Source organism: Carcharhinus amblyrhynchos, chromosome 33 (genome assembly GCF_965287045.1).
Source record: "Carcharhinus amblyrhynchos chromosome 33, sCarAmb.v2.hapA, whole genome shotgun sequence".
Lineage (NCBI taxonomy): Eukaryota > Metazoa > Chordata > Chondrichthyes > Carcharhiniformes > Carcharhinidae > Carcharhinus > Carcharhinus amblyrhynchos.
This window is the reverse complement of record NC_137356.1, coordinates 2,085,531-2,229,709: the sequence shown is the minus strand read 5'-3', so window position 1 is coordinate 2,229,709 and position 144,179 is coordinate 2,085,531. Positions and strand designations below refer to the sequence as shown.

The 144,179-nt window shown below is 44.1% G+C and overlaps 1 protein-coding gene across 1 annotated transcript; it reads right to left on the bottom strand.

Annotated features, from left to right (window-relative positions):
• Window positions 1-41,979: 41,979 nt before the first annotated feature.
• LOC145360880 (intercellular adhesion molecule 1-like) lies at window positions 41,980-143,416 on the bottom strand. Its single transcript, XM_080216380.1, has 11 exons — window positions 143,325-143,416; window positions 140,841-141,116; window positions 136,308-136,622; window positions 95,886-96,161; window positions 94,160-94,474; window positions 88,115-88,393; window positions 87,523-87,804; window positions 48,008-48,136; window positions 46,822-47,097; window positions 45,076-45,411; window positions 41,980-43,109 (listed from the first exon to the last, which is right to left on the bottom strand). The coding sequence occupies exons 1-11, from the start codon at window positions 143,389-143,391 to the stop codon at window positions 42,985-42,987; spliced, it is 2,676 nt and encodes an 891-aa protein (XP_080072506.1). The 5' UTR covers window positions 143,392-143,416; the 3' UTR covers window positions 41,980-42,984.
• Between the last annotated feature and the right edge of the window lie 763 nt (window positions 143,417-144,179).

Here is a 144,179-nt window from a genome sequence, read left to right as displayed (position 1 = left end):
TCTTCCTGTACTATCTGGCAGTTTTTCACAGAGTGCGTTTCATATTGGATGGCTATTAATTGGCCAACCAGCGTGAAATTGCACTTAGGGGCCAATTTCAGCTGGGAACATGTTTCACACCTGTTTCTGGGCCCAATGAATGAGCATGCCTGATGGGTGAAAAATTCAAGGTAATGTCATCATTGTGAAGCCATAAGACCTCAGAGGAGAGCAAAGTCTAGTAATCTTGGTGTAGTGCAACCAGCTGGGACTTTGGAAAACTGTGCAAGTCTTAGATGTTGAGATGTAAAGAGAATCCTAAAACAATTCATGAGATTGAGGTATCACACCAGAAAGAAGTTCAACTGTGCTTCTTGAGTGAGATCAAGAATCCTGGATTTTCCTTTTGAAACGATAATATCTCAGCAAATGGTCAACTTACCAATTTCAAAATGGAGACAGGAGCCAGTGTTACGATCCTCAGATAAGAAACCATGTTGGTGCCACAATACCTGATGCCACCTTCAACACAGCTGTATGGAGTAGGCAGTATCAGGCTCCCAGTTAAACGCACACTGCAGGCCATACTCGAGTGCAAAACCAAAGGAATACATGAAACATTATTTGTAGCCTATAATCGAGCATTATCTCTCCTGAGTAGGAAAGCCTGTGTCGACCTCAACTTCCTTCAGAAAATTGACAAAGCCAAAATAGCAAGAGTCTGGTTCCAAATTTTAAATAATGTTTCCCAAACTCTTCACTTGATTGAGGCGACTTAGGACCAGATACAATATTACATTAAGGGAGGATGCCAAGCCCATGTGACAAAGACTCCCACATCTCATGAATGAATCAAAAAATTGCAGTGGTGAGAAGTCCACCCATTGGAACAGCAGTCTGACCAAGTTCTCCAAAAGCACCGTGTTTCTAAAGCACGTTGCTAACAATGGCTTCTGGCAACTTCCACTAGATGAGTAGTCCAGATTGCTTCCTATGTTTATCACCCCATTTGGCAGATTCTATTCAGTGACTTGGAAGAGGGGCTGAAGGGTGGGTTAGTAAATTTCCTGATGACACCAAGATTGGTGGAGTGGTGGATGAGGTGGAGGGCTCTTGCAGGCTGCAAACAGACATTGATAGGATGCAGAGCTGGGCATAAAAGTGGCAGATAGAGTTTAACCCTGATAAGTGCGAGGTGATTTATTTTGGAAGGACAAACTTGAATGAGGATTACAGGGTCAACGGCAGGGTTCTGAGGAATGTGGAGGAACAGAGAGTTCATATCCACAGATCTCTGAAGGTTGCCACTCAAGTGGATAGAGCCATGAAGAAGGCTTATAGTGTGTTAGCGTTTATTAACAGGGGGTTTGAGTTTAAGAGCCGTGGGGTTATGCTGCGACTATACCGGACATTGATGAGACCACATTTCAGTTCTGGTCACCTCACTATAAGAAGGATGTGGAGGCATTGGAGAGAGTTCAGAGGAGATTTACCAGATTGCTGCCTGGTTTGGAGGGTAGGTCTTATGAGGAAAGGTTGAGGGAGCTGGGGCTTTTCTCTTTAGAGCAAAGGAGGATGAGAGGTTTATAAGATGATGAGGGGGATAGATAGAGTGGACGTGCAGAGACTATTTCCTCGGGTGGTTGTAGCTGTTACTAGTGGGCATAACTATAAGGTTCATGGTGGGAAATATAGGAGGGATGTCTGAGGTAGATTCTTTACTCAGAGGGTGGTTGGGGTGTGGAATACACTGCCTGCTGTGATAGTGAAGTCGGACACTTTAGGAACTTTCAAGTAGTTAATGGATAGGCACATGGAACACTCCAGAATGAAAAACACTGGGAGTGGGATAGCTTGATCTTGGGTTTGGATATAGCTCGGCACAACATTGAGGGCTGAAGGGCCAGTACTGTGCTGTAATGTTTCTATGTTTCTATATTCCAACCGCTTGTCCTTCAGCATTACCTTGGCATCTGAGATTTTTCATTGCACAATGTTAGCCATTTTACAAAGCCCAGAGGGTGTCATCTACCATATGGATGATGTTTTGTTCCATGGCATAACCGCTGAAGAACATGGCAGAAAATGAAGCGTGCAGGAGGGTATGCCAAGAGCAATACAAGGCACATCTAAAAATGAGATGTCAACCTGGTGAAGCTACCAGACAGGACTACTTGCATGCCCAACAGCATAAGCAGAAAGTAATAGACAGAGCTAAGCAATTTCATAACCAACAAATTAAATCTAAGCTGCAATCCTGCTACGTCTAGATGTGAATGATGGTGAACAACTAAACAGCTCACTAAAGAAGGAGGCTACACAAATATCCCCATCTTCAATTATGGAGGAGCCCAGCACATCAATGCAAAAGATAAGGTGAAGCAGTCACAACAATCTTCAGTCAGAAGTGCCAAATGGATGATCTCGGCCTCCTCCGTAGGTCCCTAACATCACAGATGTCAATCTTCATCCAATTTGATTCAATCCACATGATATCAAGAAACAGCTAAAGGCACTGGGTCGCTCTGGATCCTGCAAAGACCATGGGCCCTGACAATGTACTGAAAACTTGTGCTCCAGAACTTGCTACACCCCTAACTAAGCTGTTTCAGTACAGCTAGAACACTGACATCTACCCAGCAACATGGAAAATTGCCCAGATACATTCTGTGCGCAAGGATCAGGTTTCACCAGTGTCACTAAGCTCCTGACCTCATTGCTCTTCAAACATGATTAAAAAGCTGAGTGCCAGAGATGAGGTGAGAGCGACTGCCTTTGACATCAAGGCAGCATTTGACCAAATATGGCATCAAGGAACCCTCACAAAACTGGAGTCAATGGGAATCAGTGGAGGAAAATCCTCCACTCGAGTTATTCCTAGCACAAAGGAAGATGGTTTCGCTAATTGGAGGTCAATTACGTCAGCTCCAGGGCATCACTGCAGGAGTTCCTCAGGGTAGTGTCCTAGGCTCAATCATCTTCAGCTGCTTCATCAATGATTTTCCCTCCATCATAGGTTAGAAGTGGGGATAAGAACATAAGAAATAGGAGCAGGAGTAGGCCATCTAATCCTTCGAGCCTGCCCTGCCATTCAATAAGATCATGGCTGATCTGAAGTGGATCAGTTCCACTTTCCTGATCTCCCCATAACCCTTAATTCCCCTGTCTATCAGAAACCTATCTGCCCGTGACTTAAATATATTTAGCGAGGTAGCCTCCACCACTTCAACGGGCAGAGAATTCCAGAGATTCACCACCCTTTGAGTGAAGAAGTTCCTCCTCAACTCCGTTCTAAACTGCCCCCTCCTTATCTCGAGGCTGTGCTCTCTAGTCCTGCTGTCCTTTCTGAGTGGGAAGAATCTCTCTACCTCTACCCTATCCATCCCTTTCATTATCTTATACGTCTCTATAAGATCCCCCCTCATCCTTCTAAACTCCATGTTTAGAAGGGATGATTGCTGATGACTGCACAATGTCCAGCACCATCGAACAGGAATCCTCTTCCATTGACGATGGATTTCCGGCGCCGTCAGCTCCCTGCCAGAAATTGGCACAGAGCTGCACAATCATTTCCCTATGATTCCCATGGAGGCCCCCTAGGAGGTTGGGGGGTAAGGGGGTGTGCTCCCTGGCCATTGCTAGCCTGGCCCCATGCACTGCCCAAGTCGTAATCTCCAGGGGGTACTTTGGCACTACTCACCAGGTATCGGCAGTCAGATTCTTTAATCTCACATGTGTAACACTTTCCTTATACAAAACACAAATTAAATTTGAATGGAGTATTTTCATTACTCTCCTACATTGGAACTGAAGGGATAGCTCATGATTTGAATCCTGGCCAGAGTGCATGCCACACAGGGGTGTTCCCGGTGCCAGAGGGATCAAGCAGGCGTAGACTGAGGCCGCTGTAATAATGAGGCACATTCCAGTTAAAAGTTGCTGCATCCTGCAGCTGCCTATATGACTGTGTTCGATAAGGAGCAGCATGTCTGTACACATCCTAACAGCGCACAATGCAGGAAAGGAGAGTCAGGAAAAGGCTCAGTTCATAACCTGAAATGTTCTTTGTGTCACTTGCACCAGGGACATTTGGGACAGTCCAAACCAATTAACCCTGAAATTACTGAACAAGGAGTTCAGCAGCAATCTTCCAGTATCCAGTGCAATAGAATTGTTTATTCTTGGGATCTCGATTTTAAAGATCTCCACTAGCATATTTGAAGGTGGAGAGGGATGTGAATAAAGTAAAACAAGTGGCTTCCCACCATAATGTCCCTAATTGTGTTTGGGGTTGTGGGTTTTAACAGAAAAAGAAAAGACTTGGTTTGCACACAAAGAGTAAAACAAATACACAGCAGATCTGTTCTCTGCTTTGCATCAGAAGATTAAACTGAAAGTAAAACAGCAGCCCGAACACATATCCTAATGACATTATCATCAAATCATACGATTAATTCTTAAAGCAACCATGCAACCCTTTTTAAATATATAACACCACCCAACCCGATCTGTCTCCCATATTTAAATGAGTGGGGAAGCGTAAGACATCCTTAAGTCCTTGAGGCCCTTAAGTGGATAATGAATGGTCACTGAAAGGCTTCACTCCATCTCCACCACTATTTTGAATGTAACAGAAAAAGGCGGAGGCAAGGCAGGCAGCGCTACAACTTTCACTGACTGCGCAGGAAAGGGAGATACCATCAAAAGCATTCCCCTCAAGATCTTACTCTCCTCTTTTAATCCTGCTCCCCCCCTCACCCCTCCCCCTGGCCCCACCACCCCTCTCAATTTCTAAACTCTGAAGCCCACCCCACCATCTCTACCTCACTAAAGTTTAGTAGGCCTTTCCAAAATTCCAGGTTTAAATAAAGTCTGGGCTCCATCACTCTTCTTCAGGGACTGCCTTGTATCCCAGCAGCAATCACTTCTAGATCCTGGCAGTGCTGGGACCAAAAAGCTGCTGGTCAATTGGATTGGCTGACTGTTCTCTATGCCGGGATTTGCTCATAGATGGAGCAGAAGTCCCATCTCTGAATCAGTTAAAGCTGCTCCCAGTGTAACATCACTGTGGGACAACTGGGTTTTGAATAGGTTTGGTCAAAAGGTAGGGATAGGAATATGATAAGAACATAAGAACATAAGAAATAGGAGCAGGAGTAGGCCAACTAGCCCTTCGAGCCTGCTCCGCCATTCAATAAGATCATGGCTGATCTGTCGTGGCTCAGTTCCACATTCCCGCCCTCTCCCCATAACCCTTAATCCCCTCTCTCATCAAAAACCCATCAACCCGCGTCTTAAAAATATTTAGCGAGGCAGCCTCCACCACTTCAACGGGCAGAGAATTCCAGAGATTCACCACCCTTCGAGTGAAGAAGTTCCTCCTCAACTCTGTTCTAAACCGCCCCCCCCTTTATCTTGAGGCTATGTCCCCCAGTCCTACTATCCTTTCTGAGCGGGAAGAGTCTCTCCACCTCTATCCTATCCATCCCATTCATCATCTTATACGTCTCAATGAGATCTCCCCTCATTCTTCTAAACTCTAACGAGTACAAGCCTAATCTATTCAGCCTCTCCTCATAGCTCAACCCCCTCAACTCCGGCATCAGCCTAGTAAACCTCCTCTGCACTCCCTCCAAGGCTAAAATATCCTTGCGTAAGTACGGCAACCAAAACTGCACACAGTACTCCAGCTGCGGCCTCACCAATGCCCTATACAGCCGCAGCAAGACCTCCCTACTTTTATATTCAATCCCCCTCGCGATGAAGGCCAGCATCCCATTCGCCTTCCTGACCAGCTGCTGCACCTGCAAGCTGGGTTTTTGCGACTCATGCACAAGGACCCCGAGGTCCCTCTGCACCGTCGCCTGCTGCAGTTTTTCTCCATGTAAGTAATAATCCTTCCTACCATTATTCCTACCAAAGTGGACCACCTCGCACTTACCAACATTAAATTCCATTTGCCATTTCCTGGCCCATTCGCCCAGCCTATCTAGATCCTTCTGCAGACTCTCCACACCCTCCGCACAATTTGCCTTTCCACCAATTTTGGTGTCATCAGCAAATTTCGACACCCTACACTCGGTTCCTTCCTCCAGATCATCTATATAAATGGTAAATAGCTGAGGCCCCAGCACCGACCCCTGGGGCACTCCACTAGTCACCATCCGCCAATCCGAATAGCACCCATTGACCCCCACTCTCTGCCTCCTATTTGACAACCAATCCTCTATCCACGCTAACACCCTACCCCCAACTCCATGCCCCCTGACCTTCTGTAATAACCTCTTGTGCCCCATAAAATTCAGCTCTGGAGTATGTAGTGTGAGATTGTGGAAAGTGGGGTACAGAACATGGTGGGGCAGCACTGAGGGAAGCAATCCTCAGATTTTTGTGCTAGATCCACAAAAACAATCAAAATGATGATCCTAGTTTGATTTCAGGTTTTGTTGTGCTCAACATGCCTTTGGTTAATTGGGGTAAGCAGAGGTCCTGCTCTGATGATCTGCTAATCCTACTCTGTAACCATCTACCACACAATTTTCACTTGTTTTAAGCTGTCTATCATGCTGAGATGATATCTGAACTCATGAGCTATCCCAGTGATGACCAAGGTCTGAGTCTGATGTACTTTAGTCAGTGCATCAACCTGATGTCTGTAGGTTCTTACCGTTTTCACTTTTTAGATATCAGAGGTACTCTATCTCCCTAGCATTTTCTATTTTTATATACACAAATGAGTTCCCCAATGGTTCAGTTTTGTTTTTCTATGTCAGTTTTCAGCAGATAGGAGGATAAGATTTGTTACAGCTCATACAAACTGCAGGCTGTGAGAAGTGGGTGTGCCTCAGTGTTTGTTGCAGAACATTCACAATGCCCACTGAATGAAATGAAATTGTTCATGTCTGTGGTACAGTACACCTTGCATGTATCTCAGTTGTCAGACTCAGTACTTGTTTAGAACATTGAGTAAAAGGGAACAATTCTCTTCTGTCTGATATTGTACAGCTTAAATAGGTCTCACTGTTAACCTGGACAGCTATAAAATACATTGGGAACAAATTAATTTCTTCTAATCTTGTGTGTCTGTGTTTGTTCCTGAGTATACAGTAGACAAAAGAAATCACTCTGTTACTTGGTTTTGTGTATCCATCATTGTACACGTACAGAATATAGAATGTAAAAAGAAACAATTCATCCCCATCTGAATTTGAGACTGGCTCAGTGTCAGTGCATATGTAGCAGGTGAAGGGAAGAAGTAACTCTACTTTGGTACTATATGACTCCTATATTTATGTGTTAACCTCATTACATATACATGGCACATTTCAAATGTACTTAATTGGCTAAAACTGCTTTGGGACCTCAAGTGGTCATAAAAGATGCTTTATAAATGCAAGCCTTTCATTCTTCATTGAGCAAAGGTAAATATCTATCTGGCACTCCAGCATTCTTTGATTTATGTATGTTTCAGGGTAAGTCTACATAAGGCCCTAATTTCTTGAAGCAGAATTAGCATTTGTGTCCCCAAATGATAATGTGCATCATTGTCAGAAGTGCAGCATTTTGGGTCAGGACGCCATGCATCAGACATATGCAAGCCTCATTGATATGGAGTAATTTTAGAAATTAGAATCTATTCCTAATTTCTGAGGGAAGACAAGGCTTTGTGTATCTAACACATAGAATCATAGAATCTCTACGGTGTAGAAGGAGGCCATTTGTCCATTGAGTCTGCTCTGACAACAACCCCACCCAGACCTACACCCACAATTTCATGCATTTAACTTGCTAATCCCCCTGACACTAAGGAGCAATTCAGCATGGCCAATCCACCTTTCCCACACATTTTTGGAGTGTAGGAAGAAACCGGAGCACCTGGAGGAAACCCATGCAGATATGTGTAGAACATGCAAACTCCACACAGATAATCACCTGAGACTGGAATTGAACTTGTGTTCCTAGCACTGTGAGGCAACAGTGCAACCACTGTGGCACCCTGCTGACCCTATGACAACAATATGAATTGCATATGAAAGAAGAAAACAGGCCTGATCTGCTTTGAGTGTCTCATAAAGTACAGCTGTATCATTGAATCTACATGTAGATGTTTTCATTTATCAATAGAGTGGTACATTTCGACAAGGGTTCTTCTTCTCACATGAAATAGTTTTGGTGGAAAAGTTGCCATTGATCCTGAAAAATAGAATAGTTGGATTTTACATTTTTGTTTAGGGTTTTGTTGGCTCTTTCAAGTAGGCCAAACCTCTTAGAGACTCACCTTTTCTAACTTACTTCTGCACTGAACACTTTATGTACTTTTGGCCACAATTCTCCCATTGCGATTGCGACCAGCGTCTTTTCTGTCAGGTCGTGGTGGGAGACACGTATCTGCAGTCTTGAACAGAGATTTGTGCATGCACTGAGAACACATGCGCATCTCCCAGAGCCGACAAACAGTCGCTGGCCAGACCACGCTGGAAATCGGTGGGAAAGCAGGTAAGTTATTTAAATCTTTTCTGCATTTATTTTAAATATGTATATTTATTTATTATCGGGACCTTTCAGGGGTACTTCATTCCGGCAGGGTTCAAACTAACTCCCCATGTTCAGGGAACTAGCGGGAGACCCCGCTGGAATGAAGGGGGGGCAATCGGGGGTCTCCAGCAGGTCGGATGGCAGGGGCATGGTGCCCCCTGGGCATGGACACCCTGGCAGTGCCAGCCTGTGCTCCCTGGCACTGCCCAAGAGGCAAAGTGCCTATGCACACGGGGCACCTTAGCACTGCCCACCGGGCATTGGACAGTGCCAAGGGGACAGGGCCTACTGTGTGCAGGGCTTAGGGGTGATTGGTGAGGTGGGTGGTCCCGCTGCCACTCTGCATGGTGATCGGTCTGGGATGGAGGGAAGGCAGCAATTGGGGCGAGTTGGGGGAGATGGTCAGCTAGAAGGTGGGCCTGCCTCCTAGGGGGTCTGACCCTGGAGGGGAGTCAGTGGGGGGAGAGGTGTGTCTGCTGCAGTGAGGGGGGTTGGGGGGAATCGCCACTGCTGGGGTGGGGGGGAGGTGGTGAGGGGCCTGGGTATCAGGATGCTCTGATGCTCTGGGGTGGAGGGGGTCAGGGTTGGCCCAAGAATTGTTGTGGGGGCCATGGGGGGTTGCTGGAGGGGCAGCACTGTGGGGATTCCAGACTGGCCAGCGATTGAGCTGGCCAACAAACAGGAGGTTGACAGTTTGGGGCCACTGCGCATGCACAGAACTCCAGAACTATCAAATTTCAGCGCAACCACCCCCCCGCTGCAACCCCCTAAGTTTTTAATGAGATTCCCAGCTGGGACCTCTGCAGCGCACAGAGTGCAGAGATTCAGGTAAGAAGCTGAACAAACAGAACAACCGGGATTTAGAACCGTTTTTCGGCCAATTCAGCACCTTTGGGAGAATTGCCCCCTTTATTTCCATTACACTTCCTAATATTGTTCTGTTTACAAAACCACGTGTTCCTGCAGTCTTAAAAGTGTGTGCTGTGTTACAAATTGTAGTGAAGTGAACATAGTGGAGAAGATGAGAATTCTTTTGTCTCTTCCATTTGCACTATATGAATTAGATTGCAGCAACAATTACGAAAAAATAACATCTTCAGGTTCAATGACATCTCAAGGCTTTTAAAGAGAAAAAATCCAGGACAGACTTGGAGAGTTTGTTTGTACTCTGGAAAAGCAAAGACCTCAAGGGAGTATGATTGTTTTAATTTAAATTTTTATAGAATTTTTCATTTTTTACAAAAAGCGCAACACTTAAGGATTGGTACAGTACAGCAAGATCATTTTCAAACAAGTCTATAACTCTAAAACAACTGAAATACAAAAAAAACCGAAGCCCTAAGTCCTAAAGGGTTTTCCTTACCCACTGTGAAGACTCATCAGGCTCTAGCTACTACCTCCAATGTTAAACTACTTGCTCACCTTCTTGCGGTGTCACAGCTCATTTTAACCATAATTGTAATAAAGGACATCAGGTGAAAAAGTCCACCACTATATATGCCAGGATTATAAGACAAGAAAATGAATAAAAATTTCACAGCACTCGTATCATGCAACCTACACAACACACTCCTCAGAAATGAGAAGTACATTGTTGGATGCATTCTATTAAAGATAAGTGGATGTCTCTGGATTTCCCAGGAATTCAGGATAACAAGCGAAAATTCACTACCATGCCCAATGTCAGAATTGCCCTATCAAATGATAAATTACATAATAGGACCAATTAAACAATGAAATTAAGGGATACGTTCAATGATTACCAATGATTAATGCTTAATAAAGAACTACAGAATATGACATCCAGGATAATTGTCAAAATTTGCCTGAAAGCTCAGTGACAGGATAGCTCTCATCATCATGAAAAAAGCACCATACAGATCAACACAAGGATAAAATAACAGGGAATACAGTCCAGGATTAACAAGGGACTGCAGATCGCAATTCTGAATCATTGCTTTTCATGGAATCTAAAAATGCTGAAGCCTCAGTAGGGTTGTCACATGTCCTTTAGTACCCTTCGAGGACAGCAGGATAATGAAGGACATACTGGATTCAAAAAGCCTTCAGACTAGGCCATGTATGTTGGTTGTCCATGGGCCCCAAAGATCGGATACGATGTGCCACTTTGAGCTCGATCCACTCTGCCTTCATGTCAATGTTTAGACAGCGTGATCACCAGCTTTCAGAAAATTTAACCAGGAACTTACCCTCAACTCCTTCTGGAAAACTGATCACATGGATAATCTTTCTCTGGCCCCAGTCTTCCATATCCACCAGGATATCTGACATACAAAACAGCTGATTCTCTAAGGATTGCAACCGACTCTTGCCCGAAGAAGCAGTATTTTCGACATGAAGATCTTCCGCCTTACTGAGGCTGTAGCTGGTATTCTACAGTTCATCCAAGTAAGCATTAACATTCTGTATCAAGACACCAAGTTTATCATCTATAACTTTGCTAATGTTTGCAGTCATCTCCTGCAATACCTTCAAGAGCACCAGACACAAAACCTGCTCTTCAACCATGTTGCCATGTTTAGGGCCCAAGTGTACAATTTTAAAATTTGTGTATGACACTAAATTGGGTTATAGTTAACATTGAGGAGGACTGTGACAAAATACAAGAAGACATTATTAAAGTTGTAGGATGGCCATGTAATTGGAAACTGAATTTCAACATAAATAAGGTACTTTTGTCAGAATGATAAGGAGGTTACACACTACTTGGAAAATAAGAGCTAAGAGTTTCAGAATATATTTGCACAAATTCCTAAAAGTAACAACGTATGTTAATAAGACCAAACAAAAAGCAAACAAAGCATTGGTGTTTATTTCTACCAGCATAGAATTAAAAAACAGAGAAGTTATGTTAAACCCATAAAACCTTGATTAGGCCACGCTTGGAGCACTCTGCACAGTTCTGATCTTATTACAGTTAGGATATGGTACTGAAGAAGGTACACATATTAACAGAACTGAAAGATTAAACAAGCTTGGGCCCTTTCCTGTAGGAAAGTGGGGTGGCCTGAAAGCTGTATTTAAAATTATGGTAGGGTTTGATGGAATGGACGTGGAGAAAATATTTCCACTTATGGGAGAGACTATAACTATAAAAATAAGGCAGTCACTAATAAATCCAGCTGGAAAGAGAAATCTGATTTCCCAGAGAATGACTAGAACATGGAATTTACTATCTCAAGAAGTAGTTGAGGCAAATAGTATAAATGCAAGTGGAAGTGAGACAAATATACAAGAGTGAAAAGTGTAAATTGTGCTGATGAGATTAGATGAAAAGAGTGAGTGGAGGTTAAAGAATCATTAAAATGAGCGTAGACCAGTTGCGTCAATGACCTGTTTTTGTGAACAAAAAGCACTACAGCATAGGAATAGGCCCTTTGGCCCACCAAGTCTATGCCACACAGATACCTCTCTAATCTAAATTTTCTTGCTTCTATGTGGACCATGTCCTTCTATTCTGTGCCTATTTACCCATTTATCTATCCAGATGCTGCTTGAACATTGTTATAGAATCTGCTTCCACCACCTCCTCTGGTAGCACATTCCAAGCATTCATGACTCTCTGTGTGAAAAACTTACCTTTACATCTCTTTTAAACTTTCCCCCTCTCACTTTCAACCTATGTCCCCAAGTAACTTTGACCCTTCGACCCTGGGAAAAAGACTCTGACTATCCACTCTATCCAAGCCTGTCATAATCTTGTAAACCTCTATCAGGTCCCCCCGATCCTCTGATGCTCCAATGAAAACAATCCAAGTTTGTTCAATTTTTCCTCATAGTCCATATCCTTCAAACCAGTCAGCATTCTGGTAAATCTTTTCTGCATCCTTTCTAATACATCAACATCCTTCTGGTAGTGTGGCGACCAGAATTGTACACAATACTCCAAATGCAGCCTAACCAAAGTATTATACAGCTGCAACATGATTTTCCAATTCCTATACTCAATGTCCCGACTGATGAAGGCCAACAGTGCCATACACCTTCTTCACCACCTTGTCCATCTGAGTTGTCACCTTCAGGGAACTGTGGATCTACATATGTAGGTCCCCCTGTGTGCTAATATTTCTAAGGGCTCCACCATTTACTGTATACTTTGCTTTTGCAGTAGACCTTCCATATTGCATCATCTCACATTTATCTGGGTTAAATTCCATCTGCCATCTTTTGGCCCTGGTCTCCAGCCGACTTATATCCTGCTGTATCCTCTGACAATTCTCCTCACTATATGCTACTCCCCCAATTTTTGTATCATCTGCAAATTTACTAATCAGACCATCTACATTTTCCTCCAAATCATTTATATATATTACAAACAACAGAGGCCCCATCACTGATCCGTGTAGAACACGGCTTGTCACAGACCTCCGGTTAGAAAAGTACCCTTTCACTGCTACTCTCTGCTTTCTATGTCCAAGCCAGTCTTGTATCCATTTTACCAGTTCATTCCAGATCCCATATAATTTCACCTTCTGTGTCAGCCTGCCATGAGGAAGGTTATCGAAGGCCATGTGTACAACATCCACTGCCCTGCCTGGTCAATTTATTTTGTCACTTCTTCAAAGAACTCAGTCAAGTTTGTGAGACACGGCCTCCCTTTCACAAAACCATGCTGCCTATCGCTAATAAGCTTATTCTCTTCCAGATGTGAGTACATCCTATCCCTAAGGACCTTCTCCAATAATTTCCCACCACTGATGTAAGGCTCACAGGCCTGTAATTTCCCAGAATGCCTCTTCTGCCCTCCTTAAACAGAGGAACAATGTTAGCTACTCTCCAATCCTCTGGTACCTCGCCCGTGGTGGGGGATGGGACCAATGGGGATGAGGCCAATGGAGGTGGGGCCTGTGGGGGCAGTGCCAGGGGTGGGGATAATAGTGGTGGGGCCAATGGAGGATGATGCCCACTACCACTCTGCATGCGATTGGTGGGGAAGGGTGGGGGTCCGCAATTGGTGGGGAAGAGTGGCAGGGCCTCAATCGGTCTGGATGGCAGGGGATGTCACTGGTTGAGACTGCCTTCAGTAGCAGGGGCCTGACAGCTCACTCTGTACGTCAGGCACCTGCTACTGTTAATGCGCATGTGCAGCATCAGAGGTCTGCATATGCACAATATCTCCCTCTACATGGTATGGTGAGTTAAGCCCCATCTCAGCCTCTCTGGCTAGAAACTAACTAGCCCACCTTTTTAGAAACAGTGTGCATAAGATTGGGTGTGAAAACGCACCCTAAAAGCAGATCTGGAACTCTCCCATTTTCAGGCTAACTGTGCACTTCGAAAAAATCTCATTGAATTCCACCCATTGTGTGAGATCAATCTCAGCTGGGAGTGGTTGAAATGGTATATGTGAACTCAAAGCTTGGTAAGAACTCTGCCAAACAACACTCTGCGACAAACCCATATTTGAACCCATATTTGAGGACTGACAGGTCCTCAAGCTCTTACCTTGATTGACAGTGTCCACCACATCCAGGATGCTAGACCATGCCCACTCACCTTTGCCAATCCCGAGCCTCCATGCAAGCTGCCTTACTCCTGCTCCTCTCCCACATACAATGAAAACTGCTGACCTTAGACACAGCTTCACAAAGTCAACTGTTGCACACTACCTTTAAAAAAACATGAATCCAGTGCCATGAAATTGTGTTCTGCTGACTTTCTCTTGAAAATAGTACATGATTAAATAAGTCTTTATGCTAATGACAACCATCCCACACCCCCACCACCCCCCCCAACACACACACACACACACACACACACACACACACAATATTGTGAAACTGAGATTTTGGCCCAATTCAGTCACTTCACTGTTGTGGGTTCCATAACATCTCTCTGGAGGCACTTTTGCCATAGAATTATGTCATTCAATACCACGTGATTCAGTACACATGGGCAAAGCAGACGGAAGCGAAATTACTTCATTTATTCATATGATTGCTATTTTTACCTTACATAGAATAGTGATATTAGCATGAAATCTAAGCCTGGAGTTTTGTTGTATGAAGGCAATGGCTACCACATGATTCAATATACACAGACATAGTAGACCTGAAATAAAATTAACGCCTTACCACTAACTGAGTAAATCCTGCCCCAATAACAAAATGCATCACCTTGCATTTACCTAAATTAAACTCCATCTGCCATTCATTGGCCCACTGGTCCAATTGATCAAGATTCTGTTGCAATCCTAGATAACCTTCTTCAATGTCCACTATGCCACCAATCTTGGTGTCACCTTGGTCAGCTTTCTTAACTATGGCGTCAGCGTGGAGGGACCAGGGCAGGTTGTTGGTGATCTGGACTCCTAGATTCTTGAAGCACTTGACCATTGCCACTTCATCCCCTTGATGTAGGCAGGGTATGTCCTCAAGTCAATGGCTATCTCCTTCGTTTTACTGACATTGAGGGAGAGATTATTGTTGTTGCACTAGTTCACCAGATTCTCTATCTCTTTCCTGTACTCCATCTCATCATTGTTTGAGATCTGACCCACTACGGTGGTGTCATCAGCAAACCTGGAGGGGAATTTGACTACAGACATAAGTGTAGAGCACCAATGCTTACTTTACTTACACTTTTTTGTTTTAAGTATGTGTAGAAGCTTTTGCTATTTTATATTTTCCAGCTACTTTAATTTCTCCCTCCATATTATTCTTTTGGTCATTCTTTGCTGGTTCTTATATTCCCTCCAATCTTTTTGACCTACCTTCATAGAATTGTATATTTTTTAATTTCAACTTGATACCATCTATAACTTCCATAGTCAGTCACTATGTTGTATTCTTCCCCAAGAGTCTTTCTTTTCCACTAGAATGTATCTTTGTTGAGTTTTATGAAATATATCCTTAACTGCCTGCCACTGTATCTATGCTGACCTATCCTTGAACTTAATTTTTCAGTTTATTTTAGCCAACTATGGCTGTATGTCTTCCTTAATTGCCCTTACTTAAGTTTAAAACACTAGTCTTTACTCCCTCAAACTGAAGGTGAAACCCACTCATGATCACTGCTACCTAGAGGCACCTTTACCATTAAGTCATTAATCAATCTTGTCTCATTGATGTCCTGGAGCTGAGATGATTGACCCTAACCACCATAACCATCTTCCTTTGTGCCAGGTATGACTCCAACCAGTACAACGTTCTCCCTCACGATTTATTATAACTTCCCACATTTGATCCCTTGCCCTACAATTATGTTGAGAGCCCTATTGCACTAGTTATACAACTTGCCAGAACACTGGACCTAGCACAGTTCAGGGAAGACAGTCCCAATGGTACACATACCACTTTCCCAGTACTGCTCCCAGTCCCCCAAAAATCATAAGCAATTTCTCCCATATCAGTCTTTGAGCCACACATTTAATTCTCACATTTTATTTAACCTATGAAAACTTGTTTGTGGTTCAAGTAATAATCCAAAGATTATTACCTTTGAGATTCTGAGTTTTAATTTGCCCCCGAGCTGCCCATATTCTGTACGCAGAACTTCTTACGTAGTCTTACCCATACTGATTGATGTATGTGGATCACAACAACTTGATCCTCTGCTCCTACTCCACATCGAATGTCTCAAACCATGGCACCAAGCAGACAACACAGGTCTTGTGCTCAGTTGAAGAGAGCTGTGTCCAACACTCTGCCTAAACTGTCCCCAGTATATATTCTATATTCTTATTAGTCCACAGTGCTCAAATGGCTTCCTGAACCATGGTGTCATGATCAGTTTGGACATCCATTCAAGCTGAAAGCATCTCAAAATTGTTGGACAATTGCAACTGCTGAGGCTCCTCCACTGTCACATTTGCAACCATACTTTCCTGTCCCTGACCACTGACCAAATCAGACTACACTAGGCAATGGGGTGTGACCGTCTCCTGGGGCAAAGTATCCAGAGAACATTCCCCCTCCCTGTTGCATTACAGTATCCAATGGCTCAGGCTCCAGCTCAATAACCCTCAGACAAAGCTCTTTGAGCTGCAGACACTTACCTTAGATGTGGCTGCTCTGGATCACACTGGCATCCAGGAATTCATACATTCTGCAATCACAACACATTACTTGCCCTGCCATCTTTATTATGTATAAATTAAATAATTATTTTCTTGATTAATTTATTATTAATAAACCCTACTACTCCTAACAAATTTTAATAGGTCTAGTAAACCTTTCTACTACAAATAAATACTACTACATTTTTAGCTCTCTCCATTTCAGATCCTGTTCCTGATGGGGACTTAAAATCCAACCCTGTATCATTGAGTCTTGGAGCCAATCTTACCAAAAACATTCTAAGGCCAGGATGGGCGGGAAAACAGGAGAGTTTCTGACCCGTTTCTTGGGCGAGTTCAAATCCAGAATTTTATGCACTTAGTGCATGAAAGAAAAGGCTGAACTATTCTTCGCCTGTACAGCCAGCCTGTGGTAGCAGCAGAGGGTGTCAATGCACATGTGCAGACCTCTGTAGCTAAATGCACAATGGCAACCAGCAGAGGCCTGACAGCTCTGAAAGAGGGGGAGAAAAAGAGACCTGTCTGAAAGACCTATCAGGCCTCTGCTGCTGTAGCCAGCCTCGACCCAACACTCCCCCAGCTATTTTGGGGGCCCACAGCCAATCATGAGCCTCACACTGGCCAGACATATTGTCCCAGTATCCCTCCACTGCCCAAACTGATTGCCTCTCTCTCTCCCCCACTGATCGCCTGCAGAGTGGCAGTGGGCCCTTCTTCCCTTGCTCACCAATCGCAGCTGCAGAGTACACAGCGGGGGCCACCCTCCCTTCCCCACCAATTGCCTGCAGAGTGGCAGCGGGGACCCCTCTCTTCCCCACTGATTGCAACTGCAGAGTGGACAGTGCCCCCCCACCCCATACTGACTTAATATGGTCCCCCAGTGGGCCCCACCCCTTTTGCACTGCCCAGTGCATGGTGGGCAGCGCCAGGGTGCCCCCTATCCAATGCCAAGATGCCCAGTGGGCAGTTTCAAGGTACCAGGCACTACCAGGTTGGCACTCTCCACCCCCCCCCCCCCCCCTGCCCCCACCACCACCTTGTCCCCGACCTCTCCAGTGGGCCTCAATGCCCTAGGCTCTACTGGCGAGGCCATCACGACTGGTCCTCATTCGTGGGGATCAGACGTCTTCCTCGGCGGAGAAAACCTCTCCTGGTGAGGGCAAGTGAGCCTGGACGATTGAATCCCGGGCTTGCTAATTTCATTTAAATTAGGTATTAAATATATTTCAATAATTTATTCGGCCTTGCACCAGAAATGGGTGGGAGGCTGAATGCACCGAATAAGATCATAAGAGGCAAGAATTCGCGCACGAACCTATTGCTCAGCTGTGTGCTTTTTTACCGGTTCTCCCTACCTTATGCGGCAAAATCGCCCCCTTAATATCCTGAAGCATTGGTATTAAATACTATCTTGTTAGTGCCAGCTAAATCCCAAGAACAACAGACCAAGGGTCCTTCTGAGACAAAAACAACCCAATTGTCTCTGTGTGGTTTGGAAAATATAGTATATTATACCTGGACACATTTCAAATACATTTGAATGACAAGAACTGACAGGAAACCTGTTTAAATGATTAAAATAGCAGGATGATTTGTGCCTGGCGTGGGAAAAAAGCACTTCTTGTTTCTTGAAGTATTACAAAGGAGATATTTAGTCACTCTTTCGATTATTATGTGCTATGTTCCAGCTCCTTCATGTCCAGCTGACTTCTTTGCAGGCAGATACTAATGCCTTGAGGTAAACGAACATGCGTTAATTTGTGTCAATTTAGTTGCACAAGGGATCCTTAAAATAATCAAAATTTACAATTTTTCTTGCAGATCATGTTTGTTTTATGCATTTTTAATTCTAGCTCTTTATCACCCTTTATGGATTGTTTTTTATTACTTTACCCTGCAATGCCACCTCTGTTCAAGGTACTCAGCCATTGCAAACATAAGTTCTCTCTTGCATATTCTTGTAGATATAGGTAGAAAATGAGAAGTGGACACAGACAGATAAGGCCACAGACAAGAAACAGTTGCACAGACAGAGCCATGTATTAATGTAGAATTATTGCTGCAATTCTTTTTAGGGGTCATAATTGCATTTTGAAAGCCTTGATGCTGTAATTTTGGTGTTACGTTTTACAAGAGGTGATAAAACCAAACCCTTCCTGCAGCTATTGAGATTCAGTGGAATTGCTAAAATTATTTTAACATCATGCAACAACGCGCAAATAGTTACGAGCATTCAGAAAAATTAACATCCTAAAATAACCTAAGATTTGTACATTTCTAATCAGTCTATAACCAACTGACATGTTCAACATTATGCTGCACACTGACCAAGTCCTGCAATATTCAGCATCAACTTTTGTTGCAAAACTATTCCCAAAAAGCAAAAAAAGATACATTGCATCTGATATGAAAGCCACATATAGCTCAAGTTTGCAACATGTCATGTACTTTATTAAAAATTCTGCTGCAACACAGAATTAACACATATGGAAATATTTTAATTAAGCAGTGATTGCAGCCAGGAGTGGTTCAATCTGCTGTTACTGATGAATCCTGTTGGGTGTTCTTTCAGTTTAAATGTTCCTTTACAAGTATTAGCCAATGTGTCCATGACTTCAAACATATCTGCAGCCTCAGACTGAAACACACACTGAAACAAATATTAAACATGGAATAGTTACATACACAAGAATACAAGAAATGGGAGCAGTAAACCCATTGGCCCACCGAGCCTGCAATACAACCAGGGTGGCAATCAAAAAGTTAAAAATTCTGTTTCAAAATATATTTCAGTACACTGTGGAAAGTTGAAAAATGCAAACCCTGGTGGTTTTGATGGTCATGCTGATAAGGCGATTGAAAACGAAAAGCTGAAAACCAAATTTTGGAAACACCCATTGTGTTCACCACAAAGTTTGGCAACGGAAAGTTACACATTTACACTTCTGAAATTAAAATAAAATGTTACAGCTCTGACAATTTAATTGAGAAAGCACTCAGTCTATCGCACAATCATACAGCACAAACAAAAAGCCATTTTGCCCATCACATCTGTGCCAGTTCTTTGAAAGAGCTACCCAGTTAGTATCAGAGAGCTGGGGTCAGCTCATGGTCAGTCACCAGACACAGGGGAGGCCGCAACTAGACCAAATGGGGCGGATAGTTTGTCTGTCAGCTTGGTGGACTGTGAAGTCACAGGTCAATTCTGCTGCAGAGACCTCAGATAAGAAACTTTGTTGTCGAGAATGCTAATGGGTGTGTACATCAAGATGCTTGATGCATAAGCAGGCCTACTCTATATTATCTGTCAAGGAGCACGGAAGAACCTGGCTCCAATCTGGTACAAGTCTTCACTCAGCACTTGAAGTCCAACCTGTCCAGAGTGCAAGTGGTGGCCAATTCCAAGACAATGCTGCTCTAACCCTGCCATTATTCAGCATTTAGAACATATAACATAGAACACTACAGCACAAACAGGCCCTTTGGCCCACAAGTTGTGCCGATCATATCCCTACCTACCAGGCCTTCTTGTAGTGAGGCAACCAGAACTGCGCACAGTACTCCAAGTAGGGTCTGACAAGGGTCTTATAAAGTTGCACCATTATCTCCCAACTCCTAAACTCAATCCCTTGGGTAATGAAGTCTAGTACACCACACGCCTCTTGACCACATCCTTCACCTGCGAGGCTGATTTCAGAGTCCTATGGACCGGGACCCCAAGGTCCTTCTGCTCCTCTACACTGCTAAGAGTCCTACCCTTGATATTGTATTCCTTCACCCCATTGGACCTGCCAAAATGGACCACTACACATTTATCCAGGTTGAAGTCCATCTGCCACTTCTCCACCCAGTCTTGCATCCTATCTGTCTCGCTGCAACTTCTGACATCCCTCCAGACTATCCACAACACCACCAACCTTCGTGTCGTCGGCAAACTTACCAACCCATTCCTCCACATCCTCATCCAGGTCATTTATGAAAATGACAAACAGCAAGGGTCCTAGAACAGATCCCTGGGGGCTCTCCACTGGTGACCAACCTCCATGCAGAAAAAGACCCACTCTCTGCCTTTTGCAGGCAAGCCAGTTCTGGATTGACAAGGCACAAGCCCTTTGGATCCCATGCCCGCTCACTTTTTCAAGAAGTCTTGCATGGGGGACCTTATCAAACGCCTTGCTGAAGTCCATGTAAACCACATCCACCGCTCTTTCTTCGTCAATGTGTTTAGTCACATTTTCAAAGAACTCAATTAGGCTCGTAAGGCACGACCTGCCCTTGACAAAGCCATGCTGACTATTTCTGATCATACTAAACTTGGTAGTCAATGTCTCAGATTATAGTGTAGCACAAGCAGAAGTCAACCAACATCTCAGTGCTGCATTGGACACTCCGACTGAAGTTGCCATGCAAACCCAGCTTGGTTCCATGTCAGCTCAGACTGCTTCATTCATAGCTGCAGATAACAATGCTCAAAGGGACATGCAGGATCTCAAAGCATGCAGCAATCAGCTTTCTGACAGATTAGAAGCACTGCTGACACAAAGCCCTGGTGGAATGGCAATAGCTGTATGGTTGTGAGAAACGCAGCTCACAGTCAAACAATTTAGTCAAGTCAAGTTCTGAAGGAGCAAGATATTTTATTTAACGTTCTTGCAAGACCGGGTGTCCAAAAAAAAGGCACACCTTACATCGATTTGCGGCACATTTTTATACTTTTTTTACAAGCATTGTAATAGCTTTGCAATGTGTTGTTCTCCCCTAATTGGTGGTCCTTGCCCCATCTATGTGTTGTCATTCACCTATTGGCTCAAGGTGCCCCAAGTTTCCATCCCCTCTACTCCCCATCTAACAATGTCTCCTGTTATCACAAGAGTGCATTAGTAAACTCATCTGTCTTACCTAACACTGTTACATGTCCAGTTCAGATTGGCGGTAATCAGTCTTTTGCCAACTTAATCACTGCTGTCCCAACTATCTCAGTGACCTTTTTCCCCTTTTATGCTCAGTTGTAGAAACAACACATCTTGTATACCATTTGCTTTTACAACCTGGACCTCGTACATTCCTTCAGGATGTGGTGTATATTGCTCTGTTAGCAGCAGCGAATTTTATGTCCTATGTTTGTGACTAAAATCACAGTTGTTTGCATAATGTGGGTTATCAATGTGCCTGACTATATCCAGTCTACTTAACTTTAGGCTATTTTTCTATGGTGTACAGATATATGTGTTAACAGCATTTTTACCTGTTGCTCACATGGTGCATAGACCTGTTGTCCGCTCTCAAGGTGACACTATTTGAGTTCTATTGCTACACTGTTGCCTTTCAGCTAGCTTAAAGTCCAACAGGTTTATTTGTAGCAAACACCACAAGCTTTCAGAATAGGGACAGTCTGTTCCAAAAGCTTGTGGCGTTTGCTACAAATAAACCTGTTGGACTTTAAGCTGGTATTGTGAGACTTCTTTCTGTTTTTACCCTGCCCAATGCCGGCATCTCCACATCATGCCTTTCAGCTAGCCAGTCCAGACTGCTGTCACTTATGCATTAGAGAGGGTTCTTGTCCAAGGCAGAACAAAGAGGAAGGAATCCAGAAATCACCTGTTGTTCTGCTGAAAAGAATTTAGCCAATGTTCAATGTTGTAACCACAGAACTGGTGTAGTACAGGAAACCTTCTCTCTCCCCAGTACTTGACCCTGTTGAGTTCACCTGAAAAGGCAAACACTGAGTAATCAAGTACAGAAGCCATAACAGCTGCTAAACTCAACATTTCAATCTTCCACTCCAGACAACCAATATGTCAACTGCAACCTATGGGGCTGCAACTACATTTTAAAGGACTAACTGACTTTAATCTTTATAAGCATCTTTTGTCTTTATTTGCATTTAATCTGTATGTATTTAGTTAGTAACTTTATGACTTTTACTGAAGTAACTTAAACAAATTTTTATTTTGTTTAAGAATGAAGCTGGGCTAATGGTTATTTTTAAATTGAATCACCTGCAAACTAAAAGAGAAGCATGGACAAACACACACATATTAATTCTTAGCTCATGGATCACTTTGAGGAACCCCTTTAAATGGTTGTGACACTTGACATGCCCATGCTAGTAGTTTTACAATCAGGAAAGGCCATGCAGGTCACGCCAGAACTAGTTGGAAGGATCCTGGCTGAATTTTGAGTGTTGGATTTCCATTGCATCAGCATTGTGCTGAGGAGTCAGATTTTGTGGTCCTTAAAGACACACAACCATACATTACATTATGTATTAGATTATCCTATACTAATAAAACAGTGTGTTCTCCAATTTGCTATAAACAGTGCCTTGGAAGATCTGTTAGTAAATAATCTTATAGAGACATAGAGGTTTACAGCATGGAAACAGGCCTTTTGGCCCAACTTGTCCATGCTGCCCATTTTCTATCACTAAGCTAGTCCCAATTGCCCTCATTTGGCCCATATCCTTCTATATCCATTTTACCCATGTAACTGTTTAAATGCTTTTTAAAAGGCAAAACTATACCTGCCTCTACTACTACCTCTGGCAGCTCATTCCAAACACCACCTTCTCAGTAAAAAACTGCCCCTCTGGATCCTTTTGTATCTCTCCCCCCTTATCTTTAATGTATGCCTCTAGTTTTAGACTCCCTTACCGTTGGGAAAATACGTTGGCTATCTACCTTATCTATGTCTCTCATTACTTTATAGACCTCTATAAGATACCTCTAAGTCTCCTATCTCCCAGGAAAAAAATCCCAGTCAATAGAACTTCTCCTTATAACTCAAACCATCAAGTTCCGGTAGCATCCCAGTAAATCTTTTCAGCACTCTTGCTAGTTTAGTAATATTCCTTCTGTAATAGGGTGACCGGAACTGTACACAGTATTCCCAGTGTAGCCTTACTAATGTCTTGTACAACTTCAACAAGATGTCCCAACTCTTGTATTCAATGTTCTGATGAATGAAACCAAGCATGTTGAATGCCTTCTCCACCACCCTGTCCATCTGTGACTCCATTTTTAAGGAGAGATGAACCTGTACTCCTGAGATGTGGAAATGCCGTTGTTAGACTGGAGTGGGCACAGTAAGAAGTCTCACAACACCAAGTTAAAATCCAACAGGTTTATTTGGTATCATGTGCTTCCCCTAAACCCTGGTTAACTCACTTTTGAAAGTCTCCTACTTTCCAGATGCCCCTTTGCCTTCTCACAGACTCCCCCAGTTAACTTTTGAAAATACCATTAAAATTGGCCTTAACCCAATTTAGAATTTTAACTTTTGGGTCAGACCTATCATTCTGTACAAGGCAAAGGTGAGGCCGCAACTGGAGTAATGTGTGCAGTTTTAGTCCCCTTATTTGTGAAAGGATATACTGGCCTTGGAGGGAGTACAGAGAAGGTTCACCAGGCTGATACCGGAGATGAGGGGGTTAGCTTATGAGGAGAGATTGAGTAGATTGGGCCTGTACTCGTTGGAGTTTAGAAGGCTGAGGGGGGATCTTATAGAGACTTACAAGATAATGAAGGGGCTAGATAGGATAGAGGTAGAGAGATTCTTTCCACTTAGAAAGGAAACCAGAACTAGAGGGCACAGCCTCAAAATAAAGTGGGAGAGGGGGGGCAGTTTAGAACTGAGTTGAGGAGGAACTTATTCTCTCAGAGAGTGGTGAATCTCTGGAATTCTCTGCCCGTTGAAGTGGTGGAGGCTACCTCGTTGAATATGTTTAAGTCACGGGTAGATAGATTTCTGATCGATAAGGAAATTAAGGGTTATGGGGAATAAGCGGGTAAGTGGAACTGATCCACTTTAGATCAGCCATGATCTTATTGAATGGCGGGGCAGGCTCAAAAAGCTAGATGGACTACTCCTGCTCCTATGTTCTTATGTTCTTACTGTCCATAGCTATCTTAAAGCGAATGAAATTATGTCATTGTCCCAAAGTGATCCCTCACTCACACTTCTGTCACCTGCCTTTCCTTATTTCCCAAGGGGAGATCAAGTTTTGCCCCCACTCTAGTCAGGCCATCCACATACTGAATGAGAAATTCCTCCTGAATACACTCAGCAAATTTCTCTCCGTCCAAGCCCCTAACATGATGGTTGTCCCAATCAATGTTGGGAAAGTTAAAGTCCTCCACTATTACCACCCTATTTTTCTTGGAGCGATCTGTAATCTCCTTACATATTTGCTCCTCAATTTCCTGCTATTTGGGGTCCTGTAGTACAATCCTATCAAAGTGATATCTCCCTCTCTACCCATTAGTTCTACCTGTATAGACTCAGTGGTCAAACCCTTAGATATATCCCTCTCAGCACTGCCAGGATGTTTTCCCTAATCAAAACGCAACTCTCTCCTCTCTTATCGCTTGTTCTACTTTTCCTATAGCATCCTGAAACACTGAGCTGCCAGTCCTGCCCTCCCTTAGCCATGTTTCAGTAATAGCTATAATATCCCAGTCCCATGTATCCACCCATACCCTGTATTTATCTGCCTTGCACATCAGGCCTCATGCATTGAAATAAATACAACTTAATCTAGACTTCCCTTGCTCACTGCCCTGCTTTCTCAGACCATCTGTCCTGTCATGTTTTGTACACTGTCCCTGTGTTTTATTTCTCTTAGCCTTACTGGACCCATTCACTGAGCTCTCCATAGTCTTTGTACTCTGCATTGTGGACCTTTTTGATTTTTGTCTTTGGTTTCTCTGTCTTCCACTTTTCCCCTTACTGCCTTTTGTTCCTGCTCCCACTTTACTTCCCACTGACTTCCTGCATCAATTCCCATTCCCCTGCCACATTAGTTTAAACTCTCCCCAACAACACTAGCAAACGCTCCCCCAGGACATTGCTGCCAGTCCTCCCAGGTGCAGACTGTCTGATTTTTACTGGCCCCACCTCCCCCAGAATTGGTTCCAGTGTCCCAGCAATGTCTCAAGCCATCTTAGCTATCCTGACATTCTTACTCTGACTAGCATGTGGCACTGGTAGCAATCCTGAGATTACTACCTTTGAGGTCCTACTTTTTAGTTTAACTCCTAACTCCCTAAAGTCAGCTTGTGGGTCCTCATCCTGTTTTTTATCTATATTGTACGTGCACCACAACAGGCTATTCACCCTTCCCCTCCAGAATGTCCTGGAGTCGCTCCAAGACATCTTTGACCCTTGCACCAGGAAGACAACATACCATCCTGGAGTCTCGTTTACATCCATAGCAATGTCTGTCTGTTCCCCTTACAATCGGTAATATTGGTCCAATAAGACTATATAAATGATATAAGCAACAGATAAACTAGAAATTGAAATGGAGATAAGAAAAAAGCTACATTAAGTAAAGGAGAGATGTATCAGAAGAGTATTGGAATGTGTTAACACATGCAAAGAGAAACCAAAATTCTTCAAATATACCATGTGCTGCAGAGGGTCCTTCCGAAGAGATGGGAAATACTCTTAACAATTTTAACAATGGTTCCTGTGACATGCTGTTATGGCTTCTCAGTGTCTCAATTTGATTATTGGCCTTCTTACATGAGTAAAGCCTAGCTTGGCACAGCTGCATCCTTAATCAGGAAAAAACACTTACACTTGCATCCTTTGCGGCTGGCACTCTGGGGCATTACTTCTTACAATATTTACTATAGATGTTTCCTGTTAATTAGTGTTGGAGCTGAAATTCGCAAGAGAGCTGCTGATGTACGGTTTCATGCCCAGTAACACTGACCTTTCTTTGCAAGTATATGCTAATATTCATAGATATGGATTGAATTTATTGGGAAGGAAATGATTATATTAGTCAGCAATAGTTATTGTTACTGAGAATTGCTCATGTATATCTTCTGAGACAAAGAGGATTTTCAGTAGTTATATAATTATGTATGCAGTAACATTGAACAAATTGTCTTAGTTTCATATTAGCTTTCATAAATCCATATTTCCTTGAGTTAGGACAGCAGAATGTCATAATTTCTGTAGCATTTGGTTCTGAAATATGCTCATCTTTGAGCAATAGACTTGCTGTCATCAGAAACTAGATTCAAACTTGACCAAATGTGTGTTTCAATTAGGACTCTCAAGGCAAGCAGGGACATAAGAATTCAAAGATACACCACTATCAGGGCAGAATTTTTTTTTTATAATGGATAGTTTGTTACACCACTGGATTAAGATTTATAGAAAAACATGTTTTGAAATTACCGTGTTATTAGCATATGACAATTAATGTGCTTGAAATTTGTCAACTATTATAATGGAGATGTCAATCCGAAACAGGTTACTTTCTTAATTGGCAGAAGAATGGCAGAATTGGCAGAATAATATCATCACACAAATATATTAACTATTTGTGTGATGATATTATCATCATTACCTAGGCTTCAATCTCTACACTTCTTACTAAGACTTAAAGTCACAGGCAACGAGTGGAATTTAATTCTAAGTGTCAAATTCGCAGGAAAACTGGAATAATTCACGCTGTTTTTTTCAGTGGAAGTTCACACCAGAATCTCCCACACTCTGTGCAATTCAGAGGCCACCAGCGTGAATATCCTTAGTTTTCAGGGAGCGGGGCAATTTCCTGCTGGAGAGGCTGAAACCAGCGGGGGCCAGCCTGGACCCTTTGCAGTGCTGCCCCCCCCCCAACTCCCGCACAACCCTATTGTGGCTCCCCTAACCACTCCCAGGCCTAACCCCAACACCCCTCCCCATCCTGGATGGCCAAAACCTCCAAGCCCCACCAAAACATTCTCCCCTCAGCAGGCAGACCCCCCAGCCTGGCCTGAGCTCCAACCCCTGCCACACCATCTCCCCCTCTCCCCCAGTGATGATCCACTGTCTGCATTGCAGACCCCCAGGGAGGCAGACTACCACCCTCCCAAGTCCACCTCGATCGCTGGCCTCCCTCCTGTCCCGACAGATCCCAATGCAGAGTGGCGTTACACAATACTCTTCCCTTTCTGATTGCATGCGTAACTCCTGTACTGGTCAATTAATTATGTTTGTCAGATAAAGTTGCTGAGAGAAAAGACCTTGACAGGAAGTTAGATCTACAGAATAGTTTCCCTGGAGTTTGAAGGTTTTAAGTCCCACACATTCCCCCACTCTCTCTCCTCTGCCCACTGGATTCTTACCATCCTCCAACTTCCCGCCTCACTGATTCCTGAGGACCATGCTGCTCGCTCACCCTCAAGGTCCAGGGCATCCACCTTGAATTGGGAGGATATGGCAAGGTTGGGCACTCTACCACCCGTACGCATGCGCTCTTTTGGGTAACAGCTTCTCTTGAACATGAACAAGTGTTCCAGTTAGTGAAGTCTTCTCCGGTTTCATGAACCTCCCATCTGAATGCTCAACCTTAAGTACCTGTCAGATTACGATTCCTCATCTTTCCACTGTAGGTGTATGGTTCTATCTCCCACCCATGGCATTCACAGGGAAATATGCCCTTTGGTACTATGTATTTCTAACTCTTGAGTGCACCTGCTGATGCCCAACCTCCATACCTTCCATACTAAGTAGCATACCAGGTTGGTGCTCACCCTTGCTGAACATGCAAGATCACTGAAGCGCTTCCGGCACTGAATCCAGTTGTGGTGCACCACATCATTCCCGTTCGCCAGCGCCAACACCTTTGTCCATTCCCTCTTGTTCTGATGAGGTGGACTCCTCCTGCTGTTCCACGGGGCCATCAGTATGCCACATCTGGCACCTGTGCCTGCAGACCTCTTTTTATTCATTTACCATTGACCAGAACTAACTAGACTAGCCTTTTTAATACAATGGCTACAACAGCAGGTCAAAGGCTAGGCATCCTGCAGTGAGTAACTCACTTCCTGATTCCCCAAAACCTGCCCACCATTTGCAAGGCGCAAGTCAGGAGTGTAATGGAATATTCTCCACTTGTCTGTGCTGTAATTGTCGATGGCCAGACCAGCATTTATATCAGACACAATATGTAAAACTGAAGAATTCTCCATTGTAATCATTATTTCTAACTACCTGCCTCAGCTTTTCCACTAACTGAATCACTGATTGCCTTTCACCATTTCTTTCCAGTTGTACTTTTATTCAAATACATCCAGTCAATGGGATTCCTATTCTGTACGGGAATTCACTGTGTTAACAGTAAAGGCTGAAAAAACTCAACAAATCTGGCAGCATCTGTGGAGAAAGTCAATGGTCAGAACTTTCTCACTCTTCATGCCAGCAGGATTTTCTGGCCCTGCCGAAATTGCGCCATTCTGTATATCACTCTCTGGACAAAAGAGTGTGGAGTTGTAACACATGGGGATGAATGCAGACAACAAAGCAGGCTTATTGAACAGCTGTTAATTCTAAAAGGCTTAATTCTAAAAGGGCAGTGGATGTTATCTATGTGGACTTCATTAAGGCCTTTGACAAGGTCCCTTATGGCAAACTGGTGCAGAAGGTGAAGTTGCATGGGATCAGAGATGAGTTGGCGAGGTGAATACAGAACTGGCTTGGTCATGGAAGACAAAGGGTAGCAGTGGAAGGGTGTGTTTCTGAATGGAGGGCTGTGACAAGTGGCATTACTCAGGGATCAGTGCTGGGACCTTTGCTGTTTGTAATATATATAAATAATTTGGAGGAAAATATAACTGGTTTGATTATTAAGGTTACAGACAACACAAAGGTTGGTGGAATTACGGATAGCGATGAGGATCATCAGAGGATACAGCAGGATACAGATCGGTTGGAGACTTGGGCAGAGAGATGGCAGATGGAGTTTAATCCGACAAATGTGAGGCAATTTGTTTTGGAAGGTCTAGTACAGATAGGAAGTATACAGTAAATGGCAGAACCATTAAGAGTATTGATAGTCAGAGGGACCTGGGTGTACAGGTACACAGGTCACTGAAAGTGGTAGCGCAGGTGGAAGAGGTAGTCAAGATGGCATGCAGCATGCTTGCTTTCATTGGCTGGGGCATTGAATTTAAAACTTGGCAAATCATGTTGCAATTTTATGGAACCTTAGTTAGGTCGCACTTGAAATTCGCCACACTACCAGAAGGATGTCGAGGCTTTGGAGAGGGTACCGAAAAGATTTCCCAGGATGTTGCCAGGTGTGCAGGGCATTAGCTATGAGGAGAGGTTGGAGAAACTTGGTTTGTTCTCACTGGAACGACGGAGGTTGAAGGGAGACCTGATAGAAGTCTACAAGATTATGAGGGGCATGGACAGAGTGGATAGTCAGAGGCTTTTTCCCAGGATTGAACAGTCAATTATTCGGGGTCATAAGTTTAAGGTTTAAGGTTTAAAGGAGATGTTTTTTACCCAGAGGGTGGTGAGTTCTTGGAACTCGCTGTCACGGGAGGTAGTGGAAGCAGATTGGTAATGACTTTTAAGGGGCGTCTCGACAAATACATGAATAGGATGGGAAGGGAGCTATATGGTCTCCAGAAGGGTAGGGGGCTTTAGTTCAGTCAGGCAGCATGGTTGGTACAGGCCTGGAGGGCTGAAGGCCTGTTCCTGTGCTGTAATTTTCTTTGTCTTTTGTTCTTTGCTTCATCACGACTGAAGCAAAACCCATGAAGTAGCCAAAGACATCACAAGCTATACACATGACTAAACTCTTAAAGTGAATGCACAACAACCCCAAACATATAACACGCATGCCCACTGTGGGTTTCATAGTGGCGAGGGGTGCATTCAACGGGAAACCCCATCGACAACAACAGGACCAGAAGATACCACCACTGGCTAACAGTGGGTGGCCTTTGCTGCTGTGAAACAGGCAGCAGGTTACGCAAAAAATCCCACCCATTGTTTCAACTTTTCTTCAAAATGAGTCAGAGGTTTGCAGCATGTAAACAGGCCCTTGGGTCCAACTTGTCTATTCTCCCTTTTATTTTTTAAATCCCCTAAGCTAATCCCAATTGCCACATTTGGTCCATATCCCTCTATACCCAGACATATTGGACTCAAATCTTTAACTCTGTGTCTCTCTTCACAAACTTGCACTTTCTCCTTTTTATTTCAGACTTCTCGAATCCACAGTATTTTTCTTTTATAAGATCTGTGTTTCCAGCTGCCTTATCTGCCTCTTCTGCTTCAGGATGTTTACTTGGGTAAACAAGTGACTGTTAGTCTGAGTTTGTCTTTTGGTTACTGGCTTTGGGTGTCATTTCCTTACTTTAACAATAAATGAGCAACTTGGAATTATTGAATAGTGTCAAGAATAAATATTGCAGTTTTGGCCAATCTACTCAAGATAGTGCTCCCAAATCCTATCTGCTTAAAGTAGCAACTCCAGACCCCACTTATTCCTCACTATGCTTGCCCCATCTACCCATAGTAACATGTATCTTCATTCTCCAGCTACAATATGCAATCATTCAAGATTTGATCTGATCTAGAATCCTGATCAATCAACCTTAAGAAATCAGGAGGCTCTTTACCAGTCTGTAGTCTGTAGCAGTTGTGATTAATTATAAAATTTGTCTCTGACAGAAACTTAAAGTGGGTGATATATTCTTTTTCACTTAGACACTTATATTTAGAAATCTGAATTGCTGTTTGATTCATCTGTACTGATTTTTAAAATTTTTTTCCTTGCATCATTTCATTGAATTCCATTCTTGCTTGCAGTTTGATCCAACTGTTTTAATATTATTAGTCACAGCTTCACACTACAAACCTGTAACATTTATCACCTCCTTACTTTGTTCTTGGGTTAGAGATGGAAACTGTCTGCTGCTTTATGGATATAGTTAAACAATGCAGGTTGCACAAGAGCAACAAAGTCAGTAGCATCAATGTTGCTCTTCCTACACTCAATACTGGCACCGTTGGGTTGCAGTATGCCAGGAGTAACAATTTCATCCTTGTTGCCGCTGGTTGGCTGCAGAGAGTAGTGAGCTGAAAGCAGCAATGCCACCTCATTATGCTCTGGCTGTTGAGGAAAAGCTTTTGAACAGCAATACCATCCTCACTGTTCTGTTGCTGGGCAACACAGCACCAGGTTAGAAGCAGAACTTCAATGCTCTATTATTAGCATTGATGCAAAGCACTGTGAAAGAGATCGGAAGCTGACTGAAGAAAAGAAGGCATTGTTAGCAAAAACAAAGTTTTATCTTGGAATGAGGCACAGTGGAAAATTCACGGTGCGCACACAAAACATTGTGCACTGACATCGTGGGTGTGGTTTGCTGAGTTAAGGATTCTTGTAAATTGAATTTGTTTTATTCTACCATCTAACACTTGTTATGGGACACACCCATGAAACAGAAATCTGCAATAACAAGAAGTTCTGCATCCTCTCAACAAAACTTTGGGCCAATCTTTTTTTTAACAAGTTTTTGTAAGAATTCGTCTCAGATAATTTACAACAAAACAAATTAGCAAAACAGTCAAAATTACCTTTAGTTCTTTTCTGTTCTCTGCCCAAAAGTACCAGTTACATAGAAATTCAATAAAACTTAATCCTCTGAGCACAATGATATAGGGAAATAATCAACTCAGGGCACTGAGAAACTGTGAGCAAACCACAATGTACTAGGATAGTGCATATTTGTGCCTCAGTGGAGTTGGAGGAATGGTTTTTAAGATGGGACACTGACTTTCTTCACCCTATCTGTTAGAGAAGTAATTTTTTAACTCACTTTTTCTTACTGAGTACCCTGTCTATTTCTTATAGTGTTTTTTTTGAGGAGTGTAGTAACAATAACGGTTTGGAAATATAAAGGAAGAACACGGCCTGAGAAAAATGCTTTTTGTTTGCAATATTAGCATGGCAGCCCAGTTGGATTATCAGCATTTCATGTGAATGGGATCAAGGGAGCAGGAGCTGCACCTTTGGACCAGATAAACTTGAAAAACTAGAGAAAAATGTGCGTTCAGAACTAGAGCAAGGATGAGGGGGTTGTGTGGCTTGAGGAAGATTTGGATTGGTGGGCTAGGAAAAGAAATGCACCAGATGAAGTTGAGTGCATGGTTTTAATCTTAGTGACAAAAAAGCCCTGCTCCTTGAATGTTGTTGAAACTGGTGGTGGAGTAGAGGATGGTGGAGGGTGAATTTTGAAGAGACAGGTAGAGAAAAGAAGATTGGGTGTTACTTTTGCTCACTGCAATGATCAAAGAGTGGTTTCAGCAAAGGTGAGCCACTGAGAATAGCTGTGGGTCTTCTGATCTTTGGAGTTTCATAAACTATATATCTGAAGTATTGGTGTTTGATTACTATTTAATTAAATAATTGACCCATGTGTTCTGTGTTGATGGTTATATTTCTAAATGTAGTTGAATACGTTATCTCTTTTTCAACAACAGGCTGATAGCTGTTTGAAAATTGGTCACATGATACAGCTTGTGACAGTATAAAAAAAGAAAGTGCAGGAAATACCCGAAGGTGTGGCAGCTTCTTTTCAGACAGAAACAGAGTTGAATATGCCTCCCTCAGAGTGAGAGGTTTGCTGTGTCAGATTCAGTTATGGCTCAGTTGGTAGTACATTGCTTCTGGGTCAAGGCATATTCCAGAGATTTGGGCAAATATTTATGCTGAAGGTCATGGTACTGAGGGAGCACTACATGGTTGGAGTGCTGACTTTCCAATGTCTGTTCTTTCAGGAGGGCTTTACACCAAGGCACTATTTCAAAGAAAAATAGAGGAGTTTGTCAACACAATCAGACATAATTTCAAAAGAAATTGATCAGGTGGTTATCAGATTGCTGGTTGTGGGAGTTTTTCCCCTGCAGCAAAAACATTTAACATGGCAAACAGAAAGCATTAAGAAATTTTCAAAGAGGAAACCATCTTTAGTTCACACTACTCCCCTAAACTTAAGTCAAAGAAATATATCAGCTTTAATTTTCTCAGCGTTGTCCTAATATTCCACTGGAAAATTGGTGATAACCCTGGAAAAAAGCATAAATGGCAAAATGATCTATTTATACCATTTTTACTAGTCAGGTGCTACAATTTTATTGCACATTAAGTATCATTTTAAGTATGTGAGTTTCTTTAACTTTGATATTTCTGCCCTAAAGTAGAAACTCAACTTGAAAATACATCAGTACCACAATTTTCAATATACCTAGGTGATGGGTTTTGGAAGGATTGGATACAACTCTCACACCAGGATCAATCTGGCTAGGTAAAACCGGGCTTGTTTGGATGATTCCTTATCCCGCTATCTAAGTTTAAAGTTTATTTATTAGTGTCACAAGCAGGCTTACATTCACATTGCAATAAAAATCTCCTAGTCACTACACTCTGATGCTTGTTTGGGTACGCTGAGGGAGAATTTAGTATGGCAAATGCAATGAACCAGCACATCAACACATTAGCAAATGACTGTGGGAGGAAACCGGAGCACCCGGAGGAAATCCATGCAGACACAGGGAGAATGTGCAAACTTGCATAGACAGTGACCTAAGCCAGAAATCAAACCTGGGTCCCTGGTGCTGTGAGGCAGCAGTACTAACCACTGTGCTACCTGATTGGTTACCTGGATTATGCGACCTTCTCTGCAGTTTGACCCTTAAAGGGGACAAACATCACATCCCACTCCCTCTAAATCTTTTATACAATTTAAAATAGTTTGTTTATTCAGTCCCCAACAAGTAACCATTTAACACATAAATACAGCCCATCACAAATCAAGCCTTTCAGATGGTTTCTGATGTCGAGGCTCCTCTGTCTGGGGTTCTTCCAATAGAAACCACAACTACAGATGTTCTTTAGATATAGGGAACTCAATTTCACCTATCACAAGCTGACCAGGTACTTCACTTCAGGTAGTTAACATTTTCTGCTGGGAATATGATTTCAGGCCGCAATATTTTCTGCTGAGACAACTCTGATCCTTTTAAGTGGTCTGCTTGCTTCTGGATGACCCTTGTTTGTATGTCCACTTCATAAGACTGGGGTCCTTATTTTTATACAACGACTCCAGGAATCCAACCTAACCCACTTCCAGAATTCCTCACGAACACGGCTTCATCCACTGCAAATGACTGTGTTGATTTACCTGAATTGTGATTTTTATTTTGACTGTTGACTGACTGGCTTCTACCCTTCCCCACAAATTTGGAAACACCAGGCTCAGTATGGTCCTGAGACACTGTCTCCTTAACAGCTCTGCTGGCAGCACCCCCATTGTTGCATGTGGGCTGGTTGTATAGCCTAGAAGGAATCATGAGATTCTGATCTCCAGGGTCCCTCTTAACTGCTTCTTCAGGCCAGACCTAAAGATTTGGACAGCTCATTCAGTTAGTCCATGGATGCTGGGTGGTCCTGCAGTCCTAATGTGCTTGATTTCATTTAGGGTAGTGAAATTTTAAAATTCAGCACTCGTAAAGGCTGTCCCATTATCTGACACTATGACTTAAGATATCCCATGGGTCAAAAGACACTGACGCAATTTCTCAACTGTTGTGTGTGACATTAGAGACTTCACTTCAAACAGTTCCATCCACTTTGAATGGGCATCCACAAGGATGTTGTAATAATGTTGTATCCATGAATGGACCAACATAATAATATGGACTCATACCCATGGCCACCCAGACTGTACCGACAGGTGCACTGGGGCTGTAACCTTCGCTACAATTAGCACTGTTCATAGTGCTTCACTAGACTCTCAATATTGGCATTTATGCCAGATCACCAGGCATAACTCCTGATATCTAAGATGGTCATTAGTCCTGGTGAATATCTCAGATATACTGGATGTGCACTGTGTAATTCTGCTAGGAGCAATCCCTTCCTGGTACAGGGATGACTATTCTTGTCCCCCAAAGTATGATGCCAACTTTGCAACTTATATCATATATAAAAGGATGAATTAAAGGCCAGTGTACCATAGTGTGTCTTACTGAGCACACACACCTGCATATTGCTTCTCAAAATAGATAATTCCTTGATTCTGATTACATATAATGTACTGCACCATGTGATGCTCCTTTTGTGTGATGTGAGAATTCAGGGACCCTTTTAGTGCCCCTGGCTCCTTCACTTGCAAGAAGTGGGACTAACTGCAGCTCCTGTTAGACTAATTGACGCCTCTGGAGCTGCAGATGGATTTACTTTGGAGCGTCCATGATGACGAGGAAGTCGTGGATAGCACGTTCAGTGAGTTGGTCACACCGCAGATAATAATTACTGTGGGAGATAGGGAATGGGTAATCATCAGACGGAGGAAGGCAGTGCAGGTGTCCCCTGAGGTCATCTCCCTCCAAAACAGATACACCATTTTGGATACAGTTTTGGGAGATGGCTCACCAGAGGAAGGTGGCAGCAGCCAGGTTCATGGCACCGTGACTGTATCTGCTGCTCAGGCAGGCAGGAAAAAGAGTGGCAGAGCTATAGTGATAGGGCACTCAATTGTAAGGGGAATAGACAGACGTTTCTGTGGACGCAAACGAGACTCCAGGATGGTATGTTGTCACCTTGGTGCAAGGGTCCAGGATGTCTCAGAGTGGCTGCAGGGCTTTCTGGAGGGGGAGGTTGAACAGCCAGTTGTCGTGGTGCATATAGGCCCCAACAATGTAGGTAAAAAATGGAATGAGGTCCTACAAGCTGAATTTAGGGAGTTAGGGTAAAATGAAAAAGTAACTCCTCAAAGGTAATAATCTCAGGATTGCTACTAGTGCCTTGTTCTAGTCAGACTATGAATGTCAGCATAGCTAAAATTAAAGTTTATTTATTCGTCAAAAGTAGGTTTACATTAACACTGCAATGAAGTTACTGTGAAAATTCCCCTAGTCGCCACACTCCGGTGCCTGTTTGGGTACGCTGAGGGAGAATTTAGCATGGCCAATACACCTAACTGCTTGTCTTTCAGAGTGTGGGAGGAAACCGGAGCACTTGGAGGAAACCCACACAGACACAGGAAGAACATGCAGGCTCCACACAGACATTGACCCAAGCCAGGAATCAAACCTGGTTCCCTGGCGCTGTGAGACAGCAGTGCTAACCACTGCGCCACCGTGCTGCCCTGACTAATATGAATATGTGGCTTGACGGATGGTGTGAGAGGGAAGGATTCAAATTCCTGGGACATTGGAACTGGGTCTGGGGGAGGTGAGACCTACAAATCAGACGACCTGCACCTGGGCAGCACTGGAACCAATGTCCTGGGACAGTGTTGTTGGGGTGGATTTAAACTAATGTGACAGGGGGATAGGAACTGTTGCAGGAAGTCAGAGGGAAGTAAAGTGGGGACAGAAACAAAAGGCAGTAAGGGGAAAAGTGGAAAGCAGAAAAACTAAAGAGACAAATCCAAAGGGATTTGTACAGTACTGAGTACAGAGATTGTAGAGAGCTCAGTGAATGGGTCCAGTAAGGCTCAGGGAAATAAAACACAGAGAGAATGTACAAAACATGACAGGACTGATGGCCTGATATGTGTTTGCTTTAACGCGAGGAGTATGACAGGTAAGGCAGATGAACTTAAAGCTTGGATTGCTACATGGAATGATGATATTGTGGCAATTATGGGACTTGGGTGAAAGAAGGGCAGGACTAGCAGCTTAGCATTCTAGGATTTAGATGCTTCAGGTGAATTAGAGAGGATGACAAGAGTTGGGGATGTTGCTTTACTGATTAGGGAGAATGTACAGAGCGAGGACACCTTGGTGGGATCATGCAGTAAGGCCATATGAGTAGAACTCAGGAACAGGAGCGGTGCAGTCACACTGTTAGGGTTGTACTACAGACCTCCCAACAGCCAATGTGAAGTGGAGGAACTGATATGTCAGCAGATTATGGGAAGATGTAAAAACAGCAGGGTTGTGGTGATGGGCGATTTTTAACTTCTCCAACATAGACTGGGACTCTTTTAGTGCCAGTGGTTTGGATGGGGCAGAGTTTGTTCAGTGTGTCCAAGGGTGCTTTTTAAGGCAACGTGTAAATAGTCCAACTCGGGAAGGGGCTGTCTTAGAGCTAGTTCTGGGAAACGAGCCCAGCAGGTGATTGATGTCTCAGTGGCTAGGGAATTTGTGTGTGGAGCCAGATGAGGTGGGTGAGGTACTTAACGAACACTTTGCATCAGTATTCACAAAGGAGAAGGATGTGGTGGATGGTGAGTGTAGAAAGGAGATGTTGACATTCTAGGACATGTTAAGATAAAAAGGAAGGAGGTATTGGATGTTTTGAAAAACATTAAGGTGGATAAGTCCCCAAAGCCAGATGGGGTCTATCTCAGAATATAGAGAGAGTTGAGGGAAGAAATTATAACCATACAACATTACAGCACAGGACCAGGCTTTTTGGCCCTTCTTGGCTGTGCCGAACCATTTTTCTGCCAAATCCCACTGACCTGCATCTGGACCATATCCCTCCACACCCCTCTCATCCATGTATCTGTCCAAGTTTTTCTTAAATGTTAAAAGTGAGCCCACATTCACCACTTCATCTGGCAGCACATTCCACACTTCCACCACTCTCTGTGTGAAGAAACCCCCCCAATATTCCCTTTAAATTTTCCCCCCTTCACCCTTAACCCATGTCCTCTAATTTTTTTTCCCCCTAGCCTCAGTGGAAGAAGCCTGCTTGCATTCACTCTATCTATACCCATCATAATTTTATCCACCTCTATCAAATCTCCCCTCATTTTTCTACACTTCAGGGAATAAAGTCCTAACCTATTCAACCTTTCTCTGCAACTCAGTTTCTCAAGTCCCGGTAACATCCTTGTAAATCTTCTCTGCACTCTTTCAACCTTATTAATATCCTTCCTGTAATTAGGTGACCAAAACTGCACACAATACTCTAAATTTGGCCTCACCAATGCCTTATACAACCTCACCATAACATTCCAACTCTTATACTCAATACTTTGATTTGTAAAGGCGAATGTACCAAAAGCACTCTTTACGACCCTATCTACCTGTGACGCCACTTTTAGGGAATTATGTATCTGTATTCCCAGATCCCTCTGAGGCCTTTGCCAAAATCTTTGTATTCTGTTTGACCACAGGCGAGGTACCAGAGGATTGGAGAGTAGCTAAAATTGTTCGTCAGTTTAAGAATGGCAGAAGAGGCAATCAGGAAAATTACAGGCCTGCGAGCCTTACATTAGCGATAGGCAGCATAATTTTGTGAAGGGGAGGTTGTGTCTCACAGACCTGATTGAGTTCTTTGAGGAAGTGGCAAGGAAATTTGACCAGGGCAGGGCAGTGGGTGTTATATACATGGACTTTAGTAAAGCCTTTGATAAAGTTCCTCATGGCAAGTTGATACAGAAGTTGAAGTCATATGGGATCTGAGGTGAGTTGTTAACATGGGTACAAAACTGGCATGGGCATAGGAAGCAGAGAGTAGCAGTGGAAGGGTAGTTTTCTAACTAGAGGCCTGTGACAAGCGACGTACCACAAGGATCAGTGATGGGGCCTCTGTTGTTTGTAATGTATATATAAATGATTTGGAGGAAAATGTAGGTGGTATGATTAGTAAATTTGCAGATGATACAAAAATTGGGGAGTAGCAGATAGTGAGGAGGATTATCAGAGGATACAGATTGGCTGGAGACCTGGACCGAAAGATGATAGATGTAACTTAACCCAGACAAATGTGAGATGATGCGATTTGGATGGTCGACTGCAGAAGAAAAGTATACATTAAATGATAAAGCCTTAGAAATATTAGCATACAGAGGGATCTAGGTGTGCAGATCCACAGTTCCCTGAAGGTGGCAACCCAGGTGGATAAGTTGATCAAAAAGGCATATGGCATGCTGGCCTTCATCGGTCGGGATGTTGAGTATAGGAATTAGAAAATCATGTTGCAGCCGTATAAGACTTTGGTTAGGCTGCATTTGGAATATTGTGTACAATTCTGATCGCCGCACTACCGGAAAGATGTTGATGCATTGGAAAGGATGCAGAAGAGATTTACCAGAATGTTGCCTGGTTTGGAGGATATGGATTATGAAGAAAGGTTGAACAAACTTGGATTGTTTTCATTGAAGCGTTGAAGGATGAGGGGGGACGTGATAGAGGTTTACAAGATTATGAGAAGCTTGGATAGGATGGATAATCAAATTATTTTCCCAGGGTCGAAGGGTCAATTGCTCAGGGACATAGGTTGAAAGTGAGCGGGGAAAGTTTAAAAGAGATGTGAAGGACATGTTTTTCCACTCAGAGGGTGGTGAATGCCTGGAACATGCTGCTGGAGGAGGTGGTGGCAGCAGATTCCATAACAACATCCAAGGGCATCTAGATAGATACATGAATAGGTAGGGAATAGAGGGATATAGACCATGTAGAGACAAGAAAATATTAAATTATAGAGGCTTCTATGTTGGCAGAGACTTAGAGGGCCTAAGGGCCTGCCCCTGTGCTGTATTGTTTTTTGTTCTCTGAGTGGGTGAGGGAGAGAGACAGAGAAAGGTAGGGGTAGAGGGGAGTGCGGAGGTAGAGGGAGGTGGGGCTAGAGGGGGAGGGTGGGGGTAGAGGGAGAGGGCGGGAATAGAGAGGGCAGGGATAGAGGGAGAGGGCGGGATAGAGGAAGAGGGCAGGAGTAGAGGGAGAGGGCAGGATAGAGAGGGCAGGGGGAGAGAGCAGGGCAAGAGGGAGAGGGTGGGGTACAGGGAGAGGTTGGGGGTACAGGGAGAGGGTGGGGGTAGAGGGAGAGGGCTGGGTACAGGGAGACGGCGGGGTAGAGAGGATGGGGTAGAGGGAGAGGGTGGGGTACACGGAGAGGGTGGGGGTAGAAGAAGAGGGTGGGGTACAGGGAGAGGGCAGGGTAAAGAGAGAGGGCGGGGGTGAGGGAGGGTGCAGGTTGAGGAAGAGCGCGGGTTGAGGGAGAGAGAGCGGGATGAGTGACAGACTGGGTGAGGAGGAGAGTGGGTGGTGGTGAGAGTGGGTAGGGGTGGGAGTGAAGGGGGGTGAGAATGAACGGGGGTGAGAGTGAATGGGGGTATAAGTGAACAGGGCTGAGTGAGTGAGGCTGCAAGTGAGTGAGAGTAAGAGTAGGTAAGAATGAGAGTGAATAATGCTGCGAGTGTCTGAGGGAGAGAATGAGGGTGAGGCTGTTAGTGGCTGAGGGAGAGAGTGAGTGAGGGTGAGGATAAGTGTGGGTGCTACCATTAAAAATAACAAAACGAAGGTAAGACTTGGAAATATTTGTCCAATATCAGAACTTTTCTTATAATAAATGTATAAATATAAGACATAGAAATGCCTTTTTAAGTTTATTTTTGTACATTTGTACCTATTGTGCAATAATAGTCCTTTTAGTGGTTTAAATCTTCAACATAATCAGAATGTTCCTCAGGAATTTCTTCAGTATTCTTGGCATGTCATAGAATCATAGGGCAGGAATTTATGACCTTTCTCGGGCAAGGCTCGTAAAATCCCGCCTGAAGCTAATGGAGAATTCCGTTCTTCGAGCAATCGGGGCAAGCATGCCAGTAAATTCTGGCCATAAAATCATAGAGGTTTATAGCATAGGAAAAGATCCTTCAGCCCAATTTGTCCATGCCGCCCAGTTTTTAACCATTAAGCTAGTCCCAATTGCCTGTGTTTGGCCCATATCCCTCTATACCCATTTCACCCGTGTAACTGTCCAACTGCTTTTTAAAAGACAAAATTGTGCCCACTTCTACTACTACATCTGGCAGCTTGTTCCAGACACTCACCACCCTCTGTGTGAAAACATTGCCCCTCTGAACCTTTTTGTATCTCATCCCTCTCACCTTAAACCTATGCCCTCTAGTTTTAGACTCCCCTACCTTTGGGAAAAGATGTTGACTATCTACCTTATCTATGCCCCTCATTATTTTATAGACCTCTAAAAGATCACCCTTAAGTCTCCTACGCACCAAGGAAAGAAGTCCCAGTCTATCCAGCCTCTCCTTATAACTCAAACCATCAAGTCCCGGTAGCATCCTAGTAAATCTTTTCTGCACTCTTTCTAGTTTAATAATATCCTTTCTATAATAGTGTGACCAGAACTGTCTACAGTATTCCAAGTGTGGCCTTACTAGTATCTTGTACAACTTCAACAAGACGTTCCAACTCCTGTATTCAATGTTCTGACTAATGAAACCAAGCATGCTGAATGCCTTCTTCACCACCCTGTCCATCTGTGACTCCGCTATGAACATGTACCCCTAGATCTTTCTTTTGTAACTTAACTTTTCCCAATGCCCTCCCAATAACTGAGTATGTCCTGCTCTGGTTCAATCTACCAAAATGATCACCTCGCATTTATCTAAATTAAACTCCATTTGCCATTCATCCCACTGGCCCCATTGATCAAGATCCCATTGCAATCCGAGATAACTTCTTCACTGTCCATTATGCCACCAGTTTTGGTGTTATCTACAAACTTATGAACCATGCCTCCTAAATTCTCATCCATATCATTAATATAAATAAGTCAAGTGTGTTCAACAGCTGGAAAAGTTTGGGAAACTCTGCTCTATTTTATCTCCAAGTTCTTTCTACCAAAAAGAGTCACTTCACAACATATGTAAATAGAAATTCTATTTTAATAAATCATTCAAAATGAACATGAGCAAAGTTTCTTATTTCTGACATCATGCTACACCTAACAAATGCTCATAGAATTCCAATGAAATCTTTCTCTGAGAAGCAAGTTGCTGCTGATTTCATCTCATGAACTTGGTCTTTACAATCTCGTATGTTTTGATAAATCAATTTGTGCGTTACAAATTCCCAGAAATATCAATGTTAGATTATCTGAATTTAGGTACATTTAAAGAATAAATATTGGACAACAATCTCCTTTAGATCGGTAGGGCTAACACAAAACATCTGTGTGCTATATAGGAATGTGAAAGTATGTTGTGGAAGATGATTATTTTAAATGTTTACAATGCCAAGAGGCTTTAGTGAGAGTAAATAGAGGATCAGGAAATATTGACCCTGGGGAACCCAAACTGAACCCCAGGGAGCAGGTTATTACTGAGTAACTGCCACTTGATAGCACTTTCTGGGATGAAGGATTATCTACTGAGGAAAGGTTGGAGCTGCATCCATTGGAGTTTAGAAGAATGAGCAATAATCTTGCTGAAACATATAAGATCTTGAGGGGACTTGACAGGGTAGATGCTGAAAAGATGTTTTCCCTTATGAGAGAGCATTAACCAGGGGACACAGTTTCAAAATAAGGAGTTGCTTGATTAAGATAAAGTTGAAGAGATAGTTTTCTCTCTGAGCTTTCTTGGTCTATGGAATTCCCTTCCCCAGAGAACAGTGTCAATAATACTTCCCGTCACTTTGCTAATGATGAGAGGAGGCTGTTAAGGTGGCACTAGACTGGATTGGATTTGTCCTGCTTTCTGTGGACAGGACATATCTGGCAATTTTCTACATTGTTGGATAGATGCCAATGTTGTAGCTGTACTAAAACAGCTGTTAATCCCTTTCATTGTTTCAGTTCTGAGACTATATCATACACATTAATCTTTGCTGATTATACACAGATTGTTCCATTTTTATTTCTGTTTATTGTGCTACTTTATGTTTTTAAACACATTATAAAAGTAGGTAATAATGCAGCATAATAATGCTAAAGCTACAAATATCGCAGAGATTAGGCCGACGATCTGTGCTGCAAGCGTTCGGACTGAAGTTTGATCTGGATCAAGGAAAAGAAAGGAAACGGTTAACCAAATGACAAAAGTTTTCATTGTAATATTACATGTACTGAAATTGTGTCTGTAGATTGTGGATGACCCGAAGCCTCCATTCCCTCTGTTTCCATCTGACAGAGTAGGAAGGAACAAGATTATTATGGAGAAGGTAACCTATAATTAAGGGAATACCAAGTGAGGGGTATGCTGTTTACACTCTTAATAGGACATAGTGAGGGCAAACATAGCCCCTACTCACTGAACAGTTAGTCCTGCAGACACATTTTTACAATACATTAAGATAAATATCAATGCTATTGGGCTCCAAGGACCGTGACTTTTCATCAAAGTTAATACTGATAAAAGGCTAGCTTCTCATTGCAATGGCTAAGCCTATCAGCAGCCAGTTCAGGGAGCTGCAAGCTGATTGGACGAGCTACATTATCGCATTCGAATTTTACCCATCAGGTTGGGCCACTGTGAAACCCCTGCATATATCCAATAGAATCCCAAAGTTCTGTGGAATTCAGTTTGGAGAACCCTGGTCTAAAGTGCCTGTGGATGGCAGGATAGCAGGCATCTCAATACAAAATAAAGGGATTAAGAAAGAAACAAGAAATTAAGCCAGCAAAAACAATACAAGTCGGTGACAGAGACTGTGATCTGAAATTGTTGAACTTAATCTCGAGTTCAGAAGGCTGTAGAGTGCCCAGTCAACAGATAACATGCCATTCTTCAAGCTTGCATTGAGCTTCATTCAAACACTGTAGTGGGCAAAGGACAAAGTAGGAGCAAGGTGGAGAATTGGAACGACGTGCTTGTGGACTAAACTTGGATGTTCTGCAAAGGGTTCACCAGTCTGTGTTTTCCTTCCTCAATGTTGTGGAAGCCACATCATGAGCAGTGAATATAGTATACCACATTGGGAGAAGCACTAGCATATTGATATTTTACACAGGAGGAGTGTTTGTGGCCTTGAATGGTGAGATGAGAGGAGGTAAAAGGGCATGCAGGGAAAGGTGTCTTAGGAAAGGGAGAGAGTATTGTGTTGAGTATTTACTGCATTTTTTGTTTTTAATTCATATTTCCAATATTCTCAGTTTTTTTTAATCTACGTTGCTTCCTTCATGCCGTCCCTGTGGTCCAGTGCTCAGCACTATGCACAGTAGTTGAGTTGCAGTAGGTTACTGCTTTATATAAACTGCCTAGCAAGTTCCTGGGTGTGTTGCTTTGTGTCTCTAACTACCCATGCTAAGATTAAATTAGATTTTCCATCACTGCACATTATTCTGAAGTTATATGGAATTTGCCAATATCACACTCTCATCCCCCTGATTCTTCTGTTTCCATGATGTGGGTATGCCGGCGTTGGACTGGCGTAAACACAGTAAAAAGTCTGACAACACCAGGTTTTAGTCCAACCTATTTATTTGATAATAGACTCACAAGCTTTCGAGGGAGGGTGTCTCTCGAAAGCTTGTGAGTCTATTATCAAATAAATAGGTTGGACTAAAACCTGGTGTTGTCAGACTTTCTTCTGTTTCCAGCAGACTGTTCTTATTTATTTTGTCTTTGATTCACTCAATCAGATTTTTGAATTTGCATTTTTAATTAAAGGAGATCTCTTCCAGCCATCTGCTTTGCCTCACTCTTATCCACCTTCTCCCTCAGTGGACCTGGTTTGGAGCTTTGAAGATTTACTTTCCTGCAGTTTCCACCTTGACCAGTCAGAGTTTTACTTTCCCGTTGCATTGGTTTAGCCTATCAGCAGCCAGTGCAGGGAAAAACAAGCCTCTGATTGGATGAACAGCTTTCTAACATTTTACAGTGCCAGAATCTTATTGGTGGTTCAATGCCCAGTTTATCTAGCTCCCTCACCAGGACAAATTGCACATCTCAAGCCTGTTTTGATTTCTTTATCAACAAACCTGAGTACTTAGCTTATTCCCTGACAGGAAAACAAATACTTACTATATACGTGAGTGAATTTACAGTAAGTTTGCAGAGTTACAGAGGAGTTTGTGATTAGTTTTCTGTTGTTAGAGCCCAAATCCACTTCGGCCAAGCAGGTGTACACCTGTCCATCATCTGACACACTCGCAGTGAAACTGAAGACATTCCTCAATCTTTTATCTTCATCTGGAAAACCTTCTTCTCCTGTGGAATTACTCTGAACAATCTCACTCCCCCTCAGCCATGTGACTATGAGTTTATTGTTTGGAAAGACCCTCGGACCAATGCACTCCAGACTATATGTTCTGTTAACTTCCAGCACTTCCGGAGGTGAAGTAATGCTTATCTCGCGATCTGTAAATAGAGAATCATTGAAATAAAGGTCAGTATTTCACCACACCTCCCACTTGTGGAATTTTCTGGTCCTACCAAAGTCAAAGAAGTTTTAAATGGCTTGCTGCATTTTACAGCCCTGCCCTGCCTCGATATGTCTATAAGATTCTGTCCACAGTGTATGAATCAGTCACATCTGGCTGCTCTTACTCCAGGAATACATTAGCATCCATTCTGCACTAATCAATAATTAGCTGCAAAAATGTTAACCTTTATCAATCTATTGCAAATGCCTAACCAATCAGCAGTGAGATTTTCCCCTATGTTCATCCTGTAATACATATAAAATAACATTTGTGTTAGCTCAACCACATTCATTGGATGGATAACAACAGTATAGTCAAAAACCTCCATGAATTGCCATTCAGTCACAAACTCCTGAACATCCATACCTCTGCTACAAGAACCCCTGCAAGTGAGATATGAAAATAGTGAAACTGACCCAAAATCTGACAGGTTCTGGTTCTCACTAAAACCTTTCCCTTGACACCACCTTCCTTTAATGTCAGGTAATCAAATACATTAGAACAAGGGTTTTCACTTACTGCATACCATGACCACCATTCACTCCTTCTTCAACTGAGAACTCTCCGAATTACAGATCACAATGCATGATGCTGCAAAATCCCATGCCTCAACACTCGGGAAATAGTCTCTGTACCAATTACTACTAATTGATCTGTGAGGAAGTATCTCTGGTTTATATTCCACATTGATTATTGGGTCTGTAGTAATGTTCACCTCTAAAGAATCTCCAAATTCCACAGCTGAGGGGTTTGTGTTGACTTTGATCACAATGCATGGTGCTTCTAAATCTGCTAAATACCATACAAAAATTTACCAAACTGAAAAGAACCTAAAAAATAAATGGACCCAATAAATGCTGGCCAGTCAGCGGTCCCCATGTCCCATCAATGAATGAAAAAACACCTGAGGACAATTCAGCTCCTATGTTGTGAAAGCATCAACATCCTGAGGTGAGATAAAGGCAGTTTGTATTTGGACGAGGAAGATGAAAATGTGGATAAAGTAAAAAATGATACTTTTTCAAATGCTGCTCAAGTACTTGAGTTTCCGAAGGTTTCACTATACCTTTACTCAAAAGGCCAGCTCAATAAATCACAATGGAATGGTAGGTATGAACTTTCTGCTGTAGACTCTAAGAGCTGCTTCACCTGCCTCTTCAATCAATGACAGACCATTAATCCAGCTGAGAACAGGATCAAACTGTGTCTGATCCACTTTAGACCATTCTGACCAGCACCGGGCTACCCTAAATCAGATTCTGATTCTCACTAAAAACTTTCCCCTGACACCACCTTCCTTTAACGCCAGGTAATCAGATATGTTAGAACAAGAGTTTTCACTTACTGTATACCGTGACCACCTTTTTCTCCACCTTCGGCTGAGAATTCTCCGATTTACAGGTCACAGAGCATGGTGCTGCAAAATCCCATGCCTCAACACTTGGGAAGTAGTCTCTGCGCCAATTACTGCCAGTTATTGTGTTAGGAAGTATCTCCGCTTTATATTCCACATTGATTATTGGGTCTGTACATGTGGTAGTACAGTTCACCTCTAAAGAATCTCCAAATTCCACAGCTGAGGGGTTTGTGTTGATCCTGATCTCAAATCCAGTTATAGTTGCTGCCAAAGAAAGAAATTATGTTAAATCCAGGGACATGGAGCCAATTGAAGGAAGGGACTATTGAGAGTAACTCCCTGATGCAATGGCTCATTTGTACAACAGAATTCTTTGAATTAATGCTCTAGGTTCAAGTACAAAACCATTTACTGATGATTTTGCTAATGCCTCAGTAAAAATAATTTATTACTTTGATGCCGGTGTTGCTCTGGTTCTTTGAATCTTTGCTGTGTATGAATTGTGCAATTATATTAGTCAGCTTAAATGTATGGAGGAAGAGCAGACAGCAGAAGAAAGAAACAAAAGGCTCACAGACAGGGATAAACAGGAGGATAAAGATAGAGAGAAAAATAGAATAAAAAAGATATATAGAAAAGAAAAACAGAGCAGAGAGAGAAATAGAACTAATAAATGAACGAACATTTCAGGTTGGGAGAGAGAAGGAGATGAGAAGATGGTGTGGAACATGAGACAAAAGGAAGAGGGACAAAAAAGATAGAGGAGAGGGATTAAAGAGAGGAGAGAGTGGAGCAAGTGAGATATTTGAAAGACAAATTAAGAGAGACAAAAGTAGGTGACATACAAGAAAAGGGGCAGTGGGGAAATGTGAGAGGACTGAAATAAACAGGAGGGGAAGGAGAAAAGCAGTAGAAAGGGAAAAATAGGAAGGGGACTAGACAGTGAAGAAACAGAGAGAAATTATTCCATTCTGACATTTCACAAACCACATTAACAATTCCAGGGCTGTCTGAATAAGGTGGCTGTTAGTTCGAGACAGAAGGGAATGGTTCCCTTTTACCAAGCATGAACATATACTGAACACACAGTAGATTAGTATTCAAACTCTTACAAACCTTGGAATTTAACTTTTTAGTTGAGGCAACAATTTGCTGTTACGCTGTTCCTACTTACTTTGGATCCAAAAAGCCAGCACTGCAGGAACAACGTAGTTATAGACTGCTCCCTTATCCATTGTTGCAGGAATAGGAAAAATGGATGGTTCAATTTCACAAATGATCCCAGTCAGTATCAGGCTGCTTCAAGAGATGTGCAGCAGTGTGACCATGAGCATGTAACTGAAGATTTCAACACACCCAACATTTTGTGGGAGGGTGGTGTGTTGATTGTGTGCTGTATATTTGATAGCAACATTTTTGTGTTATCTACAAGTCTCACCCTTTCTCCTTTCAATGTGTATTAGATTACACTACCCAAAAACAGCCAGGAAGGTTGAATAAAAAATCCAAAAGTTCAGCGAGAACAGTAATCTCCTGACATGTAGACATCAAATTTCTTTAGGCATTTTCCTGGCCATACTCCTCCAGATCAATGTCTACACATTTCTATTTTAATTTACTTCTGATTTCAAAGATCATAGGTCTCCAGCTCAATAGGTTCTTGTGGCCCCGTGTTTAGAAATTTAGAAACTTGAAAGATGAAACATGCAGTTTATGACATTAAAAAATGTTGGCAATCTTTCTGTCATTCAAACATTGCTTTGTGGAAATTGTAAACCTGGAGTATGGCACAGAAAAGTTGGAAGCAAACTTTCAAAGAGCTATAAAGTAGGACCTCAAAGGTAGTAATATCAGCATTGATACCAGTGCCATGTGCTTGTCAGAGTAGGAATGCAAAGTGTAAAGTGTGTTCATAGAGTCACAAGTAGGTTTATGTTGCAATGAAGTTACTGTGAAACGCCCCTAGTTGTCACACTCCGGTACCTACTTGGACACACTGAGGATAGCGAAGATGAAGATGTGACTTGAGGGATGGTGCAAGAGGGAGGGATTTCTGGGACACTGGAACTGGTTCTGGGGGAGGTGGTGGGACCAGTATTAATCGAATGGTATGCGCCTGGACAGGATCAGAACCAATGTCCTAAGGGGAGTGTTTGCTACTGCTGTTGGGGAGGGTTTAAACTAATATGGCAGGGAATGGGAACCGATGCAGGAAGTCAGAAGGCAGTAAAATGGAGGACAGAAACAAAACCAAAGGGAAAAGTGGAAGGCAGAGAAACCAAAAACAAACATCAAAAAGGGCCTCATTACATCATAATTCCAACAGCGCAATAGTTACCAAAAAATTAAGCCTGAAGGGCTCTGTGTCTCAATGCGAGGAGCATTTGTAATAAGGTGGATGAATTAACTGTGCAGACAATCATTGACAGATATGATGTAATTGGGATCACAGAGACCTGGCTCCAGGGTGACCAAGGGTCAGTAGTCAGTATCCAGGGGTATTCATTATTCTGGAAAGACAGAGGTATAGGAAAGGGGAGGGGGTGGGGTAGTGTTGTTGGTTGAAGAGCAGAAAATAAAGCAATAGCACGGAAGGACATTGGCCTGAACAATGTAGAATCTGTATGGTTGGAGTTGCAGAACACCAAAAGACAAAGAATGTTAATGGGATTTGTGTTCAGACCATCAAACAGTAGTAGAGAAGTTGGGGATGGCATCAAATAGGAAATTAGAGATGAGTGCAGTAAAGGTACAGCAGTTATTATGGGTGACTTCAATCTGCATATTGATTGGGCTCACCAAACTGGTAGCCATGCGATGGAGGAGGACTTGCTGGAATGTATAAGGGCTGGTTTTCTCGACCAATATGTTAAGGAACCAACTAGAGAATAGACCATCCTAGACTGGGTATTGTGTAACGAGAGAGGCTTAATTAGCAAGCTGTGATGCAAGATTAAGATGGCGAGTGACACAGTTAAGTCTGAGACTAGGGTCATGAACTTAGGAAAGCTAACTTTGATGGTATGAGACGTGCATTAGCTAGGATAAGCTGGCAAAGGATACTTAAAGGGTTGACAGTGGATAGGCAATGGCAGACATTTAAAGGGCACATGGTTGAACTTCAACAACTGTACATTGCTGTCTGGTGTAGGAATAAGCACAGTAAGGAGTCTCACAACACCAGGTTAAAGTCCAACAGGTTTATTTGGTAGTAAACGCCACTAGCTTTCAGGGCAAATCCCGAAAGCGAGTGGCATTTACTACCAAATAAATCTGTTGGACTTTAATCTGGTGTTGTGAGACTTCTTACTGTGTTTACCCCAGTCCAACGCCAGCATCTCCACATCATGGTGTAGGAGTAAAACAGGGAAGCTGGTTCATCCATGGCTAACAAGGGAAATCAGGGATAGTGTTAAAGCCAAAGAGGAGACATATAAAATGCCCGAAAAAGCAGCAAACCTGAGGACTGAGAGAAATGTCAAATTCAGTAGAGGAGGACAAAGCGTTTAACTCAGAAGAGGAAAATAGAATGCAAGAGTAAGCTTGCAGAAAACATAAAAACTGATTGCAAAAGCTTCTATAGATATGTGAAGAGAAAAAGACTGATGAAGGCAAATGTAGGTCCCGTACAGTTAAATCAGGTGAATTCATAATGGGCATCAAAAATAGCAGACTGGCTGAATAACCAGTCTTCACTAAGGAGGACACAAATAACCTTTCAGAAATATTAGGGAATTGAAGGTTTAGCACGAAGAAAGAACTGAAGGAAACCCTTATTAGCCATAAATTGTATTATGCAAATTGCTGGGATAAAAATCTGATAAGTCCCCAGGGCCTGATTCTCTGTATCCCAAAGTACTTAAGGAAGTGGCTCTAGAAATAGTGGATGCATTGGTGATCATTTTCCAGCATTCTATAGATGCTGCAAGAGTTCCAATGGATTGGAGGATAGCTAATATAACTCCACCTTTTTTAAAAAGGAGAGAGAAAACAGGGAATTATAGTTAGCCTGACATTGGTGGTGGGTAAAATGCTGAAGTCAATTATTAAGGATGTAATAACTCAGCATTTGCAAAGATTGGTCCAAGTCAGTATGGATTCACTAAAAGGAAATCATGCTTGACAAATTTCCTGGATTTTTTTGAGAATGTGACCAGTAGAGTGGACAAGGGTGAACCAGTGGATGTTGTGTATCTGGACTTTCAAAAGTCTTTTGACAAGGTCCCACACAAGAGATTAGTGAGCAAAATTAAAGTTCATACTATTGGGGGTAATGTATTGATGTGGATAGAGAGCTGGTTGGCAGATGGGAAGCAGAGAATGGGAGTAAATGTGTCCTTTCAGAATGGCAGGCAGTGACTAGTGGAGTATTCAGTGCTGGGAACCCAGCTGCTCACAAGGCACATTAAGGATTTGGATGAATGAATTGAATGCATTATCTCCAAATTTGCAGACGACACGAAGCTGGGTGGCAGTGTGTGCTGTGAGGATGATGGTAAGAGGCTGCAGGGTAATTTGGAGTAGGCAAATACTTGGAAAATGCAACATAATGTGGATCAATGTAAGATTATCCACTTTGGTGGCAAAAACAGGAAAGAAGATTATCATCTGAATGGTGGCAGTTTAGGAAAAATGGAAGTGCAATGTGACCTGGGTGTCATGGAACAGTCGCTGAACGTTGGCAAGCAGATGCAGCAGGCAGTGAGGATAGTTAATAGCATGCTGGCCTTCATACCAAGAGGATTTGAGTATAGGAGCAAGGATGTCTTGCTGTTGTTATATAGGGCCTTGGTGAGGCTACACTTTGAGGTCTTAATGACATTACTGTTACTAGAGAGGTGGTGCGCGACAGACTGGAGGGGCTGATTGTGGACAAGTCCCCAGGACCGGATGGAATGCATCTGAGGGTTCTGAAAGAAATGGCGGAGGTTATAGTGGATGCCTTGGTGGTTATTTTCCAGACGTCGCTGGATTCCGGGGAAGTGCCGGAAGATTGGAAAACGGCTAATGTTACGCCGTTGTTTAAGAAGGATGCCAGGCAAAAGGCGGGGAATTACAGGCCGGTTAGTTTAACGTCTGTGGTAGGTAAAATGTTAGAATCCGTCATTAAGGAGGAAATTGCGAGGCATCTTGAAGGGAATTGCTTGATAGGGCAGACGCAACACGGTTTCATTAAAGGGAAGTCGTGTCTGACAAATTTACTGGAGTTCTATGAGGATGTGTCTAGGGCGGTGGATAGAGGAGAGCCGGTGGATGTGGTCTTTCTGGATTTTCAGAAGGCGTTTGATAAGGTACCTCACAAGAGGTTACTGCAGAAGGTCAGAGGACATGGAGTTGGGGGTAGGGTGTTAGCGTGGATAGAGGATTGGTTGTCAAATAGGAGGCAGAGAGTGGGGGTCAATGGGTGCTATTCGGATTGGCGGTTGGTGACTAGTGGGGTGCCCCAGGGGTCGGTGCTGGGGCCTCAGCTATTTACCATTTATATAGATGATCTGGAGGAGGGAACCGAGTGTAGGGTGTCGAAATTTGCTGATGACACCAAGATTGGGGGAAAGGCAAATTGTGCGGAGGGTGTGGAGAGTCTGCAGAAGGATCTAGATAGGCTGGGCGAATGGGCCAGGAAATGGCAAATGGAATTTAATGTTGGCAAGTGTGAGGTGGTCCACTTTGGTAGGAAGAATGGTAGGAAGGACTATTACTTACGTGGCGAAAAACTGCAGCATGCGACGGTGCAGAGGGACCTCGGGGTCCTTGTGCATGAGTCGCAAAATCCCAGCCTGCAGGTGCAGCAGGTGGTCAGGAAGGCGAATGGGATGCTGGCCTTCATAGCGAGGGGGATTGAATATAAAAGTAGGGAGGTCTTGCTGCAGCTGTATAGGGCATTGGTGAGGCCGCAGCTGGAGTACTGTGTGCAGTTTTGGGCGCCGCACCTGCGCAAGGATATTTTGGCCTTGGAGGGAGTGCAGAGGAGGTTTACTAGGCTGATACCGGAGTTGAGGGGGTTGAGCTATGAGGAGAGGCTGAATAAACTAGGCTTGTACTCGTTAGAGTTTAGAAGAATGAGGGGAGATCTCATTGAGACGTATAAGATGATGAATGGGATGGATAGGATAGAGGTGGAGAGACTCTTCCCGCTCAAAAAAGACAGTAGGACTAGGGGGCACAGCCTCAAGATAAAGGGGGTGCGGTTTAGAACGGAGTTGAGGAGGAACTTCTTCACTCAAAGGGTGGTGAATCTCTGGAATTCTCTGCCCGTTGAAGTGGTGGAGGCTGCCTCGCTAAATATTTTTAAGAAGCGGGTTGATGGGTTTTTGATAAGAGAGGGGATTAAGGGTTATGGGGAGAGGGCGGGAAAGTGGAACTGAGCCACGACAGATCAGCCATGATCTTATTGAATGGCGGGGCAGGCTCGAAGGGCCAGATGGCCTACTCCTGCTCCTATTTCTTATGTTCTTATGTTCTTATGTATTGTCATAGAGGTTTACAGAATGGAAGCAGGCCCTTCAGCCCAACTTGTCCATATCGCCCTTTCTTTTAAAACCCCAAAGCTAGTCCCAATTGCCCACATTTGGCCCATATCCCTCTATGCCCATCTTACCAATGTAACTGTCTAAATGCTTTTTAAAAGACAAAATTGTACTTGCCTCTACTACCACCTCTGACAGCTTGTTCCAGACACTCACCACCCTATGTGTGAAAAAATTGCCGCTCTCTCCCCTCACTTTAAACCTGTGCCCTCTAGTTTTAGCCTCCCCTACCTTTGGGAAAAGATATTGACTATCTAGCTGATCTGTGCCCTTCATTATTCTATAGACCTCTATAAGATCATCCGTCAGCCTTCTACACTCCAGAGAAAAATGTCCCAGTCTATCCAGCCTCTTCTTATAACTCAAACCATCAAGTCCCGGTAGCATCCTAGTAAATGTTTTCTGTACTCTTTCTAGTTTAATAATATTCTTCCTATAATAGTTAGGGTGATCAGAACTGTGCACAGTATTCCAAGCGTAGCCTTACCAATGTCTTATACAACTTCAACAAGATGTCACAACTTCTGTATTCAGTGCTCTGACCAATGAAACCAAACATGCTGAATGCCTTCTTCACCATTCTGTCTACCCGTGACTCCACTTTCCAGGAACTATGAACATGTACCCCTGGATCTCTTCGTTCTGTAACTCTCCCTAATGCCCTACCATTAACTGAGTAAGTGCTGCTCTGGTTCAATTTATCAAAATTCAACACCTTGCATTTATCTAAATTAAACTCCATCTGCTGTATGTCAGCCTACTGGCCCAATTGATCAAGATCCCATTGCAATCTGGGATAACCTTCTTCACTATGTCAACTATGCCACAAATCTTGGTGTCATCTGCAAACTTACTAACCATGCCTCCTATAATCTCATCCAAATCATTAATATAAATGACAAATAACAGTGGACCCAGCACTGATCCCAGAGGTACACGGCTGGTCACAGGCCTCCAGTTTGAAAAACAACTCTCCACAACCACTTTTGGCTCCTATCATCAAGCCCATTTTGTATCCATTTAGCTACCTCATCCTGGATCCCGTGAGATTTAACCTTATGCAACAACCTACCATGCAGTACCTTGTCAAAGGCCTTGCTAAAGTCTATGTAGACAACATCACTGCACTGCCCTCATCTACCTTCTTGGTTACCGCTTCAAAAAACTCAATCAAATTTGTGAGGCATGATTTTCCACTCACAAAGCCATACTGACTGTCCCTAATCAGTCCTTGCATCTCTAAATGCCTGTAGATCCTTTCTCTCAAAAAATCTTCCAACAACTTACCTACCCAAGATATGAGGCTCACTGGCCTGTAGTTCCCAGGGTTTTCCCTGCAGCCCTTTTTAAACAAAGGCACAACATTTGCCACCCTCCAATCTTCAGGCACCACACCTGTGACTATCGATGATTCAAATATCTCGGCTAGGGGACCCGCAATTTCCTCCCTAGCCTCCCACAATGTCCTGGGATACACTTTGTCAGGTCCCATGGATTTATCTACCTTGCATGCGCTTGAAGACTTCCAGCACCTCCTTTTCTGTGCACTCCTCAAAACATCACTATTTATTTCCCAAAGTTCCCTAATATTCATGCTTTTCTCAACAATAAATATTGATGAGAAATATTCATTTAGGATCTCATGCATCTCTTGTGGATCTGTACATAAATGACCTTGTTGACCCATAAGAAGCCCTACTCTCTCCCTTGTTATTCTTTTGTCCTTTATGTATTTGTAGAAGTTCTTTGGATTCTCCTTTGCCTTATCTGCCAAAACAATCTTGTGTGCAGTTTTGGTCTCCTAGTCTGAGAAAGGACATTCTTGGAACTGAGGGAGTCCAGCGAAGTTTCACCAAACTGATATATGAAGAAAGACTGGATCGACTGGGCTTGTACTCACTGGAATTTAGAAGAGTGAGAAGAGATCTCGTAGAAATATATAAAATCCTGATGGGACTGGGCAGGCTAGATGTGGGAAGAATGTTCCCAATGCTGGGGAAGTGCTAAACTAAGGGTCACAGTCTAAGAATCAGGGGTAAGGACTGAGGTAAGAAAGAACTTCTTCAGAGTTGTGATCCTGTGGTATTCTCTACCACAGAAAACTGTTGGGGCCAGCTTGTTAGATATGTTCAAGAGGGAGCTGGACGTGGCCCTTGTGGCTAAAGGGATCAAGGGGTATAGAGAGAAAGCAGGAGTGGGATACTGAAAGTGCATGATCAGCCATATTTGATGGTGATGCAGGCTGGAAGGGCTGAATGGCCTACTCCTGCACCTATTTTCTATGCTTCTATGTCTCTCTGATAGTGAATCTAAGTTGACCCCAAGCAACATTCAGATGGAATAGTTGTTGAACGAAGCTCAGGTGAAGACCTATGAGCTTTGAGAAATGTTGAAGGCGACATCCAGAAACACCTCTGTAGACTCTGTATCCTCATATTCTGCATAAATGTGTAATAGCAACTAATGGCCATTTGTATATGTATAGAAAAACCAGAATTAAACTAGATTCACTCAGATACTAAACAGTTTCACTTTGTTTAACTAGTTTTTCACTTAGGCACTTTGAATTCCTTGTGCTGCACAGTGTCTCTTTCTAACCTGCAAAGATATCACAGCCTGGCAACAAAGTGGAGGTGCTGACATAGTGCCATTGTCACTAGACTAGTAATCTAGAGGTCCACAGACAGACTGAGTTCGAATCCCATCATGGCAGATGGCGAAATTTGAATTGAATAAAAAGCTGGAATTAAAAGTCTAAGGACGACCATGAAACCATTTTGCTTGTCATAAAAACCCACGAGGTTCACTAATGCCCTTTAGGAAAGGAAATCTGCTGTGCTTGCCTGGTCTGTCTTACACGTGACTCCAGACCCACAGCAATGTGGCTGATTCTGAATTGCACTCAAAAATGGTCTAGCAAGGGAGGAAATTGCTGGGGACTTGAGAGAAATCTTTGTATCCTCACTGGCTACAGTGGAGGTCCCAGAGGTTTGGAAAAAAGCCAGTGTTGTTCCTTTGTTTAAAAAGGGTAGCAAGAATAATCCAGGTAATTACAGGCGAGTGAGCCTTACATCAGTGAAGGGAAATTATTGGAGAGGATTCTTCGAGACAGGATTTATTCTCACTTGGAAATAAGTGGAAGTATTAGTGAGAGGCAGCACGGTTTTGTGAAGGGGAGGTCATGTCTCACAAACTTAGAACATAGAACATAGAACACTACAGCACAAACAGGCCCTTCGGCCCACGAGTTGCGCCGATCACATCAACACCTACCAATCTATAGACCTATCTATAACCCCCAATCCCATTAAACCCCATATACTCACCCAGAAGTCTTTTAAAAGACCCCAGCAAGTTCGCCTCCACTGACGGCAGCCGATTCCATTCACTCACCACCCTCTGAGTGAAAAACTTAGCCCTAACATCACTTCTGTACTTTCCTCCCCGCACCTTAAATCTGTGTCCTCTCATAGCGACCATTTCAACCTGGGGAAATAGCCTCTGAGAATCCACCCTATCTATTCCTCTCAACATTTTATAAACTTCTATCAGGTCGCCTCTCAACCTTCGTCTCTCCAGGGAAAAGAGTCCCAGCTCCCTCAACCTAACTTCATAAGGCATGCCTCCCAGTCCAGGCAACATCCTTGTAAATCTCCTCTGTACCCTTTCAATAGCTCCTACGTCTTTCCTATAGTGAGGCGACCAGAACTGCGCACAGTACTCCAAATGAGGCCTGACAAGGGTCTTATAAAGTTGCAGCATTACCTCCTGATTCCTAAACTCAATCCCTCGATTAATGAAGGCCAGTACACCATACGCCTTCTTGACCACATCCTCCACCTGCGAGGCCGATTTAAGAGTCCTGTGGACCCGGACCCCAAGATCCTTCTGCTCTTCAACACTACTAAGACTCCTGCCCTTGATAGTGTACTCGTTCATCCCGTTGGTTCTGCCAAAATGGAAGACTACACATTTATCCGCGTTGAAGTCCATCTGCCACTTCTCCGCCCATTCCTGCATCCTATTTATGTCCTGCTGCAACTTTTGCCATCCTTCCAGACCATCCACAACACCACCGACCTTAGTGTCATCAGCGAACTTACTTACCCATCCCTCCACTTCCTCATCTAGGTCTTTTATGAAATTTATGAAATTTGATCGAGTTTTCTGAGAAAAGTCCAGATAAAGGCTGGTATAAAGACACTTTACCTGAATGCACAAAGCATTTGGAGCAAAGTGAATGAGCCGATGGCACAGATCAGCACAAATGGATATGATCTAGTGGCCATTACAGAAACGTGGTTGCAAGGTGACAGGGACTGGGAGCTGAATGTCCAGGGGTATCAAGTGTTTAGGAAGGATAGACGGGAGGAAAAAGGGGGTGGGGTAGCTCTATTAATTAAGGATAATACCAGGGCGGTAGTAAGGGAAGATATAGGCTCCAAAGAGCACAACGTGGAATCGTTGTGGGTGGAGATAAGGAATAGTAAGGGGAGGAAGACACTGTGGGTGTGGCCTATAGGCCCCCAAATAATAACTCTGAGGTGGGGAGGGCTATAAACAAGCAAATAAATGATGCGTGCAAAAACGGAACGGCGATAATTATGGGGGATTTTAATCTGCATTTTGATTGGATGACCCAAGTCGGACGCGGTGGGCTTGAGGAAGAGTTCCTGGAATGCTGTCGGAATAGTTTCCTTGAACAGTATGTGACGGAACCTACGAGGGAGCGAGCTATCTTAGATCTGGTACTGTGTAACGATGCAGGTAGAATTAGGGATCTTCTTGTGAGGGATCCTCTTGGGACAAGCGATTATTGTATGGTTGAGTTTTTGATACAGATGGAGGATGAGAAAGTAGGGTCCCGAACCTGTGTCCTCTGTTTGAACAGAGGGGAGTACGATAGGATGAGAGCGGAATTGGCGAATGTAGATTGGGGACGCAGATTGGTCGGTAGGACGGCTGAGGAACGGTGGAGGATTTTTAAGGAGATCTTTTTCGGTATTCAGCAGAAATATATTCCGATGGTAAAGAGGGAATGTAGGAGAAGGGATAACCAGCCGTGGTTATCGAAGGAAATAGAGGAGAGTATTAAGTTAAAAGCTGAGGCGTTCAGAGTGGCTAAAAATAGTGGGTGATTAGAAGATTGGGAAAAATTTAAAAATCAACAAAGAATGACTAAGAAGGTGATAAAGAAAGGAAAGATAGACTATGAAGCTAAACTAGCACTAAATGTAAAAAAGGACAGAAATGGCAGAGGTGATAGTGGATGCCTTACTAATTATTTATCAAAATTTGCTGGATTCCGGGGAAGTGCTGGAAGATTGGAAAACGGCTAATGTTACACCGCTGCTTAAAAAAGGTAGCAGACAAAAGGCAGGGAATTATAGGCCGGTTAGTTTAACATCCGTAGTTGGAAAAACGCTAGAATCCGTCATCAAAGAAGAAATAGCGAGGCACCTAGAAAAGAATGGTTTGATCGAACAGACGCAGCATGGATTCGTTAAGGGGAAATTGTGTTTGACGAATTTATTGGATTTCTATGAGGATGTGACTAGTGCGGTAGACAGAGGGGAACCGGTGGATGTGGTGTTTTTAAGATTTCCAGAAGGCGTTTGATAAGGTGCCTCATAAAAGGTTGCTACAGAAGGTTAGGGTGCACGGACTTGGGGGTAAGGTGTTAGCGTGGATAGAGGATTGGCTATCTAATAGGAAGCAGAGAGTTGGTATTAATGGGTGCTATTCTGGTTGGCGGTTGGTGACTAGTGGAGTGCCGCAGGGATCGGTGCTGGGGCCTCAACTGTTTACCATTTATACAGATGATCTGGAGGAGGGGGCTGAGTGTAGGGTGATGAAATTTGCTGATGACATGAAGATGAGTGGAAAAGCAAATTGCGTGGAGGGTGTGGAAACTCTGCAGAGAGATCTGGATAGGCTGAGTGAGTGGGCGAGGACCTGGCAGATGGAGTATAATGTTAGCAAGTGTGAGGTTATCCACTTTGGCAGAAATAATAGTAGGAGGGATTATTATTTAAAAGGTGAAAAGCTGCAGCATGCTACAGTGCAGAGGGACCTGGGGGTCCTTGTGCACGAGTTGCAAAAACCCAGTCTGCAGGTGCAGCAGGTGATCGAGAAGGCGAATGGAATGTTGGCCTTTATAGTGAGGGGGATAGAATATAAAAGTAGGGAGGTCTTGCTGCAACTGTACAGGGCACTGGTGAGGCCGCAGCTGGAGTACTGTGTGCAGTTTTGGTCACCACACTTGCAGAAGGATATATTGACCTTGGAGGGAGTGCAGAGGAGGTTCACTAGGCTGATACCGGAGATGAGGGTGTTGGACTATGAAGAGAGACTAAATATACTGGGTCTGTACTTCTTGGAGCTTTTTCCCAGGTCAGAAATGACAAACACAAGGGGTCACAAGTTAAAGGTAAGTGGGGGGGGGGGGGGGCGCAAGGTTCAGTACAGATATGCGAGGGGCGTATTTTACACAGAGGGTGGTGGGTGCCTGGACTATGCTACCAAGCAAAGTGGTTGAGGCAGACACGCTAGGATCATTTAAGACTTATCTAGACAGTCACATGAACAGACTGGGAATAGAAGGATACAAACGAATGATCTAGTTAGAAACACATGATCGGTGCAAGCTTGGAGGGCTAAAGGGCCTGTTCCTGTGCTGTATTGTTCTTTGTTCTTTGAATGTTGTTGGAGCTACATTCATCCAAGCAAGTGGAGAGTATTCATCACACTCCTGACCTGTGCCTTGTGGACGGTGGGCAGGATTTAGGGAGTCAGGAAGTGAATCCAAGGATTCCGGGCTCCTGACCTGCTCTTGTAGCCACAGTATTTCTATGGCTGGTCCGGTTTAGTTTCTGGTCAGTGTTAATGCCCAGGATGTTGATAGTGGGAGATTCAGCAATAGTAATGCCATTGAATGTTAAGGGTAATGGTCATCGCCTGGCATTGTGTGGTGTGATTGTTTTTTGCCACTTGTCAGTCCAAGCATGAATATTGTCCAGGTCTTGCTGCATTTGGACATGAACTGCTTCAGTTTCTGAGGAGTCACAAATAATTCTGAACATTGTGCAAACATTATTCTGGATGTGGTCCATGAGACATTTTGTTGACTGTTGCCCATGTGCAGAGTTGCCACATTCTGCTGGTTTCCATTGTGTAGCAATTTTTCTTACTGGCATCATTAAAGTGATACACATGTAAAGCAAAGGCTCATGAAATGAGATGTACGCTGATTGCACACAATATTCTCCTCTTTTTGAGCCTTATTAGTTCTGCGTCTTGGTGATTGAAAGAAAAAAACTACATTAATATAGCAGGTTTGAGAATTTCAGAATGGCCCAGTACCTTTTCTGTACTCTCTCCAAAGCATCCACATCCTTCTGGTAGTGTGGCGACCAGAACTGGATGCGGTATTCCAAATGTGGCCTACCCAACATTCTATATAGCTGCAAAATCACATGCCAACTTTTATACTCTATGCCCCGTGCAATAAAGGCAAGCATGCTATATGTCTTCTTCACCAGTTTTTCCACCTGTGCTGCCACCTTTAAGGATCTGTGGACTTGCACACTCAGATCTTTCCATGTGTCTATACTCCTGATGGTTCTGCCATTTACTGTGTAGCGCCCCCTGCATTAGATCTACCAAGATCTACTTTGCATTTATCTGAATTAAATTCCATCCGCCATTTCTCCGCCCAATTTTCCAGCCTATCTATATCCTGCTGTATTCTCTGATAATGTTCATCACTATCCGCAATTCCAGCAATCTTTGTGTCGTCTGCAAACTTACTAATCAGACCAGCTATATCTTCCAAATCATTTATATATATCACAAACAGCAGAGGTCCCAGTACAGAACACCACTAGTCACAGACCTTCAATCAGAAAAAGACCTCTCCACTGCTACCCTCTGTCTTCTATGGCCAAGCCAATTTTGTACCCATCTAGCTAGTTCACCTTTGATTCCGTGAGATTTAACCTTTTGCACCAGCCTGCCATGAGGGACCTTGTCAAATACTTTACTAAAATCTATTAGACGACATCCATGGCTCTTCCCTCGTCCATTATTTTTGTCAACTCCTCAAAAAACTCAACCAAATTTGTGAGGCATGACCTCCCTCGTACAAAACCATGTTGTCTGTCTCTAATGAGACTACTTAGTTCTAAATGTGTATAGATCCTATCTCTAAGAATCTTCTCCAACAATTTCCCTACCACGGATGTCAAGCTCACCGGCCTATAATTACCTGGGTTATCATTGCTACCCTTCTTAAATAACGGGACCGCATTTGCTATCCTCCAATCCTCTGGGCCCTCACCTGTGTCCAATGAAGAAACAAAGATTTCTGTTAGATGCCCAGCAATTTCATCTCTTGATATTGCTGGGGAAGTTTGAGACCATCAATGACAAAGCAGCCTCACTTGATTGACATCCCATCCACAAACATTCAGTCCCTCCACACAAATTGCAGCCGTGTGTACCATCTACAAGATGCTCTACAGGAACTCACCAAGGTTCCTTAGACAGCACTTTCCTAATCCATGACCATTACCAACTAGAAGGGAAGGGCAGCAGATACACGGGAACTCCACCATCTGAAAGTTCCCTTTCAAAGCACGGACCATGCTGTTAAGAACTAAATAGGGGGCGATTCTCCAATTCCCTGTTGTCCAGGCATTGTGCCTTAGCATTCCCTCCGGTTCACAAGATTAACGTGTGCATCTCAAACAGAGGTATTAAGTTGACCCTGACTTACTGAGTCCTCTTGTGACATATTGACGTTGTGATTGAGATTAGGTAAGTCAGCTAAAGGTGTCTATTGTTTGGCTTTACCACCAATTTCTGTCTAACTCAACTGTTTTGTCTTTTCATTTGCTTTATGAGAATTATTAGATCATTAGAAATTAGGTTTAATCTGTAGTGGAATTAAATTTTCACGTTGAGAAGGCAAAATGCAAGTGGGGCCATTTCCCAACTTTGGAAACAAAATTCATTGAATGCCATACCACCCCATGTTTTCATCCCCTGGAGACGCGGGTGAGTTGGGTTTACAGGTCTGGGGCAGGGTCTAAGGAGTGTGAATGCAGAAACAGGCTGTTTAAAGTCCAACCATGGTTCACTCAGACATTACCCAACTCTCTAATACAGTTTTTAAGTCCCCTTTCACCCATCATCCCGTCATCTCTCCATCCACTCCTTGCCCCCTCTATGCCTCTTCATACTCTCATTTTCCTTCCTTTTCTCCTCATATCCCTCATGTCCCTCATGTATCCTCCACAGTTACTCACCCAGAGAACTCAAGGGCAATGTCTTTGAAATGAACATAAAAATAACTTCTAACGATCAAGTAGAGTTGTCATTCAAGCACACTTCAAACTAAAAAAGAAACCTCTTATTTGTAAAAGCCAATAAAAAAAAAAATCCCCTCCAGCGGACAATCTGCAAAACCAGTCACTTACTACATCACAGATAATCCTTCAATAACCTCTTAAAACTGAAACTGTGAGATGTGTAGTGGTAATTTCTTTATTTTGGAATATGTAATAGCACTTTTCCCAAAGGGAAATGTAGTCTAATGCACCTCAACATTTACACAATGGTGGTGAACGTAATGATCAACTTACTTTTCAGCAAAGACTCCTTTGGCCAATTAGTAGAAACACTTTTACGATGATGTCTACTAATCAAAATTGAAGCTGTCAAATTATTTAACACTTCGCTGTCAGAATGTTTTTAACTCCTCAAAGTCTTCCCCGAAGGTTCATAAACTTTCTTATTTGCTGGTCCATGAGAACGTTGGTGCAATTTATTCCACCTTGTCTTTTGAGAATTTCTGCAATTGATCCAGAACCTGACGTACCTCTTGGTCTAGTTGTCAGGGTCAGTCTGATAGTGTATGCAGTCACTAGTCCTTTTATGTGAAGCATTGGTAACTTCCTTAATGCAGTGATGAGTTGCTTGCTTTGGAGACCCTGCCCATGGAAGGAATATGTAGAAGAAACTATTATCTTATACCATTGGCATTGGGTATCCACCAAGTTCCATGGATTGCAGATGGTTCTGTAGCATGGCACACAGAGAGTGATAGCTTCTGTTGACAGCTGCAGTCTGCATTTGCACTGATGCAGTGACATTTGGAGAGTGTGCAGGTGAATTGTGAAAACTCTGGGCACTGATTGGGTCATCTAGGCACAGCCTCCTGCTGCTTGTTCTTCTGTAGCTTTCCCAGACAAAGCCTGGCCTTCTTTTCCTGTTGCTTCTTCTGCAATGGTGTCTCTGGCACCTGGCCCTCTCTCCTCCTGTGCTGCTGCTTCTCTGCATGGAGTCCAGGATGACTGGGTTGATGAGTCTCATGACAATTAGTCTCTTTCTTTGTTATGTACTGTTCTTGAAGGAACTTTCCCTGGTGTCTCAGGCCTTGCCACTGTCATTGAACTCAGAGACAAAGACCCTCTGCATGCTGTGCTGAGAGGGCATAACAACAGGTGGTTCTCCCAGCACCTCAGAGCTCAATCACTAGCTCCTTTCTCTCAGCTCTTTAGAGCCTGATTATTGGCTTTTGCTCTTCTCTTAGAGGCTTTCTATCTCAATTTAGGGATAATCTCCCCTCTACTTTCTTCTATATAAATAAAGTTGCAATTTTTGTGGTGTGGGTCACTGGCAAGGCCAGCATATATTACCCACCCCTAATTGCCCAGGAGAAGGTGCTGATGAAACTCCTTGAGCTGCTGCAGTCCATGTGTTGTAGGTACACCCACTGTGCTGCTAGGGAGAGAGTTCCAGGATTTTGACCCAGTGTCAGTGAAAGAACAGCAATAAAAATGCAAGTCAAGATGGTTTTTGGCCTTAAGGGGAACTTGCAGATGGTCTATGTCTGCTGCGCTTGCCTTTATCTAGGTGGTACATAGAACATAGAACACTTCAGCACAAACAGGCCCTTCGGCCCACGAGTTGCGCCGATCACATCAACACCTACCAACCTACAGACCTATCTATAACCCTCAATCTCATTAAACCCCATATACTCATCCAGAAGTCTTTTAAAAGACCCCAGCGAGTTTGCCTCCACCACCACTGACGGCAGCCGATTCCATTCACTCACCACCCTCTGAGTGAAAAACTTACCCCTAACATCACTTCTGAACTTCCCTCCCTGCACCTTAAATCTGTGTCCTCTTGTAGCAACCATTTCAACCCGGGGAAATAGCCTCTGAGAGTCCACCCTATCTATTCCTCTCAACATTTTGTAAACTTCTATCAGGTCGCCTCTCAACCTTCGTCTCTCCAGGGAAAAGAGTCCCAGCTCCCTCAAACTAACTTCATAAGGCATGCCTCCCAGTCCAGGCAACATCCTTGTAAATCTCCTCTGTACCCTCTCAATAGCTTCTACATCTTTCCTATAGTGAGGCGACCAGAACTGCGCACAATACTCTAAATGAGGCCTGACAAGGGTCTTATAAAGTTGCAGCATTACCTCCCGACTCCTAAACTCAATCCCTCTATTAATGAAGGCCAGTACACCATACGCCTTCTTGACCACCTCCTCCACCTGCGAGGCCGATTTAAGAGTCCTGTGGACCCAGACCCCAAGATCCTTCTGCTCTTCAACACTACTCAGACTTCTGCCCTTGATAGTGTACTCGTTCATCCCGTTGGTTCTGCCAAAATGGACGACTACACATTTATCCGCGTTGAAGTCCATCTGCCACTTCTCCGCCCAGTCCTGCATCCTATCTATGTCCTGCTGCAACTTTTGCCATCCTTCCAGACCATCCACAACACCACCGACCTTCGTGTCATCAGCGAACTTACTTACCCATCCCTCCACTTCCTCATCCAGGTCATTTATGAAAATGACAAACAACAAGGGTCCCAGAACAGATCCTTGAGGCACTCCGCTGGTGACTGACCTCCATTCAGAAAAAGCCCCATCCACAACCACTCTCTGCCTTCTGCAGGCAAGCCAGTTCTGAATCCACAAGGCCAAAGGCCCTTGGATCCCATGCCCTCTCACCTTCTCAAGAAGTCTTGCATGGGGGACCTTATCAAACGCCTTGCTGAAGTCCATGTACACTACGTCCACGGCACTTCCTTCGTCAATGTGTTCAGTCACATTATCGAAGAACTCAACTAGGCTTGTAAGGCACGACCTGCCCTTGACAAATCCATGCTGACTATTCCTGATCATGTCAAACCTCTCCAAATGTTCGTAAATCTTGTCCCTCAGAAGCCTCTCCATCAGCTTACCAACCACAGAGGTCAGACTCACCGGTCGGTAATTTCCCGGGCTATCTCTGTTCCCTTTCTTGAAAATAGGAACTACATCCGCAATCCTCCAATCCTCCGGAACCTCTCCCGTCTCCATTGACGACGCAAAGATCATCGCCAGGGGCTCTGCAATCTCTTCCCTTGCCTCCCACAGTATCCTGGGGTACATCCCATCTGGTCCAGGTGACTTATCTACCTTGATAGAATTCAAAAGTTCCAACACATCCTCCTCCTTAATATTCACGTACTCAATCTTTTCCATCTGCTGCAAATCCATAACAAAATCTCCCAGATCAGCTTCCACTGTGAATACTGAGGCGAAGTACTCGTTAAGCACCTCTGCCATTTCTTCTGGTTCCACACAAACCTTTCCCCCCTCACCTTTTATAGGTCCTATCCCTTCTCTTCTTATCCTTTTACCTTTCACATATTTATAGAAGGCCTTGGGATTCTCCTTAATCTTACCCGCCAAGGTCTTCTCATGACCCCTTCTGGCTCTCCTAATTTCCCTTTTAAGTTCCTTCCTACAGTGCTTATACTCCTCAAGATCTTTAACCTCTCCTAATTCCCTGAACCTCTTGTACACCTTCCTTTTCCTCCTGACTAGGTTCAACACAGCCTTTGTGCACCACGGTTCCCGCGACCTACCAAAACCCCCTTGTCTCATCGGAACGTTGTCATTCAGAGCTCCAGACACACATTCCTTGAATATCTGCCACCTTCCTTCGGTACTTTTCCCTAAGAACGCCTCCTTCCAGTTTATTTGTCCAAGTAACTTCCTGACTTCTTCGTATCTCCCCTTACCCCAGACAAACACCTTCCTAGCCTGCCTGATCCTATCTCGTTCCAATGCAATTGTGAAGGAGATAGAATTATGGTCACCATTTCCAAGATGCTCTCCTACCGAAAGATCCATCACCTGCCCTGGTTCATTTGCCAGTACCAGGTCAAGTACAGCCTCTCCCCTCGTAGGCTTATCCACATACTGTGTCAGGAAACCTTCCTGAACACACCTAACAAACTCCTCCCCATCCAAACCCCTTACCCTAGGGATATTCCAGTCGATGTTTGGGAAATTGAAGTCTCCCATCACGACAACTCTGTTATTAAAACATCTCTCCAGAATCTGTTTCCCTATTTGCACTTCAACTTCCCTGTCACTATTGGGCGGCCTATAGAATACACCCAGCAAAGTTTTCGACCCTTTGCTGTTTGTAACTTCCACCCACAGAGATTCTGTAGACAGTCCCTCCACAACATCCTCTTTCTCTGCAGCCATGACACTGTCCCTGATCAACAGTGCCACTCCACCACCCCTTCTGCCACCCTCCCTGTTCTTCCTGAAGCACCTGAAGCCTGGCACCTGAAGTACCCAGTCCTGTCCCTGAGACATCCAAGTCTCCGTAATGGCCACCACATCACAATCCCAAACAGCAATCCACGCCCTAAGCTCATCTACCTTATTCACTACACTCCTTGCGTTAAAATATATACACTTCAGCCCCTCAGTCTGGGCATTTCCCATCTCCACCGCCTGTCTAACCTCCCTCCCATACTGCCTGCGGTCCTCCCCTACCTGGGAGCGAACCTCCTCCGTCCCAGTTTCCCCATCACAGTTCCCTCCCCCCATCCTTTCTAGTTTAGGTTGAGGTTGAGTTGCAACCTCTAGGTTGGTAGAGGTTGCATATTTGGATGGTGCTGCTGAAGCTTTGGTGAGTCTTGGTGAGTTGCTGCAATGCATCTTGTATTTGGTATACAAGGCAGCCACTGTGAGTTGTTAGTGGAGGGAATGAAGGTTTAAACTGATGGATAGGTTGACTTCTGTGGCAGGCCTGAAGCCTTGCCTGGACTGTGATCTAGTGGTCCATGATCCCCATGTGCTCTTTTAATTTAAATCCCTTCATTAACTCATACTCAACTGCATTTAAATGCGTTGATTATTTGCACAATTGGTTTTCTGTCATGTCATGGTGAGGTTTCCTGCCGTTGAAAGAACGTGGACTCAATGTCATGCTGTCAGGATTCACCTCCAACACACCTTGTTGCAACTCTACAGGTACTAAAGGCCAGGTTAAATTACAGATGGTGTGCGTGTATACATGTCGAAGTGTGTGTTGGTGTGTAAGGGTGTGTCAATGTGTCCCATGTAACGCTGCTCAGGTACTTGAGTTTCCAAATGTTCTCTATACCTTTACTCAAAAGGCCAGCTCAATAAATCACAATGGAATGGTAGGTATGAACTTTCTGCTATAGACTCTAAGAGCTGCTTCACCTGCCTCTTCAATCAATGACAGACCATTAATCCAGCTGAGAACAGGATCAAACTGTGTCTGATCCACTTTAGACCATTCTGACCAGCACCGGGCTACCCTAAATCTGACAGGTTCTGGTTCTCACTAAAGACTTTCCCCAACACCATCTTCCTTTAATGCTAGGTAATCAAATATGTTCGAACAAGAGTTTTAACTTACTGTATACTGTGACCACCATTTTCTCCTCCTTGGGCTGAAAACTCTCTGATTTACAGAGCACATTGCATGGCGCTGCAAAATCCCATGCCTCAACACTTGGGAAATAGTCTCTGAACCAATTACTGCCAGTTGTCCTGTGAGGATGTATCCCTGGTTTATATTCCACATTGATTATTGGGTCTCTACATGTGTTAGTGCAGTTCACCTGTAAAGAATCTCCAAATTGCACAGCTGCGGGGATTCATTGTCATAGAGGTTTACAGCATGGAAGTGGGTCCTTCAGCCCAACTTGTCCATGCTGCCCCTTTTTTTAACCCCTAAGCTAGTCCCAATTGCCCGTGTGTGGCCCATATCCCTCTATATCTATCTTACCCATGTAACTGTCTAAATGTTCTTTAAAAGACAGAATTGTACCCCTCTACTACTACATCTAGTGCCTTGTTCCAGACGCTCACCAGCCTTTGTGTGAAAAAATTGCCCCCCTGGATCCTTTTGTATCTCTCCCCTCTCAACTTAAACCTCTGTCCTTTAATTTTAGACTCCCCTATCTTTGGGAAAAGATATTGACAATCTAGCTGATCTATGCTCCTCATTATTTTATGGGCCTCTATAAGATCACCCCTCAGCATTCTGTTTTCCAGAGAAAAAAGTCCCAGTCTGTGCAGTCTTTCCTTATAACTCGAACCATCAAGTCCCGATAGCATCCTAGTAAACCTTTTCTGCATTCTTTCTAGTTTAATAATACCCTTTCTGTAATAGAGCAACCAGAACTGTATACAGTATTCCAAGTGTGGCCTTACCAATATCTTGTACAATTTCAACAAGGCGTCCCAATCGTTGTATTCAATGTTCTGACAAATGAAACCAAGCATGCTGAATGCCTTCTTCACCACTTTGTCCACCTGTGACTCCACTTTCAAAGAGCTATGAACCTGTACCCCTAGATCTCTTTATTCTGTAACTCTTCCCAACGTCCTACCATTCGTTGAGTAAGTCCTACCCTGGTTCAATCTACCAAAATGCATCACATCACATTTATCTAAATTAATCTCCACTTGCCATTTGTCAGCCCAATTGATCAAGATCCCGTTGCAATCCTAGATAACCTTCTTCACTATTTACTATGCCACCAATCTTGGCGTCATCGGCAAACTTACTAACAATGCCTACTAAATTCTCATCCAAATCATTAATATAACTGACAAATAACAGTGGACCCAGCACTGATCCCTGAGGCACACAACTGGTCACAGGCCTCCGGTTTGTGTTGATTCTGATCTCAAATCCAGTTACAATAGCTGCCAAGGAAACAAGTCACAATAGATGCAGGAAACAGAAATGCATTTAATTATAACATTCATCATTAACTCTCCACAGTAACTGCAATTTCATTTTGAAACCATGCACTTTTACACAGGAAACTGATGGAAATTAAATCTGGATCTGTAAAGAATTCTAAGAATTCAAATCCACTAACTGCTGTGAAAAAGATGAAGCCAAAGATAGAGATGTGATGTTGCTATTAATAGATTCAAAATTTCCTGTTAAAGTGTAAAGAGCTGTAAATGAAAGAAGTGTTAGTTTAGCCTTGGGTTCAATAAGCAGGCATTAGAAAAATCCAATAATGAGCCAACAATGACTGTAACATGGAAGGAAAATTAGCAGATTGTGAATATTTACAAGATCACACAACAGGTTCAGATAGATAGCTCTCCTATCTTACAATCTCTCATTATCTCACAGGAGGATCTCTGATAGCCTCGTGCCTATCAAAGTCACGATTACTTATGGGTGGGAATTACCACACAGCACACAATGGCCCACCATTGGCCAGCAGCTGGGTGCTGTTGAATGCTCCCCTTGCTGTTGTGAAACCTACAGTGGGAGGGTGTCTTCAGTGGGACTGCCAGAATTAACAACCAGAAAGTTCCAGCCCTTGTATGACAGAGGGATGTGGACACCTATCTCATCGGTCTGGAAAATGAGATTGCCTTTGACATTTGGCACACTTACATATTGGATGTGCTCTCCAAAATGGGGTTTGGGGAGGGAATAACACAAATAATACAGGCAGTGGAGGCATTCGGGTCAAAGCCTCCTTGTACATGGAGGCATCTGTTTGGATCTGCTGTCAGTACGCAGACTGATGAACACTTTTGACCAGTTCAAACTGGCCCTGGGAGCCAAAGTAAATCTGGCAAGAGTAAGGCCATGTTCTTTCAGAACTGTGGTGACTGATCCCTTGCCCCCATCGCCATCAGGTTAGACTACTTTAGCAGTAGTTATAGTCAAACAGAAACTGGACGCTGGAGTGACATTCCCTCCCCATTGTGGATAAGGACCTAGTCATTAGGTATGAGGGACTCTTGATATTACTACTCGTGGCACAGATCTGACCCATTCCTCACTCCTGCACTGTTGTAACCACCCGAGTCAGATGCTGCTTTGTCTGGAGGTCAAAAATGGAATGTGTTTGCAGGGACATAATATACAAACCACTAGATAAACGGGAAAAAAAAATGCCCAATATCGTCCTAATCCTGAGAGTCAGCTTTGTGTGTGGCTGTATCAAGCAGGGAGGTGGCATAGTGGCACAGTCGGGGGCGGGGGCAGTGGGTGTGGCACAGTGGGGGGGGCAAGCATGGTGGCACACTGCTTGGCATTGGTGCCTCACAACTCCAGGGACCTGGGTTCAATTCCCAGCTTGGGTCACTGCCTGTGGGGAGTTTGCACATTCTCCCTGTGGCTGCATAGGTTTGCTCCAGTGCTCTGGTTTCCTTCCAAACTCCTAAGATGTGCAGGTTAGGTGCATTGGGCATGCTAAATTGCCCCTTAGTGTCCTGGGAGTTGTACGTTAGAGGGATTAATTAGACAGGTAGATATGTGGGATTACAGAAATAGGGCCTGGGTGGAATTGTTGTCAGTGCAGACTCTTTCTGCACTGTAGGGCTTCTGGAGCTGTATGTAGGCCCTTAGTATGCAAACACTACATGCTGAAGTTCTAACTGTCCCATGCTGTCATGAAGGATGAGTCTGGCACATTGTTGCTGAAAGTTGCTAATAGTTGGACATGCTGTACCAGCGCTCTTGCGTGGAAGAAATTATGTGGCGTAATGCTGATGGAAGAAAACCCTGAATTATGTATGAAAATGCTGAACCTTTCAGAGCTGTGATTGTTTAAAAATGGTTATACAAACCAGAGATGGCTGAGGGTGAAAATTGCGCCACTGGCTGAATTGCTGGTGGGTAAAATACTAAGAGAGAGAGAGACAATGGAATCACACCCTGTTTCCAGACAAGGATACATCAACAGCACAAAAGCCACACAGAAACTTACTGCCATCTTCTTGTGGAGGTAATATGAGCAGATTATTATCTCAGCAAGAATGACGTCCTGTGAGCAATGTCCTGAACAAGTTTCTGGATTTCCATCTTCTGGAAATATACCCAGGCTGGGATAAAAGCCAAGTGTAAAACTTGGTCAGTGTGGAGCAATGCTGGGTGTGTCGTGCAAGAGTGATGCCAAAGGAGAATTGCAAATGCTTCACTTTTGTTCAAAAAGGGCATAACGATAAAACCAGCAACCACAGGCTGGTTAGATAACATCCCACTGGGAAAGCGTTTGGAATGAGAATCCAGGACAAAATTACCATTCACTTGGAAAAGTGTGGATTAAGGAAAATCACCACAGATTTGTTAAAGAAAATTATCTTTAATTAACTTAATTGAGTTTGTTGGTGAGGTAACAGAGAGCATTAGTGTTGATTCACTTAAATGGCTTGACTGTGAGGCAGAATAACAGCAGCAGCATGAGTTTAACCTCTGTATTGTGGTGGTTCTTGGGACCTTGCTCCTTGCCATATGCCATGGTGAAATCATGGTATGAACCATGATTAAGCCACCCTTGAACAGCAAGAATGGTAATGAATAGAGAGAACAGAAAGGGATGACAGGGCAATGTGTTTGTTATGGTGTATTAGGATGTGCAAAAGTGACACGTAATAGGCTTTCAAAATTTCACAATTTGCAAGTGATACAGAATGTTTCTGAATTGAGTAGGAAAGTGATAGAAGCGTTGAATGTCCGGACAGGTGATGCTTGAAATTTAGTGTGAAATGATTCATTTTAGTAGGAAAAACAAGGACATGCTAATTCAAAATAAAGGATAAATTGGAGAGGGAGTGCATGAATGATGAAGCTCAATGAAACAGTGGTTCAGCCTGAAGTAGAGTTTTGCACCAAATTCTCGGCACTGCATTTTAAGAAGGATGTGAAGGTTTTAGAATGGATGCAGAAAGGACTGCCAAGAATGATTGCAGGAATGAGGGACTTCTGTTATAGGGACAAATTGAAGAAGCTAAGGTTATTCTGAGGGAAGAAATGATTGAGTGGAGATTTGGCAGAATTGTTCAAAATCGTGACGGGAGGGATTTTCTCCAAAAAATTCAATGTGTTGAAAGGTGTCTTCTCACCTTTTCTTCAGCAACATAAGCAACAGAAATTTATGGCACTTCGTGTGTAACAAGAACCATCATGCGATTTCCGCATTGGGGGGTGGGGGTGTGGAGCCTCATTTCTCCTGCGAATCTGGTTCCTGAGCTTGAGGGGCACAATTGCGCATGCGCCCCGATTTCCCAGAAAACTGTGTACAATGCAGGGCGATCTCCTGTCATACCCCCCCACTCCCTCCCATGGACAGTGTTCCCCCCACCAATCACTGCCCCAGATATCATACTCCCACCCAATTGCTGCTCCAGACATTACCCACCCCCTTAATCACCACGCCTGCAGAGTTAGACCCACCTCCAATCACCACTCCCACTGACCAACCTTCCCCTGGTTGCTGAGCTCCCCCCATTCCATCCCCTCCTACGGATAGCCTGTGATAGCCTCCACCCTCAGGCCCCACCCCCCTCAGGCCCTACCCCCTTGGCACTGCCTAGTGGGCAGTGACAGGATACCCAGTGGGCACTGCTAGGGTGCCAGATGAGCACTGCCAGGCTGGTACTGCTCCATACCCATCCCTGCCATTGATCACCTGTGAGTTTTAATGGCCTCTGGCTCCACCAGCGAGGCCATCACATCTGGTCCCCATTGGTGGGGCCCATCTTTGATTCTCACCGATGAGAATCTTGATCGGTGAGAAGGTTAATACAAGTGAGCCTAGATGACAGAGGCTGGAACCCGCTAGTGACATGTAAATCATATCATTAATATTGAAATCAGCCTTGCATTCTTTCTGGGAGTGATGCTAATTGCGCCGGCAAAATGTGGCCAGCAGGATTGCAAGAGGCGAGAAACTGGGCACAAAGCCAATTTTTTGCCTCTTGCCCTATCTTACCAGCTCACCACGCATTCGACTGGTGTAGCAGGTACGATTGTGCCTGAGGAGCCTAAACAGAATAGATAGGGGAAGCTGTTCCCATTGGTGGAAGGGTCAACAAGCAAAGGGCACAGCGTGGAGGTGAATGGCAAATGAAGCAGAGGCAACATGAAGAAAAGATGTGGTTAAGATGTGGTTAAGATCTGGAATGCACTGACTGAGAGTGTGGTGGAGGCAGATTTAATCATACCTTTCAAAAGGGAATTGAATAAGCACCTAAAGGGAAAAAAGGCTAAAGGCCTAAAGGAAAAGGAGAATGAATGGGAGTAACTGGAGCTGGTTCTTGGGAATGAGGTGGGCCAAGTAGATCAAGTGTCAGTAGGAGAACATTTAAGGGAAAGTGATTATAATACCATAAAGTTTAGGCTGACTTGTAAAAGAGAAACAATTCAGACCAAGAATAATTACTGGGGCAAAACCAGCTTCTTTAAGGTAAGAATGGGTCTGTTCCGATTAAACTGGAATGGAAAGTTGCCAGGCAAATTGGTAGTTGAACAACAGACTACCTTCACAGAAGAGATAGTTCGAGCACAGTCAAGGTATATTCCCTTGAAAGGGAAAGAAAGGGAAACCCAGTGTTCCCTGGATGACAAAAGAGACCAGAATTAAGATAAGAAAAAGTGTAATTCTGGCAGATGTCAGGTGAAAATGCAATTGAGGACCAGGCTGAATACAAAAATTTCAGAGGCGAGGTGAAAAAGCAAATAAGAAAGCAAAGAAACAGTGTGAAAAGAGACCACAGTGAACCTAAAAGGGAACCCCAAAGTCTTCCGTGGACATACAAAGAGTAAAAGGCTGGTAAAAGGAGGAGTAGGGCTGATTAGAGACAAACAAGGGGAATCACACATGGACGTCAAGAGTATAGCTGAGGTAGCAAATGAATAGTTTGCATCTGTCTTTACGAATGAAGAAATATTACCCAGATCATGGTAAGAGAAATAGTAATTTAGACACTATAAGAGTTTAAAATTGATGAGGAGGAGGTATTAGATAGGCTGCTTAAACTAAGTTGATACGGCACCAAGACCAGACACAGTGCATCAAAGGATAGGGAAGTTGCCATAGTCCTAGATGACCATAGGCTGCTTTCCCCTTTAAAAAGTGGTGACTTAACCAGAGAATCATCACACCTCAGGTGAGGCGCAAAGTTGTAAAGACAGGCCTTCATTATTAACTTCAGTATAAGAATTGAACGCATACGGTTGGCGTTGCTCTGATTCATTTACCAGCTATGAGATGCATTCAAGGATATTGAGGGAAGTGGGAATGGAAATGGCAGTGGCACTGGCCATTGCTTTTCAGCCTTCCTTAGACTAAAGATTGGTGCCAGAGGACTGGAGAATTGCAAATGTCACAACCTTGTTCAAAAAAGCATGTAGAGATAAGCCCAGCAACTGCAGGCCAATCAGTTTAACTTTGACGATGAAAAAACTTCTAGAAACAATCATTGAGGATAAAATTAATGATCACATGGACAGATACAGACTAATTAAGGTAAGTCAGCATGGACTTCCTGAGGGAAAATCGTATTTAGCTAACTTGCTGAAGTTTTTTGAGGAGTTAACAGAGAGGATTGATGAGGGCAATGCTGTTGATATGGTATACTTAGATTTCAAAAGGCACTTGAGACAGTACTGCAAAATGAATTTGTGAGCAAAGTTACAGATCATGGAATAAAAGGGACAGTAGCAACATGGATATGGAATTGGCTGAGTGACAGCAAACAGAATAATGGTTAATGGATTTTTTTGGACTGGAGAAAGGCTTGTAGTGAATTTCTCCAGGGATCAACGATGGACACTTGATTTTCATGATATATGTTAATAACCTAGAACTTGGTATAATTTCAAAATTTGGAGATGATATGAAACTTGGACACATTGTGAACTGCAATGAGAATGGTGTAGAACTTCAAAAGGATATTGACAATTTACTGAAATGGATGGAGCATGACATCCATGTGGGAGCAAAGACATCCAAAATTTCAGAATTTAGCAATTCCCTTTACTGTTTCAATGTTGTAGCTACTTGCCTCTGCAGCTGCAATGAGTGCCAATTCATCCAGAACTATACTGTAGGCAATCTTTCCCGTAGTGAGTCCTCCTCAAATATCTCATCTGTCCTCACTAATCCCTCACCTCTTTGCTGATTTAAAAAACTTCATAATTTTCAAATCCTTTCGTGATCTCACTCAATCTTACCTTTGTCAGCTTCTCACATCTTTCATTTCTTTACTTTGGCTGGTCTGCCAGACCCTTGTGCCAGAGGTAGATCCCTGTTGCCTTTTGCCTGTGGAATTTTCATCCAGAAAGATTCTATGATTCTATGAAACCTCTGCCTAGGTCTGCTGTTCCTCATCTTAAAAGTTCAGATTTATCTCTCTAAGTATGGGTTTGATTGCAGGAACAAGAAAATTGAAACAAAGTATTGTATTTATTCCTCCCACCCTTTGTGAAGTGCTATGAACTACTTTGTCGCATTAAAACACCATGTAGTTTGCTGCTCTAAGTGGATGTTGTATTATAAAGAACATGGTTAATATGAAATGTTGGTAGTCTTGCGACTGGTGCCCAGGCAAGGTCTCCCAATTTATAATGGGTCTGGAAGAGATATCCCCAAATTGTTATGCTCCCAGGTAAGGAGGAATAAACTGGCTCACCTTTTCTTTATTCAACCCCCTTGGTCAGTCACCAACTTAGCCTTAATGTTAAGTTAAAAAGAATCTGTTCCATCATGGATAATATTCCCAGTTATGTTTTAAAAGGAACTAATTTAACCAGGCCTTCTTGAGTTAAAGAAAGAGTGAGTTTATTGTTTACAAAAACGTGAGAAAAAATAATGAAAATATAACACACATACATAGATTAGAAATGAGAAGTGAGTACAAAGTCAAAAGTTAAAAAAACATAAATGAATCAGTCTTTGGCTTGTCCATGTGGAATAAATGGTGAAACCTTGCAGCTGTTACGTTGGACGATTCTGGTAGCGCTAACCTTGACAGTTGAGCAGTTGCTTTGGAGATTCTTGGTTTTGCAGTTTAGCTGCAAGGAATTGTCCTGTTTCCTTTTTGATTGTGGGGCCCAGATTCTCTGGGTCAGTTTGCATCTTAACTGTTGCCTTTGTTCTCAACCATAATGTTCATAAACATTCTGCCTTTGTCTCCAGATAAATGTGAGGTAATGCATTATGGAAGGTCTAATACAGATAGGAAATATACAGTAAATGGCAGAAGCCTGAGGAGTATTGACAGGCAAAGGGATCTGGATGTACAAGGACACAGGTCACTGAAAGTTGCAATGCAGGTGGAGAAGGTAGTCAAGAAGGCATACAGCATGCTTGCCTTCATTGGCCGGGGAACTGAGTTTAAAATTTGGCAAGTCATGTTGCAGCTTTATAGAACCTATGTTAGGCTGCACTTGGAATATAGTGTTTAATTTTAGTCGCCACACTACCAGAAGGATGTGAAGGCTTTGGAGAGGGTACAGAAAACATCTACCAGGATGTTGCCTACTCTGGAGGGCATTAGCTGAGAGGTTGGAGAAACTTGATTTGTTCTCACTGGAGCGACGGAAGTTGAGGGGAGACCTGATAGATGTCTACAAGATTATGAGAGGCATGGGCAGAGTGGATAGTCAGAAGCTTTTTCCCAGGGTGGAAGAGTCAATTACTAGAGGGCACAGGTTTAAGGTGCGATGCGCAAGGTTTAAAGGAGATGTACGAGGCAGATTTTTTACACAGAGAGCAGTGGGTGCCTGGAACTTGTTGCTGGGGGAGGTAGTGGAAGAGGATATGGTAGTGACTTTTAAGGGGCGTCTTGACAAGTACATGGATAGGATGGGAATAGAGGGATATGGGCCCCGGAAAGGTAGGGAGTTTTAGTTAAGTCGGGCAGCATGGTTGGTGCAGGCTTGGAGAGCCGAAGGGCCTGTTCCTGTGCTGTAATTTTCTTTGTTCTTTGTTCTTTGATTGACAAGTTGGATCAAATACCCACTATCATGAGGTTTCACTTCCTCTTGTCTAACTGCAACATTTACAAAGCATTCAGATGCATTGGAAAATGAAGGGAAAGAAAAACAAACAAAGCTCCTGGCTAATAGTAAGTGATTCAGCTTGTCAATCAAAGCACTTCAAAGGAGCCAGGCACCAGATGCTACTCTTTCAATGTTAAAAGGGGAATTCCCCAATGAAACTCCATCCCTGCTGTCAATCAAAGCATTTCAAAACGGTTTCAAAGCATCTGGACCTTATGGGAGAAAGCAAGGAGATCTCCCTGGTAAAAATGACAGGTACTTTGTGTAAGAGTTTCACTCCTCTGCTTTTTTTTAAGATAGTGGCATGGGATCTTTTATAGTCACTGAAAGAGCTGACAGGTCCTTGGTTCATCCAAAGTAAAGTACCATTTACGGTATAGCACTGGAGTGGCAGCTTTGAATTTTGTGCTGAATATTGTGGAGTCTGCTGGAAAAGATATGAAAGCAAAGGTTGCGATACCCAAAGATGGCATTGGAAAAACTGACCCCAGTTAAGTCCTGAAAGGCTGCATGGAATCCTGTCCATTGGACAATTAGGCCCATCAATGAGCCATTTTAAGCCAATTATCCTGAAGCCACCACTAAATTCACAAAGGTTGCGCGTGGCTCCCAGAGGCTGCCTGGCAAACTTTGTTGGGTTTACCTGCAGACACAGAGAGAGAGGAAAACCCTTGTTGATTAGACTTGGTGCATAATGAAAGGACCTGACATTGAGAAGGGGTGACACTGAGAGCTCTCCTCTTTAAGATGACCTCTTCTCTGTCAACCCCATTCCTCCCAACTCACCTATCCTCAGGGATCCAGTGATCATCCTTAGTGACAGAGTCAGTACTTTAACAGCAGCTAGCACTGCTCCCAGCCCCTGATCTCTGAATGGCCTGCAGCTCTTGAAGGTGGGGTATGCTCAGGTGGGAGTCCCAAAACTGGCCAGTTTAGCGCACTTAAAGTGCATTGGGCCACCCATACAGGAGCAACATGGTGATCCTTTCGATTTTGGTGGTGGTGGGGCGGGAGTGGGGTGGAGAATAGATGGAGTTCGGGGGATGGTGGGGAATGGTACATTGCAGAAACTGAATTCTCATGCTGTCGTGCAGTTTGAACCGACAGCCTTCTAACACAGAGGGAAGAGCGCTATCAAATGAGTCCCATATAAATGACCGAAAGCTTGGTCAAACACGTAGGGCAAAATTTTCTGAAAAATGTTCTAAGTGATGAAAGAGCGAGAAAATGGAAAAGTTTCAGACTCGTTTATTTGGGCAAGTTTCAAAAAGCAATCTTTTGTCACTGAGTGAGAGATCCCCTCACCATCCCTGATCATTGCCCTAGACATTGCCCTCCTGCAACCCCATTGCCAACTCAGGTATTGCCCACTATCCCCAATTGCCACCCCATCCGATCACTCTTCCGTTTTGCAGAGTTCCTCCCTTCTCCCCTCCGCCCTCCCCAGAGAGCTCCCCATGTCATGTCCCCCCCTCAGGCCACACACCTTCATGCCCAGCCCCTTGCCCAACCTTTTGGAATTGCCCCTGGCACTGCCAGGATGTCCTGTGGGAACTGAGGGTGTCCTATGGGCACTGTCCAGCTCTGAACTCCATCACCTGAGGGACTTCAATGGCCTCTGTTCTCACCAATGAATCTATCATGTCTGGCCCCTGTTGATGAGATCATACTCGCCAATGAGGACCTCATGTTAATCAGAAAGGCCTCGAAGCTGATCTCGCCAGCAAAGCAGCAGCTCTGCGGTTGTGTAAAGTGAGAAAACAGGCCCAAACCTGATTCTTCACAACCTTACCATCTCGCTTCACCAAATGACAGGTGGGACGAGATTGTTAGATTGCGCCCAGTGAGTCATACAGTGCAGAAAAGGCCCTTCAGCACAAAGCATCTACGCCGACAATATTTACCATTAAAGGTGCACAAATCCCATTTTCCTGCTCTTGTGCCATGTCCTTGAATGTTATGATATTTCAAGCGCTCATCCAAGTAGTTTTTAAAGGTTGTAAGGTGAAAAATCAGGATTGCACCCGGTTTTCCTTCTTGTAATCTTACCAGCCCTATTCTGCCAGCAAAATCAGTTTCACGTTTAAAAAGAGCAAAAGCCAATTTCAGTACTCACGTCATTAGAGACTGCCCAGCTCTTTCATCTGGGCTTGCTTGAACTTATCTCCTCATCGATCGAGCGAGAATCACATTTGGTCTGAGGGGGGATTGGAAGCCATTGAAGCTGCATTGTCAAGGGCATGGGTGGTTGGACTGTGCCCATGGGCAATGTCAGCCAGGCAGTGCCCAACTGGCACTCTGGCAGTGTCCAACTGGCACCACAATTGTACCGGGGCAGTGGCAAGGGGGTGGACCAGAGTGGGGATGGAGCCAGTGAGGGGCGGTGCTATGACAGGGAGGGAGACAAGCCCAAAGTCTGCAGGGGTGTGAGGGAGGGAACTTTATCAGTGGGGGGTAGTGGACCGCTGCCAGGGAAATGATCGGCGGGGGCAGGATGGGGGGTGGAGGTAAGGGAAATGCTGCCGGGGGACAGTTGACGGGGGCGATATCCAGGGGAATGGGTTCCGATGTCTGTGGGAGATGCAGGGCGGCAGGAGTTATCTCAGTACACTGGGAGATCAGGGCGATTGCCCAGTGGCACCCCTAGAGCTCAGCAGCTGGCTTCATCGGCGAGCTGAGGCTCCATCCACAGGACTGCTAGAAATTCTGCTTAAATCAGGATATGTAATATTAGTTTAATCAGTTAGACATATTTGCAATTCTTGTTACTCCAATAAAATATGGATCACATTTCTTTAAAAAGTCATTTTCCTGATTCGTGAGGGTCTGTGGACAGTTATTGGGTTTTGCTTCGGAAGTATTTGCGAATCAAATACAAGATTATTCCAGTCAACAAAAATAGTAGTATTCCTGCGATCACCAGATATGGCATATATCTTCCACCTATAAAAATACACCAAACAATCAGTTACACACATTATTGATAAAATACATCTCCAAAATCCCCCTGTTATAAACAATGGAAATTTTCATGGATTGCTTAGTCTTTTCCTTGTGTTGTTCACCCACTTTCAAACTACAGCCCACTCGCAACCATCACGGGGCACAGTCAGCCGATTACTAACCATCTCGGGATACAGTCAGCTCATTCCCAACCGTCATGGGATACAGTCAGCCCATTCCCAACCTACATGGGATACAGTCAGCCCATTCTTACTGTGACGTGATAAAGTCAGCCAATTCCCAACCGTGATGGGATACAGTCAGCCCATTCCCAACTGTCACAGGTTACAGTCAGCCCACTCCCAACTTACACGGGATACAGTCAGCCCACTCCCAAACATCATGGGATACAGTCAGCCCACTCCCAACCATCATGGGATACAGTCAGCACATTCCCAACCATCACTGGAAACAGTCAGCCCATTCCCAACCTACATGGGATACAGTCAGCCCATTCTTACTGTGACGTGATAAAGTCAGCCAATTCCCAACCGTGATGGGATACAGTCAGCCCATTCCCAACTGTCACAGGTTACAGTCAGCCCACTCCCAACTTACACGGGATACAGTCAGCCCACTCCCAAACATCATGGGATACAGTCAGCCCACTCCCAACCATCATGGGATACAGTCAGCACATTCCCAACCATCACTGGAAACAGTCAGCCCATTCCCAACTGTCACGGGATACAGTCAGCCCATTCCCAACCGTCACAGGTTACAGTCAGACCGGGTTACAATCAGCGCACTTCTAACCATCATGGGATACAGTTAACCCATTCCCAGCCGTCACTGGATACAGTCAGCCCATTCCCAATTGTCAAGGGATATAGTTAGCCCATTCCCAACTGTCACTGGACAGAGTCAGCCCATTCCTAACCATCACAGGTTACAGTCAGACCGGGTTACAGTCAGCCCACTTCCAATCATCATGGGATACAGTCAGCCCATTCCCAACCGTCACTGGATACAGTCAGCCCATTCCCAACTGTCACGGGATACTGTCAGCTCATTCCCAACTGTCATGGGATACAGTCAGCCCATTCCCAACCGTCATGGGATACAGTCAGCCCATTCCCAGCTGTCATGGGATACAGTCAGCCTATTCCCAACTGTCACGGGCACAGTCAGCCCATTCCCAACCATCACAGGTTACAGTCAGCTCATTCCCAGCTGTCATGGTATACAGTCAGCCCATTCCCAACCGTCATGGGATACAGTCAGCCCATTCCCAACCGTCACGGGATACAGTCAGCCCATTCCCAACTGTCATGGAATACAGTCAGCCTATTCTCAACCGTCACGGGGCATAGTCATTCCATTCCCAACCATCATGGGATACAGTCAGCCCAATCCCAACTGTTATGGGATACAATCAGCCCATTCCAACCGTCACTGAATACACTCTGCCAATTCCCAACAGTCACGGGATACTGTCAGCCAATTCCCAACCGTCACGGGATACGGTCAGCCCATTCCCAATGTCACGGACCTCAGTCAGCCAATTCTGCACCATCATGGGATACAGTCGGTCCAATCCCAAATGTCAAGGGATACAGTCAACCTATCCCCAACTGTCACGGGCACAGTCAGCCCATTCCCAAACGTCACGGGATACAGTCAGCCCATTCCCAGCCATCACTGGAAAGAGTCAACCCATTCCCAACTGTGATGTGATACAGTCAACCTATCCCCAACTGTCACGGGCACAGTCAGCCCATTCCCAAACGTCACGGGATACAGTCAGCCCATTCCCAACTGTCATGGGATTCAGTCAGCCCCTTTCCAACTGTAATGGGATTCACTCAGCCCACTCCCAACTGTCACAGGATAAAGTCAGCCCATTCCCAACTGTCATGGAATACAGTCAGCCTATTCCCAACCGTTACGGGGCATAGTCATTCCATTCCCAACTGTCACGGGATACAGTCAGCCCATTCCCAACTGTCATGGGATACAGTCAGCCAATTCCCCACCATCATGGGATACAGTCGGTCCAATCCCAACTGTCAAGGGTTACAGTCAGCCCATTCCCAACTGCCAAGGGATACAGTCAGCCCACTCCCAACCATCACAGGATAGGTCAGCCCATTCCCAACCGTCACTGGATACAGTCAGCCCATTCCCAACCGTCAGGGGATACAGTCATTCTATTCACAACCGTCATGGGATACAGTCAGCCCACTCCCAACCGTCACTGGATACACTCACCCATTCCCAACCGTCACTGGATACAGTCAGCCCATTCCCAAACATCACTGGATACAGTCAGCCCATTCCCAACCATCACGGGATTCAGTCGGCCTATTCCCAATCATCATGGAATACACTCAGCCCACTCCCAACCATCATGAGATAAAGTTAGCCCATTCCCAACCATCATGACTTAGATAGGTTGCAGAGCTGGGCCGCGAGGTGGCGGATGGAGTTTAATGTGGAGAAGTGTGAGGTAATTCATTTCGGTAGGAATAACAGATGTGTTGAGTATAGGGCTAACGGGAGGACTTTGAATAGTGTGGAGGAGCAGAGGGATCTAGGTGTATGTGTACATAGATCCCTGAAAGTTGGGAATCAAGTAGATAAGGTTGTTAAGAAGGCATACGGTGTCTTGGCGTTTATTGGTAGGGGGATTGAATTTAGGAGTCGCAGCGTCATGATGCAACTGTACACAACTCTGGTGCGGCCGCACTTGGAGTATTGTGTGCAGTTCTGGTCCCCACATTACAGGAAGGATGTAGAGGCTTTGGAGAGGGTGCAGAGGAGGTTTACCGGGATGTTGCCTGGTATGGGGGGGAGATCCTATGAGGAGAGACTGAGAGATTTGGGGTTGCTTTTGCTGGAAAGAAGGCGGCTAAGAGGGGACCTTATTGAAACATATAAGATGATTAGAGGTTTAGATAGGGTGGATAGTGATAGCCTTTTTCTTAGGATGGAGAAAGCTAGCACGAGGGGGCACGACTTTAAATTAAGGGGGGGTAGTTATAGGACTGATGTCAGGGGTAGGTTCTTTACCCAGAGGGTGGTGAGGGACTGGAATGCCCTGCCAGCTGCAGTTGTAAATGCGCCTAGTTTGGGGGCATTTAAGAGATCTGTGGATAGGTTTATGGACGAAATGGGATTGGTTTAGATTAGTGGGTTAGTGTTGTTTTTTTTTAAAAGCTGGTCGGCGCAACATCGTGGGCCGAAGGGCCTGTTCTGCGCTGTAATGTTCTATGTTCTATCATGGGATACAGTCAGCCAATTCCCAACCGTCACTGGATACAGTCGGCCCACTCCCAACCGTCACGGGATACAGTCAGCCCATTCCCAACCGTTAAGGGATACAGTCAGCCAATTCCCAACTGTCACGGGATACAGTCAGCCCATTCCCAACCGTCATGGGATACAGTCAGCCCATTCCCAGCCATCACTGGAAAGAGTCAACCCATTCCCAACTGTGATGTGATACAGTCAGCCCATTCCCAACTATGATGTGATACAGTCAGCCCATTCCCAACTGTCACGGGATACAGTCAGCCCATTCCCAACTGTCACAGGATACAGTCAACCCATTCCCAACCATCATGGGATACAGTCATTCTATTCACAACCATCATGGGGCACAGTCAGCCCATTCCCAATCATCACTGGTACAGTCAGCTCATTCCCAATCGTCAAGGGATACAGTCAGCCCATTCCCAACTGTCATGGGATACAGTCAGCGCATTCCCAACTGTGACGGGATACAGTCAGCCCATTCCCAACCGTCATGAGATGCAGTCAACCCATTCCCAACCGTCACTGAATACACTCAGTCCATTCCCAACCATCACGGGATACAGTCATTCCATTCACAACCATCATGAGGCACAGTCAGCCCATTCCCAACCATCATAGGATACAGTCAGCCCATTCCCAACTGTCATGGGATACACTGATTCCATTCCCAACTGTCATGGGATACAGTCAGCCCATTCCCAGCCATCACTGGAAACAGTCAGCCCATTCCCAACTGTGATGTGATACAGTCAGCCCATTCCCAACCAACATGGGATCCCTCAGCCCATTCCCAACTGTGGTGTGATACAGTCAGCCTATTCCCAACTGTCATGGGATACAGTCAGCCCATTTCCAACTGTCACAGGATACAGTCAGCCCATTCCCAACCATCATGGGATACAGTCATTCTATTCACAACCATCCTGGGGCACAGTCAGCCCATTCCCAATCGTCACGGGATACAGTCTGCTCACTCCCAACCGTCACTGGATACACTCAGCCCATTCCCAACCACCACTGGATACAGTCAGCCCATTCCCAATCATCAAGGGATACTGTCAGCCCATTCCCAATCGTCATGGGATACAGTCACCACATTCCCAACCGTCATCGGATACAGTCAGCCCATTCCCAACCGTCACGGGATACAGTCAGCCCATTCCCAACCATCATGGGATATAGTCAGCCCATTCCCAATCATCCAGAGATACAGTCAGCCCATTCCCAACCAACATGGGATCGCTCAGCCCATTCCCAACCGTCACGGGATACAGTCAGCCCATTCCCAACCATCACAGGATACAGTCAGCCCATTTCCAACCATCATGGGATACAGTCAGCCCATTCCCAACTGTCATGGGATACAGTCAGCCCATTCCCAACTGTGACGGAATATAGTCAGCCCATTCCCAACCATCTTGGGATACAGTCAGCGAATTCCTAATCGTCACTAGATACAGTCAGCCCATTCCCAACCATCTCGGGATACAGTCAACCCATTCCCAACTCTCAGGGAGCACAGTCAGCCCCTTCCCGACTCTCACTGGGCATAATCAGCCCACTTTTCATTCCCTCACCCTATAATATAAATATCTCCCACTTTCTCTGCCTTTTAGCTTTGCAAAGGTCATCTGGACTCAACGTCAGCTCCTTTTCTCTCCTTGCAGATGCTGCCAGATCTGCTGCGATTTTCCAGCATTTTCTCTTTTGGAGTCATAATAGAACACAGAACATAGAACATAGAACACTACAGCACAAACAGGCCCTTTGGCCCACAAGTTGTGCCGAAAATATCCATACCTACCAGGCCTATCTATAACCCTCAATCTCGTTAAATCCCATGTACTCATCCAGAAGTCTCTTAAGAGACCCCAACGAGTTTGCCTCTACCACTACCGACGGCAGCCGATTCCACTCACTCACCACCCTCTGAGTGAAAAACTTACCCCTAACATCTCATCGGTACCTGCTCCCCAGCACCTTAAACCTGTGTCCTCTCGTAGTGACCACTTCAGCCCTGGGAAATAGCGTCCGAGAATCCACCCTATCTATACCTCTCAACATTTTATAAACCTCTATCAGGTCGCCTCTCAACCTTCGTCTCTCCAGGGAGAAGAGACCTAGCTCCCTCAACTTATCCTCATAAGGCATGCCTCCCAATCCAGGCAACATCCTTGTAAATCTCCTCTGCACCCTTTCAATAGCTTCCACATCCTTCCTGTAGTGAGGCGACCAGAACTGCGCACAGTACTCCAAGTGGGGCCTGACAAGGGTCTTATAAAGTTGCGGCATTACCTCCTGATTCCTAAACTCAATCCCTCGATTAATGAAGGCCAGTACACTATACGTCTTCTTGACCACATCCTCCACCTGCGGGGCCGATTTAAGAATCCTATGAACTGGTTATTTTTGAGACTGGGGAATGATAGTTGTATTTTCCCAAGACCACAGCTTTTCCTTGCTAGATATGAATTACTTGGATCCGACAATACAAAGTAGAATTTTAAAGTTGCCCTATGATACCAAATAGTAAGAATGATATGAATTGCCTGCAACATGATATAGATAGGCTAGCAAAACGTGCAGACTACTACCAGATGGAATTAAATACAGAGAAATTTCAGGTGATGTGGTTTAGCTGAACAGATAGGTAGAGCCAAATTGGACTTAATGCCACAGGGACAATGCAATCTAGGAATGCATATACATTGATCTTTGAAGATGGCAAGATATATTGAGGGAGTCTGGGAAATCGAATGGTCACTTGAAGGAAATAAATCTGCAGTGTCATGGGGAACAAGCAGGGAAGTGAAAATGACTGCATTGTTCCAGGGAGTTGACATGGACTCAATGTGCCAAATGGCCCCTTATGTGCCATGATTAGCTCTATGACATGCACTATAGCCTCTATTTCCTTCTCTGGCATGAGGTATGCCAGTCAGTGTCTTGGGGAAGGGAGAATAGTTTAAATTTAAGACAGAACACAGAATATTGGGGGAGGGGTGTTTGTAGCCAAGTTATTGGCTTCCTCTTGTTTAGTCTGGATTTGCCACAGTGTTCTGTTTCAAACTCAAACCTGACTCGTCAGAGCTCCAATTTGAATTCACTTAGCATTTTTTGACTTTAGCTATTCACAGACTCTGTCCCTGTATTATCTTTAATTGATTTAATGCAGCTTGTCATTTTCTGATATAAAGTTCGCCCATCACCTATTGATTTCCTAGTTTTCTGTTAAACTTGTTTCAGAATTTCACTGATACTTCCTCTCAGTTTGTATCTTGCTCCATTTTGATTCTGCTTTTCAGGTAGATCATGGCTGATCTTATACCTCAGTGCAATTTTTCCAGTATTATCTACATATCCCTTGATGTCTTTACCACCTTGATTTCGATTCAAGATTTTGTTCATTGTTTAGTTTTCCTGAAGAATTCACAAAGATTTTCTCCACAGATTCTGATTAACCTGCTGTGCTTACAGCATGTCCTGGTTTGATTTACACTATGATTTCCCAGCAATGTATTGAGCTACCAACAGCTTGCACCATGGACTGGCAGCGTGTGTTTTCACAGCTGTACCTCCTCTCCTGCAGTGTTACTACCCAGGCAATCTGGGCAAACACAGAACCGGAGTAAGGTGCTTCTACACACAAAGGGGAACTGAACTGATTTTTCAATCCTCCAAAGATTAATTATTTATCCTTTGAATTCTGGTCAATATTACAAACTGACCTGTGACCCTGATGTCCACTTCCTTCTCATCAGTTCCATATGGATTGGTAGCTGTACATTTATAAATTCCTTGATGTCCTGATGCTGCGTGGGAAATACGGAGGATTCCAGGATGAGGAATCTCAACATTGCTGCCATTACTGGGATCTTCCCATTTTAATGTAGGTGTGGGATTTCCATTGGAATTGCAGATCAGTGTAACCTCATCACCTTTATTGACATTTACTGGAAATCCTGACACAGTTTTGTTATTTACTGAAATGGTTGTGTTTCCTGGTTTATCTGGAAAAGAAATGTGAAATATTATGAAAAAGAAGGTGTTTAGAGAGGCAGCAGTGATGGGACACAAATTCAGCCCCATTGTCAGTGAGTTCCCAATTCCAGCCGTGTCAGTGTGGGACACATTCCACAGTTTGTCCAGAAACGAAGGCCGAAAAGATCAACGTTGGAAAACAGGTACCTCTGATCCAGTATAGTGCTGGGAGTGCACAGCCCATCATATTAAATCAAGCTGAGTTTGAAATGGGGATTTTTCAATCCTCCAAAGATTAATTATTTATCCTTTGAATTCTGATCAATATTACAAACTGACCTGTGACCCTGATGTCGACTTCCTTCTCATCAGTTCCGTATGGATTGGTAGCTGTACATTTATAAATTCCTTGATGTCCTGATGTTGCGTGGGAAATACGGAGGATTTCAGGATGAATCTCAACGTTAATGCCATTACTGGGATCTTCCCATTTTAATGTAGGTGTGGGATTTCCATTGGAATTGCAGATCAGTGTAACCTCATCACCTTTACTAACATTTACTGGAAATCCTGACACAGTTTTGTTATTTACTGAAATGGTTGTGTTTCCTGGTTTATCTGGAAAAGAAATGTGAAATATTATGAAAAAGGTGTTTAGACAAACAGCATTGATGGGACACAAATTCAGCCCCACTGTCAGTGAGTTCCCAATTCCAGCCGTATCAGTGTGGGACACATTCCACAGTTTGCCCAGAAACCAAGGTCTAGAAACTCAACGTTGGAAAACAGGTACCTCTGATCCAGTATAGTGCTGGGAGTGCACAGTCCATCAGATTAAATCAAGCTGTCCTTTAGTAATCCAGAACGCACGCTGAAATTATTTAAAACAATGAATAAAATATTCAGATTAGAATCTTATGCTCATTGTATAAACTTTTTGTTATATTTTGGCTGCTCAATGCCAGAGTGATCAACTCACTCAGCAACTCCTTCCTGATGCTAACTGATGTACCTTGCTGCTGTTATCATAATATTTTTTGTTGTTGCTATGCTTGAAGGATGCTGCTTAGACACTATGAAGCAGAGCTATATAAGGTACAAGGATGTCTTTACTAACACACTGACCTATGTACATATTTACAGTAGGCATGGGGAGGTCTGCATTCTGGCTGTTCACACATTGTCACTCATCTCCAGACTGGCACTAGCTCAAGTCATGCAGCTTCCTACATCACCACAGTGGGTGGTACTGTACTCATTCTCATATTAACCCTTTAGGTGCCAATCTTCTTGCTACAACTCCTATCCAAGTCTTCATCCCCTGGATAGAAACTGATTCTTGTTTACTTCAGGTTTTACATTACTACAAGTCCTGTGTACCAACTTTAATGGTACACTATGAACTATTCTAACCTTACCTTATTTCATTTTCACTTTTAACAGTAATGACATGCATTCTTACTACCCCATCTCCCCCCACCTCAACTCCAGAACATCAGAGGTTCAGGCGGTCTGGAGTCTTGTACTCCTACCACATCTCAGTTCCCGTCTGTTTGAGAGAGTGGTAGGATCCAGAGGTTCTTGCTTCTGGTGTTGGTTTGGAGATCATACTTATATTCATTTAGTTTCCCATTGATGGATGGTGCCCATCTCAGGTCAGTCTGGATGATTTGGCGGTGATTGGTTGTAGTTAGTCATGATTTTTTCTTTGTTGGTGGACAAAACTGGTATTTGTCAATTTGTTGGTGTATTATCTTTGGCTTTTCGTGTATCTGGAAGCTCTTTGTGATTGAGAGTCTTTCTGTGAGTAGAAGAAGACTGGTTACATAGCTCATCTTTGCACAGGTTGGGTGAACCTGCTACCTGGTAGCAGCAGAAGATGCAATTTTGCATGCAGGCTGGAGGTTGTCAGGTTTGTGCGGTGGTTGGTGGAACTACCATCACTGGTGGAGATAGAGGCTTTCCTGAAGGTTGTTCTGGCTCTGCCATTTCTTCTATCAGAGGTGTTATGGTAGTCTCCTGCATGGTAGGCTGATCTGGCCCTTGGGAAGGTTTGTTTATTTACTTTTTTATTAGTGTCACAAGTAGGCTTATATTAACACTACAATGAAATTACTGTGAAAATCCCCTAGTCGCCACACTCCGGCACCTGTTCAGGTACACTGAGGAAGAATTTAGCATGGCCTATGCACCTAACCAGCATGTCTCTCGGACTGTGGGAGGAAACCAGAGTACCTGGAGGAAATCCATGCAGACATGGGGAGGATATGCAGACTCCATACAGGCAGTGATCCAAGCCAGGAATCTAATCTGGCGTGATGAGGCAGCCGTGCTAACTACTGTGCTATCATGCCGTCCTGGGTCCCTGGCACTATAAGGCAGCAGTGCTAATGACTGTGCCAGTGCCGCCCCAGGTTCCTGGTGCTACGAGGCAGTAGTGCTAACCACTGTGCGACCTGCTGCCCCGGGTCCCTTGCACTGTGAGGCAGTAGTGCTAACCATGTGCCACCGTGCCGCCCAGGTCTCTGGCACTGTGAGGCAGCAGCGCTAACCACTGTGCTACCGTGCCACCCCAGATCCCTGGCATTATGAGGCAGCAGTGCTAACCACTGTGCTACCGTGCTGCCCTGGATCCCTGGTGCTATGGGGCAGCAGTGCTAATGACTGTGCCAGTGCCACCCCAGTTCCCTGGTGCTGTGAGGCAGCAGTGCTAACCACTGTGTCACCGTACCATCCCGCGCCCGGAGACCTGCAGTGGAGAAGAAAAGACCTGCTGTGTGAAAAGAGAAGACTGGTTCTAAATGAAGTCAACATTTGAATGCTTGTTGAACCTCTGGGAAGATGCTATCCAGCTGTGTGGATACCCTGTTTGTCTTCACTTCTTCTGATGGCTGGAGAAGAAGGAATGTTATGCAGGCATTCTTTCTGAGGAGACAAGAAGGCTGATTTTGCAGGTTTGTGATCTGTTTATTGGTGTACCACAAGAGTTCCTGTATCACGGCAATGACTGGGAGTTGGATTCCTCTTGTGCCATAAAGTGGGGTGTCTGTTATGTGAACCCAGTGGTCTTGCAGCCACGGATCCTTGTCGGATAGGACTATCAGTAGTTGATTAGATGGCTATTCAACATGATCTCTGCATCATCTGATGTTGCACAACATGAGAAGCTGGTTAATTTCTACGTTGTGGATGGCTTTTGGATTGTCTGTGCAATGTTGGGGTCTTAACTTGCACAGTTTCCCAAAATGTCCCTGTCTCTGGCAGTGAAAACACTGCACAGTGCTTGCCCAACATTGGTCTTTCCTGTAAGGGCACTGAGCACCACAGCGCTGGAAAAGTAATTCAGCAGTGTGGTTCAGGGGTGGCTTATCCTAACTTACTCTTCACTTCTGTGCCTTGATGTTGTGGATTGATATGTGACTTACACCCCCATGAAGCTCAAGGAACCTCATGGTAGGTTCATTTAGAAGATGAAGATTCATGGGATTCACAGTGCCTTGGCTGCTTGGATTCAGAATTGGCTTGCCGTAGAAGGCAGGGAGTAGTGGTGGAAGATTGTTTTTCTGGCTGGAGGTCCTTGACTAGTGGTGTTCCGGAGGGATCCATACTGGGAGCTCTGCTGCTTGTGATATATATAAATGTTTTGGATGAAAACATAGATGAGTGGGTTAGTAAGTTTGCAAATGACACAAAGATAGGTGGAGTTGTAAGTAGTGTAGAAGGTTGTCAAAAGATTCAGCTGGATTATAGATCAATTGCAGATATGGGCAGAGAAATGGCAGATGGAGTTTAATCCAGACAAGTGGTGAGGTGCTGCACTTTGGGAGATCAAATGTTAAGTATACAGTTAATGGCAGGACTCTGAACAGCATTGATGTACAGAGAGATCTTAAAGTTTAAAAACTTCTTACTTTTTTCCTGCTTCCAGGCTCTTAGGAGATCCTCTGGGGTGTTTTCTCAGCATTTTAGTATCTGGAATGGGGTTGCTTCAGTGCAGAAAGAGTTGAAGGTGTCCTTATCTTTAGTTCTCAGCATTGCAGTGAGGATGTGGATTTTTTTTAACTGCCACCATGATACACAATTGCTGCTATGCTTGAAGGATACAGTTTGAACACCAAGTGGCAGTCTTGTTTAAGTTACAGCAAAGTGTTAACGCCCTGCCCCATGTACCACAGCTCACTGAGCACCCAACACCCTGCACTGTGGACTGGCAGATAGCTGATGCTATAGCTGTAATGGAAGTGTGGCTCAAAAAGGGCATGGGTGCTTGGTGTTAAGGAAATATAGAGCAGGACAGATCAAATAACAAAGGATTTGATGGTACAAAGCACAAGAGAGGACACGTAAAGAAATAAATTCTACATCTAGAGCAGTGTTTGCCAACCACTTTGGCCATGGAAATCTTTTGACCATGGAACCCGTCAGGTACATTCTTATTATGTTGAAGACTTAAACCAGAAAAAAATGACTGTTTTTGCTGGATACGTACAAACATAAAAAAACAAATGTAGGAGTTTTTTTCTATTTCTTATATGTAAACATGTAGTATAAAATATAATTTCTCTATTTCAACAAATTATTTAAATATTACCTTCATTTTGTCACTTTTAAAGAGAGGAGTGATACTGCTTCTTTTGCTCAAAAGTGTGTTTAATATTAGGAGTGCTGCCAGAGAACTGAATTCCCAAGTCAGACACACACTCTCTCACCTCTGTTACACAAACTCGCCTCTCTCTCCATTTCTCACACACACACACACTCACATCATAGAATCCGTACAGTGCAGAAAGCGGCCATTTGGGCCATTGTGTCTGCACCAACAGCAATCTGTCCCGGGCCCTATTCCCGTAACCTCACATATTTACCCTGGTACTAAGGGGCAATTTTAGCATGGCCAATCAATCTAACCCGCTCATCTTTGGAGTGTGGGAGGAAACTGGAGTACTCGGAGGAAACCCACACCGACACAGGGAGAATGTACAAACTCCACACAGACAACGACCCAAGGCCAGAATTGAACCTGGGTCCCTGGTGCTGTGAGTCCACAGTGCTTACCATTCTCACATCTCTTTCTCAGGCACACTCACACCTCTCTCTCACGCACATGCATCTCTCTCTCACGCACACACGTCTCTCATGCACACTTACATCTCTCATGCACACTCACATCTCTCTCTCATGCACACTCACATCTCTCTCTCATGCACACTCACATCTCTCTCTCATGCACACTCACATCTCTCTCTCATGCACACTCACATCTCTCTCATGCACACTCACATCTCTCTCTCATGCACACTCACATCACTTTTTCACGCACACTCACATTTCTCTCTTACGCACATTCACATCTCTCTCTCATGCACACTCACATCTCTCTTACACATACTCGCATCTTTCTCTCACTTACGCTCATATCTCTCACGCACACTCACACCTCTCTTTCACGCACGCTCACATCTCTCTTTCACATATACTCACATCTCTCTGTTATGCACATCCTTTGCCTGTTCTTTCACATGCTGCTGATCCCTGTTCTCCCCCTTGCCCTACTCTATGGCCGATATTTCCCTTACTGCATGGCCACTTCACAAGTGCAAGTATTTTAGTGTTTTACACAGGAAGAGTGTTTGTGGCCTTGGTTGGTGAAATGCGAGGAAGTGAAAGGGCAGACGTTGCATGTTCTGTGCTTGCATGGAGTGCTGCCTTCAGAATGGGAGGGAGTATTGTGGTGATAGAAGGGTAAGCCAGGGTGAGAGAAAACGGCCCCTTCAGAATGCTTTATATAAGCTGCCTAGCAAGTTCCTGGCTGTGTTGCTTTGTGTCTCTAACTACCCATGCTAAGATTAAATTAGATTTTCCATCACTGCACTTTATTCTGAAGTTTTATGGAATTTGCCAATATCACACTCTCATCCCCCTGATTCTTCTGTTTCCAGCAGACTGTTCTTATTTATTTTGCCTTTGATTCACTCAATCAGATTTTTGAATTTGCATTTTTAATTAAAGGAGATCTCTTCCTGCCATCTGCTTTGCCTCACTCTTATCCACCTTCTCCCTCACTGGACCTGGTTTGGAGCTTTGAAGATTTACTTTCCTGCAGTTTCCACCTTGACCAGTCAGAGTTTTACTTTCCCGTTGCATTGGTTTAGCCTATCAGCAGCCAGTGCAGGGAAAAACAAGCCTCTGATTGGATGAACAGCTTTCTAACATTTTACAGTGCCAGAATCTTATTGGTGGTTCAATGCCCAGTTTATCTAGCTCCCTCACCAGGACAAATTGCACATCTCAAGCCTGTTTTGATTTCTTTATCAACAAACCTGAGTACTTAGCTTATTCCCTGACAGGAAAACAAATACTTACTATATACGTGAGTGAACTTACAGTAAGTTTGCAGAGTTACAGAGGAGTTTGTGATTAGTTTTCTGTTGTTAGAGCCCAAATCCACTTCGGCCAAGCAGGTGTACACCTGTCCATCATCTGACACACTCGCAGTGAAACTGAAGACATTCCTCAATCTTTTATCTTCATCTGGAAAACCTTCTTCTCCTGTGGAATTACTCTGAACAATCTCACTCCCCCTCAGCCATGTGAGTATGAGTTTATTGTTTGGATAGACCCTCGGACCAATGCACTCCAGACTATATGTTCTGTTAACTTCCAGCACTTCTGGAGGTGAAATAATATTTATCTCGCGATCTGTAAATAAAGAATCATTGAAATAAAGGTCAGTATTTCACCACACCTCCCACTTGTGGAATTTTCTGGTCCTACCAAAGTCAAAGAAGTTTTAAATGGCTTGCTGCATTTTACAGCCCTGCCCTGCCTCGATGTGTCTATAAGATTCTGTCCACAGTGTATGAATCAGTCACATCTGGCTGCTCTTACTCCAGGAATACATTAGCATCCATTCTGCACTAATCAATAATTAGCTGCAAAAATGTTAACCTTTATCAATCTATTGCAAATGCCTAACCAATCAGCAGTGAGATTTTCCCCTATGTTCATCCTGTAATACATATAAAATAACATTTGTGTTAGCTCAACCACATTCATTGGATGGATAACAACAGTATAGTCAAAAACCTCCATGAATTGCCATTCAGTCACAAACTCCTGGACATCCATACCTCTGCTACAAGAACCCCTGCAAGTGAGATATGAAAATAGTGAAACTGACCCAAAATCTGACAGGTTCTGGTTCTCACTAAAACCTTTCCCTTGACACCACCTTCCTTTAATGTCAGGTAATCAAATACGTTAGAACAAGGGTTTTCACTTACTGCATACCGTGACCACCATTCACTCCTTCTTCAACTGAGAACTCTCCGAATTACAGATCACAATGCATGACGCTGCAAAATCCCATGCCTCAACACTCGGGAAATAGTCTCTGTACCAATTACTACTAATTGATCTGTGAGGAAGTATCTCTGGTTTATATTCCACATTGATTATTGGGTCTGTAGTAATGTTCACCTCTAAAGAATCTCCAAATTCCACAGCTGAGGGGTTTGTGTTGACTTTGATCACAATGCATGGTGCTTCTAAATCTGCTAAATACCATACAAAAATTTACCAAACTGAGAAGAACCTAAAAAATAAATGGACCCAATAAATGCTGGCCAGTCAGCGGTCCCCATGTCCCATCAATGAATGAAAAAACACCTGAGGACAATTCAGCTCCTATGTTGTGAAAGCATCAACATCCTGAGGTGAGATAAAGGCAGTTTGTATTTGGACGAGGAAGATGAAAATGTGGATAAAGTAAAAAAATGATACTTTTTCAAACGCTGCTCAGGTTCTTGAGTTTCCGAAGGTTTCACTATACCTTTACTCAAAAGGCCAGCTCAATAAATCACAATGGAATGGTAGGTATGAACTTTCTGCTATAGACTCTAAGAGCTGCTTCACCTGCCTCTTCAATCAATGACAGTCCATTAATCCAGCTGAGAACAGGATCAAACTGTGTCTGATCCACTTTAGACCATTCTGACCAGCACCGGGCTACCCTAAATCAGATTCTGGTTCTCACTAAAAACTGTCCCCTGACACCATCTTCCTTTAATGCCAGGTAATCAGATATGTTAGAATAAGAGTTTTCACTTACTGTATACCGTGACCACCTTTTTCTCCACCTTCGACTGAGAATTCTCCGATTTACAGATCACAGAGCATGGTGCTGCAAAATCCCATGCCTCAACACTTGGGAAATAGTCTCTGCGCCAATTACTGCCAGTTATTGTGTTAGGAAGTATCTCCGCTTTATATTCCACATTGATTATTGGGTCTGTACATGTGGTAGTACAGTTCACCTCTAAAGAATCTCCAAATTCCACAGCTGAGGGGTTTGTGTTGATTCTGATCTCAAATCCAGTTACAATAGCTGCCAAGGAAACAAATCACAATAGGTGCAGGAAACGGAAATGCATTTAATTACAAAATTCATCATTAACTCTCCACAGTAACTGCTGTTTCATTTTGAAACCATGCACTTTTACATGGGAAACTGATGGAAATTAAATCTGGATCTGTAAAGAAAGCAACAGGAGGTAACTAAAAATTCAAATTCACTAATTGTTGTGAAAACCAGCAGCTAATAAATGTATTTGCTTATTGGTAGATTTAAATTTCCTGTAAAAGTGTAAAGAGCTATTTCCTGAGGAGGACAAACATGGTACATAGTGGGCAGAGTACCCTTTGTCGTCCAGTACTTCCCCGGAGTGGAGAAGCTACAACATCTTATCCGGACTCTTCAACATATCATTGATGAAGATGAACATCTCGCCAAGGCCATCCTTACACCCCCACTTCTTGCCTGCAAACAACCGCACAACCTCAAACAGACCATTGTCCACAGCAAATTAACTACCCTTCAGGAGAACAGTGACCACAACACCACACAACTCTGCCACAGCAACCTCTGCAAGACGTGCCGGATCATCGACACGGATGCCATTATCTCACGTTAGAACACCATCCACCAGGTACGTGGTACATACTCTTGCAACTCAGCCAACGTTGTCTGATAAGTTGCAGGAAAGGATGTCCCAAGGCATGGTACATTGGGGAGACCATGCAGTCGCTACAACAACGGATGAATGAACATCGCTCGACAATCACCAGACAAGACTGTTCCCTTCCTGTTCCTCTTCAGCGGTCATGGGCATTCGGTCTCTGATCTTTGGGTAAACGTTCTCCAAGGCGGCCTTCACAACACACGACAGCGCAGAGTCGCTGAGCAGAGACTGATAGCCAAGTTCTGCACACATGAGGATGGCCTCAACCGGGATCTTGGGTTCATGTCACACTATTTGTAACCCCCATGACTTGCCTGAGTTTGTAAAATCTCACTTACTGTCCTGTCTGGAGACAATACACATCTCTTTTTTAACCTATGCTTAATGCTATCTCCACTCACATTGTCTGCACTTTTACAGCTTGATAGCTGTAAAGACTCACATTCTAATCAGTATTCTGTAAACTGCGTATGCCTTTATATGCTCTGTTTGTGATCCGAACTCCCCACTCACCTGACCAAGGGGCAAACTCCCAAAGCTAGTGGCGTTTACTACCAAATAAATCTGTTGGACTTTAACCTGGTGTTGTGAGGCTTCTTACTGAGAGGAGGTCAACAGAAGAATGGACAGCACCCTTAGCACTTCAGCATTTAAAAAGTAGGAAAATGGGCTAAAATCAAGATCTGTCCTCCGGGTGAGTGCGGCCTGAGGCTGGGATAGGGAACACTTTTATATCAATACTGTCACATTCTTACAGTCCACAGATTAAAGTCGCTCAGTTTACAAATAGCAATACTGAAAACCCTGGCATTGATATCGAGCCTTTAACATGGTAAAATGTCACAAAGTGACAGGAGTGTTATTAAACAGTGTTATTAAACTGAATACCGGTTCCATTACCCAGTAGGAGGGACAGGAAGGAATGTGCGAATGACAGAGGCACTGGCCTGTTTTGAAGCGCGCAGGAATTCTTTGTGTGACAGCATGGTCACTGAACTCTATGCTTCACCCACTTCAATGTTCCTCATTGCAGCCTCGTACAGATCCGCACAACTGCTGGTTTCATTGTGATGCCAGTAACAACACGCACTAACCGCCAGCAAGACGAAGTCCACTTGGAAACTTTGTTATTTTATAAAATATTCTGGGGACCGTTTCATTGAGTCAAATGTCTGGCCGGTTGTTCCTAAACTGACCAGAGTTGGGGTGAGTGTGGAAACTCCGTTCAGGGAATCCGCCCCGAGCACTGCAATGAAGCCAGCACCTTCTGTCCTCAATTCCATCGCTGAACTATAAAGTACAGAGAAATGGCCACTGCTGTCAGAGTTTTATACACTATAAAATAATGGCAGAACAGAATGTGTCAAAGACACAAATGAGTCGGGTTTTTAGTCGGTGTTGAAGAGGGGCTTTGTAGTTCTTTATCGCTGGAAGAAGTCAGATATCGCCAAAGTCATGTTTCACACTGCTGAATTTAAACAGAATAGGACATTCCACCAAATTAACCATCAGGCAAAGTGTAGCCACTCTGAATATAATACAAATAGGAATTGACATTGTTTATTTTATCCTACCTGTTATACTGAAAATTACCGGGGAAATGTAAATACATCCAACCGCCGAATTCAGATTAAAATCCATAATTGCGGAGTTTGGAGAGAATGGTTCCTCACGGTTCCCCCAGGCTGAAGTCTGAAACTGAAAGAGCTCTTCCTGTCTCTGAGGGAGATTCCGTAATAGATCATGAACAGGGCCGTCCTCCTTTCATGAGTCTCAACAAAATTCATAGATCAGCAACTTCAGTTCTGAACTTCCTGAGATTGTGGTGGAGGCAAGTTCAGTCAGGTCCTATCAGAAATATTATTGGGTCTTAACTCCCAGACTTCTGTTACTGGATGTGTAAAAATTAATTAATTGAAGGGGGTAGGGGTGGGGAGGGGGGAGCTGCTATACTAGACAAAGAAAATGTAAATAGGGATAGCAAAAGCTGAGAAATGTGTCAAGAGTGTTCATTAAGTTGTCAGAATGTGTGAATGGCAGAATAGAACAGAGGTACAGATTGTTAAGGATTACCTGAGGAATGTGGCAGAAAGCTGGGGGTGGGGGGGGGGGCGGATTGTGGAGGTGATTGTTTTGAGAATGGGCCAGAGTTCTACCACTTTGCCCACCATGGAATTGGACCAGGCGAGGGTCCGACAATGGAAATCTCCATCGACCTCGGGTGGGAATTTCTGGTCTCGTCCAAGCAATGGAGAGTGAGATTGGAGAAGTGGAAAAATATGAGTAAGAATGAAAGATGATAAGAATGGATGAATGAGATGATAAGAAGAAATAAAGTAAATGGAAATGGAGTGGAGAGCTCATGCTCTGATGTTGTTGAACTTAATGTTCAATCCAGAAGGCACTGCTGTTCCTTCAAACTGAGGTTGTTCACTGGGTTTTGCGAGAACATTGCAAAAGGCAGCGGGCATGTGGAAAGGAGAGCAGGGTGATGTGTTGAAATGGCAAGTGACAGGATGCTCTGGGTCCTGCTTACAGATTGCCTTATTATAACCTCCCTCCACCTCACCCACCCTCATAGTATAAATCTCTTCTGATTTTCTATGCTCCCAACTCTGATGAAGGGTCATCCAGACTAAAAATGTTGGCTCTATTCTCTCTCAGTAAGAAGTCTCACAATATCTGGTTGACTTCTTACTGTGTTTACCCCAGTCTAACGTCGGATCTCCACATCATGTCTATTCTTTCTCCACAGATCTGTCAGACTGGCTGAGATTTTCCAGCATTTTCTGTTTTTGTAACTTTTGTTCAATCAGCAAAAAGGGGAGGATGAGGTTGATCAAATTGCAGGGCACCTCCAGCGTAACCACTGTAACATCATGTAATGTTACTTTGGGTTTTCCACCTCTAATTACTTCATCTGGGAGCAGTGATATAGTGACTGGACACTTAATGACTTTCTGATACCTGCAGTTTGACAAATTAAAGTGCAACATTTATACATTTTTCTTAAGAACATAAGAACATAAGAAATAGGAGCAGGAGTAGGCCATCTAGCCCTTCGAGCCTGACCCGCCATTCAATAAGATCATGGCTGATCTGAAGTGGATCAGTTCCACTTTCCCGCTTTCTCCCCATAATCCTTAATTCCCCTGTCTATCAGAAACCTATCTACCTGTGACTTAAATATATTTAGCAAGGTAGCCTCCACCACTTCAACGGGCAGAGAATTCCAGAGACTCACCACCCTTTGAGTGAAGAAGTTCCTCCTCAACTCCGATCTAAACTGGCCCCCCCTTATTTTGAGGCTGTGCCCTCTAATTCTGCTATCCTTTCTAAGCGGGAAGAATCTTTCTACCTCTACCCTATCTATCCCCTTCATTATCTTATATGTCTCTAGAAGATCCCCCCTCAGCCTTCCAAACTCCAACGAGTACAGACCCAGTCTATTCAATCTCTCCTCGTAGGCTAACCCCGCTCATCTCCGGTATCAGCCTAGTGAACCTTCTCTGCACTCCCTCCAAGGCCAATATATCCTTCCACAAATGTGGTGAACAAAACTGCACAAAGTACTCCAGTTGCAGCCTCACCAGTGCCCTGTACAGTTGCAGCAAGACCTCCCTACTTTTATATTCTATCCCCCTCGCTATAAAGGCCAACATTCCATTCGTCTTCTTGATCACCTGCTGCACCTGCAGACTGGGTTTTTGCGATTCATGCACAAGGACCCCCAGGTCCCTCTGCACTGTTGCATGCTGCGGCTTTTCGCCTTTTAAATAATAATCCCTCCTACTATTATTTCTACCAAAGTGGATACAATATTTTCACATGGTTCCTGACTCCCAAACAAGTGGGGACAGATTACTCTACCTAATCATAGAATCCTGCAGTGCAGAAGGAGGCCTTTCAGCCCATTGAGTCTGCACTGACCACAATCTAACCAGGCCCTATCCCCATAAACCCATGCATTTACCCTAGCTAGTCCCCCTAACACTAAGGGGCAATTTAGCATGGCCAATCCACCTGACCAGCACATCTTTGGACTGTGGTAGGAAAGCGGAGCACCCAGAGGAAACCCAGGCAGGCAGGGGAGAAAGTGCAAACTCCACACAGTGACTCAAGCTGTTAATTGAACCCAGGGTCCCTGGCATTGTGAGGCAGCAGTGCTAACCACTGTGCTACCGTGCCACCCATCCACTGTCTCCCATTCGTGCTGCTGATGGTACAATTCCCTGAATTCTAAAGGATCATGATATGTCCCCAACATTACCCACTTTGTCAGCACTAGATCAGCTCACCCATATTAAATTCATCATTGAGTCACTCTCCTCACCTAAAACCTATCTTGCCAGAATTGCTCTAAATCTCAAGGATACCCATCACTCCTTCAAACAAAATGTATCACTGAGTCACATTAGCAGATATTAGGACAGAAAGAGTAAGAATTGCTTTGATGTAATGTCTTTTAATATCCACATGACATTCCAAAGCACTTTCAGCTAGTGTTTTTTGAAGTTTTCTCATTGTTTTACTGTGGAAATACAGCAGCCGGTTTGTGTACAACAAGCTCCCACAAACACCACTGAAACATCAATGTCACTGGCAGCATTTCGGTGTTGCACGGGGAGGTGTTCCTATACACACTCAAGAACTGGATTAATCTTTGCATCAATGACTCTCCCCCATGAAGCCTCCAATGAACGTTCACAGGAAGGAATCTCACGACACCAGGGGTTAAAGTCCAACAGGTTTATTTGGTATCATGAGCTTTCAGAGTGCTGGTCCTTCATCAGGTGAGCCTATCTGATGAAGTACTCCAAAGGCTCTTGCTACCAAATAAACCAGTTGGACTTTAACCCTGTGTTGTAGGACTTCTTACTGTGCCCACCCAGTCCAATGTTGGCATCTCCACATCATCAAATGAGTGTTAACAGACTGTACAAAATGTTCCGCTAGCCCATTCGTCTCTGGGTAGTATGGCACAGACTTTAGATGGCAAATGTCATGCAGCTCCATGTACTCCTCAAAGACCCCTGACACAAACTGTGCCCTTTGTCATTTACCACCTCATCCGGATATTAACCTAGCAAACGTGTCATCAAGCTCTCTGGTTGTTGATTTCATTCATATCACTTCTGGCCACTTCGAATGTGCGTTGACGGCCACTAGCAGCCACTGCTACTGGCCCTGCAAAACCTATGTGGACTCACTCCCAATGTCACGCAAGTGCTGCCTTCTGTATCTTGGCACATGACTGCTTTCTCCTCAGTGCAGCCATCAGCCTTTGGCCATTGCACATAACTGTGCACCACCTCTTTCATCCGCACCACCCCTGGGTGCCTTTGGTGCAATTGCTTCAACACTTTTCTCCTCAAGGACTGGGGAATGACGATCCGCATGTCCCACAATAAACAATCATCCTGCACTGACAATTCCCACTGTTGACTTAAATATGGTCTCAGTTCTGGATCCTTCAGTTGACTTGTCCACCCCTTGTGGACCGGATTGACTATTTGACTCAGTATGGGATTGTTTCTTGTTACTTGTTTCACTTTAGCAGCTGTAATTGGTGCCTTATCATTGTGTGCAAAGTACATGATCTGGATAACCTCATCCTGGATCTTTTTTTGACATGGCAACAGCTGTCTGGATAAGGCATCTGCATTTGATGTTGCTCTGACTGTCAGTAGTGGATGTCATTTGAATGGTCCGACAATATAAACGCCCATCACTTCAACGGAGCTGTGGCAATAGATGGAGGTCCCAAAATCTTGGTCTGAGGTCTGTGGTCCATCAGCAAGACAAACTTCCTGCCGTACAGGTAGTGGTGGAACTTGATGCCCAATGCCTCCTCTATTTGCACATAGTTTTCTTCTGCTTTTGAGAGTGACATACCATGGGATATCACCTCTCCTACGCCATACAGTGATGTATCACAGGCCAGATATAGAGGTAATTTGTGGTTGAAATGGGCTAAGCCACTGGACTCCTTCAATACTTTTTCATTGCTTGGTAAGCCTTTTCACACTCTGGGTGCCCACTGCCATACCTTCCCCTTCATCAAAAACCAGTGCAGAGACACAAATTTGCCACAATAATTTGAGTCCCTGGATATACCTCAGCTGGGACTCACTTTCCAGTCTCGGCATCTCCATTATGACTGCTAACTGCTTTGATGCTATATGCAACGCTTCACCATTAATAACATGGCTTAAGTACTGGACTACATCCTTAAAAATCTTACACTTGTCTTTCCTAATCTGTAGTCCATGTTCCTGCAATCTCTTCACCACCTCTTCTAAGTTCCGCAAATGTTCTTTGTCTGTGGGACCCATCACCAGGATGTCACTGGAACACTGGACTCCTGAGAGACCATTCAAAATCTGATCCATTGCTCTTCGTTTAATAAGGTATAATCCTTTTGGGTGATGATGGTTGATGGTGGCTGAGAGCTTTTGGCCACCCTCACCTGCAAAGACACTCATGAGAGATCTATTTTGGTAAACTTCTGACCAGCAGCAAGGCCATGAAATAATTCTTCAATAAGGAAAGATGGATATTGATCTGCACATAAGTCAGAGGTCACACTGCCTTTAAAGTCCCCACAGAGCTTCACTCATCCATCAGTCTTCATGATAGGAATGGTGGGTGTGCCCACTCACTCTTGGCCACTGGTTCCAATACCCCCAAACATGCTAATCGGTCGAGCCTGGCCTTCACCTTGGGTCTAATTGCATCTGGCTCTGGACGTGCCTTCATGCTCTTCAGGCATGCATCTGGTTTCATTTGTAGATTCACTCTAACTCCTTTCTTCTCTCCAATGGTTCCATTAAACACCTTCTTATATTTTTCCAAAACTCCATGAGTCAATTCACCACTTCCCAGTTTAATTTCTATTGTTTCAGCCAAGATTGTCCAAACAATGCGGGATAATCACCTTCACGACATACAAAGACAGCTGCGCACACTGGTCCCTCAGCTACACCTTGGCCAAGACATAGTCTTTCAGAGGAACCAACTGTTCCATATATGTCCTCAGGATGGTTTTTGCAGGCTTCAGTGGAAGATGATTCAACTTAGTTTTGTAAATTGACTCTGGAATCAATGAAGCTGCCGCCCCCTTGTCCACCTCCATCTTTACTAGTTTCCCTTAGACTTTGAGTATTGCCCAGAATCTGTCTGCCTCACACTGACAGGATGTTTAACTTCAATTGTGCCTTCTCAGTTTACTCTGTTCCACCACAGTCCCCACAAACTCCTTGTCCTCATCCACCTGGCTACCTGTGATTTCCTCCTGGGTCTGGACGCTGATCGCTTCAGTTTCACACTCTGTTGCAAAGCCAGTGCTTTGCAGTTTTGGACAATGTGGCCGTCTTCTGACAGTTGCAGCACTTAGCTCGCTTTGTCCAACAACTGGACTCTGTGTGACCCCGTCAGCCACAAAGGCGGCATTCCTCAGTCCATGACTGACTCTTCAGCATCTCTGCCACCTTGTGCACCCTTGCACGAATGCCTAAATGTGTTGCCTCCTCCCTACCAGCCTGTTCCATGGAGACTGTAATCTTCAATGTCTTCTTAAACTCCAGTTGCGGTACCGCCAAAAGTCTCCGTTGAATTGCTTCATACTGGGGAGCATGTACAAGCCAGTCCCATAACACGTTCTGCAAGAAAACCCCAAAGTCACAGTGCTCTGTGAATATCTTCAGGGAAGCCACAAATTTAGAAATGCTCTCGCCCTCTATCTGGTCCTGCTTGCAAAACTGAAAGGTTCTGCAACCAGCAGTGAGACGCCCCTCCAATACCGTACATAATTCTTAAAAAGATTTCTCTGTTTCTGGCTGCATAAGATTTCTCAGGACACAAGAAGTTTTCTTATCATGGTGCTCAAAAAGTCCATCCACCACCCTATTCACAGTGACAACAATACTGAACTGTTCGATGTGGGCCACAACTCAGCTTCTTCATCAAATGATCCGACTGAACCAAATTCTCTTTGCCGATGGCCAGGTTTCCCCGTCCCCGAACTAGGCCCAAATGTTGAGTGTCCACTCCCAACCAGCTCACCCACATCCTAGGCCATATGACCCATTTTTTTAAAGGAGCTATACCTCAACATACATAACACAGGGGAGTTACACTGGCTCCATAACTCCACTTTCCTGCCTGTTCTCCATAACCCCTAACTCTCCTAAAATGTTTCTATCTCAAATATCTCATGCAGTGATTCAAAATTTCAAACATTCACAACCCTCCATGAAGTAATTTGTCTCATTGCCATCTTATATGAGCAATTCCTCAGTCTAACGCTGTGCCCTGTACTTCCAGATTGTATCACAAGGTTAAAGATAGTGAAGGTCGAAGTCTCAGAGACAACTAAATACAAGGATGACAATTTTAAAATTTGTGTCTAGTCTTGATTTCATCTGTTTGTGCAATTGATTGTAATTCTTTCAAAGGATATGGGCATCGCATTGCACATGGCACACATTACGTCATTAGTTCAGTCACAACAGGTATAGATTAGGCTTCATGTCAGCTAGCAAAAAAGCCAGGTGGTTTCACAGAGCCCTTTTGTTACCAGTGCCGACCTCATCTGGATACCACAGTCCAGGAGACTATCCAATGTTTGTGGAAATTAAAATAAAATTTTCACCATAATAATTCAAAAATAGACCAACATACAAAGGATTGTCAGTAATGAGCTGTCTTTACAGTTAGTACATTAATTACTATGAATAATCTTTAACACTGCAATGAGCAGTTTCCTTCAGTAACAATATTAACAACAAGATCTTTGGAATTTCTCAAAGAAAAGGGAATGTGATAATTTTATTTGTAAAATCCATTTGTAGTTTTCCCATCAGGATATGGATCAAGTTCAAGATGTTCATTTCCATTGGGGATCTGTGGATTGTTGTTGGGTTTTGCTTTGTATACTTGATATATTCCTCTTTTATGGCATCTGTATTTGCAGTACAATATAAAGGCAATGATTGTGATGAATGATAATATTCCCGCCATCACCAGACATGGTATAAGTGTTTCACCTATGAAAATATTCAAAAACACAGTAAATCAAATCTTTGACACTCCCAGGGCAATATATATAATGACAAAGCAAAGCAAAATCTGTTACAAACAATAGGTTTTTTATAGAATGTCTATTGTGCTATATTTACTCTTCCCCATTCTTCAACTTCAGCTCCTTTTAAATTTCCCATATCCCATATTTGAGAGGTATAGATCGGGTGGATTCTCAGATGCTTTTTCCCAAGGCTGGAATGGTTACTACGACAGGACACAGATTTAAGGTGCTGGGGAGTAGGTGCAGAGGAGATATCAGGGGTAAGTTTTTCACTCAGAGGGTGGTGGGTGAGTGGAATCGGCTGCCGTCGGTGGTGGTAGAGTCAAATTCGATAGGGTCTTTTAAGAGACTTCTGGATGAGTACATGGGATTTAATAGAATTGAGGTTATAGGTAAGCTTAGTAGGTAGGGATATCATCGGTGCAACTTGTGGGCCGAAGGGCCTGTTTGTGCTTTAGTTTTTCTATGTTCTATGTTCACAGGGCACGTCTAATTTTTATGGAGGACAGTTCTAGGTCTCTACACATCCAAAGGAATTATCTATCAGTGATGCAGATCAATTTCTCTCTGTAAAGCTTCAACCTTAGTGATGCCAATATTGCCCCCATAGGGGATATGAGTTTAAATTTAGAACACAGAATAATGTGAAAAGGTGAGGGGTGGGATGAGGGAAGTGCTAAGAGGTGTTGGTAGCCATATTATTGGCTTTTTCCCCCTCTCTTTTTGGAAGTTTTTGTTCAGGCTTTTCTATTTCAATCACAAACCTGATTCACAGGGGTTCAAATTTTTAATCTCTTCCAATTTGTCACATTATCAACTCATACTTTAGTTCCCATGTATGTAGGCAAGATGGTTTCCTAGAGCTGTGTGGTGGGGAACCAACTAGGGAATGCTATTTTAGATGGAGTATTGTGCAATGAAAAAGGGTTGATTAATAATGTTGTTGTAAAGAGGCCTTTAGGAAAGAGTGACCATAATAGGATAGAATTTTACATTAAGTTTTAAAGTGAAGCAGTTCAATCAGAGACTCAGGTCTTAAGTCTAAAGAAAGGAAAGTATGAATGTATGCTGGACATATCGGCCATGGGAGATTGGGAAACTATTTTTCAAAGCACAATGGCACACAGGCAATGGGTAACATTTAAAGAAGCAATACATAGGCCGGAGTTCATGCCCCACTGTCACTGCCAGCAAGAATGGAGAGTTTGGCGCTCAGCGGATGCATTGGTTATAACTTTCCAAAAATCCTGGAATCCGGCGAAGTACAAGAGGATTGAAAAACTATCAATGTGACACCCTTATTCAAGAAGGGAGGGAGGCAAAAAGCGAGTAACCATAGTCTGACTAACTTAACATCTATCATTAGAAAAATGTTGGAATGAATTCTTAGGAAAGTAATTACCATTTATATAGATGATCTGGAGGAGGGAACCGAGTGTATGGTGTCGAAATTTGCTGATGACACCAAGATTGGAGGAACGGCAAATTGTGCGGAGGTGTGGAGAGTCTGCAGAAGGATCTAGATAGGCTGGGCGAATGGGCCAGGAAATGGCAAATTGAATTTAATGTTGGCAAGTGTGAGGTGGTCCACTTTGGTAGGAAGAATGGTAGGAAGGACTATTACTTACGTGGCGAAAAACTGCAGCAGGCGACGGTGCAGAGGGACCTCGGGGTCCTTGTGCATGAGTCGCAAAAACCCAGCCTGCAGGTGCAGCAGGTGGTCAGGAAGGCGAATGGGATGCTGGCCTTCATAGCGAGGGGGATTGAATATAAAAGTAGGGAGGTCTTGCTGCAGCTGTATAGGGCATTGGTGAGGCCGCAGCTGGAGTACTGTGTGCAGTTTTGGGCGCCGCACCTGCGCAAGGATATTTTGGCCTTGGAGGGAGTGCAGAGGAGGTTTACTAGGCTGATACCGGAGTTGAGGGGGTTGAGCTATGAGGAGAGGCTGAATAAACTAGGCTTGTACTCGTTAGAGTTTAGAAGAATGAGGGGAGATCTCATTGAGACGTATAAGATGATGAATGGGATGGATAGGATAGAGGTGGAGAGACTCTTCCCGCTCAAAAAAGACAGTAGGACTAGGGGGCACAGCCTCAAGATAAAGGGGGGGCGGTTTAGAATGGAGTTGAGGAAGAACTCCTTCACTCAAAGGGTGGTGAATCTCTGGAATTCTCTGCCCGTTCAAGTGGTGGAGGCTACCTCGCTAAATATTTTTAAGACGCGGGTTGATAGGTTTCTGATAAGAGAGGGGATTAAGGGTTATGGGGAGAGGGCGGGAATGTGGAACTGAGCCATGACAGATCAGCCATGATCTTATTGAATGGCGGGGCAGGCTCGAAGGGCCAGATGGCCTACTCCTGCTCCTATTTCTTATGTTCTTATGTTCTTAATGGTTTGGAAATCATAATCTAATCAAGCAGACCTAGCATGGCTTCATGAAAGGGAAATCACATCTGATCAGTTTGTCAGAGTTTTTCCAAGGACGTCTCAACCAGAGACGTCCTTGGAAAAGTTTAAGTGACAGGGTAAGAGCCTATGGTATTACAGGCTGTATATTGCCACAGATAGGGAATTGGCTAATGGGCAGTAAATAGCAAGTGGAGATAAGGGGTTGTTTTTCAGGTTGGTGACCTGTAACCAGTGGAGTTCCACCGGGATCAGTGCTGGGACTGCTTAAACTTTCATATTTTATACATATAAAATGGTGACAAGGCAAGTTATAAGAGTGATACAAACAGTTTACAAAGAGATATTGATAGGTTAAGTAAGTGAGTAAAATGATGGGAAATGGAATATAAGGGGGGAAAATGTGAAGTTGTTCATTTTGGGAGGGAGAACAAAAGAACAGAGTATTATTTAAATGGAGAAAAGCTGCAGAAAGCTGCAACACAAAGGGATTCAAAAACAAAACACAGAAAGCTAGCACACAGGTACAGCAGGTAATCAGAAAGACTAATGGAATATTGGCCCTTATTCCAAGGGGATTGGAGTGTAAGAGTAGGGAAGTCTTGCTGCAACTGTACAAGGTACAGGTGAGACCACATCTGGAGCACTGTGAGCAGGTTTGATCCCCTTATTTAAGGAAAGATATTATTTCATTGCAGACAGTTCAGAGAAGGTTCACTAGAATGATCTGTGGTATGGAGGGATTGTCTAATAGGGAAAGGTTAAACAGGTTGGGATTCTACTCATTGGGATTCAGAAGGATGAGAGGTGATCTCACTGAAACATATAGGGCTCTTCAGGGGCTTGACAGGGTAAATGCTGAGAGGATGTTTCCCCTCATGGGAACGTCTAGAATCAGAGGGCAGAGTCTCAGAATAAAGAGGTGTCAATTTAAGATGGAGATGATGAGGAATTTCTTCTCTCAGAGAGTGGAGAGTCTTTGGAACTCCTCACCAGAGAGAGCTATGGGGGTACATTCTTTGTGTATATTAAAGGCAGAGATTGATTGATTTTTGATCAGTAAGGGGATTGAGGGTTACGGGGAACGGGCAGGAACGTGGACGTGAGGAATGCTGGATAAGCCAGGATCCTATTGAACGGCAGAGCAAGCTGGAGGGGCCAAATGGCCAGCTCATGCTCTTATGGTCTAATGGTCTTATTCGAGCCCAAATAATTGTTTCTAGAAGCTTTCCCACCAAAAAAGGTCAACTCCCTGGCCTCTAATCGTTGAGCTTATTCTTACAAGCATTTTTGAACAAGAGCATAACATCAGTAATTCATCAGTCCTCTGGCACTTGCCACGAATCGAGAGATTACAGCAAAATTTGACCCCAATGACCCACAACTTTCCCTCTCATCAGTCCTGGTGCCTTATCAATTTAGAATGTTCCCGGTGAGAGAATTTCATCATCTGTCACCCTGACTTGGGTAGCATCTGCTTCCAGATGAGTGATTTCCCTGAATTCTCACTGATTTCAGTATTCGCCGTGGCTCACCGATGCCACATTCAGTCAAATACTTCCTCAATGTAAAAATCTGAGGGTGGGGCTTTCTGACTGTGTTTGCTCCAAAACTAAAAACTCCTTTCTGAGGGCAACAGACCGTTGCATGGTCTGCCCCCAGCCCGCTCTGGTCACTGTGGAGGGCAAGATGGGAAGACTCCCCCCAAGTATCTCTGGTTTCATTTTTCATTGATTTCAATCACCTCTCCTCTCACTGTGAGAACTTAAGACCAGCAATGCAATGCAATGCAGCTCACTGAGGTACCAACACCCTGCACCGTGTACCACAGCTCACTGAGCTACCAACACCCTGCACCGTGTACCACAGCTTACTGAGCGCCCAACACCCTGCCCCGTGTACCACAGCTCACTGAGCTACGAACACACTGCACCGTGTACCACAGCTCACTGAGCTACCAACACCCTGCACCGTGTACCACAGCTCACTGAGCTACCAACACCCTGCACCGTGTACCACAGCTTACTGAGCGCCCAACACCCTGCCCCGTGTACCACAGCTCACTGAGCTACCAACACCCTGCACCGTGTACCACAGCTCACTGAGCTACCAACACCTTGCACCGTGTACCACAGCTCACTGAGCTACCAACACCCTGCCCCGTGTACCACAGCTCACTGAGCTACCAACACCCTGCCCCATGTACCACAGCTCACTGAGTGCCCAACACCCTGCCCCATGTACCACAGCTCACTGAGCGCCCAACACCCTGCCCCATGTACCACAGCTCACTGAGCTACCAACACCCTGCACCGTGTACCACAGCTCACTGAGCTACCAACACCCTGCACCGTGTACCACAGCTCACTGAGCTACCAACACCCTGCCCCATGTGCCACAGCTCACTGAGTGCCCAACACCCTGCCCCGTGTACCACAGCTCACTGAGTGCCCAACACCCTGCCCCATGTACCACAGCTCACTGAGCTACCAACACCCTGCCCCATGTACCACAGCTCACTGAGTGCCCAACACCCTGCACCGTGTACCACAGCTCACTGAGCGACCAACACCCTGCCCCGTGTACCACAGCTCACTGAGCTACCAACACCCTGCACCATGTACCACAGCTCACTGAGCTACCAACACCCTGCACCGTGTACCACAGCTCACTGAGCTACCAACACCCTGCACCGTGTACCACAGCTCACTGAGCTACCAACACCCTGCCCCGTGTACCACAGCTCACTGAGCTACCAACACCCTGCCCCGTGTACCACAGCTCACTGAGCTACCAACACCCTGCCCCATGTACCACAGCTCACTGAGCTACCAACACTGTGCAGCATGGACTGGCAGCGTGTGGGTTCACAGTTGTACCTTCTCTCCTACGGTGTTACTGCCCGGGCAGTTTGGGTAAATACAGAGCCGGAGTAAGGTGCTTCTTCACAAAAAGGAACAGTTGGAAGGGAGTGTCACTCTGAACCACTTGTACTAATGACCCAGAGACCAGTCACAGAGTAACATTGTTAGAGTTAGGGAGCAGTTTATACATTTGCCTCTTCATCAGCAAGGATGGAGTGGAGCAGGAGTCTTCAACATGATGGCCGGAATTTTACCATCCCATCTACCACGGGAATTGAAACAGGCCAGGGGTGGAGCATGGGAAGGTCCGTAAACCTCAGGCAGGATTTTATGGTTTCAGGATGAACGAGGCTGTGAAACCTCAGCCAATAAATAAATAAGAGAAGTTCCTAATTCAATGTGACACTCAGGATTGGGCTGGAGGAACTGAAATGCTTTTCCAATTCTCAAAAGCTGAAGAACTTATTTAGATTCCATACATTAACTATATTTCACTCTCTACAGATGCTGCCAGACCTGCTGAGATTTTCCACCAATTTCTGCTTTTGTCTCAAAAGATTAATTATTTATCCTTTGAATTCTGGTCAATATTACAAACTGACCTGTGACCCTGATGTCCACTTCCTTCTCATCAGTTCCGTATGGATTGGTAGCTGTACATTTATAAATTCCTTGATGTCCTGATGTTGCGTGGGAAATACGGAGGATTCCAGGATGAGGAATCTCAACATTGCTGCCATTACTGGGATCTTCCCATTTTAATGTAGGTGTGGGATTTCCATTGGAATTGCAGATCAGTGTAACCTCATCACCTTTATTGACATTTACTGGAAATCCTGACACAGTTTTGTTATTTACTGAAATGATTGTGTTTCCTGGTTTATCTGGAAAAGAAATGTGAAATATTATGAAAAAGAAGGTGATTAGAGAGGCAGCAGTGATGGGACACAAATTCAGCCCCATTGTCAGTGAGTTCCCAATTCCAGCTGTGTCAGTGTGGGATATTGAATCCCCACAGTTCTGAAAGAGGCCATTCGGCCCACAACATTGAGTCTGCACCAACTCTCCAAAAGAGCATCCCTGCCAGGCCCTCCCCTCTGTGCTATCATCTTAACCCCATGCATTTACCATGGCTAGTCCACCTAACCTACACTTCTTTAGACACAAAGGGGCAGTTTAGCGTGCCCATTCCGCCTAATCTGCACATCCTTTGACAGTTTGGGGAACCCGGAGGAAAACCACACGGACAGTGGGTGAACATGCAAATCCCACATGGAGAGTGACGCAAGGCCAGAATCGAGGCCAGGTCCTTGGCTTTATGAGGCAGCAGTGCTAACCACTGTGCCAGATTGCTACCCTTCATCAGCAACAATGGAGTGGAACGGGAAAATTACACAAAATAAATAATAGAATTTCACAAACGAATGGACGCCCAGGATTTAATTGGAGGAACTGAACTGATTTTTCAATCCTCCAGAGATTAATTATTTATCCTTTGAATTCTGATCAATATTACAAACTGACCTGTGACCCTGATGTCCACTTCCTTCTCATCAGTTCCATAGCGATTGGTAGCTGTACATTTATAAATTCCTTGATGTCCTGATGTTGCGTGGGAAATACGGAGGATTTCAGGATGATGAATCTCAACATTGCTGCCATTACTGGGATCTTCCCATTTTAATGTAGGTGTGGGATTTCCATTGGAATTGCAGATCAGTGTAACCTCATCACCTTTACTAACATTTACTGGAAATCCTGACACAGTTTTGTTATTTAATGAAATGGTTGCGTTTCCTGGTTTATCTGGAAATAAAATAAAAAGATTAAAATACCCAGTCACACCCGCAGAGTGAATGATGCAGTTTTAGACTGGTTGAGTACCCAAACTTAACCACGTATTCATCTTCTAAGAACCATTTCAAAGGTGCTAAATGTTTCAGTTGCAGCTTTTAGTCCTGTCACTGCCTGGAAATGATTCCTTGGCTTCAGTTATTCTATATAGTCAAATAGTGTTGACTAGAGACACGTAGGACAAGGGGCCATGGACTTAAGGTGACGGGCGAGAGGTACAACGCAGATATTAGAGGGAGGTTTTTCACACAGAGGGTAGTGGAGGTATGGAATGCTCTGCCAAGTAAGGTGGTGGAGGCAGGCACGCTAGAGTTGTTTAAGAGTAACTTCGACAGGCACATGACTGGGTTGGAGATGGGTGGATATAGGAGATTGTTTTAAATAAGGGTCATTAGCATTGGGGCGTCCCTGGTAATGTAAATGGGTATAGTATGATAATAATGTTGTTTCTCTTTTCAGTGACAGGTTTTAAGTCGGTCTGCCTCGTGTCCAACGAGGGGCATACACACGATGGGTCGTACTGGGGCTGCGCTTGGTTGTTCAAGATTGGCCTAGTACTTCATGTCGTTAGTGTGTGCCTAAACTGGACCAGATACTGGGCAAGACGACAGCTCAGTGACTATCACTGATTGCTGTGCAGACACATGGATTTGGGCCGGTGTCTGTGGGAGTTTGCGCATTCTCCCCGTGCTTGCATGGGTTTTCTCTGGGTGCTCCGGTTTCCTCCCACACCCCAAAGATGTGCTGTTAGGCTGATTGGCAAGAATAAATTGTCCCGAAATCAGATTCCCTCAATCTGGATGGCCATAAAACATTAGACAGGGGTCGTGGGTGGAGAGGGAGACTGGTGGTGTTGAGATGACGGCGCGGGCTCATTGGGCTGAAGGGCCTGTTTCCCGGGCTGATTTTGTTCTTTGTTCTTTGTATATAGAAGTCCCTTCAGAAGTAGAAGTCCCTTCACCAAAATCTCTTAATGTACAAGATCCAACAACACTGCACAGAATGCTCCCAGAGTGCAGTCTGCATCTGGAGTGCCAGAGGAACTGACACTCTTTTTTAAATACAGAGCATGGGGCTTCCTGATTGGATCATCAATTTGGCCCTTAATCAGGGAGTTCATATTCAACCAGGTCAGCCACAATTTCCTGGTTAAAATCGTTACAGTAAATACAAAATCAACATTGCAGCCACTGGGCCAAATCTTCCAGTCCTTCCTGCCGGCTGAACCTTCTGGCTCCCATCGGCAGAACAGAAGATCCCGCCACTAGCCAATGACAAGCCACCTCTGCCACTGGAAAACAGGCCATGGGGATTCACTGAAAATCTGAATGCTTAAAAACTTCACAATGCTCAGAATATAGGAAGATTCAAATGTTACATTTCCTGCAATATGTTCCTCACATTAAATGACTGCACTTACAGTAAATGAATGCTTTCTTCTATATTCATTGGTGACTGTACACTTGCACAGACCACCCTGCTGCATTGATACTAATGGGATGTGGAGTATCTCTCTGTTGACAGTCTTTCCATCTTTGGTCCAGAACGTCTGGGGAACTGGAGGCAGAAATCTCCCATCTGGACTAAATCCCATGGCGGCGACGGATGTGTTTCCCACTGTGGGGAATCATGGGAGACCATACCATGCCTTAGATCCCCCAACCTTGTTTGTTATGAATCTAGGGCTTTAGCGCCATGTTCTGTGGTGGGGCAGGCTTGTTTACACGCATCCCACCTTCACATCTGGGTGCCCTTTTGAAAAGGCAGTCAACATCACTGACCCACCATTGAAGAAAGAAGGTGGATCTCCAGGAATACACTGAGGTTGGACAATGGAATTCCTCAATGACACTGAAGATGGATGATCCACCTAATAGATGCTGTCCCCATCCAATGCTGAGTTGCTCCAGGGTTTAGGGTCATTGACGGACTTTCTGTTAATTCTGGAGGCAGCCCCAGGCATTCTTCAGGTAAGTTTAAACTTCGGTACGCCACATTGTTCCAGACATGATCTGGACTAGCGTGCTTTCCCACTGATGTCACAGAGAATCAAGCATGGGGGAGAGTTCTATTTGGGCCTTTGACTGCACCCATTATCTGGATAAAATCAGTTTCACATTGGCCATGAGCAAGTCTGAGCCCACCATAGTGAACTCTAGTAAAAGATACTCTAGGGAATTCATGCCAGCATGAAACTGATTTCTGGGCCTGGGAAAATCCCATCCTGGATTCCATAAGAACATAAGAAATAGGAGCAGGAGTAGGCCATCTAGCCCTTCGAGCCTGCCCTGCCATTCAATAAGATCATGGCTGATCCGTCGTGGCTCAGTTCCACATTCCCGCCCTCTCCCCGTAACCCTTAATCCCCTCTCTTATCAAAAACCCATCAACCCACGTCTTAAATATATTTAGCGAGGCAGCCTCCACCACTTCAACGGGCAGAGAATTCCAGAGATTCACCACCCTTTGAGTGAAGAAGTTCCTCCTCAACTCTGTTCTAAACCGCACCCCCCTTTATCTTGAGGCTGTGCCCTCTAGTCCTACTGTCCTTTCTGAGCGGGAAGAGCCTCTCCACCTCTATCCTATCCATGCCATTCATCATCTTATATGTCTCAATGAGATCTCCCCTCATTTTTCTAAACTTTAACGAGTACAAGCCTAGTTTATTCAGCCTCTCCTCATTGTTCAACCCCCTCAACTCCGGCATTAGCCTAGTAAACCTCCTCTGCACTCCCTCCAAGGCCAAAATATCCTTGCGTAAGTGCGGCGACCAAAACTGCACACAGTACTCCAGCTGCGGCCTCACCAGTGCCCTGTACAGTTGCAGCAAGACCTCCCTACTTTTATATTCAGTCCCCCTCGCTATGAAGGCCAGCATCCCATTAGCCTTCCTGACCACCTGCTGCACCTGCAAGCTGGGTTTTTGCGACTCATGCACAAGGACCCCGAGGTCCCTCTGCATCGTCGCATGCTGCAGTTTTTCGCCATGTAAGTAATAGTCCTTCCTACCATTATTCCTACCAAAGTGGACAACTTCACACTTGCCAACATTAAATTCTTTTTGCCAGTTCCTGGCCCATTCGCCCAGCCTATCTAGATCCTTCTGCAGACTTTCCTCACCCTCCGCACAATTTGCCGTTCCACCAATCTTGGTGTCATCAGCAAATTTCGACACCATACACTCGGTTCCCTCCTCCAGATCATCTATATAAATGGTAAATAGCTGAGGCCCCAGCACCGACCCCTGGGGCACTCCACTAGTCACCAACCGCCAAATGTGGCCTCAATGGTACCTTGCACAGTTGCAGCAACACCTCCGTATTTTTATACTCCAGCCCCCTTGAAATAAAAGACAGCATTCATTTGCCTTCCTTCTTACCTTCTGCACCTGTAGGCTAGCTTTCTGGGTTTCATGAACAAGGACGCACCCAAGGACAAGGACACCTTGTGCTCTAGATTTTCTGCCATTTATTTAACCTATCAATATCTCTGTTAACTATTTATATTCTCCTTACATCCTGCCCTCCCTCTTACCATTGTGTCATAGAAACCTTTGCAAGAAGGGGAATTAAGAACAAGAGGGAAAAACAGTAAGGAGAATAAAGTGACTGGCAGAGAAATCAAGGGCCAGAGTCAGATAAGGACCGAGCAAAAAGTAGTAGGGAGGGGAAAAGAAATGTTAAAAGTGCCCACCTTCAGGTTTTGTATCTGAATGCTTGGAGCATTCAAAACAAAATGGACGAATTAGTTGCACAGATATATGTAAAGAGGTATGATATTGTTGACATGACAGAAACATGACTTCAAGGTGAGTAAGGATGGGAACTAAACATTGAGGGCTATTCAGTCAGACAGAAAGGAAAAGGTGGTGGAGTTACATCGTTGATCAAAGATGACATTGATATGATTTTGAGGAATGATATTCGCATTGATGATGTGGAATCTGTATAGGTCAAGTTAAGAAACGACAAGGGGCAAAAAACATCGGTGGGGGTGATATACAGCTCACCAAACTGTCGTGGTAATGTTGGGAAAAGCACTAGACAGGAAATCAGAGAAGCATGTGTTAAAGGAACATCTGTGGTTATGGGTGTCTTTAATCTGCAAATAGATTGGGAGAGTCAAATTAGTCACAGTACAATAGAGGAGGAATTTCTGGAGTGCATACAGGATGGTTTTCTGGAGCAATACGTTGAGGAACCAACAAGGGAGCTGGCCATCTTGGACTGGGTGTTGTGCCATGAGAAACGAATAGTCAGCAATCTAGTTGTGAGAGAACCCTTGGGGACGAGTGACCAGAATATGGTAGAATTCTTTATCAAGGTGAATAATGATGCAGTTGATTCTAAGACTAGGGTCCTGAATCTCAGTAAAGGGAACTATGATGATATGAGGCATGAATTGGCCATGATGGACTGGGAAACATTACTGAAAGAAAAAACACTGGACAGGCAATGGCAAGCATTTAAAGAACAAATAGGTGAACTCCAGAAATTGTTTATTCCTGTTTGGCGCAAGAATGGTAAGTTAACTGTGGTCAAACCATGGCTTACAAGGGAAATTAGTGATAGTACTAGATTCAAAGAAGAAGCACACAAATTGCAAAAAAAAATCAATAGACCTGAGCACCGGGAGCAGTTTAATATTCAGCAAAGGCAGACTAAGCGTTTTAAGACGGGAAAAATAGAGTATGAAAGTAAGTTAAAACCTGACTGTAAAAATTTGTAAAGTGGAAAAGATTGACAAAAGCAAAAGTAGGCCCCATGCAGTCAGAAACAGGGACATTCATAATGAGGAACAAAGAAATGGCTGAGGAACTAAATTTGTACTTTGTTTCTGTTTTCACAAAGGAAGACGTGAACAATGTACTGGAAATTCTGAGAAACACAAGTTTTAGTGAGGAGTTGAAAGTATTTGTAGAGAAATGGTTTTGGGGAAGGTAATGGGATTGAAGGTGGATAAATCTCCAGGGTTTGATAACATTCATCTCGGAGTACTTAAGAAAATGGCCTAAGTAATGGTAAATCCATTGATGGTCATTCTCCAAAATTCTTTGGACTTTGGAATGGTTCCTACAGATTGGAACAGATGTATCCTGCTAATCAAAAAGGGAGACAGAGGGAAAACAGGGAACTATAGATTAGTGAGCCTACCCTCGGTAGTAGGGAAATTGCTGCAGTCCATTATCAAGGTTTCCATAGCACAGCATCTGGAAAGCAGTGGTATAACCAGACAAAGTCAGCATGTATTTGTGAAAGGAAACTCATGCTTGACAAATCTACTCGAAATCTTTGAGGATTTAACTAGTAGAGTTGACCAGGGAGAACTGGTGGATATGGTTTATTTAGCTTTTTAGAAAGCTTTCAACATGGTCTCACATAGAAAATTACTATGTAAAATTAAAGCACATGGGATTATGGCTAGTGTCTTGGGATGGTTAGCAGATAGGAAGCAAAGAGTTGGAATAAATGGATCTATTTCCAACTGGCAGGCAGTGACTAGTGGGGTTCCGCAGGGATCTATGCTAGGATCCCAACAGTTCACATTATATATTAACGACTTGGACAAGGGAATTAAATGTATTGTCTCCAGATTTGCAGATGATACAAAGTTGGGAGGGAGGGTGAGCTGTGAGGAGGTTGCAGAGATGCTTCAGGGTGATTTGGACAGGTTGAGTGAGTGGACGTATGCATGGCAGATGCATTATGATGTGAATAAATGTGAAGTTTTCCACTTCAGTAGCAAAAATTGGAAGAAGTTTATTATCTGGATGGGTGTAAATTGAAAGAGCTGGATACTTAGTGAGACCTGGGTGTCCTCGTGCATCAGTCTCTGAAAATAAGCTTCAGGTACAGCAAGCAGTAATTAGGAAAGTGGTAGGTTGGCCTTTATGGCATTCAACCATGCAGTTGAGTATAGGGATAGGGATGTTTTGCTGCAATTGCTCAGGGCATTGGTAAGGCCACATCTGAGGCCCTACTTTACGATTTTGATTCTAAGTGCTGGGCGGATTGAAACTGGGAGTGTTTCAGATCCGACTTTTAGACCCATTCTCAGGCACCCCATGTGCACTCTGCCTGAAAAAATATCAGCACAGGCTGAAATCCTGCAGCTCTGATCGGAACCTCCAACCACACATCCTCAGAAAAAAATGATGGAATGCGGCTCCCTTACCACATCCCTCTGGGGCTGGATGATGTCTCCTCTTGGCCTTCACATACATTGCCCCACCTCCACAACATTATTGACCCCCTTATCCCCCCACCTCCTCCGCCACCTAGACCGATTGTGGCCCTTTCCCCCTTCCTCTCCACTGATCTCAGGCAGAGTGACAGCAGGCACTACCCCCCCCCCCCCCCGCCCCCTTCCCCATCTCCCCCACCGATCCCAAACAGAGAGCCGTCAGGCACTCGGCACTTACCTCCTCACTAACTAGACATCCGAATCGGACCTTTGTGGAGCACTAATTCTGCATGGTTGAACGTGGAGGTAAAGGGGGAAGTGCCAGTAAGGTTGGGCATGCAGCTCATTAAGTCAATTTAAGTGAAGGCAAACGTTTTGGGAATGGTCCCAATGGCAGCCATTTTCAGGCCTTGGTAAAGGGTGAACTGACACAGAGGCGGGTGCGGATCATGCTACTCATCTCACGCCTGACTTTACCAAATTTTCATGCCCAAAAACAGGTACAACGCAATGGCAAAATCAGGCCCCTGGAGTTTTGTGTGCAGTTTGGGTCTGAAGAAGACTATCCTCGTGACAGAGGGAGTGCAGCGAAGGTTTACCAGGCTGATTCCTGGGAAGGCAAGTCTGTCATATGAGGAGAGACTACATTCGTTAGGATTGTATTCATTGGAGTTTAGAGGAGTGAGAGGGGATCTCATAGAAACTTATAAAATTCTAACAGGGTTAGACAGGGTAGATTCAGAAAGAACGTTCCTGACGGTGGGGGAGTCCAGAACTAGGAGTCATAGTTTGAGGATAAGGGGTAAACCTTTTAGAACTGAGGTGAGGAGAAATTTCTTCACTTAGAGGATGGTGAATGTGTGGAATTCACTAAACAAGTGCCGGAATATGGCGACTGGGGGATTTTCACAGTGGCCTCAACGCAATGTTAATATAAACCTAGTTGTGACTAATAAATAAACTTTACCTTTAATTGAGGACAAAATGCTGTCTGGTTTCAAGAGGAAATTAGATATAGCTCTTGGGGTTAAAGGGATCAAGAGATATGGGGGGAAGGTGGGATCCAGGTATTGAACTTGATAATCAGTCATGATAATGAATGGCAGATCAGACTCAAAGGGCTGAGTGGCCTCCTCCTGCTTCTAGTTTCTATGTGCATTTCTATGCATAACAGTTACCTGCAGTAGCACTCACACCTGGAGTTGCCATTGTTTGATATTTATGACACTGAAAGATCTGTTATACAGATCTGTTAGTGCCAGCCAAACTGTGGAATTGTATTTCTGTTTTTGAGGTCAGCCTTGTATCAGCCAGTAGCTCCATTACAGAACCACTGGGTGGCATTGTCCAATAAATTTCCAACAAGGTCTCTCACTGCAATTCAGAAAATGGCCATTTTAAACTTCTATTTCCCCAAAGACTGGACCCCACCTGAACAAAATGGTGGGCCCCGCAAATATTGCATCTTTAATAGCAGCACAACGAAAAATGGGAACCAAGAGCGTACCAGGCATAGATTCCATTCACTTCATATTTCCCCAACTCTATCCTCCACACTGAACTCAGGAATATACACCACCTCATGGTCAGAACGTTGAATACAGGAGTTGGAATGTCTTGTTGAAGTTGTACAAGACATTGGTAAGGCCACGCTTGGAATACTGTGTGCAATTCTGGTCACCCGATTATAGAAAGGATATTATTAAACTAGAAAGAGTGCAGAAAAGATTTACTAAGATGCTACCAGGATTTGCTGGTTTGGGTTATAAGGAGAGGCTGGATAGACTGGGAATTTTTTCTCTGGGGTGTAGGAGGCTGAGGGATGATTTTATAGGGGTCTATAAAATAATGAGGGGCATTGATCAGCTAGATCTTTTCCCAAAGGTAGAGGAATCTAAAACTAGAGGGCATAGGTTTAAGGTGAGAGGGGAGAGATACAAAAGTGTCCAGAGGGGCAATTTTTTCACACAGAGGGTGGTGAGTGTCTAGGGGCAGACCACGCAAAGGTCTGTTGTCCTGAGGCGGGAGTTTTTAGTTTTGGAGCAAACACAGTCAGAAAGCCCCACCCACAGATTTTGACATTGAGGAAGTATTTGACTGAATGTGGCATCGGTGAGCCATAGCAAAAAACTGAAATCAGTAAGAATTCAGGGAAATCACTCATCTGGAAGCAGATGCTACCCAAGTCAGGGTGACAGATGATTTCCACTGAGGCTGGAGGAGAAAAAAACCAGAGGGATGGGTTAAGGGTGAAAGGAGAAAAGTTTAAAGGGAATACTGGGGGGGGAATTCTTCACGCAGAGAGTGGTGGGAGTGTGGAATGAGCTGCCGGATAAAGTGGTAAATGCGGGGTCACTTTTAACATTTAAGAAAATCTTGAACGGGTTCATGGATGAGAGGGGTGTGGAGGGATATGGTCCAAGTACGGATCAGTGGGACTAGGCAAAAAATGGTTCAGCACAGACAAGAAGGGCCAAAAGGCCTGTTTCTGAGCTGTAATTTTCTATGGTTCTATTAGTCCTGGTTACAGTTGCAGGGTTAATGTAAGCCTACTTGTGACTATTAAATAAACTTTAACTTTAAGACATTCAGGAAGGAAAGGAAAAGAAAAATGAAGCCGTGATGAAAGAAACATAATAGCATTGGAGAATGATGGTGCTGGAATTTTACATTTCCCGGGTGTGGGCAGGGGAATGTAAAAAAAGTCAGGTCAGATGCATAGAACATAGAACATTACAGCGCAGTACAGGCCCTTCGGCCCTCGATGTTGCGCCAACCAGTGGGACCAATCTAATGACCCTCTAACCTAAACTATTCCAATGTTATCCATATGCCTATCCACTGATCATTTGAACGCCCTTAAAGTTGGCGAGTCCACAACTGCTGCAGGCAGGGCATTCCACGCCCTTACTACCCTCTGAGTAAAGAACCTACCTCTGACATCCATCCTATATTTATCACCCCTCAATTTAAAGCTATGTTCCCTCGTGTTAGTCATCACCATCTGAGGAAAAAGGCTCTCACTGTCCACCCTGTCTAATCCTCTGATCATCTTGTATGCCTCAATTAAGTCACCTCTTAACCTTCTTCTCTCTAACGAAAACAACCTCAAGTCCCTCAGCCTTTCCTCATAAGACCTTCCCACCATACCAGGCAACATCCTGGTAAACCTCCTCTGCACCCTTTCCAATGCCTCCACATCTTTCTTATAATGCAGCGACCAGAACTGTACGCAATACTCCAAGTGCGGCCACACCAGAGTTTTGTACAGTTGTAACATGATCTCACGGCTCTGAAACTCAATCCCTCTACCAATAAAAGCTAACACACTGTACGCCTTCTTAACAACCTTATCAACCTGGGTGCCAACTTTCAGGGATCTATGCACATGTACACCAAGATCCCTCTGCTCATCCACACTACCAAGAGTCTTTCCATTAGCCCAATACTCTGTAATCCTGTTACTCTTTCCAAAGTGGATCACTTTTCCGCATTAAACTCCATTTGCCACCTCTCAGCCCAGCTCTGCAGCTTATCTATGTCCCTCTGCAAACTGTAACATCCATCCGCACTGTCTACAACTCCTCCGACTTTAGTGTCATCCGCAAATTTACTAACCCATCCTTCTACACCCTCATCTAGGTCATTTATAAAAATGACAAACAGCAGTGGCCCCAAAACAGATCCTTGAGGTACACCACTCCAGGTTGAATATTTCCCATCAGCCACCACTATCAGCTAGCCAATTCCTGATCCAAACTGCTAAATCACCCTCAATCCCATGCATCCATATTTTCTGCAGTAGCTTACCATGGGGAACCTTATCAAACACTTCACTGAAATCCATATACACCACACCAACTGCTTTACCCTTATCTGGCTCTTTGGTCATCTTCTCAAAGAACTCAATAAGGTTTGTGAGGCACGACCTACCCTTCACGAAACTGTGCTGACTATCCCTAATCGAATTATTTCTCTTGAGATGATTATAAATCCCATCTCTTATAATCCTTTCCAAAACTTTGCCCACAACAGAAGTAAGGCTCACCAGTCTATAATTCCCAGGCTGGGGGTTCACACCGTGCCCACCACATACCTGCCTCCATTAGTGTTTTAGCAGTGGCAGGGTAGGTGTTGGGTGGCATACCCACTCACCTTTGAGCAAATGTCCAAGTAAGAGCCTCTTCCAGGCACAGCCGGAGATAGTGAGGAGGCCACATGATTGTGGGATTGCAAGACAGTTACGGCAGCAGGGTTCCACTTGCTGCTATTGCCCTGTGTCCAAAGGAGGATACCCACCCAGTGGAAAGGAGTCACATCTTGATTACACCCTCACCTGACCTCTCAACCCCAATTCCCATCCCACATCAAGGCTTTCCTGACTGGCCCTGCCAATCTGCACTATCTAGCTGCTTCACTGCCCAGCTTCACTCTTTCTGGTCCAGGACTAGCTCTGTGGCCACCACTCCCAGTGCAAGAGCTGTTGGTCCACTGATTGGCTGAAGCTGTTGAAGGCATGACATCAGCCACAACCTAAAGCAAATAATTTCCTGACCAACACCAAATGGCTTCATGGCTTCCACGGCCAGAGTGGCAGCTTTAGCCTGACTTTCCAGCCAGTGGTGGGGCCACTACCCCCATACTACATCATGTCACAAGGTGGTTGAGGGTCGACAGAATCTGTCTGTTCAGAATTAAGGATCAATTGAAGAGATATTGTGCTCCTGATTGGACAGTATAGGCTTCCAAATAGTGGCAAGGAGATAGAAGGTCGAATTTTCAGACAAATTACAAGATGCAAGAACTACACAATAATGATAATGGAGGACATCAATTTTACTAGTTTGGATTGGGATTGTAGCAGAGTAAACAGTGCAAAGGTTAAGGCTTCTGAAATGTATACAAGTTTCCTGATTAGTGCTTCTCCATCCTAACAAGGAAGGGAGCAGTACTATATCTAGCTCTGAGGAACAGGGGTCAGTGGCAAATGCTTTTTCTACCGGGTAGCATGTAGGGAACAGCAATCAGAATAGCCAATCATGATAATGGGTATTTGTTAACAAGGCTGAGAATAGCAAAGTCAAGACTTTGTTGGCCTGGAGTCATTAAGGGTCAGTGAGCATTAGGGCACGAAATGAATAGGATTTATTGCTGCATGTTAAGACACAGGTAGTAGAGTTTTGAATAACTTTAAGTTTTCAGAGGGTAGAATGTGGGAGACCAGTTGGTAGTGCAATAAAACAATTAAGTCAGGATAGAAAAGAGATGAATGGTGAACAATGGTGTTGCCCAGGGCTCAATATTAGGATTGCTGCTTTTTTGTATATACTGTACATTAATAACCTCAACCTGGGCAAACAAGACACAACTTTTGCAGATGACACAAAACTTGGAAAAAATAGTAAAGAATGAGGAGAACATTAACAGGCCTTTCTTTGTAGGACATAAACTAGTGAGATGGACAGATCCATGGTAGATAAAATTTAATGCAGAGAAGTGTAAAGTGATAGCTTTCTATATTCTTCTTACTGAAGTGTAATATGAATTAGATGGCACAAATATAAAAGAGATGAAGAAATGGTGAGCTGTGGGTGTTTATACAGAAATCTTTGACAGCAATTGGATCAGTTCTGAAGATTATGAGAAAATGTAATGGAATCTTTGGCTTTATTAATAGAGGCATAGAGAACAAAAGCAAGGTAGGTTTGTTAAATGAATATAACCTTATAAATCACTAGCCAGGCCTCAATAGGAGGACTATATTCAATTCTGGAAACAACACTTTTAGAATGCCTTGGAGAGGATGCAAGAGAGTTGTAGAATGGTACAAGGGATGAGGGATATGTGGAAAGCCTGGAAAAGTTGGGATTGTACCTCTTAGTATAGTGAAAACCAAGAGGAGATCTGATCAAAATGTTCAAAATGATGAACCAATTTAGTAGAGAAATAAGGAGAAGCAGTTTTCAGTAGCAGATCGTTGACCAGAGACCCAGATTTAAAGTGATAAGAAAGAGAACCAGAGGTGAGATATGGAAACTGCTTTCTCAAACAACAATTTGTTGTGATCTGGAATGCATCGCCTATAATGACAGTAGATGCAGATTCAATAGTGACTTTCAAAAGCGAGTGAGGTAATTACTTGAGCTACATACACACACATAAATCAGGAGCAGGGGTAGGCCATTCAGCCCCACCATTCAATAACATTGTGGCTGATTTCTTTCTGGCATCACCTCCACATTCTGAAAACACCCAATCTTCAGTACAATCTTTCTCCACAAGGTTTGGGTAATTAGATCTGTCCTTCAGCAGTGCTCATAAGCTAAACATCAGCTATTCATTCTTCACAGCCGTATATAATTACTGCCATTGAAAATACTATTCTAACATTCCCCATCCCTCATTAAATAGGTTCTATTATTATCCTTTATATTACAGCAGCCCACTATGACTCAGTTTTCCCCATTCCTTTCCATGTGGATGTGTCTTGTCTTCACTTAGTATGTTTCCCAATGGTCTACCCAGGACATGCACCTTGTTATGTCGGGGTGATTGTGCTTTGTGGCACAATGCACTGGCATAGTTTTCCCACCTCACCCACAGCTGAGATTCTCCAGTTTTGCTATTGGCTGAGCACCAAATTCTCCATTCTCGCTGGCAGCAGTAGCAGAATGTGCAAGACCGGGAGTTCCAGCCAATGTTTCCACTTAGCCTATCCTGTAGCTTTTGTTTCTCTTCCACCAAAAAGAACCACTGGAAAGCAGGCTGTGTGTAGAACATTTGAATTAGGAGCAGGAATAGGTCGCTTGGCCCTTTGAGCTACTTCCCCCTTTCAATGATTTTGTAGCTGATCTGATTGTAGCCTTAACTCCACATTCCCATCTTTCATCCCCTTGTTTATCAAGAATCTATCTAGCTCTGCCTTAAAAATATTTAAAGATTCTGCTTCCTCTGCCTTTTGAGGAACAGACTTCCAGAGTCTCAGAACCCTCAGAGAAATGAATTCTCTTCACTTCTATCCTAAATTGGTCACCACTTACTTTTAAACAGTGTCCTCAGCTCTAGATTCTCCCTCAAGATGAAACAACCTTTCCACATCCATCGCATCAAGATCCTCAGGATTTATATGTTTTAACCAAATTGCTTCTTAATCTTCCAAACTCCAGTAGATACAAGCATTTCCTGACCAAACTTCCCTCATAAGACAACTCTCCCATTCCAGCCATTGGTCTGGTAAACCTTCTCTGAACTTCCAAGAGATCAATTAAATTTGTTTAGGCCTGGGAGAAAAATCGTCATGAGACTTTCATTGGTCTCTATTCAGAAAATGATGCTACTTACACAAGACGCAGAGGGTAGCAACCTGTTTTTTAATAATAGGGCTTGTCATTGGCTGAACTTGAAGTTTCATTTCAGCTTCACAGATGTACTGCTGTTTATCCAGCTGTGCTTGTACATCCAGAGTATGATAGATAGTGAGGCCAGTATTGCTCAATTCATTCACTAACACCTCACTTCCATTCTTCAGTCTGAGTTGAAGCTGTCCTGAGACATTAAACACACTGCATGTAATATTAACCCGGTTTCCTTCAAGGCTCACTGGTACTTGGATTTCAGGTTCAGAGAAAACTGTAAAAATAATAGAAATACATGATTAGAAATATTCCCAAAGTTTATCTTGCTGCCCCTCATTGCGACAATAATATCGAGACAAAGGAGGGTATGCTCATTGCTTACTGCTCACTGTCCAACTCACTGATGTATCGGATAGATGTCTCAGGCCTCATGACATCTTTCACAGGGACATAGGAAGTAGGAGCAGGAGTGACCAAAAGGCCCTTTGAGTTTTCTCTGCTATTCAGATAGATCAAGGTTAACCTTCTACCTCAACTCCATTTTCCCCACATCTCTTTATATCTTTAATATCTAGAAACCTATGGACCTCTATCTTGAACTTACTTAATGACTAAAACTCCACAACCCCCAGGATAGAAATATAGAAACTAGGAGCAGGAGGAGGCCATTTGTCCCTTCAAGCCTGCTCTGCTATTCAGTATGATCATGGCGGACCCTCAGAATAATTCGATATTCTCACTTTCTCTCCATAATCCTTGATGCCATTAAAATCTAAAAGAGATCTATCTCTTTCTTGAATATATTCAGTGACTTCGCCTCTACAGCTTTCTGGGGTAGCGAATTCCACAGGTTCACCACCCTCTGAGTGAACAAATGTTTCCTCATCTCAGTCTTAAATGGTTCACCACTTCATCGTGAATCTGTGTTCCCTGATTCTAGATTCCCCATCCAGGGAAAACATCCTCCTTTCATCCAGTCTGTCCAATCCTGTTAGAATTTTACTTTTCAATCTGATCTCCTCTCATTTTTCTAACCTCTAGTGAATGCAGGCCCAGACAAACTAATCTGTCCTCATAGGACAGTTCCACCAACCCCGATATCAGCCTAGTGACCCTCTGCTGCACTCTGTCTATGGCAAGGATATCCTTTCTTCAGTAGGGAGACCAAAACTGCACGCAGTACTCCAGGTGTGGTCTCACCAAGGCTCTGTATAACCGCAGTAAGACATCCCTTATTTCTGAATTCAAATCCTCTTACAATGAAGAACAACATAACATTTGTCTTTCTAATTGTTTGCTGAACCTTCCTCTCCATTTTCATTAACTGGTGTACAAGGACACCCAGATCCCTTTGTCCATCCACACTTCCCAATATATCACCATTTAAATCATACTCTTCATTTCTGTTTTTCATATCAAAGTGTATAACTTCACATTTAGCCACATTGTATTGTATCTGTCATGTGTTTGCCCATTCAATCAATTTGTCTGAATCACCTTGAAACTTCCTTGCATCCTCCTCACATCTACAATTTTGTGTTGACAAGGAATTTGGAAATTTTATATTTGGTTCCCTCATCCAGATCATTTTTATATTTTGTGAACAGTTGGGACCCAAACACTAATCCCTGTGGTACCCACTAGCCACTGCCTGCCACTGGGAAAAAGACCTATTTTTTCCCACTCTCTGTTTCCTGTCTGTCAACCAATTCTCGATCCATGTCAATATATTATCTCTTTTCCCATGTACTTTAATTTGGCCCACTGACCTCATGTGAGAGACTTTATCAGAAGCCTTCTGAAAGTCCAGATATACCACATCCACTGGCTCTCCCTTATCTATTCTACTAGTTACATTCTCAAAAAACATCAGGATACGATTTTCCTGGGCTGCTGTGGTGCTCGATTAGCACATCAGGCCAGGAAATACCAGCAGGAGGGGTTTACAGGGATAGGGTGGGGGTGGGCCAGAGTAAGATGCTCTGTTGGAGAGTTGGTGCAGGCTTGATGGGCTGAATGACCTCCTTTTGCACTGAAGCGATTCTATGATACTATGATCAGTGTGAGGCGATGCACTTGGGCAGGACAAACAATGCAAGGAAATACATGATAAATGGCAGGACCTTAGAAAACGTGGAGGACCAGAGGGATCTTGGTGTTCATGTACACCAGTCCCTTCAGGTAGGACAGGTGAATAAAGTGGTTAAGAAGGCATATGGTATTCTGGACTTTATTAGCAGAGACATAGAGTTTAAGATTGGGGGAGTTATGCTGGGACTAAGTAAAATGTTGTTAGACCAGAGCTAGAATATTGTGTGCAATTCTGGGATCCACAGTATAGGAGGAATGTGTTAGCACTGGAGAGGGTGTAGGGATTTACCACGGTGTTGCCTGGGCTGGAGTTTTGAAAAAAGATTGGATAGACTGGGGTTGTTTTCATTGGAACAGAGAAGACTGAGGGGGAACATGATTGAAGGGTGTAGAATTATGAGGGGCATGGATAGAGTAGACAGGAAGAAACTTTTTCCTCTGGTGGAGGGATTAATGACCAGGGACCATAGATTTAAGTTAAGGTGCAGGAGGTTTAGAGCGGATGTGAAGAAAATCTTTTTTCACCTAAAGGGTGGTGAGAGACTGGAACTCACTGTCTGAAGGGATAGTGGAGACAGAGACCCTCACAACATTGAAAAAGTATTTAGATGCGTACTTGCAGTGCCAAGGCACACAAGGCCATGGACTACATGCTGGAAAATGGATTGGAATAGTTGGGTGGTTTGCCTTTGACTGGCATGGATGCAATGGTCCAAAGGGCCTTTTTTAGTGCTGTAGACCTCTAGGACTATCTGATAGATGATTATTTTTAGTGCAATTAATTAAATTATCATTCTATCCTTACCAAATATATAATCTTCATCACTGAACATAACTCTTTTCTCTTGTTAAGTACTGATTTCTTTGTTAAGATGAAACAGATCACTGTGTTTATAATCCAAACTACACAGTCACTGTTTTCAACATTTTCTTATGATCCTCAAGTGTCAGCAACATTTCCTGCAAATCAGGTAATAGCAAGTGTCACAAATATTCTCTGAAGCAGCTTCTCTTTGATTACATAGGATATGTAGCCCAGCAACAGGCCCTCCCACCCAATTAGCCAGCTCTTATGTCCCACTCAGGCTCATTATCTGAATATGTAAATGTGTCAATAAACTTCCAAACTCAATGGGAGGGATCGAATTGTTTGAAATGATGTAAATCAGACATGCTGCAATATTAACTACCATGAACTATCCGAACGTTATCTGAACGTAATGATACCAATAAACAGGATTCTTACCGTACACCATAACGAAAATGGTATTATTCTTTGGTGGAACTGATGGATACGCCTCAAAATCAGCCGTACAGACAACTTCTGTCAGACCCGACACCTGTGGTGTCCACGCTGCAGTTTCCCGGACGGTATTGGAACTTGGCCTTGTTGTTGTTGAATTCAGTTCTTCACCATCCTGAGACCAACTTATCCTCATTTTCTCAGCAGGATAGACATTCGAGACTTCACATGTTAACGTGGCTTCTCGCTTCACTTCTATGGATCTTTTGTCAAGGATTCTAGGCGAATCCATAAAAGCTGCAACACGGAGAAGAAATTCACTTCATTTGGATTTGCTGTGATGTGTTTGCATTCCTAATGGACAGAGCAGAAACTGATCCACACAGCCCAATACACACATTGCAGGAATCCATCACACTTCTCACTGTGAGAAAACCCGAACCATCATCAGAAGGTCACATTCTTTATTTTTGAGATTTATTTTGCAGACAGCCCGAGTATCTAACTCTACTACTTTTGCACCAGTCACTATGAGTAGAACAGGCTGATATACTCACTAATTTCCCTCCACTGTGATCTTTAATTATATCTGTCTACGCCATCCCAATCGAAGTTTGGATGTTAGCGTGTGGGATTCTGGGTGTGAGCCTTGCCAGTTTGTTTTGTTCTCCCTGCATGATGAGATTGGCTGATCTGCTCCATGACCATCACCTCCTCTGACTACTGAGATGTGTAAGGCAGCCAGATGGATTTCCTTTAGACATTACTGTCTCTGTGAGGAAACCTCTGACAGTGAAGAAAGCAGGAGAGTGATAGTAATATCAGCACCTGGGCCATTCTGGAAACAAACATACTTTCACCAATTTGTTTCTTCTAATCAGCAGAGGGAACACTCATTTGGACCTAAAACTTGTTTCACATACTGGTTATCTCTCAGAGTCTGGTATCTCTGCATTGCCTGAAAGAATATCCTGAAACAAGATACAGTGTTTAGTAATATTCTTATTCGACAATAATATTCTATGTAGCAGTTAATATTTTATTTCCTTTCATGAGGCTGGCCTTAGCCTTCCTTTCTCTGATTCCAGGAATCAGGATGGGGTCTTGGACGACAATTTGGAGTCAATTAATAACATGTCAGGTTTGGTATTTACTGTAGTTTAGAAGAATGAGAGAGAATCGTATTTGACGCATAAGATTCTGAGAAGGTTTGACACGGTCGATGCTGTGAGCTTTTTACCGTTGGCTAGTAAATCTAAAACTAGAAACTTTGGTCTTCGGACAAGAGGGTCAGTCATTTGAGACTTAAGGAAATAAATCTTCCATCCCAGAGGACTGTGGATGTCAGTCATCGAGTACATTCAATGCTACAATAGAGACTTTTACACCTTGCTTTTTGTGAGGTGGGAAGACTCTGCAGGCCTTTGAAAAAGGCAAGCAGGAGGGACCTGGATGTGGAAATTGAACCCCATTTCTGACAGACCTAACTTTGGTAGTGGGGAGAAGATGGGGTGTGACTCACTCAGGAGGGAAACACAAACTCAGCAGGGCTATTTGAACTTGGTGCTCAATTTAAGCCAAGCCCATTCTGCCTGTTGCAAATGACTAAACTGTGGGAGTCATGAAACGATGGAATAGACGTAAAGACTCTTGAAGAGTGGATAAGATTTGTTTCAGTGTCATGATCAGAAGTTTATTTTTTAATTCCTTACTATTTAAACATTAAAAACACAGGCAGAGAGTTAAAAAAAAAACCTTTGCTGTACTGCTTTGATTGACCGTCCATCTAACTTAGGTTAGGAAAATACATTAGCTTGAGAAAGCAATTTGAATAGTGAGTATTTGTTTGTAATTTCCCCAGGGACTATTAAAGGGAAAGTGGCATTGAGGTTACAATCAAATCAGCCATGATCTTATTGAAGGTGTTGGATTACTTATTTACTTATTTGTCACAAGTAGGCTTAAACTAACACTGCAATGAAGTTACTATGAAAATCCCCAAGTCACTACTCTCCAGTGCCTGTTTGGGTACACTGAGGGAGAATTTAGTTTGGCCAATGTGCCCTAACCAGCACATCCTGCAGACTGTGGGAGGAAACTGGAGCACCCGGAGGAAACCCATTCAGACATGGGGAGAACATGGAAACTCCACACAGACAGTGACCCAAGCCGGGAATCAAACCTGTGTCCCTGGTGCTGTGAGGCAGCAGTGCTAACTACTTTGCCGTTGTGCGATTAGTTCAAAGGGCAAACAGCCTACTGCTGTCCTAATTTGTATATTCATACGCTCGTATCATTAATTTTCAAAATCCATCATTATCCTAACAGGGGCTTCTGAGTTGGCAGTTTGATTGGCAGTTTAAAAAGCCTGTAAAAAGCTGAGTTTGAAATGGGGTCTGAATAAAGGTTTGAATGTTTTTACAGGAGATTAGTAACTTGAAGATATTTGAAAGCTTTTCTGGATTCTGTGAATGGGAGTATTTTCCACTATTAAGTAAGTATGAGTGAGAGGTGTAATAGTTGTTTGAAGTCTCCATCTCTAAGGTGTGGCCATGATGAATACTGGTTGAGTAGCTCTGGAGGTTGCATAGAAGATACGGGGACATAGGGGCTTCGTGAGGGGGGCATTGATGACTATAAAGGTGGCATGGAGGATATGAGGGTCAATGGGGGATGGGTGGAGTTGTCAAGAGTTGACAATGTGTTGGCATGAAGGGTAGGAGGAGCCGGGGGTTGATGGGGGAATAGATCGGTATGAAAGTGATATGGCAGGTTGGCAAGACGGTGAAGTGTGAGGGCTAGAACTTATAGTTTTTTGAAGGAGTAACCAAGAAGGTAGATGAGGGCAATGCAGTTGATGTTGTCTACATGGACTTTAGCAAGGCCTTTGACAAGGTACCGCATGATAGGTTATTGCAAAGGTTAAATCTCATGAGATCCAGGGTGAGGTAGCTAAATGGATACAAAATCGGTCTGATGACAGAAGCCACAAAGTTGTGGTAGAGGGTTGCTTTTCAAACTGGAGGCCTGTGATCAGCGATGTGCCTCAGGGATCGGTGCTGTCATTTCTCATTTATATTAATGATTTGGATGAGAATATAGGAGGCATGGCTAGTAAGTTTGCAGATGACACCAAGATTGATGGCAGAGTGGGTAGTGAAGAAGATTATCTGGGATCTTGATCAGTTGGGCCAGTGAGCTGACGAATGGCAGATGGAGTTTAATTTAGATATATGTGAGGTGATGCATTTGGTAGATTGAATCAGGGCAGGACTTACTCAGTTAATGGTAGGGCATTGGGGAGAGTTACAGAACAAAGGGATCGAGGGGTACAGGTTCATAGCTCCTTGAAAGTGGAATCACAGGTGGACAGAATGGTGAAGAAGGCATTCAGCATGCTTGGTTTCATTGGTCAGAACATTGAATACAGGAGTTGGGACGTCTTGTTGAAGTTGTACAAGACATTGGTAAAGCCACACTTGGAATATTGTGTACAGTTCTGGTCACCCTAACTATTATAGAAATGATATTATTAAACTAGAAAGAATGCAGAAGAGATTTGCCTGGATGCTACCAGGACTTGATGGTTTGAGTTATAAGGAGAGGCTGGATAGACTGGGATTTTTTTCTCTGGAGCGTAGAAGGCTGAGGGGGTGATTTTATAGAGCTGTATAAAACAATGAGGGGCACTGATCAGCTAGATAGTCCATATGTTTTTCCAAAGGTAGGGGAATCTAAAACTAGAGGGCACAGGTTTAAGGTGAGAAGGGAGAGATACAAAAGTGTCCAGATGGGCAATTGTTTCCACCCAGAGGGTGGTGAATGTCTGGAACAAGCTGCCAGAGGTAGTAGTAGAGGCAGGTATAATTTTGTCTTTTAAAAAGTGTTTAGATAGTTACATAGGTAAACTGTGTATAGAGGATACGGGCCAAATGCAGGCAACTAGGACTCGCTTAGGAGTTAAAAAAAAGGTGGCATGGACAAGTTGGGCCAATGGACCTGTTTCCATGCTGTAAACCTGTATGACTGTATGACTGTACAACAAATCGCCAGAGAACTGAAGTGGCCTTCTAACCCTCTGGCCTGAGCACTCATTGCCCCCTAGCCATCTTGCTCTGCTTCTGGGGTTAATGGGCTTAAATCTATCCTATCTCTGCCTGCACAGAGAGAAAATTGCATGCACTGGGTACTCTTAACACTGGAGGTGGCCCAACAAGTTGTGAAATTTTCAGACTCAAGTTACCCACCTCAATAAGAAAAACGCGGCCTTGGATTCTCGGAGAATGGAAGGATATGGGGATCTAACAGAAAGGTGAGTTACGGTCAAAGACCATAACCGATTGAGTGGGATGTTCCAGGGACGTGGGTTTAAATCCCACCACAGCAGCAGGTAGAATTGAAATTTAATTAATAAATTCTGGAATTGAAATCTAAGGGGCGATTCTCCCAAAAGTGCTGAATTGCCGAGAAAACTGGTGTAAATCATGACAGTTTATTCAGTTAAACTTCAAACCTGAACCTCTCACACTTTGTTCAATGCAGAGGTCACAATCATGACTCTCATTAAAAGTTCGGTGGGGTGGGGAGCTATTCACACTGGAGTCTGACAGTTCCAGGTCTCTGTGCATCTGTCAGGCTCCCTGTTTGATGGCCAGCTTGATCGCTGGCCAACCCGGGACACTTGCACTGCTGCAGCCGCCCCCACCCCACCCCCGCCATCCCACAGCCTAATGGCAGCCCGATCATGGCCTCCACAAGCATTCCCAGGCCAGCCTCAAACCCAACCCCCGTCTAGAGTGTCCTGGTCTCCAGCACTCTCTCTCCCAGCAGTGACAATCTCACACCCCCCCCGATTCTGACAGACCCCTTCCCCCGCCATGGGAGGCAGGACCACCACCCCACCCCACCCTGGCACACAACCCCCACCGCCGCCCACCCCCCCCCACCAGCTACCACCACCCCCCCCACCCCACCCCCAGCCCCCACCACCACCCCCACGCACCTCAAATGCTGGCTTCCCTCCAGCCCCTACCGATCCCAATGCAGAGTGACAGCGGGATGCCCCAATCGCCCCCTAGGCCCCACCCACAATTTATTCAGCTGATTGGCCCCTCCCACAATAGGCCACACCCCTTGGCCCACCCTCTTTGCCCCCTTGGCTCAGCCCCTTTGCTATCATCCTGCCTCCTTGACCCCACCCCCTTTGCCCCCTAGGCCCACCCTCTTGACCACCGTTGGAGCATTGGACCCATCCCCTTCCCTTACATCCAGCCCCCTCAGCCCTGCCCTCTGGCACCTTGACCCTGTCCCTTCTCTCCATAGGCCTGGCCCTCTTTGGCCACGCCACTTGGCATTCTTTGATGCCTGGTGTGCAGTGTCTGGGGCACAGGCCAGCACTGCCAGTGTGCCCATGCCCTGAGCATGGGCAGTTTGCCCCTTGGACAGTGCCATGGGGCACAGGTTGGCACTTCCAGTGTGCCCATGCCCAGAGGTACCAGCCCCTCACCACCTGACCCCTTGGAAGGGCCCGGATTGCCCCCTTCACACGGGCGGTGTCTCCTGTCATTTCCCCACATTCTGGGGAGCTAGTCTGAACCCCGCCAGTGTGAAAGACTCCTGGCGTGGTGGGAGATGCTATCGGGCACAGTGAATTCCGTGCTGGGACCGATCGTCACACTTAAAATAAGATTTAAGTTACTTACCTCTCTTCCCGCCTGTTTCCAGTACGGTCCCAATGCGCCTGTTCTCCGGCTGTGGGAGACGTGTATGCATTGGGAACATGTGCACGAATCCCACGAAATGGCCGACACGCGATTCCCCCAACCTGATGCATCAAAAAATGTGTGTGTCGGGATGGGAGAATCGGGCCCCTAGTCTCAGTAACGCTGCCCACAAAACTATCACTGATTTTTCTAAAAACCCATTCTGGTTCACTAATGTCCTTTTGGGAAGGAAATCTGCCATCCTTACCTGGTCTGGCCTAAATGTGGCTCCAAAGTGGTTGACTGGCTTTTAATTATCCTCTAAAATGGCCCAGCGAGCCAGTCAACTGGCCAACAAGTGCTGGTCTTGCCAGTGGCACCAATGTCCCATTAAAGAACAAAGAAAACAAGTTAAAGGGTTTGCATGGCCATTCTTGGTCCAATTCCTCAAGTTCTTATGCCTTGCAAAATCATTCTTGATCCTTTCAAACTAATTTGGCACATTCCTCACCTGACTAAAAAACTAAAACTTCCAGTTACACATTAGAAAAATAAGAACATTGCAAATTTGCTCCTGGATTCAAGGTGCACAATTTTTATCCAATGTTTTTTGTGCAATGGATAAACCAGGAGCTATTGAAGGCCTTCCATTACTTATTCTCTTCAAATTAGAGATATTAAACCCATTCTTAAAAAAAGGAGAGTGTTTCTCACGCAAGTGGAACTTACAGTAAGTTTGCAGAGTTACAGAGGAGTTTGCGATTAGTTTTCTGTTGTTAGAGCCCAAATCCACTTCGGCCAAGCAGGTGTACACCTGTCCATCATCTGACACACTCGCAGTGAAACTGAAGACATTCCTCAATCTTTTATCTTCATCTGGAAAACCTTCTTCTCCTGCGGAATTACTCTGAACAATCTCACTCCCCCTCAGCCATGTGAGTGTGAGTTTATTGTTTGGATAGACTCTCGGACCAATGCACTCCAGACTATATCTTCTGTTAACTTCCAGCACTTCCGGAGGTGAAGTAATGTTTATGTCACGATCTGTTAAAGGAAGTTAACAGCATTCACGGAAATAATCAATCTGAATATTTATACTATTCACCCTGAATTTCAAAAAGGTTACCACTGCTGCGTCACAGCTCCAGGGATCCAGGTTCAATTCCAGTCTTGGATCACTGTCTGTACGGAATTTGCATGTTCTCCCTGTGTCTGCATGGGTTTCCTCCATGTGCTCCCATTTCCTCCCACACTCCAAAGATGTGCAGGGTAGATGGATTGGCCATGCTAAATTGCCCCTCAGCGCCCCAAAATATGTAGGTTAGATGGATTAGAGATGGTGAATGCACAGTTACAGGAATAGGGCAGGGTAGAGGGCCTGAGTGTGCTGTCGGAGTGTTGATGTGGACTTGGTGGATTGAATGGCTTCTTCTGCACTGTAGGGATTTTCTCCTATTCTATTCTATGAACTTGCAGCACTTCAGGAGGTGGAGTAATATTTATCAATCTGTTAATACAGAATCACAGTTAATAGAACTGTGGATAAAAATGTGTGGAATTTAATTTAGCCTGCCGCTGTGACATCAGGAGAATCAGGTGGGAGGCAGCATTGTATTCCTGGCATCAGTAAAACTATCCCCAATTAAGTTGAAGGCAGGAAGGGTCCGACATGGATATCATACCTGTTGGTGGTGGAATGTCTATTAGAATAATTAATGAACCATTTGACATAAATGATCTCTGAGCTAACCAGAATCTAGTGGTGCATTCAGGTATTGAACAGGACTTGTATGATTCTCACATGCACACCACCTCCCCACCCCCACCCCAACCACCCACTGTTTGGCTACCTCATAAGTCCTGTCAGGTTTGCCTGTGGCCGCTCAGGGTTCCAGGGGAGGTTGGTAGTGGTGCCTTCTTTGACAGATACTCATTGTCTGATTGAGGAATCTGACATTGAGAAGGAGATGCTGCTAAAACCTAAGCTTCTGCCCTTCTCTCTGACCATCCCTGCTTCCACCACACACATCTTCCCATCCCTGCCCACTCACCTGTGTCCAGGCATCTAGTGTTTTTCCTCAGCCTAAGTCTTGGAGCAATGCTGGCAGGAAACATTGTTTCCACACATACAGCTGACAGTGGACAACTGGCCAGCTGCATCAATGGCCAGCAGTTCTCGGTGGATATCAACCACCCTGGGCTCCATAAGATAATTTTCTGTCGCGGGTTCTTGACTGTGGCCAATGTGCCCCCTGAGGTGAGGAATGGAATTGGTCTACACCCAAAAGTACCACTGCTGGTCAGTGTGCCAATGTGTGAACAATTCCCAGCACTGGGCAGTTCAGCCAAGGTGGATACAGACCTTGACATGTTCCCCACACTCAGGCAGATAGCCAATTAGATTCATTCATAACCTTATTTTGAGCAATTAAAGGAGCTGGAATTTTCCAGCCATCATCCAGTTTCCCAACACAATAAGAGATGAATGACTGCCTGGTGACATGTACCTTGAGGCAGATTGGAGTGCCAGCACTCCTGGCATTACTGTAGGCCCTCCCTGTCTGCCATGTAGCAAACTCCCCATGGCACTTCATACTATTGGCCTGGCTGCTGTCTTCTGTTTTTTAATTAAACCTTCCAAACAATTGGTGCTTGTGGACAAGTCAAAGACTGATGTGTATATCTATTTGAACTAACTTCTCATTTCTAATCTGTGTGAATGTATGAGCACGTGTTTTATTAATTTTTTGCATTTATCAGCTAGTAAATACTCTTTCTTTAACTCAAGAAAGCCTGCTTAAATTGACTCCTTTTAAAACATAAGTACATTGGGACTGGGAAATGGGGAGGGATCCTTTTTGAAGTAACCTTGTTGTGACCAACCAAGGTGATTGAATAAAGAAAGGGAGCCAATGCATCCACCTTCAGTCGGAGGCATACATGTTTGGGGGTATCCTATCCAGAATTTAACAAATTGGGACTTGTGCTGAGATCGTTCCCACAGAGGGTATGGAGTGCAACAAATCTGGGGACCTCACCCGGGGACCTCTTGAAACAATGACGTGGATGGAGGAACTCAAGAGATGGTTGTTAAATTTGCTGACGCCGCAAAGATAGGTAGAAAGGTAAGTTGCAAACAGGATGTAAGGTATCTTAAAAAGGGACATAGATACGTTAAATAAGCAACCAAAGGTTTGGCAGATTGTGTATAGTGTGAGAAAACATGAACCTGCCCATTTGGCAGGAAGAATAGAAAAGCGATTTATTATTTAAATGGAGAGAGTGATTCAAAATTTGATGGTACAGAGGGATCCAGGTGTTAAAGTACAAGAAGTTAGTATGCAGGTACAGCACGTGATTAGGAAGATCAAATGTAATGTTGTCATTTATTACGTGGGGTATGGAATATAAAAACAGAAGTTTTAATGTAGTAGTACAGCATAATAATGAGACCATATCAGCAGTATTGTGCACAGTTCAGATCTATTTAAGAAAGGACATAATTGCTCGCTCTGCTGTTCAGAGGAGATTCACAATGGATTCTTGGGATGGGAGAAGATGATCTTACAAGGAAAGATCGGACAAGTTGAGTCCGTATCTATTGGAGTTGAGAAGATGGAGGAGCAAACTTCTTGAAACATGTAAGATTCTGAGGGGATTCAACAGGGTAGAAACTGAAAGGATGAATCCTCTTGTGAGAGACGGTAGAACTAGGGGTCACAATTTCAAAATAAGGGCTCTCCCATTTAAGGTGGAGATGAGAATTTTTTCTCTCAGAGATTCTTCAATCTGTGCAACTCTCTTCCCCAGTGAACACTGGAGGCTGGCTCATTGAATAATTGTAAGGTGGAGGTAAGTAGATTCCTCTTGTCTAACAAAGAAATCAATGGGCATCAGGGGGGTATGCAGAAAAATGGAGCTGAGGCCACGAACAGATGAACCAAGATCCTGTTGAATGGTTAAGCAAGTTTGCGAGACTGAATGGCCTTCTCTTGCCTCTAATTCATATGTGAAGCATGGACATCTTCAATATCTGAGGAGTTGCAAGTGAAATAGAAGACTGTGCAATCATTAGCAAACAACCCTACTACTGCCTCTGTTGAATGGAAAGTCATTGATGAAGGAATTAAAGATGGTTGGTAAGGCACGTTCTTGAGGAATTTCTGTAACAATCAGATTTAGCTTGTATCTTGTTGACAGCACATAGAACCATAGAAAAGTTACATCACAGAAGGAGGCCATTTGGCCCATCATGTCTGTGTCAACCTGAAGACACCTAGGTGCTCTCCCTAATCCCACTTTCCATGGCAAATGCATAGGCTTATGGAGATAGGGATGGTCTTGGTTAAAATACTCTTATGGAGAGTTGGTGCAGACTTGATGGGCCGAATGGCTTTTTCTGCACTGTAGAGATTCTATGGTATCTTGTTTGCTTGACCATTCCTTGATGTCACATGGAACAAATTGAATTGGCTGAAGAGAGGGTATCTATTCTGATGGGAGCTCAGGAGAAGGCCGGCATGAATCATTTACTTAGCATTTTTGACTGAATATGTTGCTAACAGCTTGGCACATTCACACAAGTGCTGATCTCTGACAACATTGGGTATGGGGACAATTGTTGAAACTCCTCCTCCCATTAGTTATTTAATTGTTGACCATAATCCACAATGGGATGGTTAGGGCTGTGGCATTGTTGCTCCCTTTGCTCCCGTTAGAGCAAACATTTACCAAACTGAGAAGAACCTAAAAAATAAATGGACCCAATAAATGCTGGCCAGTCAGCGGTCCCCATGTCCCATCAATGAATGAAAAAACACCTGAGGACAATTCAGCTCCTATGTTGTGAAAGCATCAACATCCTGAGGTGAGATAAAGGCAGTTTGTATTTGGACGAGGAAGATGAAAATGTGGATAAAGTAAAAAAATGATACTTTTTCAAACACTGCTCAGGTTCTTGAGTTTCCGAAGGTTTCACTATACCTTTACTCAAAAGGCCAGCTCAATAAATCACAATGGAATGGTAGGTATGAACTTTCTGCTGTAGACTCTAAGAGCTGCTTCACCTGCCTCTTCAATCAATGACAGTCCATTAATCCAGCTGAGAACAGGATCAAACTGTGTCTGATCCACTTTAGACCATTCTGACCAGCACCGGGCTACCCTAAATCAGATTCTGGTTCTCACTAAAAACTGTCCCCTGACACCATCTTCCTTTAACGCCAGGTAATCAGATATGTTAGAATAAGAGTTTTCACTTACTGTACACCGTGACCACCTTTTTCTCCACCTTCGACTGAGAATTCTCCGATTTACAGATCACAGAGCATGGTGCTGCAAAATCCCATGCCTCAACACTTGGGAAATAGTCTCTGCGCCAATTACTGCCAGTTATTGTGTTAGGAAGTATCCCCGCTTTATATTCCACATTGATTATTGGGTCTGTACATGTGGTAGTACAGTTCACCTCTAAAGAATCTCCAAATTCCACAGCTGAGGGGTTTGTGTTGATTCTGATCTCAAATCCAGTTACAATAGCTGCCAAGGAAACAAATCACAATAGATGCAGGAAACGGAAATGCATTTAATTACAAAATTCATCATTAACTCTCCACAGTAACTGCTGTTTCATTTTGAAACCATGCACTTTTACATGGGAAACTGATGGAAATTAAATCTGGATCTGTAAAGAAAGCAACAGGAGGTAACTAAAAATTCAAATTCACTAACTGTTGTGAAAACCAGCAGCTAATAAATGTATTTGCTTATTGGTAGATTTAAATTTCCTGTAAATGTGTAAAGAGCTATTTCCTGAGGAGGACAAACATGGTACATAGTGGGCAGAGTACCCTTTGTCGTCCAGTACTTCCCCGGAGTGGAGAAGCTACAACATCTTATCCGGACTCTTCAACATATCATTGATGAAGATGAACATCTCGCCAAGGCCATCCTTACACCCCCACTTCTTGCCTGCAAACAACCGCACAACCTCAAACAGACCATTGTCCACAGCAAATTAACTACCCTTCAGGAGAACAGTGACCACAACACCACACAACCCTGCCTCAGCAACCTCTGCAAGACGTGCCGGATCATCGACACGGATGCCATTATCTCACGTTAGAACACCATCCACCAGGTACGTGGTACATACTCTTGCAACTCAGCCAACGTTGTCTGATAAGTTGCAGGAAAGGATGTCCCAAGGCATGGTACATTGGGGAGACCATGCAGTCGCTACAACAACGGATGAATGAACATCGCTCGACAATCACCAGACAAGACTGTTCCCTTCCTGTTCCTCTTCAGCGGTCATGGGCATTCGGTCTCTGATCTTTGGGTAAACGTTCTCCAAGGCGGCCTTCACAACACACGACAGCGCAGAGTCGCTGAGCAGAGACTGATAGCCAAGTTCTGCACACATGAGGATGGCCTCAACCGGGATCTTGGGTTCATGTCACACTATTTGTAACCCCCATGACTTGCCTGAGTTTGTAAAATCTCACTTACTGTCCTGTCTGGAGACAATACACATCTCTTTTTTAACCTATGCTTAATGCTATCTCCACTCACATTGTCTGCACTTTTACAGCTTGATAGCTGTAAAGACTCACATTCTAATCAGTATTCTGTAAACTGCGTATGCCTTTATATGCTCTGTTTGTGATCCGAACTCCCCACTCACCTGACCAAGGGGCAAACTCCCAAAGCTAGTGGCGTTTACTACCAAATAAATCTGTTGGACTTTAACCTGGTGTTGTGAGGCTTCTTACTGAGAGGAGGTCAACAGAAGAATGGACAGCACCCTTAGCACTTCAGCATTTAAAAAGTAGGAAAATGGGCTAAAATCAAGATCTGTCCTCCGGGTGAGTGCGGCCTGAGGCTGGGATAGGGAACACTTTTATATCAATACTGTCACATTCTTACAGTCCACAGATTAAAGTCGCTCAGTTTACAAATAGCAATACTGAAAACCCTGGCATTGATATCGAGCCTTTAACATGGTAAAATGTCACAAAGTGACAGGAGTGTTATTAAACAGTGTTATTAAACTGAATACCGGTTCCATTACCCAGTAGGAGGGACAGGAAGGAATGTGCGAATGACAGAGGCACTGGCCTGTTTTGAAGCGCGCAGGAATTCTTTGTGTGACAGCATGGTCACTGAACTCTATGCTTCACCCACTTCAATGTTCCTCATTGCAGCCTCGTACAGATCCGCACAACTGCTGGTTTCATTGTGATGCCAGTAACAACACGCACTAACCGCCAGCAAGACGAAGTCCACTTGGAAACTTTGTTATTTTATAAAATATTCTGGGGACCGTTTCATTGAGTCAAATGTCTGGCCGGTTGTTCCTAAACTGACCAGAGTTGGGGTGAGTGTGGAAACTCCGTTCAGGGAATCCGCCCCGAGCACTGCAATGAAGCCAGCACCTTCTGTCCTCAATTCCATCGCTGAACTATAAAGTACAGAGAAATGGCCACTGCTGTCAGAGTTTTATACACTATAAAATAATGGCAGAACAGAATGTGTCAAAGACACAAATGAGTCGGGTTTTTAGTCGGTGTTGAAGAGGGGCTTTGTAGTTCTTTATCGCTGGAAGAAGTCAGATATCGCCAAAGTCATGTTTCACACTGCTGAATTTAAACAGAATAGGACATTCCACCAAATTAACCATCAGGCAAAGTGTAGCCACTCTGAATATAATACAAATAGGAATTGACATTGTTTATTTTATCCTACCTGTTATACTGAAAATTACCGGGGAAATGTAAATACATCCAACCGCCGAATTCAGATTAAAATCCATAATTGCGGAGTTTGGAGAGAATGGTTCCTCAAGGTTCCCCCAGGCTGAAGTCTGAAACTGAAAGAGCTCTTCCTGTCTCTGAGGGAGATTCCGTTAGGGATCATTATTATGGAATGCATTACCTTTCCGGGACAAGTTTGGGAGTGAATGTGGGAAATTCCAACAGTACTTTCATTTAAACATTAATCAGGCTTTTAAAAGTTATTTTTCCCACTTTCTGTGAAAGAGTGGGGAGTGTTTTAAGTCATAGAATTAATAGGTTTCAGGCTCATGTTAAGAAAAACATTGTTGCCGTAAGGAATTTAAAAGTCACATTGAGACAGTGGGGGTCAGAATGGAATGTGTCTGTGTACCAATTTTAGCCTCTGGGATTCAGGCTGTCGCCGCTGGCGCTTTCATAGAGTCATAGAATCCCCACAGTGCAGTAGGAGGCCATTCAGCCCATCGAGTTTACACCGGCAACAATCCCATCCAGACCTTATCCCTATTACCTCACGCATTTTCCTTGCAAATCCCCCAACACTGAGGGAAAATACAGCATGGCCAATCCACAGAATCTGCACACCTTTGGACTGTGGGAGGAAACTGGAGCACCCGGAGGAAACCCACACAGACACGAGGAGAATGTGCAAACTCCACACAGACAGTGACCCAAGCTGGGAATCAAACCCAGGTCCCTGGCATTGTGAGGCAGCAGTGCTAACCACTGTGCTACCGTGCCACCCATCCACTGTCTCCCATTCATGCTGCTGATGGTACAATTCCCTGAATTCTAAAGGATCATGATA

Excerpts from the sequence above, each read along its gene's own strand:
- LOC145360880 (XM_080216380.1), bottom strand. The coding sequence starts at position 143,391 with ATGGATTTTAATCTGAATTCGGCGGTTGGATGTATTTACATTTCCCCG. Across the intron at positions 96,162-136,307 it reads TGTAACTCTGCAAACTTACT|CTATTGTAACTGGATTTGAG; the intron begins GTAAGTTCCACT and ends TTTCCTTGGCAG. Across the intron at positions 48,137-87,522 it reads AGTGGACATCAGGGTCACAG|GAAGCAGCCTGATACTGACT; the intron begins GTCAGTTTGTAA and ends TGCACATCTCTT.